Source organism: Lycium barbarum, chromosome 12 (genome assembly GCF_019175385.1).
Source record: "Lycium barbarum isolate Lr01 chromosome 12, ASM1917538v2, whole genome shotgun sequence".
Classification (NCBI taxonomy): domain Eukaryota; kingdom Viridiplantae; phylum Streptophyta; class Magnoliopsida; order Solanales; family Solanaceae; genus Lycium; species Lycium barbarum.
In genome coordinates, this window is record NC_083348.1 from 74625039 (window position 1) to 74736980 (window position 111942).

Consider the following 111942-nt stretch of genomic DNA (forward strand, 5'->3'; position numbering starts at 1 on the left):
TAGCTTTCAAATTAGAATCAACTGCAATCGATTATTGTTTTACTTAATGCATAAGGATTATATTAGTAGATATGGATTAAGCTCTTTACTAGGACTTGGTGCAATAATTCATTAATTATCATCTTACATAGAGATGAAACATGCTGAGCATGGTCTGAAACTCACAATTGCATATTATGCCATTCATCAGTGCACCGATTTTCTTTAAACGAAAATGACTTTGGACAATTTAAAACACCAGACTGCCTGAGAATATTCAGCAACAACTAACAATAGAATACATACTTATTTGTTTCAGAATCTAGTCTAGTTAATAATAAAAACTGCAGTGACAACATTTATAGCCAAGAAGAACCACACATAGCAAAAATCAAGCATGTGGCACCAGTAACTTTTTAGCCAAGATTCGTTTAATTCCAACTGCATTCAAACTGCACAATAATCCAACAACATTCAAACTACATAATAATTCCAACATCACTCCAACTACAAAATAATTTCAACAACACATTATGTCAAAAACTGTCAACATTAACTTAAAATAACTTAACATTAACTGTAATTTAGCCAACACTAATTGAACATAAAACTGCCAAAAACTGTCAAAGTGCAATTACATGACAAAGGGGATGTCACATTATAAGCCCAAAAACTGTCACCACCAAAGTGATAACATGACATCCACTTGCAAGTTACAACAGCCAAACAAACACCTAAATAGTTAAAGTACTGTCATATGCAGTAATTACATCATATTAAACCCAAAAAACTATCACAAGTTCACAAGTTTAAATCTGCTCCTTGCCATTCCCCTTCCTTGTCTTCAACTTGGCTATTTTCTGAAGCTTGTTTCCAGTTACAGCAGTGTTTCTTTGCCATGTAAGCCCCCTTGGTGAGAATGGAAGGTTTGTTGGCTTACTAACACCACTAGCATCACCAACAAAACCAATACACCTTGTTCCAGTTGCTTCTCCAACTTGCATCTGCCTTAGGAATCTAGTCTTGGCCTCTGAAATACTCGTTGGCATTAGAGGTGGATCTGTTTCATCATTTGATAGAAAATCGAAGTCTGGTTCAGCAGTAAAAGCATTGTTGATGGGCTGCTGCCTTGCCACTGATGGTGTTGGCATAAGTCTATATTCACTTGTACTACTGTTTGCCTGACTTGGAAGTGTTGTTGCACTACTGCTTTCTTGACTTGTTTGAGTAGGCTGGGGTGCTGTCAATTGAAGCTCTTCCTCAAGTGTGAGTCCTATAGCAGGTGGACTTCTGGCCAGACCTTCATCATCTTCATCAATCAAGGATCTGATCCTCTTCTTTGTCTTCCTTCCACCCTTTGATTGCTTTCCTTTAGCTACCTATCAAAACAGTGAAATTTCATATTAATAGTTAATAATTAATGAAGTGATGAATTAGCATAATAAAGTTAAGTATCTTACCTTTTGACATCCCCTTGCATTGTGTCCAGGCTCTCCACATGTAGAACAAGTCATCACCCTACCGTTTCTAGATTCAGACCACACTCTTTGTCTATTCACACACTCATTTTTTTCTCTAACTCTCTTAATTCTTGGCCTTCCAGCCAACTTAACTAACTTTGGAGGCTCCATCGCATGGGCTGGTTCTATCTTCCAAAAAATTTCTCCTCTTACTGGTTGTAACTTATGTGAATAAGTTAAGAGAGCAGCTTCTTTGGAGTACCACCAGTGAATCCGAGTAAAAGGGTTGATCTTCCTGTACAGTAGGGCCCTTATTGCATGAGGGCATGGGATCCCTGTGAGGTCCCATGTCCTGCAAGTGCATCTTTTGAGTTCTATGTTCACACTATGCCTATCCACACCATGAGCCACCTCATATCCATCATCCCCATTGAAGTAAACAGTACACTTTTGTGCAATCTTCAGAAATTGGTTATACAAGAGCATGGTTTGAGGACTGAATTCTCCTGTCCAGTTCATCACATCAGATTCATGTTCACCCAACATAGTCATCACCTTAACTCTTATGTCCTCCAACATCTTTATAATGGGCTTGAACCTAGCATCCAACACCCATTTATTGAATGACTCTACAAGATTGTTCTCCACTTGCCAATTCTTGCACATTGTGTCAAAGTATGCCCTGCACCATGACTCAGCTGAGTACCTATTCAACAACTTATGCTCTCATAAGCAGGGTTACACTTATGCTAACCCCATGACCATATTTAGTGTTTTGATGCTAACCCCATGACCATATTTATCCTTTGAAATTTGACAAACAAAAGGACATCCAAGTTCACAAACATATCTAAGCCTCTTAGTATCACTTTTTTTTTTGCCTTAAACCCCTACAGTTGGCTAAGGAATACAAGTTTATGACTTTTCTAGCTTCAGGAATATCTTTAAAAGTCATACCCTTATACAGTTCCTTATAATCATTCAAATTTTCAGAAATTTCCCTTTTTTTTTGTAAAAGAAGTGACTCTAACTCCTCAGAATCATAACCAGAATTATATCCATCACCATTTTCATCATTTTCATCTGAACTACAATCAGAAACAGCCTCAACAGTTTCAGCAGTGGTTGTGTTTGACTCTAGGTGGTCAAGAATATTAGGAACAATAAATCCTATTTCATTTTCATCCACAGCAAAGACATTAATCACATTAAACTTATCAGACACCAATGCCAACAAAGTTCTAATACCAACATCACCTTCTACTTCATAATATTTACCAGAAGGACCGCATACTACCGACTGTTGAACACCAACATATCCTAGCTTGGAGATAAATTCATCAACTATGTCTATGTAAGATAGAAGATCAGAATCATACCCTTTCCAGGTGTGCACCAGCTTTCTTGAGTACTTAATTTCTAGGTGAGTAATCCATTCACCTCTATGATGGAATAACAGGTCCACATTAACCATCCCTACAATATAAAACAACTAATATAGTATTAAGAAGTGAAAAATAATACAATGGCACTTCAACTGTGACGAGGAGCTATTTTCTGACATTTTTCAAGACAAAAACAGTGGAAGAGAGGAGAGAAGAATATAAGAGAGGAAAAAAACCCTAGCTTTTGATGGTGAAGAAGAAGAATATAAGAAGAAGCATCGTTTGAGTTTTTCAATTTTAGGACCCATTTAATTATATGGGTGACATGGCCTCTTATGTGGCATAGAATTTCCACCGTGGCATTTATTTAAAAAGCCAGTAGCCACGGTGGACAGAGGGTTAAAAATAGGGGTAAATGGTTCAACTATTGTAACGGTAGGGGTATAAATGGCCTGATAGTATAACGGGGGGTAAATATGAACCTTTTACCAAAGTAGAGGGGTAAATCAGGCCCTTTTCCCTTTATTTTTCCCCCTCAAGTATTCGGTATTCGAATTGAAGCACAATTAAATTTAGATTCGCGTAACATAAAGTTTATTTATGGGAAAAGCGCTTCCTATCAAAAAATTTTCACATCTAAAACTCAAATCCGAAATTTCTAATTAAGGAAGAAACAGTCTCATTCGCTGCACATATCTTTTAGTAGTTCCATGTTATTAGTTTGGAACGCTTTAAATCAAATATTAACTTTTGATAGTGAAATGAACAGTAGAAGAAATTTCAACATTGAAATGCAAAATGCATCCCATTACCTTTCCCTCGTCTATTTTAACTTGTCATGTATTGACTTAACACATTTTTTGAGGAATCATAAATAGAATGACAATTTTACTATATCACCCCTAATTATTACTAATTCATCTCATTGAAATAAATCAAATATATTTTAAAATTTGGGTAGCCACTAACAATTCCTTGAAGTTTCTAACCCAATAATTAATAATAAGGGTAAAATGGGTGTGTGGAGTTTTTTTTTTTTTTTTTTTTAACAACGCATCCCATGGCTTAGTTAGAACAAGTTAACTGATGAAATGCTAGTTTTATCAAATTTCTATGAAGGAATATATATGTAGAGAGAGATGATTCGGAATGAAATTATACGCGGTAAGGTGAGAGTAGCTTTCATGGCGGACAAGATGAGGGAAAATAAAGGATGAGATGGTTCGGACATATGAAGAGGGTGCATAGATGCACCAATAAGTAGGTGTGAAAGGTTGGTTGTAACTGAAGTTAGGAGAGGTAGAGATAGATCGAAGAAGAACAGGACACGACACAACGTCAACTTACTGAGGATATGATCCTAAGATATGAAAAGGTTGAGGATTGTGATAGAATGTTAGTATGTAGTTGAGTGTTGTCACACTTTTGGGAGAGGCAGGGGCAGCCTCCTCTCCTCTTCTCCTTATGAGTAGTATAGTATCATTTGGTAATCACAATAGTTTTTTTTTAATGTGTATTACTACGTGTTGTTCTATTTGCTTTATATCTTGCAATTTTGTTATCATATTTTCTTGCAATATCAATTCAAATTTTTTTCTTTTGAGTTTAGTGTCTATCGAAAACAATCTCTCTATCGATAAAGGGATAAGATTTACGTACATCCTACTCTCCATGTACACTTATTGAGTATGTTGTTATTTTTGTTGAATACATGCATGGATATGATTCCTCTTGGTTTTTGCCTTTTAGGGACGACCTAAATCATGTTATAGTCGATCACAGGCAAACTGATCTGATTATCAAAAAAGACTTTTTTTTTAGTGGCTGGGATGGAAGTTGAGAGCATGTGGTCCTAAGTTTTATTTTGTCTTTGTCTAACACTACAAAGACAAGTGTGAGATGGATAGAATTTTTAGTTTTAAATAGCTAGTATAGAGCCAAACGTGTATAAAAAATACTCATAGTGGACCTCAATTAATTTGGAATCAACCATAGTTAATTTGATTAAGAGAAATATTTGAAGTTCTAAATCTTGTAGTCGTGGTTGATATATGTTTGGTCTATATAAGCTATCCTAAGATAATAATCTATCAAAAATATATTCATTAATCTCAAAAATACTTGTGATGTTTTACTTTTTGAGAGTTAAAACTATATGAATTTTGACTAATATTTTAAGATATATTTTTTCACCATATTAATATGCAAAGGTTTGTAATTTATAATAGTATTTTTTGTTAAATTTTTGAATATTTAAATTTTTAATTTAATTAAACTTAAAAAATTAGTCAATGAAAGTAAAACAAGACAGTTAATATGGAACGGATAATAGAAGTACGTGTTTTCTATATTTCAAAGTATCTTTTTAAGCTAGTCCGACATGGATCGAAAAAGAGATATGAAGATGTATACTTGACAATAAAACTGCAAATAAGTACAGAATATAAGGACTAAACAGTCACTTAGCAAAGTAGTTGAGCTCAAATAGGAAGTTGAGTAATGCGTTAAACCACAATATCAGGTTTTCCTGGACTTGTTCACTGATTTTAGGTTTGTCACCTCCTGATTTCTTAATCGTTTTCTCTTATATTTCTTGTTTCTAATTCTGGGTTTCAATTGGATGATCTTATGTTTCTAATTTCCGCAACTGTTTATTTTGGGAATTCTATTTTGCATTCTAGATGTTCGATGAAATGCTTCAGTGAATTTCTGACTCTTGTTTTCCTCTTTGTTGTTGTTTTCAGGAGAAACGTAAAATCTTACTATTTCATAGTTTTTGCAATGGCGAATGTTTGTCCGATTCCAAGTGATTCATACAAGGTGGGGTTCATAGGAGCTGGAAAAATGGCTGAAAGCATAGCTAGAGGTGTTGTTAAATCTGGGATATTGCCTGCTAATCGTATTCGAACAGCTCATAGTGGATCGGCTCGTCGTACTGCTTTTGAGTCTATTGGGGTTACTGTATTTGAGAATAATAACCAGGTACCCTTATACATTGTCAATCTTGAATGCCTATCTGCTATTATTTAGTATAATAATTTTCACTTTTAATGTATACTCGTGTATTACTATCTGGTGCTGCATTTGTTTTGTATCTTGCTATTTTGCTGTCTTATTTTATTTTGAGTCGAGTGTCTATCGGAAACAGCCTCTCTACCTCACAAGGTAGGGGTAAGGTCTGCGTACATCTTACCCTCCCCAGACCCCACTCGTGGGATTACACTGGGTGTGTTGTTGTTGTGTGTGTGTGTCTATATATATCGTTCTAGTCTTTATGAAAGCTTCTTACTTAATTTTTAGTGTACCCATAAAACTTTTGGACAGAAGATTGGGTGACATTTGTAAAGAACCATATTATTGGCTGGGTGGTTCTCTACCTTTTGGTATACGGCTTGTATACGGAAGTTATAAGAAGAAAAAAGAAACTGTATAGTAGGCCTTAACTCATTTTATTTGGATATCGACTCCTCATTTCTTAATTGATAAAAAAGGATCTTAAAGAAACAGGACAATCTTGAATTGGTCATATGTGTTTTTCTTCCCAAATTGATTTGATCATATGTTCAGACTACAAGATTAGTCTAATTAATAAATGCTTCAAGTTATTGATGTTTTCAAGCTCTCCTTGTAGGCTATTAATAGGACAACCACAGTTATTAATTTTTGATAAGTTACATTATGGGAAAAGAAACATTTACTGCTAGGACTAACTGACTTATTACTTGGAGTGATGCAAGACAAGTGACCCTGAATACGTCAAAGGAGAAACCTTTTTCAGATAAAATAGTAACTATAATACAAAGCAAAGTTCTTGGATTAAGATTGACCTCAAAATTTTTGTTCAAGCAAGGAGACTCACCATTAAAAACCTGCCTTGACAAATACTTAGCAATTGTTATCTCAGCAGCACCTCACGCCTCTCGGTCATATCATCGTAGGAATAACAAAAAATTATACTCTCTTCTTTCTCTATTCTCATACATAATATTTTTTGTTTGTTTTTTCTGGAGATCTTTCTTACATTAAAAAACTAATAAATGGAGCCTGCATTCTAAAGTATATTTTCTTTATTCTTTTTGGTAAAATGAAAAATCTGAGATCTAGTTACTGAATCTAGTTTTCTCACTTTACCTCTCTTATAACTTTTTATTGGTTCCTTGAAGATTCTTATTTTACATGTTTCTGTTTTCTGTCAGAGCAGGTGGTTGAAGACAGTGATGTGATTATATTCTCTCTGAAGCCTCAAGTGGGTATGGTTCAACTCTTTTCCTTTCTCTCTCTTCTCATCTCCTTGTTAAAGAAAAAGAATCTTTCGTATGCTTTTCCTTTCAACACTTGCGGGAGAATTTGAAGTCTATTTTTCCGCAATAATTTTGTTTCTGTTTTGACGGTCGGAAAGTTTCAATTTTGTGAAAAAGTACAGCAAAATAAGTGAAAGAACCTTTTTTCAATTAGATGTTAGAACTAAGCAACCGTAAGATGAAACTGTGAACAACCTATTGTAAAAAGGGATCATTTGATTGACTGCATAAGAAAAATAATCTTTGCATGACATTCCACATAACTAATACAACTTTCTGCCGATACAACTCTGTGTTACTAATTTAATGTCTGGATAACTAATACAACGTTATGATTCACAGTATAAAACTATGCTTAAGTAATGCCAACATTTGATTCTCCATAATTGTAAAAATTGTTTGAGATGATTTGTCAATGTCTTACTTAAACTTCAAAATGCACCAGTCTTAGGTGCAGCTTTGTGGTGATTGAGATGCTACTAAGGGATAAGATTGACCTAATACTCACATGGAGGGAATTGTCTTAAAAGATACAATATCTCAGAGTCGATGTGGATTTAGCTGAAGCAATGGATTCATATAGGCAATACCATATAGTTGGGGTTAAAGTTTAGCAGTTGTTACAGTTACATTATGTCAAAATGCACCAGTCTTAGGTGCAGCTTTGTGGTGATTGAGATGCTACTAAGGGATAAGATTGACCTAAAACTCACATGGAGGGAATTGTCTTAAAAGATACAATATCTCAGAGTCGATGTGGATTTAGCTGAAGCAATGGATTCATATAGGCAATACCATATAGTTGGGGTTAAAGTTTAGCAGTTGTTACGGTTACATTATGTCAGCAGTAAGTGTGAGATTTGGAGAACCTCTAGTTTTAGAAAGTCCATGACTTTTTTCAGATAAGTCTGTTCTTTCTGTTTTGCACTTATAAAAATAAAGAATAGTACTTATGAAAAAAAGTGCTTGAATAAAAGTATATAGAGGATTTATATCACCAACCTTACTATTTTGATATTTAGGCACACTTAGTTGAGTGATTGACATATTTTTGTTTTGCTTCTCTTGTGGGAATTTTAGGCAAAGACGCTGCAGTTGCCAGATTTATTGCTTTTTCATATTATTGTATGTTTTGAAAATTGGTGGTGATTCTGCTGTTCTACTCACTTTTTGAATGCAGTTAAAAATGTGGTGTCACAGTTGAAGCCAATCCTCTCAGAGAAGAAGCTTCTGGTGTCGGTTGCTGCTGGTCTTAAGTTAAAGGATTTGCAGGTTTGTGTGCAAATGGTGTAAGAGCTTCTCATAATATTCCTCAACAAGTAGAAACACAGAAACAAGCTTTTCAATTTAGATGCAGTAGTTTCAGGAGCTGCCTTTGACTCATAAGGAAAACTTGTTGAGAATCACGCAAATCACCGTAAAGTAACAAATAGGAAAGCTTAAATCATGGCAAAACTCTAGACTAAACAAAATAGGACTGTTAATCCATCTCCATCAAGAAACTATTGAAAGGAAAGATATAATACTTCTTAATATACTGATGATAAATACTTAATATGCGTATGTGAAGAAAAATGACCCTTAGGTCTAAACCACAAAAGCTATCTTATTAGATTAGGATTATCCAAGACCATATGGGAGAACAAAAATCCACTTTCTCAACCAATGTGGGAAAATCTAATACCCCATGTATCCAAGACCCGTGGGTCTTTTGTTAGTGATGCAACATAGGACAAGTCACAATAATGTCATTTGGGTACCATGGTGTCTTTAAATCTTATGTGATTTGCAATATAGTTGATTAACAATCACCTAAAGTACATAGTTGAAAGATGGATAATTTCTCTCTTTTTTTATTTTATTATGATTTTCTTCTATTGAGCTCATTGCTGCCTTGCAACCTAACATCTCAGTTTTTTTCAAATCAATGACATATTCTTCTTGTAATTCCAAAAAAGTGCCTAGCTTCTTTGACATTGGGAACTTTAAAATTGGCTCAGTAAAGATCTTTTATTCCCTTAATCATATTTTCTAGAAACAAAGGTGAAATCAGCTATTCAACTTATTGACAATCAGCTCACATGCCTAAGCTTTTCATGCCTCTTAGTGTCTACTAAAGCTTACCTGTATATTTGCTCGAGTAAAGCGTAAGACAACAAGATGCCCACAAGCATGCATATCTTGTCATTCACGTTGTTGATTCAATTTGGTAGTTTGCTTAAACCCATTTTGCTGAAGCATATTCTATTTTTTTCCTCTTCTCAAGGAATGGGCAGGTCAAGGCCGATTTATTAGGGTGATGCCAAACACTCCCTCTGCTGTTGGTGAAGCCGCCACTGGTAAATGAGAAATAAATACTGATATTTGAGGCCTGTTACAGTTCTACTTGATTTGCTCCGTCAAATATAATATTCCTGAGTGAACTCCTCTCCCTGTACACAGGAGCTCTAATTTTGTCCAAGGATTAACTTCGGAAATAGATATACCAAATGCTTGTTGTTGATGTATTGAAGTGATTCTATCTTCTTTGAAGTGGTTAATAAAAGAGGCCTCCTACTGATTTTATGATCGTTAGATGTTTTTGAAGATGGAATTGACAAAATCTGGACGAATATACTGTCCATGAATTTTTACATGTATACTTCCAGATCCTACTTCAAAGTGCATCCAAATAAAATTTTGAGTTGTTAGAATCTATGTTGCTTGGACTCTTCACTTTTGGTGCCGCACCCGTGTCGACACGACACGGGTGTGGGATCCATACCCGATCTGGTCAACCAATTTTGGGTACTTTGACCAAAATCGAGGGAGAAATTCCAGACAGATTCAATGATTTATGTAATCAAAACAAAAGCTATGGTGAAATTGAAGAAAATGGAATAACTTGTATATAGAAATTTCTATGTCACTCCTTTTCCTTTTATCTCCTTCCGAGATTCTCCTCTTAATCAATATTTTCTCCTCAATTTTTCCACATAATATCTCATAATTTAGATTTTATAACTCTATTTTAGAATTTTGAATTATTTTTTGCCGAATCCCCGCATCCATATCCATACCTGGATCTGTAGCCACAAATCTTAAAATTTAGATCATGACGAATCCTACATCTAGATCCGTACTCGTATCCGATACCCGGGCCCGAGTCCGAGCAACATAGGTCAGTGTTGTCAAAGGCGCGCTTAAGGAGCGTTTAAGCCCTGAAACGAGGCTCAAAACATGTTGAGCGCTTCGCTTCGCTTTATGTGCGCTTCAGTGTTATCATCAAGACCCTAAGACATACTTTTCCTTCCCAGTGAGCCTCTCTTGAAGACATGACACTAGATAATTGATATTTCACTTTTGATTGTTTTTAATTGATATTTCACTTTATCGTAATATTTTTACAATTTCTTTGTCCATATATTTGTTATTCATGCTTATTATTATTAGTCTTGGACTAAACATATATATATTTGTATGTTTGCACCATCGCGCCTTTTTTCATTAAAGCCCACACTTTATTTGCGCTTTGCGCTTAAAGCCCCAGCTGAACTTAGAGCTTTTTTGCGCTTTTCGCTTTTGATAACACTAACATAGGTTAGAATAAGGTATTATGGTAGTTGACATGAACACCTCTACACTTTGAACGCACCATTTTACCTAATATGAATTATTACCTAGCTTAAGCTTATACATGAAGACAAAATGCTTTAGTGGATTATTATGCTTCAGCTGATTGGAATTGAGAAAAAGGATAGTTGGAGTGTGCTAATCAGGTCTTCTATGGAGGAGATATTACCTCAAAGTCACTTGGCTCTCTTTTATTCAAATATCTTGAAAAAATAAGGTTTAATTTATTCGTACTATGACTTTGAAATGAGATGTCTAAAAATTTTGTCTCTTTTTTTGGATGTATTCTCGTATTTTTATTATGTATTTAGACACAAAAATTTCCGTGGATAGCTGAGCGCAAGTGTGTATACATATGTTTCTATGTGGATGTGTGTGTATGCTTTTGTGTAAAAGTGTGTGCATGTAAAGGTATGCAGTATGCTAGTTTAAATTTGGTGATAGTTTTTCTGCTTATATATGCTAATTATACAATGTATTTATTGTAAACACAGAGTATCTCCACGTGCATATGTATGTCTGTGATTTGCATACTGTTTGTGCTTTCTGTAAATGGGAACCTATGTATATTCAAACAACTGCAGTACACAGGAACTTTACATGTTTGTGACATGAAAATCTTCTCGTGGTCAATCTTTTACCTTGAAATTTTTTCTCTAGTGTTGGTTACTGAGAGACTTTTGCAATTTCAATTTTCCGATTGATTCTAATATAACTATGTCTGAGTTGTTATCAGTTATTACTATTTAAGTATCCTTCTAATTAAGTGCCTTTATATAGTCTTTACTTTGGGGGAAAAGGCAACAACAGAAGATGGAGAATTAATTTCCCAGTTATTTGGAGCTATTGGTAAGGTGTGGAAAGCTGATGAGAAGCTGTTTGATGCAGTTACAGGCTTAAGGTATGTTCCTTCTTTAGTGTTTCTAAAACTAGACTTATTTTCACTTAAATTTGATGCCATTGTCTGCTCCTGTGACTAGCTGTTTGTTGAGTCCGCTTTGTGATCTTAGTTCTTCCGAACTGCTTTTGCATAGACAAGCTGAGTTCATACAAAGTTGGAATCCAGTACCATTGTTAACAGCGTCTATTCTTTCTCCTTGAAATGTCAGTGGTAGTGGACCAGCGTATGTTTTTCTAGCAATAGAGGCATTGGCTGATGGAGGAGTGGCAGCTGGTTTACCTAGGGAGCTTGCACTTGGACTAGCATCTCAAACCGTAAGTTAACAGTTACCCACCAATTTATTCATACACTGTCGTGCAATATGTTTGTATGGTTGTGTTCTTTGAAATAGTAAGAAGCAGGGAAATTTTTTCTTTTGCTCTCTCTGATTCAGCCTGAGATCCATTTATATGTCAAAGTTCGTTTGTTCTATAGAGGCGAGGTGGTTATTCACAAAGATGGTGGTTTACTTACCATCATCTACATTTTTTAGGCTATAGTATTATACTCCCTCTGTCCCAAAAAGATTGTCCTCTTTTCCTTTTTAGTCTGTCCCAAAAAGATTGTCCCCGTTCTATATTTAGAAACAATTTAACTTCATGAGATGATTTGCAGCCACACAAATATCTAAGGCTTGTTTTGCACCATACATTTCAAAAGTCTTCCTTTATTTCTTAAACTTTATGTTAAGTCAAAAGAGGACAATCTTTTTGGGACGGAGGGAGTATTATATTATTCGGAAACAGCCTCTCTACCCACAAAGGTAAGGGTAAGGTCTTGGTACATCCTTCCCTCCCTAGACGCCACTTATGGGATTACACTGGGTATGTTGTTGTTGTTGTAGTATTATATACTGTATTATTTAACTTACCCTGCACCTTTTTAGATATACAAGTACAATCCATTTTTAAGAAATGTACTAACTTGTATTCATCTTTCTACTGGCATCAATTAATGTTCTTTTCAATGCCTCAAAAAATTATATTGTGGCTTAATGTAGTTAGTAAAACTACAGTAAGCATTGTTCTAACCCTCAATAAGGATAATATAGTTGTGATCATCTTTTGAGTGCTTTCTCCTTTGTTATTGATAAGGGCAAGTCATCTTTTCAACTTTTCTACATTGAACTTTTCTTGTTTACTTGAACTAAAATTTACGTGACTTGCACGCTAGTGATGCCGTGTTCAGATACTTCCTCTTCTTCAAGAGAGGAACATACATGCCCTCGAACATACTGCTGGTCGGGTGACCCACTGATTCTGTGTTGCAGGTGCTTGGAGCAGCATCAATGGTCACCGGTATGGCCAAGCATCCTGGTCAACTTAAAGATGATGTTGCATCACCAGGGGGAACAACCATTGCTGGAATTCACGAGCTGGAGAAGTCTGGGTTTCGCGGTATCTTGATGAATGCAGTTGTTGGTGCAGCAAAACGCAGTCGAGAGCTTTCTCAGAATTAATGTAATTATCTCTTAGGGTCGCGGAGAACCAGCCGGAAGCTGCTATGCCTATCAGAGTTTTGAAGTGCTAAATTATAAAGTGAAAGCTGCAGATCTTGTTGATGCATGAAAGAAATGAGGCTGTGCAATTCATTTTTGACCAAAATAAAGCACTGTATCTTTTTAACTTTTGGACCAAAATGCCCATATTTAGTAAAGAGAACGCGGCACATTAATCACTATAAATAAAGATTATTTATAGTTATTGGCAGACTAAATATTGTGCGCATAATCATGGACAATACCGTGGCAAGAAGCTTGTTATATATGGACATCAATTATCAAAGAGTGCTTCCACTTTTAATATGCTTACGATATAAAGAATAGTCAATACATCATATAGCTGCAATATAAATTATTTTAGGTGTGTCTCAACTAATTAAAGGGTAAAGTTTAATTACACTAAACACCTCTAATATGATTCTGTTTTAGATACACCACATGTATTTCTAAATCGAACGCTTAATATCCCTATACAATGAAAATCCCACCCTTAAAATTTCTTTACTTCTTATAATAGATAATATATTGACAAAAATTGTCCTTAATTATCCTCATTCCGTTTTCTCCTGCTATACAGATATAAGAAGTCACATTTGTACTACAGTCTGGTAGACTCAAATATTAAGTCTTAATAGCAAATTCTGTTTGATATTTATTACTATATGGATCCGTAAAGAAGTTAAAAGATAAAGTCACGTTTTGCGCCATATGCATGCTCTCAGCATGCTTCACAAGATAGGCTTTAAGATCGATCGAATAAGAGAAAGAAATGATAAATGATACTGATGATAGCCTGATAGGATAAGATACCACCAAGGATGTGGTGCGATGGATGAGAACTCTCCAGTTTTAATTAAAAGTCTAGAGTTCAAGCTCTGAAAATGAAAAAGTTTTCGATAGGACCTTAAAGAGGCCTTACATGACGCAAATTCAAATAGTCGAACCAAGAGTTACCAGATACTAAATAGTTAAAAAAAGATACTAAATAGTTAAAAAAGATGATAACATCAAATCTTACCTTTTTTTCTCTCAGTAGCACCACACCATAATAATAACAACAAGAAGTAAAGAATAAAAACAAAACAAACACAAGAATGCATGCATAATATTGTCTCAAAATGGCACGGAAGAGGCCAGCTTTATTTTTAATATATTACATCAATATGTAGAGTAAACCACATACTTAAGCTTGTTCCCACGATAAAGGCTGTTTTATTTCAACACTACTCTATAACTAAACTCCACTAATGAAGACCCCTCATATTCAAAACATGATGAAAAGGAGTAGTGATTTTATGCTATAGGATCAATTGGGATCGAAGCAGGAGCTAATACTGTACTATAATCAGAAGAAAGTATAAGATTTTGAGTGATGGTTGGGGCAAGAGCCAAAGAATCTTCAAATATTGGAACAGTATTAGGAAATTCAGGGGATTGAGTTGGAGGAATATCTGTTGATAAAAGCAAGCGAGCTTCTGAAAAATTGACTGAATTTGATATAAACATGATCAGACTCAGCAGATATATGACTTTGAATATCATCCACTTGGTTGAAACTTGGGAAGACATATTTTTGTATACGTAATTAAAGACAAGTGCTTATGTTTATGTTAATTTTTTCTTCGTTGATAATCTGTTTATATAGGAAGCAATAATGGTAAATAGTTGCTACTTACGAAAGCTGCAATCTTCGAAAATTAAGTAGATGGCTAGGCCTGGGTACACATTCATTAATGCGCAACAAAGAAAAAGCATATGTCCATTTTAAATATTTTAGTTATAAAAAGTTGCAGTTTGTGGTAACTTTTTATTAATTAGTTTCTAAATATGTCCTAAATTTTAACTTAAACATGGGATGAAATCCTCCAAAAATTACAGGGTTTAACTATCGTACTTTGAGCCACTTTATTCTAATTTTGCAAAATTTATTAGTAATTATTGTTATATTACGGAGATTTCAGCTAATCATTTTCATTTGTAACAGATTAAGCTTATATTATAACTAGTGTACTTGCCCGCACTTCGTGCGGTAGTGAGAAAAGACTATGTGACTGGATATTAAAATCACACTTAATTTTTATAAAAGAAAATGAGTTTTACAAATCAAATAACTTTTCATGATTTTTTGGACATCCTATTTCTTTGATAGAAAACAGATGCTTAAAATATTGCATGTTAAAAAAACCGATCTATTTAAGTAAGTGTATAGAAATAATAGAAAAAAAAAGTAATAAAAAGAAAACAAATGGTAATGAAATCCAGGGATATTGTAAACCTAAGACGTAACCTACTTCTTTTTTCTTCTTCTTCCAAGGCATTTTTCTTAATATTTTATTTCATAGCATGAATTGTTGATACTTATGTTTTATTTTTTTCATTTCTTGTTAAATAAAAACTAAAAAGGAAAACAAAATAAAAGTGTGGTTGCAATTTCCTGATTTCTAATACTTCATTTTTCCTTTTCTTCATTTCTTTTGTAGATTTCCATGTACCTAGATTTAGGTGCATGTACTCCTTCTCTTGGACTATATTTCCTTGAAGAGGTGTTGTCTAGTTCTCTGAAAAAGGCTGTAACTGGTGATATAAAGAACCTCTATAGAAAAACTGCAACTTGTGTGATACGGAAGACGTTGAAATAACAATTGAAGACAATATAAAATTAAAAAATACCTTCTGGTTCCTTAACAAAATGATAAGCAAATATATACATGTATCAGCAGCCATTACCAATTATTCCTCTTAAATCACAACTCTATAATTCCTTTTAAAATTGAAGAATAATAAACATTCAGTCAAAAGATTTGTATTTGTGTATTAACAGAAAGAGAGAGAAAGATAATATGAAAGGTGAGACTCACTATCGATCTTAGCTTTGCTGTTAAAGATGAATTCTTTGTTTTGAAGTGGCAGGGATGTGTGTTTGGAATACTATTATATACTGTTTTTGTGGCTGTTAAGCTATTGAAATTTACTTACGTCACACTGATGAGATTCAATGAGAAAATAACGTGGGTATAGAAATTTAATGGGGAAGGAATATGGGCATATGAAAAGCAAGAAAAATCAGTGGAGTAAAAGCCAAGAGTCTGATAAAGATAAAACAAAACGTTACATTCATCTTTGGAGTAAAAACTTGAGCATATTTAACATAATAAAGAGAGAGTTTAATGAGTGAATTTAAGTCTTTTTACATAGCACATAAATCAGAAAAAAATAGGAAAAAGGCCAAAAAAAGGAGAAAAAAGATAAATAGGAATGATGGCCATAGAGAGGTGCCACATCACCTTGTCTATGCCTAGCTTTATATTATATATAGATATCTAGTACTAAACCTACGGTATATCACAGCTATATAGAGCTCCTTAATCTATTGGCTACATAGCCCAATTATTTGCTCTCAAGCCGTTTTTCTTTGAATTTTCTTGATCCTAATTAAGCTAGTTCACGGAAAACTTGCCTAACTGGTGAACTTGGACTTGTTTTCCTTTTCTTGTTACTTCTTCAGTTTCATTTTACGTGGCACTATCTAATTAAATAGGAGTATGAAGTTTATGAAAGGAAGACAAACTTTTAAAAGTGTTTAAAATGAGCATGTTTTAAAAAGTTTGGCCTTGTATTGTGTATGAACAGGGAAAAATAAGCAGAGTGTATACACTAACTAATCATCCAAATTAAGCATTAGAAAAAGTCGCAACACCAAATCAGTTAATCTCCATCACTTTCGTATTGTTGACATAGAGATTGCAGACCATTGCTAATCTTGTTTTTTTCTTCTATCTTCTTGCTGTTGGAGTCTGTGGGTGGCTTCTTCACTACGGATACTCTGACTGATGAGGACTTGAAAATGAATTTGGTATAATCATTATTGTTAAAGTTGTAATCAATAACCTTTCTCCTCTTGACATAGTAATTTTTTTCTGACTCTGAACTTTCAGAAGTAAAGAAATTGACTAAATCAGCATCTTCCTGCTCATCAATTTCAGATTCATCGTGGATTCTTTTGACAATCTCCCTTGAATTTGATCCCTGGAAAACTGATCTTATAAGAGCTTCATCTTCTGAACCTTTGCTTCATCTGACTGTTGCAAACCTTCGGGCATTGCATCTATGCTCACAGCTAATTGTCTCGATTTCATGGATTTCAATTCATCTAAAGCAGCAAGCATATCCATTTGTCTCTTAGAAATCAAGGTTTTATTTTCCAATGACTTTATCGGATCATCACATACTTCCAATTCAGCATCCTTTTTTTTGTTTCTTCTTCTCATCTGAAAGGCTTAATGTTCCCTGACTCAATAGTATAGTCAGAATTTTTTGGATCTGTCTTAAACGTAATCTCTGCACGGCAATTTGTGCACTTCATGTAGAATCTGGAGATATGGATTCCCAAATACGTCTCGCGAGAATTGAATTTTGTGCCCTTATAGATGTAATTACCGCAATTACCACAACGAATAGTCATAGGAAGCATCATGTGCCCATTCATCTGCTGATTTTTTGGCTGTTTTCACCTTGGAATCTTTGTTTGGTCGAAATTTGGTGGATAATACTTGTTCAAAACCTTCCTCTCTCCCATTGCTAATTCTTTCTGCCCAAAATATCAAATCGAAGAGAAGATTTGTGAGTAAACTACAACAACAACAACAACAACAACAACAACAACAACAACATACCCAGTGTAATCTCACATGTGGGGTCAGGAAAGGATAGAGTGTACGCTGACCTTAACCCAACCTTGACAGGCAGAGACGAGAACGATGGGTTTCTTTGGAAAACTTTGGCAGCCTTAAATATATATAAAGGAAAAGTTCCTTATTTGTAGGAATCGAATTGTTTTCAATTCCTAACATATAGTATATGGAAAGAAAGTTTCCTTATTAAAATAGGAATCATGTTTTAAATTCCTATGTTAATATTAAGGAATTTTACTTTTGTTCCTTGCTAGTTACAGAGGTGCTTTGTTATCAGATGTTCTATTCATTAGAAACAATGGATTGCTTCCAAGTTTTAACATTGACATAAAAAGGGTTCTTTAGTTTATTTAGACTTGAAATTGGCGTGCCAAGGAATTTTTTTTATTGGCTCGTTCCCATCTATTGAACTAACAGTAACAATATTGTGCTCACACTGCTGAGCATATCCATCAACAAAGAACCCATTGTAATCAATTCTATTAGAGCAGGCTTAGAAAAGTGGATGAACTGCCTTCACAAATGATGAGGTACTTAAATAAATCAAAACTAGCAAATTCCATTTGATGTTGGATCTTCTTAATTACTGGGTGATAAGAGTCCAAGCTATACTTTTATTAGTTGTTGCTCTGGGTCCTTAAAAGGTTAAGGTTAAAGTTCAAGTAATGTTATGTGTCATGCATGCTCTAACCATGCTTCACAATATAGGCTTTATGATCGAATTGACTATGAGAATGAAGTGATAGCATGATACGGTACATAGCACAAAGGGATGCGGTGGTATAGTTGTGAACCTCCCAATTTTAATCAGACGTCTTGAGTTCGAGCTTTGGGAATGAAAGTTCTCGGTAGGAAGTGTGTTTCTTTAAATGGGCCCTACATGACACAAATAGGAATAGTCGAGCCACTAAGTGTCAAATACTGAATGGTTAAAGAAAGAGGGTTGACATCATATCTTAACCTCTTTTCTTTCAGTAGCAGCACACCATAATAATAAGAAGTAATAGAATAAAGACAAAACAAACATAATTAAGCATGCATAATATTAAACTGTCTCAAAATGGCATCGAAGAGTCGAGAGAAAAAGGTGATTATTTTCGCTATACTAATATTTACATATATAGAAAACTCGATAATTTAGGCCATCGGAAACAGCTTCCCTACCTCCCAAGGTAGGTGCAAGGTCTGCATACACTCTACCCTCCCCAGACCCCACCTTTGAGATTTTACTGGATGTGTTGTTGTTGTTTTGTTGAGCCCGGCTGCATTATTTTACATAATACTCCATAAATAAACTTCATTAATATTCAAGACCCCCTTAATCAAAAAATGAACTAGGAGTAGTGATTTATGTCATCATCAGAGGACATGGTGCCGAAGCCATAGGAATTTGAGGGATGAGGGGGAAAGAGCCAAAGAATCTTCTAATATTGGGAATTCAGGGGCTTCAGTTGGAGGACTTTGATAACAGCAAACGAGCTTCTGAAAAATTGACCTAGTTTGATATAAAGAGCATCAAACTTATCTTGGGAAAGGTTCGGTGTATTTTGGTGGCACTACTCAGGATGTGCAAGATAGTATATTATCTCTTCTTGGTTACTCTTGTGGTGAACTACCATTCAAGTATTTAGGAGTGCCTCTTTCCACCAAGAAATTGACTATGGTCCAGTGGCTGCCTCTGATTGAGAAGATAACTGCAAAAATTTCTTCCTGACAGCAAAGAAACTATCATATGCTGGAAGACTACAATTGGTTCAGGCTATTATATTTGGTATTCGGGCATATTGGGCCCAAATGTTCATACCTAGCAAAGTTCTCAAAGCTATTGAGTCATACTGCAGGAGCTATGTTTGGTCTGGGACAAATGTAATCACTAAAAAAGCTCCTGTAGCTTGGGAAAGGGTGTGTACTCCACAATCAGTAGGTGGCTCAACTTGACAAATTTACAACTTTGGAACAAGGCTGCTATAGCCAAAACCTTTTGGGATTTGGAACATAAACAAGATAAACTTTGGATTAGGTGGATTCATGCCTTCTATATCAAGGATCAGCAGTTTCATGAAGCTCAACCACCTCAGCAAGCTCGCTGGATGGTGAGGAAAATTCTGGAAACTAGAGTATTAACTGAGCAAATTCAGCACAACCCCTCTATTGGAAAGTCTCTCATTAGAAGTATATATCTCCAGTTGCTTGGATCCCACCAAAGGCCTCCATGGAAGTGCTTGATATTCAGTAACACTGCCAAACCAAAAGCAATTTTTACTATTACAGATACAAGATAGATTACTAACTAAAGATAAACTACATAGCTGGGGGATGGATGTTTAGGTAGATTGTGCCTTGTGCCAAAGTCATCAGGAAACCAGAGATCACTTGTTTACTAGTTGTGATTTCACTGTAGCAATTTGGAAGAAACTCTTACTCTGGTCACAAAACCAGTTTGATGCTAGCAGCTGCTGGAATCAACACCCCGAGCAAATCATTCAGAAGGGGAAAAGGAAATCTCAAAGAGCTCAAATATTTAAAATGCTATATGCTGAGTTTATCTATGCTATTTGGATGGAGAGAAACCAGAGAATTTTTTACAAAAGAGTAGAGGATAAAGCCTAATTGCTAGAGAGGTGGCTTATGTGTGTGATGTTCGAGCTAGCAAAAGGGTTGCAGCTACTGTCCAGCAGTTTCTATTCTAAAAGTGTAATAGTTTACTCTTTTTTTTTTTCTGTGATGTAGTCCAGATAAGAAATAGCAAGTGAGTATAAACTTGCTATAGATTTGTGATTATTCACTGGTGATTGATACAAAATTCGCTTACCAAAAAAAAAAAAAGAGCATCAAACTTAGCAGATATTGGACTTTGAATACCATCAACTTGGTTGATACTTGGGATGACATATTTCTTCCCTATACTTATACAAATATACAAGTGCTTTTGTTTACTTATTTTTCTCCATCTATGATCTATTTATATAGGAAACGATAGCAATTGGGGATTTCCGGGAAAATAAATATCTTTTCGTTGGGTTTTTTTGGGAAAAAATCGTCGCATATTCTTCCAATTCCTTATAAAAGATATTCAGTCCGTTAGAATAGAAGTTAAAGAGGATATTTATGGTCGTCGTGTTCTTTATATGGAAATCCGAGGCCAGGGGTCCATTCCCTTGACCCGTACTGATGAGAATTTGGCGCCACGAGAAATTGATCAAAAGGCTGCTGAATTAGCCTATTTTTTGTGCGTACCAATTGAAGTATTTTGAGAGAACATTCATTCAATTAAAGAAAACGTATATGAAAGAACCATAAAACGAAACTCTTTTTATGGTCTTTATGCGTATGCAAACCCACGCAATTCAATTGTTACATCCCGTATTTTCGTACGTCGGAAAGCGTGCGAGTTAAATGATATTAGTAACGGACACGAGGTTATCGCCCAAGCTTATAGGTGGTTAAAGTGATGGTACACATGTACCGTAAGGATTTGAAGTTAAACAAATCTAAGAAAATAAGTTTTGTCGAGGATAGAAATTTATTTGATGAAATACGGTCCAAGCCATAATATGCCGTATTTTTGGACTAGGAAAAATTTAATCGTCCAATATGAGCAAAATTTACTCAAGCCCGGAGAATTCGATCACATTCAAGGATGAAAATCAAGAGCTCGGTGTATACAAGGAATGAAGTCCCAAAATGATTTAAGACGAAAAAGGGTGACGATGATGATTGAAAATAATATTTTATGTGTGGCAAATGAGGCTATGGACTATGTTATACTACATGATTATGATAATGAGCATATGAAGTATATCAAAAATGATTTATTTAAATAAATTGGGGTTAAAAATTAATTATGCATGTGATTGATTAAGAGGGGAATTATAGTGGAAGACAAGGAATTAATGGATATAATTTAAGTGGGCTGCAAGCACTACAAGTACACATGCACGTGGTGCCTTGAATTAGTGATGACTAATGAAAAAAAAAGGAAGCTTCATTTCTATCGAACAGCAACGTGGAACTTCATTGAGCAGCAACATTAGAATTATGGATATTCGTGAGAGACAATTCAATACATTAAAGGAATAGTGGATAAGTGATTGAAGTGGAGACCTTTACACGTGGTTGCATGGAGTAAAAATAAACTTGATGACTAGTACAACCTATTTGAATCTACAAGAATTATTATATCAAAGAAAAGGATTGTTGGGGGTGGACCCCACGGTCCACTAAATAGTCTACAACTACTATTTTACTTTGATGAATACACTTGCCTCTTGAGAACCTATACATACTACACCAGCAACGTTTTTTTTAGCTAGTATGGAAATAATATGCATTTTGCTACTTCTCAACTTAAGTTAGGGAAAACCCCACTATATACCCTCTCAAGGATTTCCCCACCAGTTAACGAGCTACTTGCTCACTAAAATCCCATTTTAGTAGCTTCTTGCTTGTCATCATCTTGGATAAGCTCGTATATGACTCACTTTAAGGGTCCTTTACAACTTGGTGTAGTTATTTTGGAGGATAGGGAGCTTGTTTCATCAATTTAACAACTTGGTCAAGTGAAGAAGATAAGAGAAAAATGTAAGAATTAATTCCTTTTTATGATGTTATGAAGGTTTGTTTGTGTTGTAGTATGTGTCGCACCCCATTTTAACCCGGGTTAAATTTAGGGATACGACGTATTGGTGATTCCTATTTATTTTGTTTTAAGGAGTCGCCACCTAATTAATTTAACGATGAATTAGGACATCTAAATGTTAACTAAGGTAAAGTTAAAACTAAACCTCAATTAATAGTCTGCTTAACCAGTGTGATTCTAGGTAAGGGCTCTATATTATCCTAAAGGGAAGGGGTTAGGCATCCTTTAGAATCCGTTAACTTACGGTTATCCGACCAAACTTAGGTTAATTAATTAATGCTAAATAAGACGTTAAACCTTAAGAAAAACAAAAAAAAGGTTAAGAAATGTTGCTAAGGTTTTTTAAGAAAAATATAAGAATGTTGTTGAAGATAAGATTTAAAGAAAATATAATAATTTGCATGAAAGAAGATTTTTCAAATGCCATTTCAAACAAAATTGATAGAAATTGATAAAAACTTTAAATAAAAAATGCTATTTAGAATGAGACCTGTAGAAAACGTGATGATTTGCATAAAAGGAAATTTCAAATGCCATTCAAAATAAACTTATAAAATGTTGCTAAGACCTTAAATAATAATGCTCTTTGAAATAAAATTTACATATAATATATACATAGAAAGAAGAAATGCGAATTTGTAACATACTTTTTGATAACTATGTGAAAACAATTTTAACGATTATGTATTAATTGGCTTTGCGCTTTAGAAATACACGAGATTATGCTTCGTTAACCACATTTGACTAAAGTATGTATAATTTGGATGAAACCTTAAGATGTCTACAAAATATTCTTTAGTCCCTATTTGCGTGTTAGTGACGTTTTGAAATTCCTAAGATAGTAAAACATGATTCTTTGACTCAAGAAAAATACGAATTTCATGCTATTGAAAATTAATTACCCTAAATATTTTAAATGCTTCAAATAAACTCAATATAACGGAAGAAAATGAAACTTACGGGACTAATTATTAATTTTCATCAGATTGACTACCCTTTAACTAAAACTAAATTTTATACTAACCCACTAAGGTTCAATTAGCTAGGGAAACAAACAGTAAAATGTTAGTTGCACAAATACAAATCAAATGCATAAAAAAAATGAAATAAGGGCGTTGGAGATATCAAAGTGGGCTCTGCCCACTTTCAGATTGCTGATTGGGCTGCGTTCAAAGGCTGCTGTTGGGCTTTGGCCCAATAACAATTTATATGCTGCTGCGGACTGTTGCTGCTTATTGGGCTCCGGCCCAGAAAATTTTATGTCTTTCTATTTTCTTTGCTGCGGACTGAGCTGATGCGAGGGAGGTTTCGTTGGGCCTTTAGCCCAACACCGAATGCAAAAAAAAGAGACAAGTCCCTCGGACTCGTATGCGATGGTCATGCATAAAAAATGAAAAAAAGAAAAGGATTAGCACATGATCGATGAATAAAATTAAACACGTAAAATATACACTCAAAACGGTTCAGCAGACTGTATATACTATGTATATTTTTGGTATATCTCAAATGTATACATTTATAAAGATGCATAGGCTAAAGTATACCAGTCATGTACACACATATACATAATCGACACGAGTATACTTAGCACATGAAGATGAATAGATGCAGATATATAACGTGCTCAACGAAACCAGATATAAGTGGCTTAAGGGTGTCGAATGTGACAATAATGAGAAAAAATAAAGTCCTGTTCAGGTTGATGAAAATTCAGGTTCCAGAAATGTCAATAAACATCACATTGTATACAGAAAGAGGAGATGTTAATGTGTTCAGATTATATAGGGGTAGCAAACATATACCAAACATAAAGGCCATTTTATTCATAAATAAAGCAGGCCTCTCAGATGTGATATCTATTCTTTATGGAACCAACCAGCAGGCAGCTAATTTCCCCTCGAAGCGTAGTGCTTGTCTTGTCAAAATAGTAACAGAATAAACAACAAACAGCCATAATACATAGTAAACTAGATGAACCTTTCAAGATTATAAATGATTATGCTGAGATAGTAATTAAAATGCGGACAGAATCTTCAGATTCAGCAACCACAACAGTAGCAGTGAGGCAAAACCATGCAAGCGATAATCTAATCTTAGCTGCATGTCAACAAATAGAGGGATTGGAGACTAGATGGGACTGATGTTTAAATAAAGAAATAGAAGAGAAGACAAACATACCAAAACAAATCAACATTATTATTATACTTAGGCCGACGAGCATATGAAAAGAATCTAAATCAGAAGAAAACAGTAGTACAGGGTAGCATGGATATGCAGCAGCCAAGAACAGAACCCTTTGAACTAGCAACTGATTTATAGCAGGAAACCAAGTTCTAAGCACAATACCAGGTGATACAACTTGATAACATTATACTTTTAAAGAGTGATAATATTTGACTTCAGAGTTAACCAAAACATTATTTTTTAAAGTGTCACAATCAATAAGCCAAGCAAAACAGCCAGGGTACATCAAAGCAGAAACAGATAAGGGTTGAGACATAGTTATCAAGAAGATTATTTTCAGGCACATAAGCAAGCATCACCCTTCCTAGGCAGTAATACAATCATTTAAGATTATCAGAGGTGATAATTTGAGGCTGAATTCGAGCCCCTCTAATATCTGATCACAATTTCAATTATCCCTATCTAACAGGTTTGATAAAGACATGTTTTCTTGTACACTAAGAGGATTTCCAAACACTTGAGCACATAATAACAACATGATCACACTTATTTCTGTGAAACTGTTTCCAGTCACCAAAGCTAAATACTACATATTGTTGATTAAAACAAAACCAGCTCAGGCATTTGTGTTAACATATGATTATCTTGCACAAATTATGGGTATCTTTCTATCATTTCCATTTCCAATAGCACTGTGTTATTAATCCCTAAGTTATAGGAATCAGATCTTGTTCATATGAGATTTGGAACACGCTCTCAAAAACCTCAAGGAAAGGAAAAGGAAGAAAGAGGACACCAACACCTATTCCCATCTTCGACATTTCAGAGAAAGAAACTAAATCGAAGGGGGGTTGAAAACTTCATTAAGGTTCAGCTTGGGACTCTCAGGGGTAAACACACCAATTGTACATGTGCCACACAGTCCACATCAAATATCCCTCATACAAATCCAACACTGTCTACACATGATTTTGACACTAAAACCAACAAATTTTCACATAGGAAAGGTCTGATTTATTAGCAAAGCAAAGGGAAAACACATCTACGCAATGATTTGACTAGCTCGCCTGTTAGAATGGGATCCACAATATACATACCATACATAAAATAGGACAAATGTCATACTGGATTAGGTTTAATTCCATTAAACAACCATAAACAACTGTGAGCAACAAGCGATTATACATGTTTAACTGATCATTAACCAAATTAACTGGGAACGAAACCCGAATAATTCCATACCATTTATTAGATCGGATTATCAGTATGAAAATAAACACTGCCCAAACTAAGCTGCACACGCTGAACTAGATAACAACAGCGACCTCTGACAATATCTAAAACTAAACTAAACGTGATAAGGATTTATCTAACTACAATAGCTAAGCTGAACATCGAACTAAACCATACAAACGCATGAACATACAAAATTAAGAGGGAAGGAATGGGATTTACCTTCTTCGGGTGCAGCGAAGTGAGGCGAAGGTTTCGATATCCACTCGAACACTTTGAAATTCGAACTTGCGTATGCTTGGATTAAAAGCGACCCAGAGGCAAGCAAAAAAAAATAGAAAATTGATTTAATGTTCTTGGTTCGACTTTTAGAATTTCTTAAGACTACTGAAAACTTGATATATATATCTATATTCGGAGAATTTTGGGGTTTTCAAGATCTTTAATTTCAGGGAATTTCGGCGGCTAAACGACTTTGATTCTTAGGCGGGGGGAGGTTCTTGAATCGAAAAAATCCCTAGGTTCTAGGGGAATTTCATGAATCGAAAAAAAACTCCCTTATTTTTTAGGGATTTCGGGTTCAAGATCTAGTCTTTTGCAAGGCAATTTTTTGGGGTTTTAAAACCTGTTTTCGTAAAGGGATTCTCGCCTTCCAAAATCTCCTCCTTTAACACGTTTCCACTCTCAACTATTTATAGGTTTTTTTTAGGTTTTGTGTAGAAGAAAGGGAGAGGGAGCGGGAAAAGGAGAGAGAGGAGCGGGGGGACAAGACGAAGGTGGGGAACAGAGGGAAGTGGGAGTGGGGTGTAGGCGGCGGTGGTGGTGGGGTTGGGAGATGATGAAGAGGAGCGGCGGCGTGGTGGGGATGAAGATGATGAAGGAGAAAGGGATCGGGGAGGGGGAAGCGGCGTGGATGAGAAAGAGATGAAACCCTTAGGGGTTTCATTTTAAGGGTTTCATTTTTGTTATAATGAGAATTGGGCCGGGTCGTGGGTTAATGGACTGGGTATTAAAATGTGGATTGGTCCGAAGTGTTGGTTAATTATTTGGGCTGGGGTGAATTAAGTTGGGCTGGTAAATTACAATGATACCAGGTAAATTAAAATGTGGACTGGTATTGTGAATTGATCCGAAAATAATATGAGTTGATTGGGCTACTACATTTAAATAAAATACCTATTTAAATAACTTGTGTTAAAATATTACTTAATATAAAATATGCAATTATTAGTGCTCAAATAAAAAATGGCGTTGTAATAGCCGTACAATAATATTTTGAAAATCCACAGTAAAATAAATACTATTATTTAATTATGCAAAGATAAATGCGATGTGTGTGCGTAAGCTGGTAAAATGTCGAAAAAAAAAAATTGTGAATTATAGTACTAATAATAATAATAATAATAATAATAATAATAATAATAATAATAATAATAATAATAATAATAATAATAGTAATAGTAATAATAATAAAAATGCGATGTGTGTGCGTAAGCTGGTAAAATGTCGAAATGATAAAAAAATTTGTGAATTATAGTACTAATAATAATAATAATAATAATAATAATAATAATAATAATAATAATAATAATAATAATAATAATAATAATAATAGTAGTAATAGTAATAATAATAATAATAATAATAACAATAATTAGTAACTGTAATAGAATAATAAAGTGCCAGTATTGATAAGAGGCTAATAATTTAGTAAAAAATAAATATATATATTTTTAATTTTCTAAAAATATTAGAAGCGTAAATAGGTATTTTGGAGGAGAGGCGGGACAAAATTGGGTGTCAACAGTATGTAGAGATGAGTAGAATTTATGGAAATATGGAAGTTTGCAAAGTGGGTGTGTATATGGGTGTTGGCCGTGTGGTGTGGGATGAAGGAATGGGAATAGATTTATTTGGTTTAGTATGTTAGTTGTGTTGTTGTGATCCTTATAATGTAAATGAAGGCTAAATGGTTTAATTTGGCATTGAAGTTGATTGTAGAAGATTATGTCATTTTAGTATGATCTTATGATATTATGGAAATGAAGTTGTTAAAATGTGGATCATTGTTGTTGGTTATGAATTTGTAAGTAGAAAATGTGTTGTGATGGTTTTGTTGCATATGTAGGAACTTTGGGTGGAATATGGAATTGATGGAATTGTTGAATATTGGATATATGGCTTGGAATATTCTTGGCTTATGTTTGAATGATCTTAAATTAGTGTATGAATGTGGAAATGTTGATATTGATTTGAAAGTGCAAAGTTGAATTGGAAGTTGTTGCACTATTTGGAAAAGAAGACAATTTATGATAGAATGCGTTTCTAATCGATTGTTGATGATTATTGGTATTGTTGTTGGTATGGTTGTTGATATTTGAGCCGAGTTAAATCTCGGGGATGTTGTATATATAGGGGAGATGCTGCCCAAATTTCTGTAGGCAAGAATTGGGTAAGATTGAATTCTTAAAGCCTTATGATTAATATTTGGTAAATATGACCAATTGTAGATTTTGGACGAAACGGAATTTGAATTTGGAGAAGCGTAAGGAGCGAATAAGGTATGTAAAGCTTTGCTTTTCATTCTCTTGGCATGTCCTAGGTATGGTAGGCTTGGATACGAGCCCTGAGGACGACTCTACTCTTAGAAATCCGCATCTAAATTTGCCCCTTTTTCATTCAGTATAATTGAATTGAAAATGTTATGAATAATTGGAAAAATTGCCTAAACCTCTAGAACTTGCACAAATAGGACCCGATTACTTTAAAACTCTCATAAGTGATGTTATGAAGTGTAACATACGTAAATTATGTACGCCACCTCATTTGACTCGAGGTGGGCCCACTATTTCCGGATTTTTCTGATTTGTTCCGTTTGACTTATTTTGAAGTAGAATTCAAAGGAAACTCTTGGCTACTCGTCTAACTACTATATGACATTTGTTTGAATTATTTTGATAAGTCCCATAATGTATTTTTAAACATGAAATTGATTTCAGAAAGCTTATTTTGACATATACTATTGTGATATCCGAAAGGCATACACTATGATTACTGCTCCGTTTCTGTTATATGGTTTGTCATCTAAGTTATGCTATTGAGTCTCCGTAAATGTGTTATATTTCATATTGCGTTAGTTTCTCACTACTCCATTCGTGGATGCCTCAATGCTTCCTTCACTGAGCCCGGGCCAGGATATGTTATCACGCGTATTCCACTGCATTGTTCGCCGCGCCTCGATGTGAGGGGGCAGGTATATATGTACATGGGTTGTGGAGTATGATGTGCCATGTACACACATTCTGATATATGATGATATGATATGATATGGCCATCTGATATGTTTGATATGTGCACATTCTGATATGATATGATATGTTACGGAGCTATTCCCTACTCTGGAGTATGCTGTGTTGTGGCGCCAGTGTCGGGGTGGCGACCACGTTCTGTTCACCGTGTCCCATAATGGGGCCGGATATGGCATATGTTCTGACATGCATTACCTATGTTTTATGAGTAAGCATTTTTGATACTCCGGTTACTATACTTATTTTCTGTATCCTCTGTTCAGATTATGATTCTGTTTATTGCGCCTTATGCTTTACATACTCAGTACATATTCCGTACTGACCCCCTTTCTTCGGGGGCTGCATTTTCATGCCGCGCAGGTACACCCAGATGATGCGAAGTTATTATAGAGGATGTTCCAGCAGAATTGGCAAGCTCCTTTTGCTCCTGGAGTGCTGCCGAGTCAGAGTGTGTATGCTATGTTTTCTGATTATTTGTTAGAGACTTTGCAGACAGAGTCATGGGTATAGTATGTCAGTTGTGTATGCGGCTTCATCAGCCGATATGTCATTCTGTATTATGTGTTAAATTCTGTACGACCATAGATTCTGTTTGGAAAGCATCGGACAAGCATATTTTGAGAGTTTATTATATATTTTATTTTTATTTGATTTAAAAAGTCTACCAAGATTATGTGTGTCCCAAAGGTATGTGGGTTCGCTCGGCTTCGGATGTGGGGTCGGGTGTCCATCACACCCTAGTGGAATTGGGGTGTGACATCAATAACAAATAAAAAATCGAAATAATAGATTCATCTCAGATGGCAAACCATTTCGAAATCAAGAATATTTTTTTTAGTTCAATATTTGTAGGAATTGACACTTTAGATCTAGATAGATCGTATTTTGTAAATTTTAAATTTTAAATTCTTCCTTTTGTATTCTTTAATGACCAACAATTGGATTTCTTAATTAAATATGTAAGACGCATATTTGGAAAATTAAGTAGAGGGCTTGGAACACATTCATGATTCATTAATGTGGAACGCCATACATACTATTTATTACTGTAATCGTTTTTATTTACAGAGGTTTCAGCTGATATGTTTTACTAACAAGTTAAGCTCATATCATATTTTTTGGTGCTAAACCTACGATGCATGAGGCAGATTTCGCTACCTAAGCAATTATTGCTGTCGAGCTGTTTTCTTTGAATTTTCTTGCTCCTAAGTCCTAAGCTAGTAATTCAAGTCGCCAAAAACCAGGGGCGGGCGGACCCATGTGTAAAGTTTGGGTGCTCCGGCACCCATTAAACTTAATCACGGAGTGTATAATTGTATAGAAAATATAAAGGAAACAGATATAAATAGTTAATACAGCACCCCCGAACTCAAAATTCCTGGGTCCAGCACCCCCGAACTCAAAATCCTGGATCCGCCTCTGCGCAAAAACTTGCCTAACTGGGTAGACTTGTACGGAATTAGTATGAAGGTCAAAAACACCCCTCTACTTTCGAAAAAAGGGCAAAAAATATTCTCCGTTACAAATTTGGGTAAAAAAATATCCTTGACGTCATTAAAGTTCTCAAACATACCCCTATCTTAACGGAAATCCCAAATGACCCAAAATAACACGATTTCATTTTTTAAGCCCGCTCCATTTAAATCCGACACAACTAAATAAAATCCATATGGATTATCCGCTCATGTTTCAGCAATCAATTTACGTGAATGACCTCATAAGAGCAATGCATTATTTTCCAAATTTTAATGGCTCCACTTTAGCTTCCAGCCAATCAAAGAATATGCAACCGACAAGTGAAAGGATGAAGTCAGAAGGAAGTTGTGATGTGTTAATGACAACAAGGCGCTCCTCATTGATGCTCTAAACGGCAAGCATTACAACTAACAACAATAATAATAATTTCACCAGTCAGGTCATTCACGTAAATTGTTGAAATAAGAGCGGGCAACCTAGTTTTTTATTTAGTTGGGTCAAGTTAAAATAGAGCGAGTTTAAAAAATGAGATCATGTTATTTTGGGGAATTTGGAAATTTCCATCAAAACATGGATATATTTGAAAACTTTAATGACGGGAGGGGTATTTTTGACTCAAACGTAATGGAGGATATTTTTAGCCCTTTTTCAAAAGTAGAGGGACATTTTTCACCCTTTACCCTTAAAAACAAGACTCTAACATCTCTTAAACATGTCATCATATTTTTAGTGGTTATAAAGACATGCTATTAAAAGATACAATTAAATTTTTAAGTTTAATTATTTTTAAATATAGAAATGTGACGTTTTATTTGGAACAAACGGAAAAAGAAAGAGTGCTACATTAAAAAATAAAAATTGAGAGATTATTAGTTAGGAGGGAAAACAGAGTAAAATTAGAAAAATAATTTACATTGGGATAAGCTCCAATATCTCTGACTTTGTCCATGAAAACCCGTTTGGAATGTTGTAAGCGTATTGAACCGCAAATTAAATTTTCACTTTCTACAGTAGTTCAATAGTGAAATTATAGAGCAACATGCAGATCAAAGATGATACACAAATGCCAATTAAAAAACTATAAAGAAAATATTTCAAATAAAAATGATATACTATATAGCATGTAGATTGGGAAAAGTTGATCATGTGTTGAACAAGTAGTAAGGCAATTTCAAATGAGAATGCAATTTGTCACTGTCCATTGGAAACACCATTCATGGTATATGGATTGAGAGGAACACACTATTTTTCAGCAGAAAAGTAGAGAATGGGGAAGTCTAGCCAGAGAAATCGCCACTATTTGCTGTTTCGGATCATCTCCTAAATTAGAAATGTAGTTCATCAACTTGAATTCTAGTTATTCTAGCTGTGTACTACATAATTTTGCTGAGTTTTCTTTGTTGCAATTTTGGATAGCAGAGTGAGTTACTTCTACTATGGTTCTGTAATTGTTTCACACTTGGTAATGAATATTACAAAAGTTCAGTTACCAAGTCTTTGAAGCTCAATATAAGTGCCTACTTGATCTACTACAGCTAATATTTTGTCAACAATACAACAGTCTGCTCATTCAAATTATCTCATTCTATCAAAATTCTTGATGACAATGCACAAACAGCAAACATTCTTGGGCAGTTGTGCAGCTATCAACTCAGCATACCCAGCAACAAGGAGTCCATTGTAAGAAACTAAAATAAACAAAAAACTAACTGCCTTCTCAGGAATGGAACAATCAAAATTAAGAAAAAATGGCAGAATGGTGATTAATCTTCATAATCTGTCACAAAGTACCTATAATTAGTTGCACAGACCGCACTTCTGTTGACTCAACAAAAGAAGACATAGGATATCATCTCTTACAATCAGACAGGTATGAAGACTCGAAGCGAAGAAAGTTACAAAAATCCCCTAGAATTTGACCATGATAACTCAGCAAGTTGCAATTCGTCTATAAACAGCTCGAAATGTTTGTCCATCATTGCGTGCTACCTTTTGTCCTTCTTCTGTTGCACTACTGAGGAGCTTTACAACCTGATCAGCTTCAAGCTCTTCATTTGTAAGTGGCTCAAACATCGGATGTTCTTCCAAACAGGATTTCATCCATTCACCAAGCTCCTCGACATCCGTTATTGTGTATATAATTCCACCAACAGCAAGCACATATGCATACTCGTCTAGCAAGAATGGACTAATAACTCGTCGACGATGATTCTTCTCTTTGAAATGGGGGTCCGGAAACAAGAAGAACATCTTTTGAAGCTGTCCTTTCCCAAAGTAATTCGGAATGTACTTCATTGAATTGGTCCGTACCACCGAAATATTCTGGTATTGACCAGGATTAGTCGTCCTCAACCCTAAAATTCGCTCCTTCACATACTCTGTCACCTTGTCTCGTAGCTCCATTCCGACCATTAGGGTATCAGGGAAAAGGGGTGCAAGGGAGATTAATAGGCCTCCAAATCCACAACCAACATCAGCAAACTGGATCTTTTTGGAAGGATCTACTTTAACCATTTCAGGGTAATGTAGGGAATAATCAACCTCAGCAGGGGAAATAGGAATTGGAAAATGCGAGTCACTTAATGGATTACTATGAGCACGTGCTCGATAAAATCGTTTTCTGGGCAGACCAGTTCTCTTGTTGTGTGTAGGATTTGCACCCTCATGCCCCCTTTCACCCATGCTCTCTTTCTTTATTTCTTTTAGTTTTTCCTTTTTCCCTTTTCCTTCCAACTGCACAACATAGCAATTGAAGGCAAAAAAAAAAAAAAAAAAAAAAAAAAAAAACATGAGCACTAAACTTCCAAGAATCTTAAAACATAACAATTCATTTTTGATACATCTGATGAGCAATCATATCCACAAGAGCACATAATAAAGCAATTTCAAGAATGATTTGCCTCTAATAATTCAAGCACTTACAGTAATAATCATTAACTTGCTGGGTTTGACCCTTTTTTTAAAAAAACTTTGCTGAACCTTTATAACGTATAAAACTGCATTAGCATATTCTATACACCAAACTATATGTCTACCTCTCTTTTTTAATAATATGGGGCTCACAATATGAACTAAAAAAATCAACTTTTTTAGGTTAGAAGTTCATATTGTTGAATGATTGCAAAATCCAACAAGTGTCAGAAACAAAAACACAAAATATAAATTTCAAAAGTTCATACCTGTTTCTGAAGTTTGATATTCAAGAACAAGAGTCTTGGAGTGATCAGAGGGATTAGGGGAGTAGTGTGCCCTAGTATGCTCCAATTGTTGGGCTTCACGTTTCCAACTTATTGTGGGCCTTGTCAACCATTTACACTTGAACATGATTGTCCCTCCAGATATGGGGTGGTCTTTAATTTTTGGCCCTCAAATAGTAGGTCTTTAATTTTTGGCCTTCGGTATTTTAAGTAATAAAAAAGTCACCGAAAATATCCCTGACATTGAAAAAACAGAAAATGAAATTCGGATCTATGACCTAATTTTGCAAAGCAAGATTTCATAGGAACTATGCCTAATCAGGTAAAGAGTTATGTCGGAGAAAGTATAGTTTCTATGTAACTTCGCCCGAATAAACATAGTTTTATAATTTTTACTCTGTTAGGGTTCGAACCCAGAATAGCTGATTTCGTAAACCAACGAATAAAAATATGGTGGCACACAAATTTTTATTAAACGAAAAGTAGGGGGAAAATTTAAAGACCAGCAATTTGGGGAAGACCAGTCCATATGAATGACATTCCGCGCAGAAAAAGGTTGGATCAGCCTAGTCCACCAGATTATTTCTTTTTGTTCTTTTTTCCTTTTAGTGGGAAAGAGGTAAAACGGCTAAATGAAAAATAAAATAGTATTTAAAAAAAAAATCATCCAATAAGATCTTTCAATATTCGGGACATTGTATTTTTATTCCATATGTTCTTCGATTCGGATAACCTTTTAGGATCCATCTAACAATTGGAGTTCAAATATCATTTGATAGAATAGTAAAAATAAAAACAAAACAATTACAGTTGTCCAAGCACGTATTTTACGCACAAAAAATCTATCTTATTCTTAAATTTGTTCAACCAAAATGAAGGAGAGTTCATTGAGTTCAAATAATTGTATTTTCAATAAATTCTGCTTACCTATTGTAATTAATAATGTCATAAAAACTATTTTTTGTATCATTAAATGTGAAGAAATATCATGATTTCAAAAGCAATTTCAATTTCCCTACGTAAACGAAATCTGATTACGTGAATTACTGGTAGTTAAAGCTTTGGATATAAAAATAACCAATACTGCATTGAAACATTATGTGATCGTTTAAAGAGTTATATATGATATCATAGTGTCTTGAGTTCGAGTCGGACGGTTGCCATCAGATGCGAATCTAGGATTTCATGAGGATGAGTTCACCATTGCTTTAAGATAAGATATAATTTTTTATGGGGACATCGACTTTCCGAGCAAAAGATAATTAATTACATTTTTTTAAGAAGTAAGTTGTTTTATAATTACAATGGCATCAAAGAGATGCATAGTTACAAAAGAAGAGGAAATATCAACTCATACAAAGATAACAAAAACCTATCATAAGTCTAAAGAGCTGACAAATCTAAGGGCCTATCATAAGACTAAATTGTCTCTCTTTGAATTTCCGGAGCTATATGCGAACTAACGGATGGATGGCTACTAGAACTTGGTTGTCCAATGTACAACTTAATCATGTATTTATCCATTTTGATTCCTACAAATTTAAATAACTATTCAACTTAGTCACAAATTTATCTCTTGCAAATTCATCACCCCTTTCACATTAAAATATAAAGGTATCGCACCCTTCCAAATTTGTAATAACACAGAGGAATCACACCCCTTTCGCATTCAAAAATAAGGGAATCACACCCTTCCAAATTTGTAATAAAATAGAGGAATCACACCCCTTTCGCATTCAAGAATAAGGGAATCACGCCCTTTCAAATTTATAATAAAATAGAGGAATCACACCCCTTTCGCATTCAAATATAAGGGAATCACACCCTTCCACATTTATAATAAAGTAGAAGAATCACACCTCTTTCGCATTCAAAATTATAGAGAAGTGTTCATTACCGTCTATCGAGCTAGAAATATTATAGAGAAGTGTTCATTACTGTCTATCGAGCTAGAAATTTAGTGCAAATACGATCCAAGAGGTCCAAAACTTTATGGGCACAGTGCAGACTGTACTTCTCCTTCAAAACAAAATGATGACTCCAACCTAAAAATAAAAATTTGTCAAATTCCTTAAAACCCATAAACCCCAAAATTCAAAAACTCAAAAAAACCAATAAAATTCATAAACCTAAATACATAAATCAATAAAAAGACCAAAAGGGTGTTCGAAATTTGAATTCAAGACTTATTGAACACCTTGTTGTTCTGAGATATTTTGTTTTGGGATTAGAGAATAATATTATAATAGAGAATAAATATAGGAATGGAGAATAGATTTTGCCTTTTGAAACTTGGGACTTTAATTTTACTTGATGGATTTTGGTGGTTTCCTGTAGCGTACACTAGGGTGATCAAGGACATGTATGAGGGAGCCAAGACCAGGGTAAGGATAGTGGGAGGAGATTCGGAGTACTTCCCAGTGGAGATGGGGTTGCACCAAGGATCAACTCTTAGCCCATTTTTATTTGCTCTAGTGATAGATTGTCTGACGCGGCGAATTCAAGGTGAGGTGCCATGGTGTATGTTATTTGCGGATGACATATGTTATATCCCGCATTTTGTACATTCGGATAATTCAAGATAATTGCGGGAAATTAAGAGAAAGACTACGTTCTTGATCTTGTTTAGCACACAAGTTGTCTGTGAAAATATTGATGCGGAAATATTGAGAAAGGCTAAGGGAAAATTTGGAAATTTGAAAAATAAGTTCGACGAAAATTTGAGAAAATGCTGGACAGATTTTTAGTCAACTTTGGAGGGGCATATCTCCTAGTATATGAGGATTTTTAAGGTGTTTGAAAAGCCTAAAATGAAGTTCGTCGAGTCTAGTTTGTAATGCAACAAACCGCTCGTCGATAGGGCGTCGGAGTAGAGAATTATAGACGCTACAAACTGAACTGTCGCGCAGAAACAGTACCGCTACAGCACTGCTACAGTACTGTAGCTACAGTGAAACCGACCCAAACTTATTATAAAAAGGGTCAAAACCCCCATTTTTCATCATAGAATGGTCCAAAATTTCCAGAAAATTCTGCACTCAAAAGGGAGCTTAAATCTCACATAAAAGTGAAGATCTTGAGCAAAATTTCAAGCTACGAAATATGGATCGAGGTCCGGGCAACGCGTAGTCACGGATATAATTTCGTTTGGTGTTGGAGTGGCTTGGGAACAAGAAAATGGGGAAGAGTTTGCTACCTTCATAAAAATAAGGTATAAATTATTGAATCTCTTTCTTTATCAAGTTTGGTTAAGGAATAATTGCAAGAATAGAGTTATAGTTTGTTGTGTTGATGTTGTTGAATTATGGAATGAGCCCGTGTAGTGTATTGTGTAGAAGTGATGAACTAATTTCACTTAGTATTTTAATTATTGTTATAGTAGATTCTATGATGTAAAATGAGGATTTAGTGGCCTGAAACGGAGTGAAAATCGTTTGTGGATTATTGAATAAGTTAATGGATATTAGTATGATTCCTTATAATTGTATGAGTGAATTTGTAATGTGTGGATTGTGGATATAACTCATGAATTTGGAAGCAAGAAATATGTTTGGAAGATTGTAAGTTGGGTTGTCGGGATTGAATTGAATATAAGAAAAATGTTGTTGGATTGTGTGACAAGAGTTGCTAAAGTTAGGATGTATTTCGAAATAATTGTGAAGTTGGAAGATATGATTGTTGGTATCGTTATTGATAATTTGGCCGAGTTACATTCTCGGATTTGTTGTGGTATTTTTGGCCGAGTTGAATTCTCGGGGATGCTATATGTATAGGGGAGATGTTGCCCAAATTTTTGTAGACAAGTATTGGTTAAGATTGAACTTTTAAACCTTATGATTTATATTTGGTAAATGTGACCAAATGTAGATTTTGGACGAAGAGGAACACAAGGAATTGGTCAAAGAAGGAGAGAAGTGGATGAAGGAAACTGCATCATCTTGCATGCTCGTCGCTGCACTAATCACAACAGTAATGTTTGCAGCAATCTTTACTGTGCCAGGAGGGAACAACAATGATACAGGCACCCCTATTTTTCTTAAAAAGAAAACATTCATTCTTTTCTCTATAACGGATGCACTGGCATTGTTTTCTTCAGTAATCTCTATATTGATGTTCTTGTCCATCCTCACTTCACGCTATGCCGAAGAAGACTTCCTGAGTACTTTACCAAAAAGGTTGATCATTGGATTCATCACTCTCTTTGTTGCTATAGCAGCAATGCTAGTAGCATTTAGTTCAAGTTTTTTCATCGTACTTTGGCATCAAATGGCCTGGATTGTCATCCCAGTGGCAGTACTTGCTAGTATTCCTATAACTTTATTTGCATTTTTGCAATTTCCTCTCTTGGCTGATATGATCAGATCTGCCTATGGTTCAGGAATATTCACTTTTACAAGTAAGGATAAGATTTATTGATTTTTTACAAGTCACGGTTGCAAAAGCTCCAAAACTATAGATTTTCATCTTCTTAATGCAAGCATCCTTGAAATTAGAAAGGTTCCAGGTACTTGCAACAAAAGCAGTTCTGTGTCATTCCAATTAAGATCATGAGGTTGGTCCTCTCTCAGACCAGTGGACACTCTTATCTATATGGTTCCACCCAAACAAAGATCTTCTTTGCCTCATAGGCTAATTCTCTTCAAAGAGGCAAATTCTCTTCTTTCTTAAAAAGAATGATAATAAAACTTAGACTGTGCTGGATATCTGCACATTGTGGCAAAAGTGAGAAAACAAAAATGCTATCTAAGACTAAAGGGATTCTAGGTAATAGATTCAGCTTCTTGAGCAAGATCCATTCTACACCAAAAGTAAACAAAAAGATATTGTTAGTTTAGGTCTATGTTGACCAGGTGTTCACCAACAACAACATTAGCCTTTCAAGTACTGGAATCATCAAAAGGTTGTGATTCCTACCACAACAAATGGGTAAAATCTAAGACGATCTTTTTTCTTTTTTGAACCAAGAAAATCTTTTGGCAAGCTAATAGCACCAAAACTTCATTGATCCACATTGGTGTAAACAGTCTCCTAAAACATATACAGAATTTGTCTATTTTAAGGGGCCTTGTTTATGATAAGGGAAAAGGTTAAAAAAACCCCCTCTATTTTGGGAAAAGGGCTAAAAATATCCTCTGTTACGAAGTTGAATCAAAAGCACTCCTGCCGCCATTAAAGTTTTCAAATATACCCTCTCTTAACGGAAATCCCCCAATCCCCAAAATAATTCGATTTCAGTTTTTAAATCCGTTGCATTATTTAACCCGACCCACCCAAATAATAACCCGATTTCATTTCTTCAAGGGGATATATAGTATGGGTTATTATTTAGTTGGGTCGAGTTAAATAATGGAGCAGGTTTAAAAATAAAATCGGGTTATTTTGGGGGATTTGAGAATTTTTGTTAAGAGAGGGATATATTTGAAAACTTTAATATTATGACGGGTATTTTTTACCCAAATTCGTAAAGGAGAATATTTTTAGCCCTTTTTCCAAAGTAGAGGGTTATTTTTTACCCTTTTTCCCTTATTATAAAGATATCTATCTATTGATATTACACCCAGTTGGTATGGTTTTTTACGTAAGTTATACAATACATATATGCCTTAAGCGTCCTAAAATCTAACCAATCGTATATACAAGTTAGTATTTCTTTTCTTTTTTCTTGTCCTTTTACCCCCCATTTTGGGGATCTATAGTGTTTTTCCACTTTCCCTCCAGCGTGACTCGCTGGACCTAACAGTTGTGGGTGGAGGTGCTTTAACAATTGAGCAATCCTCACTCGTCAGTTGGTAATTCCTATTTCATCAAAAGTGAAATGTATACAAGGAGGGATTAACGTTCGTTAATAAAGTCTCAACCCCTCTCCATATAAGCTACGATACACAAAAAGGTCAATAATCTTCCCCTGGTTCCTCTTATTTGGAAAATACAAAATAAGGACATTACCCCTTTTCAGCACTCTCCAGGTGCTGCTTTTGCCCTTGGACGGTGGGATTTGATACAAAAATAACCTCCGTTTACCTTTGCCCTTTAAAATGCCCCTGTCGTCAACCTATTGGGCTTAAATTGCCCTTATTTTTAACGGCATGGGCATTTTTGACCCAATAGATGGACGGAGGGCAATATTGTACCAAATCCCATAGTTCAGGGGCATTTTAGGCACTTTTCCGGAAAAAAAATGATTTTTTTATTTATTACGTGGCACATTTTAATTGGTTAGTTTTCAAATTAACCTAAACTAATTATATCCCAACACAAATTCCGGATCCACCTAATCTGCCGCAACTTAAAATGGTGATTGTAGCAACATTTTAGGTAGTTTTCGACGTTTCAGAATTCATTGAACAAGAAATTACAAAAAAATCTCATTTTATCTGGAAAAAAAAAATAAAAAAAATACCTCTAGCACTACCGACTAATAAAGGCATAAAAAATCAACTAATCAAAATCACTTGAAATTATTCTCGTGTTTGCTTCTAAATTGAACAAAGATAATTTTAGAGGTAACTTTATAACTTATTTAATAAACATAAACTTAACACAAAATCTGAATCCACCTAAACCACCGGCCAAGAATGAAAAATTGATACAGGATGAGCGGTGGTTTTGGGCATTCTTGATCTTGGTTGTGGTGGCTCGATGAGCCGTTTGGACGAGCGGTGTTACGGTGGTAGTTTTGGGCTGTTTCAATAGAGGAAAGGATGGTGGAGATTAATGGTGGCTCACCAGACGGATGTTGCTATAGTCACCATTTTAAGTCGAGGCAGGTTAGGTGGATCCGGAATTTGTGTTGGGATATAATTAGTTTAGGTTAATTTAAAACTAACCAATTAAAATGTGTCACGTAATAAATAAAAGATTTAATTTATTTTCGAAAAAGGGCCTAAAATATGGAATTTGGTACAATATTTCCCTCCGTCCATCTATTGGGCCAAAAACTTACATAAATAGCTACCTTTTAGTAGCTTGTAACAAGAAATAGCTATAAAATTGTTATTTACTAAGCGTAGCTGGTTTTTTAGTTGAAACACGTGTATTTCATTTTTTTGAAATATAGTGAAATACACGGAACGTCCGACACTGCTGAGTAAAATTAGGGCGTATTTATGGAAAAGATTTTTTTAAAAAAATTCAGGGATTCAGTTTAAATCTTCCCGTTAATCACGCGTAATGAATGTTCTTCCATAACAGATTACGTGTCTCTCTCCACTTTTATCACAATCAAAACTTTTTGAATTCAAAAAAATACTGAAGATCTAAAAAGATCCAACTACAGAAGAATCTCTTTGAGCTCTGTTTTCTACATTCGAATTCTTCAAAATCAAGTTGAAATACACTCAATAAGATACGAAAGAGTGTATATATTGAATTTTAGTGAAGATCAGATTTCTATTTCAGATTCTACAAAAGGTATGTTTCAAATTTTCAATGATTTGTGTGATTTTTTTTTATTCAATTTTCTGTGATTGGAACGATGAATTTTTTTTTCCAATGCAGTCACTGTTCTTCTAGTTTTGTTGAATTATCAAAGCGAAACATGTCAAGCATAACAACAGTGATCAGACACTCCGGTTTTTGGAATGAACAGAATTGCTTTGTTGATTACAAACTAGACGCAGTTGTCTTCAAAGATTATTGTTCATACGGTGATTTGGTTGAAACTATAGCAATTCAGTTAGGTGTTGATATTAGCAGGAAAACGATATCAATAAAATATGTTGTTGAAAGAGACAACATGCCAATGGAAATACGCAACAATATGGGAGTAAGGGTGTATGTTGAGCTTAAGAGAGAAAATAGGGGATTTGAAGCATATCCGTTGTGCGTTAGCATAACCGATAATGATCTTGAGAATTTTGTGTTCGGCGAATCTGCAGTTGGAGACGATATGTTTCAACTTGAATTTAATGATTATATGTATGCTATGGACGTAGTTGATTCAAATGATTTGGATGCGTCGGATTGTGCTAAGGTTGTTGTTTTATTTCAAAACAACGATGACTTGATAATTTCGAACAAGGAACATAAGGATGTTTTTGTTGATCAAATCTACAAAGATAAGGACACTCTGAAGAATGTTATGGCGAATTATGCAATTCGCAAAAGATTCAATTTCAGGACAGAGAGGTCGAATGCCGTAAGGTATGTTAGTCACCTAAAAATATGAAATACATTGAAATATACTATGAAATATATATGATATATATGGAAATATACTAAGAAATGCATTGAAATACAGTGACGTAAACTGTTGTATTGCCATTACATTTCAGTTGGATTTAATTAAATACAGTGAAATACAAACTGTTTGAATTATTTAATTCCATTATGTAACCATTTCAGTATATATAGACAATGTATTTAGGATGTTGTATGTGTTTGAAACTTCAATCTGACTGTTCTTTTCTTGTATTGGTTTATGTAGTTACACTCTGGTATGTTGTTCAATTGATTGTCGTTGGAAATTCAGAGCTTCAAGTATTGCGAACTCTAAAATGTTCAGAGTGAGATCTTTTCATGACGAAAATACGTGTCCATTGAAGGACAAAGTGTATTCCCAAAGGCAAGCAACAAGTTGGTTGATTGGTGCGTCAGTTGTTAAGCCAAAAATAGCAAATCACAAGAGGAAATATACACCTGGTGATATAGTAGACGACGTAAAAAATGAGTATGGCGTTGATGTTTCTTATATGACGGTCTGGAGGGCTAGAGAAAAGGCAATGAATGAATTAAGAGGGGAACCAACAGAATCATACAAGAAGTTACCGGGATATGTGTACATATTGGATAAAACATACCCTGGATCACATGTGAGAATGTACAAATCACAACAAAACGAGTTCTTGTATTTGTTTATAGCACTTAAAGCGTTCATAAAAGGCTTCGAGTGTTGTAGACCAATAGTTTTAGTAGATGGTTCCCACCTTAAAACTACATATAACGGTACTTTTGTATCAGCCAGCACGTTGGATGGTGCAGGTAGATGCCAAAATGTTTAAATACATTTTTTTTTTCTGTTTTTGGTATATTTCGTTGTATTTCATTATATTTCTAATGTATTTCCAATATGCTTTATGCTATATTTCACTGTAATAATACACAAAAATATGTATGTGCAGGTAATATTCTACCATTGGCATATGGTGTGATAGATTCAGAGAACGATAAGTCTTGGACCTGATTCTTTGAGCAGTTCAAACAAGCTTATGGGAATAGGGATAACATGTGTGTTGTATCAGACAGACATGAGAGCATCATTAAGGCGGTGAGTAGAGTGTATCCAACTGTGCCACATTTGGCGTACATATAGCATTTATGGAAAAATGTGACCACGAAATACAAGTCGAATGGTGAAGTATTGAGTCCTGTATTCTATGCACTTGCAAAAGCATACACACAGGCAGAGTTTGATAAGCTGATGGAGAAGATTGAGAAGGTTGATTTTCGAGTAAAAGAGTACTTGGAGGATGCTGGAAGGGAAAAGTGGGCTCGACTGTATTCACCCGTTAACAGAGGATGGACAATGACGTCAATTATAGCCGAATGTATTAATGGAAAATTGGTAGCAGCAAGAGAGTTGGTTGTTTTCGATTTTCTTGAAGAAGTGAGGAAGATGTTTGGGATATGGAATTGCACTAATAGGAGGAACGGTACATACACATTCACAACACTTAGGAAAGCATTCCAGCAATTATTATCAATAAACGAATGTAAATCTCTACGTATGACGGTATGTTACTGTTTATTTTGTGGAAGTCTGCCTACATATATTTCAATATATTTCAGCATATTTTAGAAGGTACTTAAGTAATTCTGTTTGGATTGTATATTTCCATGTATTTCATATTACGTAATTCTGTTTGGATTGTATATTTCCATGTATTTCATATTAGTTATCGTTGTTAATATTCAATGTATTCTGGTCTGACACATTTCGTCTTGATTAGGTTGAACCATCAACTGAATATGTGTATACCATAAATGATGAGACAAGGCGATTCATAATTGATCTTAAAAAGAAAACATGCAGTTGTCGGATGTTCCAAATGGACGAGATACCATGTCCACATGCATGGGCTGTATTGAAGAGTAAAAATCTTATGCCTGATGAATATTGTTCAGACCTATTCAAACCAAAGACAGTGATTAAGACGTATGATGTGCCTGTGCATCCTCTGCCTGACGAGAATGAGTGGAATATTCCCAAACATATAAGCGATGAAGTTGTTTTGCCACCAAGATACAAGAGACCCCCGGGAAGGCCAGAGAAAAAGCGAGATAAACCATTAATGGAGACGATGATTGGTAAACGTAGGAATGCTTGTAGTACTTGTGGACGTCTTGGTCACAATAAACGTTCTTGTTCCAATGAGCCACGTAAGAAGTAGATGTTTAGATTGTAATTGTTTTTTTTTTTTTTAAATACCTTATCCCAAAAAATATTAAATAAAGAAATTTTTGGTTCATCGTTGTATTCTGTAATTTTTGTCCTTCATTTTCATAATAATATTGAATACAATTCGGTGTTAACGGACATTAAAATGAAAAACAAGTGAAATCTTTAAGAAATATTAAGTTGCATTAGGACTGGAATAACCAGAAGCAGGTGCTGGAATACAACCCTGATTTTTTGTATTTCACTATATTTCGATGTATTTCCTTTTGCATTTTCACTATATTTTTTTTACATTTCACTATATTTCTGTGTATTTCTCTATATTTCAGTGTTCAAAATGTAAGAGTATTCCAGTTCACCTGGAATAATTTGTCGAATTGAAGAGTGGGTATATAACATTGGAATATATTGAAAATACACCAGAGGCTGTTTTCATTAAATGATAAATAAAAATATGGGAGACTTAAATCAGTCTTTTGCAGTTCATTGTCATTGAAGGCATTCAAATCAGCCTTTTGCCATACGTATTCCCATAGTAATGCCCCGTATCTATTATGTAGTGTTTCTGCATCAATTTCAGATGGAACGCCTCGTCCAGAACAAAAGTATTCAGCAAAATGCGGCAACATACACACCACAATCCCTGAAAAAATAAAAAATAAAAATGATTATTGGTTGAGAATAATGGAACTCTGATGTTGAAAGACATACATGCTACCAGAGGCTTGTTCATCGTTGTATTCTGTAATTTTTGTCCTTCATTTTCATAATAATATTGCATACAATTCGGTGTTAACGGACATTAAAATGAAAAATAAGTGAAATGTTTAAGAAATATTAAGCTGCATTAGGACTGGAATAACCAGAAGCTGGTGCTGGAATACAACCCCTGATTTTTTGTATTTCACTATATTTCAGTGTATTTCCTTTTGCATTTTCACTATATTTTTTTTTACATTTCTGTGTATTTCTCTGTATTTCAGTGTTCAAAATGTAAGAGTATTCCAGTTCACCTGGTATAATTTATCGAATTGAAGAGTGGGTATATAACATTGGAATATATTGAAAATACACCAGAGGCTGTTTTCATTAAACGATAAATAAAAATATGGGAGACTTAAACAAAAAATAGTCGTGAAAGAAATTATTTAAGTCATTGATGAAAAAACACTGCCATTTGTCAATTCTTTACAAAACAACACAACAAAATGTAGAAAAATGGTCAGCAAAACAGTACTGTGAAAAACGATTCAACATTAAAACCTAGTGGACTAATTAACAACTACTGTGTCGATCGCGTTGTAATCTATGGCAGGCCTAACTGGTCTTGGCGGCAGTTCATTGTCACTGAAGGCATTCAAAACAACCTTTTGCCATCCGTATTCCCATAGTAATGCCCCGTATCTATTACGTAGTGTTTCTGCATCAATTTCAGATGGAATGCCTCGTCCAGAACAAAAGTATTCAGCAAATGCGGCAACATACACACCACAATCCCTGAAAAAATAAAATATAAAAATGATTATTGGTTGAGAATTTTGAAAAAAAAAAAATGGAACTCTGATGTTGAAAGACATACATGCTGCCAGAGGCTTGTTGTGGCAAGTCACATACATGACATGAAAGTCATCAGTCTGTTGTTTGCCCTTGTATGATGGGTGGTTAATCCAATCGATGCCTTTTTTTCTCATAAAGTCCAGACAAATGTAGATGATGTGGCAATAGGGTAGCTAGCTTGTATTTCTCTTCTAACAACAGCATCATGACCAGCAGCTCGGTATGAGTTGTAGATATACAGACGCCTGCACGTAAAGGAATATTACATCAGCTCGGTTAACAGGTTGGTAAATTAAATTTCATACGGACCTTGTAGGATAGAAATACGAGGAACATACAGGGAGATATGCAGATTTAATGAATTTAAAAAAAAAAAAAATAGGAATACCTGTCAGTGAATGGCACTATAATCAAGATCCAGTGATTTTCCTCTTTGATGTTGATAGGGATGAGAACACAATCAACTGTATGCCATGTGACATTAGCCAGCATCCTATGCCCGTTAATGTACTCGCATATTTCGTTCTCCGAACTGGCAACACTACTGGTCCCCTCCGGATTAGCATATGCACGATGAATTTCATCAATTTTGGAGAAGAACATACAGTCAACTGTTGTGAATTTGAATCTGGTATCCTTGTTGTACTTGCCTTTCTTCCGCAAGTAGTAAAAAATGACATCAATATGCTGTCCAAAAAAAATGAAATTAGTGTAATGGATACTGGTAAAAAAAATGAAATAAGCTTCGCAGAAAAATATGCAGTCAAGATGCAGGAAATATAGAGAAATACACAGAAGGAATATGGAGAAATATGGGAAATATAGAGAAATATGGGAAAAGAGGAAATAGGAAATATAGCACCTCATCATTCCAAGACTGGTCATTCATCGATAAGAGATAGAACCAGTTTTTGTCATCAACATGTAACACACCAAAATTGAAGCCAAAATTGATGTCATCTGGATCCAAAGCTTGCTTATTCTTTTTGTAACGGCTTTCCTTACCCTTTCTAAATAACAACAATCAGTTATTTTCAATTTGAACAGTTTACTTGGCTGAAAGAATGAATATATAAATTAAAAAGGTAAATACGTTCAAACTTACTTTTTATCATACCTTAGAAGTAGATCCTGTTCAAGCCAATTCTGGTATTGTTGAATAAGCGAAATATTTCGCGGGCCATTAATTGGATCTTCAACAAATGGATGCTTCTTTTTAAATATGGAAGGTGTGGGGTCTTGAACAGAAGCTTCTGCAGAGCCGTAATTGGTCATGTAAGGTGAACTGAAGTATTTACTAGGTTTGACTATCCTAGTTGGAATAACATCTGGTTGAGCAATTACAACTTCCGCATTAATCACTGGCTGTTGTATTCCTTTATCAGCAGACATTACTGGCATAACAAATCTTTTGTGACCCGTTTGATGAAACACAGATAATCCTGACGAACCTATTTGGCTTGGTAACATTTCGTCAGGGATCAACCATTGTGACTTAGTAATGTTCTCATTGAATCTGTGTGGAGTCTCTAAAAATTGAATGATCAGTGATGTCCCCGGGTTGTATTCCCGCACCTGCTTCTGGTACACGAGTTTCTAGAGGCAACTCAATGAGCATCTCTGCGACCATTCCCTAAAAAAAAAAGATTTAATAAATGTTAAGTATAGCAGTATCTTGAAAAGATCTATAAGATTGAATGTAAAATTTACCTCTGTTGAGTTGAAAGATCCTTCGTCCGCTCGATTAATCTCTTCAGATGAAGCTTTACGTGTATCTGCTCTTAAATTTCCGGCGGTCACTACAATTTCCGGAACTTCCTCATGTAACTTTGGTCCAACACCCTTTTGAATAAGAAAAAATCAAAATTTAAAACAAAATCATAACATAAAAATATAAGGTTGGAGAATAACTAAATACACAAAAATAGGGCCAGGATTAGATTGATTCTGTGGGGGTGGAAATACATAGAAATACAAAAAATAAATTGTAAAATAGACAATTGTATCAGTGAAATACAAACGAAACGCCATAAAATACGAAAGTTTGTAAAATAGAAAATACCGATGAAAACATAACTTTAAAATTATAGACTGGAACATGGCAACCATATACTTTTTTGTGCATACAATGCACAACAACATAACTTTAAAAGATGGATTTTACGTCACAAACTCATTTTACCTTAATTGACTCATCATCATGTTTCGGAGGAGATGTTTGAATGGTAGAATCATGACGTAAGTTTTCTTCAGGCGTTAACTGTAGCCCAGCATCATCTTGATGCTCCGGCGCCTCACTATCAGCAGCCTTCACATAAAAAAAATGAATTAATATAAATTGTATTTCGCAATAAGAGTATAAAAATGTTAGTTCAATTGCTATTTCACACATTTACCTTGTCCGCAGAATTGTTCACCTTGATTGCTTCAAATAGCTTCTTGAAGCTGTCATCCATGAAAGTTCGAAGCTTGGACAACTCACTTGTGAACTCACCAACGACCTAATATTTAAACAAAAATAGTATTTCAATTTGTTTAGAAACAGTAAATTAAATACACCAAACTTTTTTTTTGTTTCGTAACTAAAATCACTTACTGATTCCTTGAAAACTTGAAAATCTTTCCTTAGCAATTGCATTTCCTCTTTCATGGATATAGTAGGGACATCACGTAGGACTGTGGTATTTTGGGGTCTATTCATTTGTTCATTCAACTTTGGTGAAGCAGACTTCTGTAAAATAGGCTTTTGAGCAACCTTTTGATCCTTGTGACTCTTCTTCACAGTTGTCTGTGGTTTGGTGTGGATTTGTTGTTTCTTAGATGTGGAAGCTATTGTAGGAAGTTGTCTGCGTCTCTTTGAAGGTGGAGAATCTGTCTGATTCGTCCGTTGTTGCTGTTTGCCCTTAGAAAGGGGGGGGGGGGGGGGGGGGGGGGGAGTAGTACTGAAATCATCAAAGTCATCCACTGGCATATCTGTGACTTGGGTACCTTCATTGGCATCAACTAAGACATTTTTGTCTACTATATCTCGACAGACAACAACATCGGGCAATTGGAGGCTCTCCAACTCACTGCTAGTGGAGATTGTATTTGCAAATGTACATCTCTGAAGAAGAAATAAATAAATATTTAATTAGTGTGTTATAAAACTATTTAAACTTACATTTTGAACACTGAAATACATAGAAATACACAGAAATATAATGAAATCTAAAAAGTATGGTGAAACTGCAAAAGGAAATACACCGAAATATAGTGAAATACAAAAAATCAGGAAAAAACCAGCAGAAAAGCAATAATACGACAGTAGAACAGTGGAGTACAAACTAAAATCAGTAAGGCATAATTGCAAAACAAAATGCTATGAAAAAACATAAAAATAAGTTAGAGTGTTCGAATATTACCGACTGTTTGCCGTCTCTAAAAATGTCTTCCATCAAAATATTATATTTTGGCTGACTGTCGATGGACCTCCAATTCAACATTCTTGGAATGGAATTTACGGATTTAATAGAGAGATACGATGGAACTCTTGAACAACACTCATAAAGCCAAACTTGCATAGCCAGTGGCATCCCATGGATCCTATAATACTGTGTTGTGGCAGAATACTTCTTGTTGATGCTTCTAATCAACTCATTAAAAGCTTCTTTGCCCCATGTATAATCTACATACCTTCCATCCTCAACCACTTCAAAATGAACCCTTGGTATATTCGTTTTCCTAGGCTCACCACAAAAGATGTATGTATTTATAAAAAACAAAATTGCAAACTTAACAGCGTCCTCATCATTATCTCCCCAACACTTATTCTTAAAGCAATCAATGAACTCCAATCTTTTTACTTTACTCCTAGTTCCACCAAAATATACATCCATAATCCTATTCGATTTTTCCTCATCGTATGTAAATTCACCTTCATCGGCTACACAATTTATCCCGCTCATAAGGGCAAGTTCTCTCATGGTAAATCTCAATACGGTACCATTTATATCAATTGTAAAGCAATCATAAGTGCTCTCCTTGAGCTCTCTTACCATGAAGCACCTAAAAATCTGTGCTTGAACCTCCAGGTGCTGCATTCCGAGGAATTTCCTAAATATTGTCTTGGAAAAGATCTCTAACTGTGGAACAGTTAGCTTACTCTCGATATTAGTGTACCGTTGCATCGATGGAGCCTCTTCAGGATGACTCCTAACATAGAATTTAGTTTCCTAAAATAAAAATGCAACACTAAGTTAAGGCTGAAACAACTGTATAAAACATAGACACGCACAAGAAATATACTGAATTGCATATCCAAGAAAAATATATACACAAAAAAAAATTGCATAACACAGCTTATAAAATCAATAAGTACAGAATAGTAAACATATGTACTTGTGAAAATACATAGAAATATAATGAAATACAGTTAACCACGAAAACAACTTCCACAGTTATGTTGTATATGATATAAACTACAGTTGATGCACATATAGATTTTATTAAATACACAGAAATATACTGAATTGCATATCCAATTATGTCGAAATATACATAAATATAGTGAAATACAAAACAACAAAATCGAAAAATTTCATCAATACCTGTTCATCCTCTTCCAGATCTACATCTTTAACAACATTTTTACCCTTAACGTCAGAAGAAGGCTTGGTTACTTTTCTCTTATTTTGTTGAGCAACTTTAGAACCTTTTTTTACTGGTACATCATCTTTTGGCTTGCTCCGTTTTGGAACTTCAGTTGGAGGAAGTTGACGCATCCTTGATGGGTCATGAATCTTCTTGCTTCTTCTCTCAGCAGCAATTTTAGCAGATTCTCCTGCAATTGGAAGTTGTTGTTGTGAAAATCCCAAAGAGAAACTAGGACCATCATAAGCATGAGGACTACCTCGAGTATTCCTACTTGAAGTATCTCTTTCCGCCATTAAAATGGAGAATTAGATCTTGTTTTAAACACTCTAACAATGGCTGAAAACAGAAAAAAAAGGAATGAAAAAGAAACAAAGAAAACGATGAAATATAAGAATAAATATAGAGAAATACAACAAAGAAATTAAAAAAATTCTAATAAATTATCAAAATTTGTTACCTACACTGTGTGGGTAACGATTAAGGAAGATGGAATCGTGATAATAATGATGATAGATAATGGGCATATAATACGGTTGAAGATATTGAAGATGGGAGAGAAATTAATTTGAAAAGAGAAGAGATTGGGAGTTATTGGGGAACATGGGCCGTAAGTTTAGGGAAATACAGAGACGCTTGTAGATCAGTTACAATCGGTAATTTTGAAATTAATTTAAGCTATTAAAAATAAATAAAATAAAAGGTAACTATTATTAATAAATAAGTCTTATAGGTAGTTATGTCCAGTAAATTTTTCTTAAAATAATGGCAATTTAGGCCTAATAGATTGACGGCAGGGGCATTTTAAAGCCCAAAGGTAAACGGAAGGCATTTTTGTACCAAATTCCATAGTTCCAAGGGCATTTTAGGCCTTTTTTCGGAAGAAAAAAAAAAGGAGACCGGGGGGGGGGGGGGGGGGGGACAAACCTTGACTAGATAGTGGATCAGGTTATCTGACGTCAAAATCAGGCGAAAGAAGTTATATACTATAAGTAAAATTGGATCATAAATAATGATGATCCGATTCTTTAGCTTCATGAAGCATGAGAAAACATGTAAAATGCAACTGCAAGAATAGTTTGAACCAACAACTACGTACTACTACTATGCCGCAGTCTCAAACAAGTTGTGGTCTGCGATCAGCTATATAAATTCTCACTGTCTCCTTTTAAACTTATCTCATGACATAACCATACCAAATAAAAGTAAAGCAAATGTAAAAATATACTTGTCTTAGCTTGACAGGACACAAAGTTTAAGGAATAAAGGACTCTTTTGAATCTTGTGGTCCTAAATTAAAGATGTGTGTAAATTTATGGTTTTAAACTTGCCACACATGATGTTTGAATTGTAAACGTACTAAATATAAAAAAAGAAACTCTTTTTGGGACAAATTAAAAAGGAAAGTAATACACTTAAACTAGGACGGAGGATAATATATTAGTGAAAAGTAATATTGTCATAAATTTGAACCAGATTACCAAAATATAAATTAGTAGAAAATGAACGACAAGCATAAAAAAAATAAAAACAAAAAGATATCATCCAATAGTAATAATAAAGCTGAAGTGCCTCATTTCTAACTCTTAAAAAATGGACAGTGTAGCTGAGAATTTTCCACAAAGCTCCAGAAATATGTCTTTGCACAAATTGTTATATTCAAAACTTACCAGCCGTAAATTCAAATGGGTACAATGTAAAATTTTCAAAATTTCAATAATTGAAACTCCAAGCCCGCAAAATACCAATAAAATGCAGACCAGAATCGCCCAGTGCCGTTTCATTGACGATAGAAATCCAAAAGGATTACGCGGAAACATGCAATAGTCTTCCTTCGGTTCTTGTAACCGACTCCTACACTATATATACTAGTCCCTCCGTCTCAATTTATTTCACACTATTTTTTCGGTGAGTATAAAAAAAAAGAAACATATTTTTATATTTAGTAGTAACAATTTAACTTTAAGTTTTTTATTTTAACTTTAATAAAATGATTTCTAGCCATATAAATATCAATAATTTATTTTGGACAAAAGTTACAAAAAGCATAGGAGTACTTTTATTCTTAAACCTCGTGCCGACTATTAAGTCAAACACCCTCACATAAATTGAGATAGAGGGAGTACTTTTATTCCTAAACTTCGTGCCAACTGTCAAGTCAAACACTCTTACATAAATTGGGACGAAAGGGTAGAATTTTTCTTTTATGAAAAAAGAGTATATGGAGGCTATCCCAAGATACGATTTTATTTATGGAAAATGATAAAAAGTGCTCCTGAATTATTGAAAGCGCAATAAAATATCCTTTTATTTTGTTATTGGTTTAAAAATAACTCTAAACTATATGGAATAATACAAAAATGCCTTTGTTATTAGTAAACTGGCCATATTTAATCCCTATCTCGTTAATTGGGCTCATGTATCTCCTTTTAAAACTTTCTTTGCTGAGACGGACTGTACCTTGTGAAGAAAGATTATCCTACTTATTTTACTACTTAATATAAGTGAGGATGTGAGGGTTATGTCGTCCTCACATCCTCACATCAATCATATAGAATTCTTACAAGTGGCTGTTTTGATTAGTCCTTGCTGAATTTCATTTGCTTATTTCGCTCTCATTATCAATGAAGACCACTTTCACATGGGCTTTTATAATTAGTGTGTTGTTTGATGTTTTTTCAAAAATCTCTTCTTGTTGCTTATTAGTTTATCCCTTTGATTTGTATTATATTTTGCTTTAATTTTTATGTTTAGTTTAAAATAATTAATTATTTATATAATCAAGCATGTATTATTATTTTTTCAAATTTACTTTTATTTCGATAAGTGAATAATTTCAAAAGCAAGATATAGTATTAAATTGAAAGTATTTAATTAAGGATTAATTTAGTCAAAAGATTTCTTATGGGTGCCAAGCTAAAAACACCATATAATATGAATCGGGTGAAGTACCTTTTAAATTATTTGTCATTAGACCAGTAAAATTTAGGTAACTTTAGAGCCAAATTTTCTTTTTTTTCAACTGAAGCATTTATGAGGTCTTCCTTTACATTTAAGTATTTCTCACGTCATATGTTCCTCTATTAGTTTAAACCTCCAACATGTTGCTTCTTTAGTGATATTGTATGTACTTACAAATACAAAAACTAAAAATTATTGGATGGTATTGTATAGTGTTAAAGATGAAGGTAGCATTACCAGTCAAATTCAAAATCAAATTATATTCATAATCCCTTGTTTGATTAACTAAAAACTAATTATATGAAGAATTAAATTGATTCTTGAGGCTCATTTTAATGAATTTAGGTTGTTTCTTGAATTTCATTTAAAAGTAAGGTTAAAACCCACATTTAACTAGAATAAAGCCTCGAAACATAAAATAAATTAGTGAAAATTTAATAAATATTTAAAGATATCTATTTCTATCTATAAATAAAAATCGCATTCTCACAAAATCATAAAAATACTAAATGATCTTCGTCCAGTTGTATTTATCATGCTCTATCATGTTTATAGAATATTGAATCACTTGCGTCCCTCTGATATTAGCTAAGTTTTCTACCAAATTTGCTTCCTCATAAATAATTTTGTCTTTAAAAATTATCCAATTATTATGAAAACTTATCAATAAAATATATTTAACCTACAATTACATTAAATTAATTATGTAGCAGACAAATGTAACATAAATTATACTTATTTGATAAAATTAACGTATTATTTTTATATCTTGAAGTTGGGGCCGGGCTTAGCACGGGCCTCCCGCAACTAGTCTTGTATATAAGTATGTTTTTCCTTCATTGGAAAAATGTACCATTTTAAATCTTGAACTTTCTTCTTCATAGAAGGTCAACGTATATACGTGTAACCTAATTGATACTTTTAAGAAAGTGGGATAAAAATTAGAAAACTCGTATTCAAATCTCAATAGAGAAAAAAGTGACTTTTCGAAGGACAGATTTCTTCAATATATGTACCGATAGAAGGTAATAAATATTCATAAAATAGTTAATTGCGCGCAACTTGATATTTTTGACTAGCGCGGATGAAAATCGCAGAAGTGGCGGACACATTAATTCACATGTCTAGCAGAGCGTTGAGCAACAGGGAAAATAGATGGACATAGAAGCAAATTAGTAGTAAGATTTAGCGGGAAAAAAAAATCAAGACGCTACAGTTTCGGTGAGCGATTGATATTTTCATTGTTGACAATAAAAGTAAAACTTGTAAACTACATGAGAATACTATACTACATTTGGCCACCACTTTTAAAATTGATATTTAATACTTAATAGATTAGGTTAAAAAAAAGTAGTAATTGTTTATTTCTCTAAAATAACCATTATGTCAAATTACAGTACTAACACATATCACGATCGAATTTAATGTTCACATGCCACAACTTGTTGGTTCAATGACTCGACATAGGAGACCCTTTGCTTGAACGGCTATTTTCATACCATGAGCCCGCTTGGATTGACTTATAAATTGGTCAAACCAGCTTATAAGTTATTTTTAACTTATTTGGGTGTTTGGTAAAAATAGAAAATGGCTTAAATTAAGTTAAAAAGTGCATAAAATAAGTCAAAACCAAAAAGTTGCTCAACCTCAACTTTTTTTTTTTTTGTTGCTTAAAAGTCATTTTGGTTTGACCAACTTTACCCTTTTATCCATTATATTTTATGCTAATTTCAATACTAACCTTACTTCTAAAAACCCTTTAAGCACTCTTATCCAAACACGTACTCCCTCCGTTCACTTTTACTTGTCACGTTTTGACTTTTCACGCTGTTTAAAAAACAATGGTTAAGAGAGATATTTTACCACAATACCCCTATTAAATGGTGTATAATTGTATTGTAGTTAGAAAATGATTTGAAATGAGTAATAAATGCTAAGGGTAAAACAGGATTATTATTTTTTTGTCTTACCTTGATATGTGAAAATTGACAAGTAAAAATGAAAATCTATAAAGGGAATAGTGGACAAGTAAAAGTGAACGGAGGGAGTAACTGCTTATTTATAAAATAATTTTCTAGCATTAAAAAGTATTTTTAGCACTTATGCTTAAATGCCACTTTTTTTTTTCAGCTAATCCAAACGGGCTCTATACTTTGTTTTCATCATTTAATGCCCTTTCTTTCTTTTTCTCTTTTAAATTTATATATTTATACTCGGCAAGACACTTTGCTTAATTGAATGGCTAAGTTCGTATTCTTTGACTACTATAGATGAAATCCTTGAAATAGTATATGGTATTTTTGCCTTATTCCCGATATTGTTAGGTAAGCCTCTGAATTAGGAGGAGATCCACTTGCTGTTCTATAATATTTTACAACTAACTCATTTAATTTTTTTCTTCCTTTGCCGTTTTCAATATTTTGAACATATGATCAACTTACGCCCTCATCTAACAATTAGACTGTACATATATCTAGATTCAATTTTGAACATATGATCAACTTACGCCCTCATCTAACAATTAGACTTCCTTTGCCGTTTTCAATTTGTTTTTTTTTTTCTTGGTGAACTGTTCTTTCTTCCCTCTCCTCAACTGGATTAAAAGCGACTTGTCCTTCACAAGAAAAGAAAAAGAAGGTTTCGCTGAAACTCAAGTCCTACAAAAGCTATAAATACTCATGAAGTGGAAATCGATGGGCTGCATAGTGAGAAAAAGTGTCAAATGATTTGGATAGTTATTGCGCTATGGAGCAGGAAACTTTCGGGAAAGGCTAGACAATGAGAAGCTAGACGAGTATGCAGAATTTCTACCCCATTGATAATTGACGGTAGTAATAATAAAATAATAAAAAAATCTTACATTCACAAGAATAGTTAAGCAAACATCTTAATGATTTTATAAAGATTATTTACAAGATCTAAATGATTCAAACCTATTAGAAACTAAGCGGTTGGAGAAGAAAATAAGTGACAATTATACTTAATATGATGAAATTTGAATGGTTCAGATGTAAACCCGCATTGAAGTGTCACCACTTCCACTAATATCTCCGTTTAAGAAACATGAAAAAATATGGTAATATGCTCCTTAAATTTGTGACGAAGTTCTGCCACTGTACGATTTTCAGGAAAATTTGACTACGTCAAAATTTGACATGTACGCTATTAGTTGAAAGTGACACATTCTGAAATTAAGCTGAAATACTAGAAGGATTTTTTTCTCAAAAATAAAAAAGAAATGGTTTTTATAGTTCTGATGATAAAAAATAGAACATCGATGATAAAAATTAATATGCCTAGAATAAAATTTAGAAGACATGAAGGACAAATTATATCAAATAACATAGACAAAAAACCGTATTAAGAATCATAACTTAAACCTTTGTATAATTAACAATTGCCTAGATTGCTTAGTTAGCTAACGATTCTCTTTTTGCAAGTATGGATTATTCTTCTAGACACAAGAATAGGCAAAAATTCAAAAAAGCCTAGTCAAGTATAACGCGTAAACGAGACATTTAATGTGAACACTTTGTTTAATCAGTTCTCATCAGTCATCATCTTGAAGAGAGTAGCCGCTGTTGAAATTCAACGTATTAAGACTTTCCCTTTATATTAGTCTTAGTAATAATGGATCTTGGCCAGAACCATTATCTCCAAAAATACAAATAAGTCTCACTTTTCCAAGCTGCCTTATCTCTCAACAAAAATGGACTCCCATCTAAAAAATTCTTTAGAAGAAAACGAATTTGTTTCTCTCAGAGATCATCCATTCCCTTGTCGATTTCGTTACATATTAGAAGAAAACACTCAACAATCATCAATTATTGCTACCAAAAATCATCAATCGAACCATAGTACTATTGAAGAGATACAACGAGTTGGAATCCATGAACGAAAACATTTCAGTCATCGACACGACTTGTTGACGTACTCGTTACGTGCATCAGATTGCGTGCACTGTTATTTTTGCGAGACAACTATTTCAGGCATGGCATACGGGTGCAAACGTTGCAGGTACTTTCTTCATGAGTCATGTTTTGAGTTCCCACAAGTCATTGAACATTTAGCTCACCCTGGACATGAACTAAATCTCAAGTATACTCCCTCAGTTGGTACTGAATTTAATTGCAAGGCATGTCACGTTGGTGACAATCCTGCTTTGTTATTCAACTTTCACTATTCTTGTGATCATTGTGATTTTGCACTTCACATGGGGTGCGCGTCTGTGCCTTGTAAAGTTCTTCACAAGGATTTGGCTTTGTCTGTTTTCTACGCGAACCCTTTGAGGAATGAAGCCGGACCACTCCTTTGTGACATTTGCAACCACTCGATTGATAAATCGAATTCTTGGATGTTTTATGACCACGGTCATAATTTAATAACTCATTTTGGGTGTGTTGCTGATTCTGTATATGGAAAAGGGAAAAGTGATAAGGATTATATTATTGGTGTGAAAAGTAAATTGACAAATCTTGATGGGGATGATACTTCTATAGTTGACTACCAAAAGAATGATCATGAAGGAACAAAACATAAGCGATTCTTTCATAGACATGTTTTGCAACAATTGGATCGGTCGATGGACAGTAGTGTCAAGAATAAAAAATGTGGAATTTGTGGAACAGATCTTAGTACAGACAAGAAAAAAGGGTGTTTGACTTGTGATTTTATAATTCACGAGAGGTGTTCTTGTTTGCCTGAGAAAATTCAACACCCGTTTCATCCACATCCACTCACACTCGTTCCAAAAAAAGATGGAGTTGAAATTCAATGCGTTGGATGTCGTCAATCTAGTGGTGTTCATACGAATTACACTGTTCTTTATCAATGCAAGATTTGTGAATTTCAACTTCATCCATCATGTGCTGCTTGTCCAAGGAGACTAAAAAAGCTTGATTTAACTTTGTGTTACTCATTTCCTTATAAGAATGAGGTCTCAAAGCTCATTTGCAACTATTGTTCGAAAGTTATCAACAAGGACCAGTGGCTGTACTATGGAAGAAATAATGACGAGAAGAGGCACATTACTTGTCAATTGGCTGTCGGTGTTTCGAATTGTTATGTCACTTTACGTGACTTAGAGGTAGAATAATTAATATACTAGGGCCATCTCTTTGCATAAACCCATAAACCGAGTGATTAGTAAGTCAGTCATAATTTATATTCCATTATTGGATAGGTATTATCAACCCAACCTTAAGATCAGGTCCTTTCTTTGGTTTCATTACTGTAAAGAATGCTTCATTTGTTTTATTTTTGTTTACGAATAAATTAGGATGAGTAGAAATGTTCTTCTGGAAAATTATTTTTGTACTACTCAAAATCTAAGATGACTATTAATGGGTTTTTTGCCTACCGTTATTTATGTAAGATTGTAGCTTTCTTTTCCAAGTATACGGTCCTCTTAATTTCCTTCTAATATCCAAAGTAGGAGTTTCTTACAGTGGAATATGTTGGTATCTGCATTCAAAACAGTAAATAGAATATACAAAATAATTTGAAAGTTGAGAATAATTGTCCGAGCTCACAAAATTCACTGTGTCCTTAAGGAACTTATAAATCCCCTCAAGTATGCGAGGTGTAGGATTATTTCCTCCTAGGATAAGACGGATATACTTGTTATTGGAGTAGCGGTACCTCAAACGCTTATAACTTCGTCGAACTTGAAGACGGTGACAAATCACACAAAATCTCTATTTTGTTTGTAAGAAAATATGTAAAAGAAGTGCAGAATTTAGATTCAGAAAACTGAAGCTAGTCCTCTGAATTTATAGCCAACAAAGGGTGTGAACAAGTGCTATTGTGCGTTATCAGAAAAATTACAACCTATTCAACGTGAAAAGGTGCTGTGCAATTGCATCCTTTCTCCTGATGTTTTTTCGAGAAAATATCTCTTCATTTCTCACCCACGCCACATAATACCCAACGGAATAATTAAGATGTACTCAAATTGTCCGATTACCTTCGTCATAAAAGAAACTAGAAGCTTTCATTGTGATGTAACTTCGTTTGTCATCTTATCTTCTTTAGCATCTCTGATATATAATCATATTGGTTTGTTTGCTTTGACTTTTTTATGTTTAATTTAATTCGTTTGCTAACACGGAATACGCTTTCTTCGTATTCCTTTGTTTTCAAACTTTCTTTTAAGTTAGACTTCTGAAAAACAAACCAGTTGAACGTTGAATTTAATTATTATATTTTGAAAACACGAAATCGTATAATAATGTTTCTATTACATATTCTGTCGTTGACGTTTCTATCCATTCATTGAGAGGGAAATTGAAAATTACTACAATCTGATTTATTTTTTTGGTCTGACTACAATTTGATATAATAATGTTTCTATTACATATCCTGTCGTTGACGTTTCTATCAATTCATTGAGAGGGAAATTGAAAATTACTACAATATGATTTATTTTTTTGGTCTGACTACAATTTGATTGGTTCTTTGCAACTTAAAATGTAGGCAAAAATTATGAAATGGAGGAAAGTACCTTTTACTGATACGACATCAAATTACTGGAGAAGATAATTAAAAAATTAAACTTTACCTTTAAACCAACGAATAAAAATTTACAATAGCAAATCATAAATGGTAAAAAAAACACCAATAAATAATAAGTAATATCATAAATAATATTAAGATAGAATTTTAATGATATGATAATTCTTTACGTGTCTATAATAAATTTTTAAGAAAAAAATATAATTTAAAACAAATTTAATAATATTTTCACATAAAAGAAATATTAGTGTGCTTTGCGGGGCCATTATGCATGGTATCATCATTTTTAATAGCATGCAAAAACTTGTTAAAATTTATCAAAATGTGTGAGAAGTTACAAAATCTTAAAAACTTTAATTAGGAATAAAAAAAGAGAGAAAATAGTCAAATGATACTCGAATTAATTATGACGCACTCAATCTTTGCGGACGACTTATTACCTCCTAACCTTATTTTTTCTGTTAACATGGAGTAAAAACAAATAGGTGACCAGTTACACAAGGGAAAGTGTTGCACACTCTCTGCCACATCGGTGCCACGTTAGAACTTTCTAAATTTTAATTTTTTATTCTTTTCCTTTTTGTTTCATTTGATTTTTCTTTTATTAATTATATTTACACTAATTAAAATCTAATTAACCATTAAACCCTCCATTAATTTTATTTTCTTCATCACTAAACTCTCCTTCTTCTTCTTCATTTCAAGAAATCAATCAACTCATTTTCTTCCTCCATTAACACACACATTCAATTTTATCATCAATCATAAATATCAACCAACCCATATTCTTCCTCTAGTAATGCAAACACATTCAATTCATTTTTTTCCTCCATTAACACACGCATTCAATTTCATCATCAATCATATATATCTTTTCAAAAAATCAACCAACTCATCTTCTTCCTTCGTTAACACACACACACACTCAAACCATTTTTTTCCTCCATTAACACACATATTCAATTTCATCATCAATCATACATATCTTTTTAAAAAATCAACCAACCCATTTTCTTCCTCCATTAAAACACACACATTCTAACGCATTTTCTTCGACGAGACCCGAACCGAAGCTTTGACCGGAACCTCAAATCGAAACCCAAACAGATCTGAAACAACTGGACCTCGACTCAAACTAGGACACAGATAAAACCCCTCGTTTTTAATCCGAGAACATTAAAGCCCCTTTGTTTAGATATTTTTGCTGGGTGTTTTCACGGTGATTTTCAGTGGTGGTTTAGGGTAGTGAAATGGGTGTTGCGTGCTGGTTTTCTTTTTACTGGGTGGGGGGGTTTCGGTGATTTAAAGATCGGGAAATGGTAGTTTGGTCGTTGGTTTCGCTGCTGTTGTGACGTGAAGAAAAAGAAGATGGGAAAGTGAGTTATGATGGTGAAGGATTTTTCCGGCAGGAGGTGCAATCGGAGAAAATGGGAGAAGATGATGCTTTTTTTTTTTTTGTCTGTATTTCTCTATCTCTGTTTGTCTTTGTTTTTGTGTCACTGTTTGTGGAAAAAATTTCAACGTGAAACTGACGTAGCGCTGATGCACACTCTCTCTTGAGTAACTGGTCATTTAAAAAAAATTTATGCCACGAAAAAAGATATAAAAATATAAAAAATAATAAGGTCAAAGTAATAGATTGTCCGTAAAGATTGAATGCGTCATAATTAATTCGAATATGTGAGGGAGCATTTGACTATTTTTTCTCAAAAAAAAAAAGACAAAAGAATTCATGTGAATAGAACATTCGTCCCTTATATAATATAGTAAAATTAAGATTCGAACCTGCCGTCATTTTTCTTTTAAAAAGAAAAAAGATTCTTGTCCTTATCCACGAGCTCAATAAAAAAAAAAATAGATCAAATTAGGTGGAAAGTAGTACTTAAATTTTATTTTAGTCTATACGACCCATTAACAAATCGGCGAGAATGTTTTTGGTTTATATAGTGAGAAAAGAGTTTGAGCCGAAATGCTGACTGATCTTAATAAGAAGAATGATAATGATAAAAAGTTTACAAACAGTCCATTTATTAGCTAAATTACCTTTGAAAAAAAAAAGCAGTGCTAGCTTCTTCCTTCCTTCCTTCCTTCTTTTATTTTAAATGTGGGGAACTCATGTTGGAAGAAAATTCAGAAGTGCAGAAGAAAGCAATAGTTTGAAAAACGAAGCAGCTGAACAGGGAAGAGGTGATAAAAAACGGAATGCACATGTTCAAATTTCCAATGTTCAATTACTTTAAGATTACTCTAAACTTCCCAAGATCCAGCTAATTTGGCTGCACTTCAAGGAGAAACATAGCAGATAAATGTTTAATGAACCAGAAAAACTTCTTAGGAATTAGCTTTCAAGTCCTCACTAGTTAACCTTCTTCCCCTTCATGGAAATGTGCACATTCCACAACCTGAATTTGTATGCTTAATGACAGTGTTTTTTTTTTTTTTTGGGGGGGGGGGGGGGGGGGGGGGGGGGGTTAAATGACAGTTATTATCCAAGCACTTCCAGAATATGACATGAAAAATCAGACATTTTGAAGCAAAAACCTACATATAGCTGTGATTTTATATATCATGATGTACAACATTGTAAATACATACAGAATTGCTTCTAGCCACTGCAATTCCCAAATTAAATGCATCCAGGAAGGGTGAAATGAATAAGTAAAACTATGTAAATATCAAAATGTACTAGACCCATCCTTATTTTAATCGTAAACTGGATTCTCTACCCTAGCAGGGGTATTAACTAATCAATGAATGCAGATAGCAACCATATTCCCATCCCAGATACTACAAGTTACAACAGCACAGGCCTCTTGATCTACCCATCTTCTTCCCCAAGAATCAAGGACTTTAAGGGCATGAGCAGACATTCTCAGATGATCCACAAATGCTCCGAGTGGATGGTGATAAAGAAAATGTCATTAGTCTGGATCATAATGTCGTCAAGATCCCAGTCTGGTTCGAACAGAGACAAGAGCAATCTGGTTCAGTGAGCTCCCTTTTCACCAGACGTTTATCACGATTGATCATTAACTTAACAAGCGGTAACTTCAAAGAGACCTGTCGCCAGATTTCTTTAACTGTACCATTTGGGTCCTCATATTCAAAGTAATGCTTCACCTGATGCCACAAATTTCAAGAGTACATATGTAAAACACTTCGTTCTAGAAAACAAAAAGGTCCAAACATGCAAAATCAAAGGGTTTCTTTATGTTTGATTAGATATTAAAGAGTCCACATTAAGTAAAGCATGAAACACTTGAAGTAAATTCAGGAAAGATAACATGGAGGAACAAGCAACACAGCAACCTATCCCAAACAGACCATAATATGGTTTACATGCAAGGAACTGTTTCCGGAATCACCTAGCTGTTCTAGCCACCAATATTTTCTCCACTTCATGACTAAATCGCTGACCTAAAGCATTAGAACTAGCTGGATAAGAGATCATCTTCCTTTGCTAGCAATTAGATGAGTCAAGTACCTACGGAGCTCATCTATGTTTCCAAATAAACAATATTCTTTTTGAGAATGATTCAGCTGATCTGAGATAACTGAACTTCTTCTGGAGAAAAGAGAAGAGGATGCAGCTGGAAAAAGAATTTCTTGTAATGTAATTTGAGGATAAGATATTCTTTCTCCTTGGTTGTGTGTGTGTGTGTTGGTGGGTGGGTTGGGATACGTTCAAACAGCTTCAGCTTAACTAAGGAAGTTTCCATATATTGGCACCATTTTTTACAGTGTTCAGAGGAAAGATCTAGTAACACTTAATGAAGAACTAGTAAAAGAAAATGATAAATTCAAACTAAAAAATTATCAAACCTCTTGAAGCTACATTTGGCTCACACAAATTATATTTTATAGTATCTATTGCTTATGATTTCCTAGCATTTGACCCAGATCTGAACCTGAACAACATGATCTTTGTCTGTTTGTCTCTTGAAGCAATGCCCAAAACAAACTAATTTTATAACTTGAGAACAAAAACTGCATCCATTTTGCAGATTTGAGCAATAGAGGAGACCAACTTGAGATGCAGAAATCACAATATCAAAGATTTCAGTGATCCAACGGGTAAAGAATATCCATATAGACGGTGGAAAGTAAGAAACATTCATCGATCCTTGCTCATTTGCTGCTTTGCTGTCCCTGTCAAAACTCTTGCAGATCCTGCTTAAACCTTGAAGCATTTGTCAAGGCTCCTATTAGACATCTTTGAACAAGATAGTAACCTTTCGAGAAATGCAAAAGGGAAAACACACACACACACCCCTTTTTTTTAAACCTCTTCGAGTGAATCAGTAGACAGTATATCTATTGGTTTTACCATTCCTCAATAATAGCAATAACGAGGGGAAAAAAACAGAAAAAAAAAAAAAAAAAAAAAAAAAAACCTCCACATACTTGCTTATGTACAAAGTATGCAATGATATATGACTCCAATTTGCAAATTTATTTTCTGGCTATAACAGGATGCAGGAACCAGAATTATGTACTAGTAAATACCTTTTTCAGCTCCCGTTGGAATTCCAAAATCCTCTTCATGCTTACTTTCCTGAGCTTTTTAACCAAGAACCCCGGCTTCACAGCTGTGTTAGTGTCTACAAAAACTGCAATTTTCCTGTAGTCTATAACATCCTCAAAAGGCAATTCAATGTAATCACTGATGATTACAGGGACACACAAGCTCACAATAGCATCAAAAAGGCGGCAAGCTGATGGAGTATCACCAGCTGGATGCAGACAAAATTTTGAAGTGTGCATCCCTTTTCTTGCCTCACGACGGCTCTCCCTAGATTGTGCACCATGTTTTATAATGACATCATCTTCTTTCTCAAGTAATTGAAAAAGCAAATCACGAATCTTCCCCCCCTGAAACATTAGCAAACAAGTTTTATGTAAATAACTATGAAACTGTGATGTGCGTTGGGTGCAGGCAGCAGGGAAACACGCATAACATGTAGTGACGCCATATGTCTTTTCTATTTTTGCTGATAGTATAGTGACACCAATTTCGTTAAAAAAAAAAAAAACAAATGCATCCTAACAGAAAAATTAAGTGGTACCATTCTGCAAATGAGGTATCTTAAGGGAAAAAGTTAATCTTGTAAAGAAAATGGACCTTGGGTCTAACTCAACCCAAAAAGATAGCTAATGAGATGAGGGTTGTTGGCATACTTCACCTGGTTAGTACCTATAAGTCTTGCTTAACGATGAACAATTTGTATGTACAAAGTCACTCTACTAGTAGCAGATGCTTTATGTGGAAAGAGAGCAATGATGACAGTCATCTATTCTCATAATCTATGTCGTATGTTGCCATGCAACTTTGGAACTTGAACAATAACTTAGGAGTCTGATAGACACTACCAAAGACTACAAGGGATTTTCCCAGGAACTCGACAAGGAAGGGCATAAACAGAACAGTGAAGAGAAAATGGAAGATCATCCCAACTTGTACTTGGTTAGATTTTACTGAGAGAAAGAAACCACAGATATTTTCTTTTTGTTTTTTTAATGACGGTGGTGCCCGACCAGCGTGCCTGCATCACGAATAATTCCACCGGGTACTTGCTACCACCCACCATCACAAGTACTGGGTGATTCTGCCCACCAAAGCTTGACAGATGGGAAGAAATCACGGATTTGAACCTGATGGGTCTCCACCCACTTCATGATTACTAAGAAACACCTTGGATGGGAAATCAAAGATGTTTCAAGGGCAGGATAGAATCCATCCTTAATGTTAAGTACAATTGCATACTTCTACTAGCTCTTTTGTGTAGATAGGCATATGTAAATGATGTAGTCATGTAGATAGACTCCTAGATTTTGTCAATTCTTACAAGCTTAAAGAAGGAAAAGTTCATCAAAAGTATATCTATCAACACCACCTTGCTACAAAGTTCTTTCTTATTCAAAGAAAGAATGAAATTTTGAATCTGTTCCTAAGTTTCGTAATTCCGGAGATGGAAATGAAGTATGTCTTACTTATAAAAAAATGCAGAATATCTTAGTTCCTTCAAGTATTCTTGCTTTCTAGACTTTACACTGGATAGATAACAGAGCTATACTTGTATCTATTAAAATGCATCTTCTCTTGCAGTCAGCACATCATAAGACAGAACCAGGGCTAATGAATATTATATCAGAAACAAGATGATGTAATACCAAATTATGAAACTTTTCCTATCACTTACCTCCTTTCTGTATCGATTGCCCATGAAGAAGAGCAAGGAATTCCGATTTTCAACGCCAATATCCCCAGTGTATGTATTAATCCGATGTGAGTAGGGCAAGATGATATCCTTAACGAGAGATGCCTGATTACGACTCAGCCTTCCAAAATCAGAAACTAACAGCACCCCGTTCTTCACCCTATCCACAACCTTGTATAAAGCATTAGGATCCTGGCATATAAACACGTGATCCCAGCCATTGTTCCTTTTCCAATACTGCTGCTGCTCCAACCATTCAATTAAAGACTCCTGCAACATGCATTATGCAATCATATGCCATTTTTACGGAATTTAAATCTGACCCACAAATGTATACACAGAATGACACAAACAAATGCATATCTGGATTTAACAAGCATGAGTAGACCATCATCCTCTTTTTTCTTTTTCTTTTTTTGATTACAAAGTTGTCCAACCTAACTTGTGTGCACATCAACTAACTCATCAAGTACTGGCCAGTACAGGTACCACATAATTCTACCAGCCAACACAGGTATCAAATAATTCTAATCTCTAATGTTTATCTAGATGGAAATAAAAAGCCACCAAGTGTTGCCTCGGCTGGCATCCAGTTATCGGTTCAGAAGGTTGTCACACCGAGCTCTTTGACAATGACAGCTAAGCCACCCCCTTGGGGGCTGGGGCTGGGGCTGAGAACCATAATTCTCAATAAGAATTTGCAGCAAACAAATCAAAGGTGTATTAACCAATGTTTTCCAATGTGGACATGTTTAGAAGCTCAACCACAAAATCTTTTTTTTTTTTTTGAAACTAAAATACTTTGCATACCTAAAGCTCAACCAGAAAATCTTAGCAACACGTTGTTCAGCTAATAAAGGGAATCCTCTAGAATAACAAGTGATAGATTATTTAAAACACAATTTACCGATTATAACCGATGTAACTAAATAAACAAGTATGGACTAACAAAAACACAACCTAGACAAAAAAATATCAAAACTTTAACTGGAAATGCAACACAATGCAATACCAGAAACATGAAGAAAATCCAACAAATAAACATAAAAGGGAACAAGTAAGCTGCATTAAACTCAAAAGTACTGCTAGCATGTCAATCCTAGTTACTATAACAGACAATTTTCACAGCCGAAAAAATAAGACTAAAAGAGTTACAAGTCCAAATTTGTAACTTGATCACGCCACATTGCAAAAAACGCACGAAAAGCCATCGTTCTATCCCGGATCGCTTAAAAAACGTAACTTCCACATCAAATATCACTAATTTCCTACCTGCATTTCCTCATCACTATACACAGGCCTATCCCCATTTGCAACAACACTATTCGATCTAATTGGATTCGCCACAAGACTCAACGACGAAAAAAAAGGAACATAGAACAGATCAGCTTCCTCCGGGTCCATAACCCGTATCACAGCCGACCCGACCCGATCACGACCCGACCCGGTCAGGTCAGAAAACAAATACCACTCAGCAGAATGCTGATTTCCAGGATACTTAAGCAAAGAATCATCACTTTGTTTTACCCCACCCCTTGCTAATGCATAGCTCTCAATAACCCCATAAGTAAACTTTCTTGGCAAACCATACATGTAGATTTTCACGGATTTTGCACCAGGGGTATTTTGGGTGTTTGAGGTTCTGGTGCTTAAGCTGATGGTGGTTACATTGTTTGGTGGTGGGTTTGTTGAGAAGATGAAGGTGTTGAAGAAAGCGTATAAAGCTAAGATGGTGAATAGAGTAGTGGCAAGTGTGAGAGTTGGTTTGAGAGTTAGTTTTCGGGGCATTTTGTTGTTTGGGGTTAAGGATTTGGTGATGGAAGGAGGTGGAGGTGGAGGTGATCTGAGTTTGGGTCTTGGATTCATTGATTGTTCACCATGGGGAATGTGTAATTTTGTTTCAAGAATGACAAATATCATTAATTAATAGGGTTTTGGGCATAACTTCAATTGTATTTTGTTAATTAATAATTCAATATTATCTTGAAACGGAAGTTTTAAAGTTGGAAGAATAAACTTACGGCGACAAAAAAAGTCTCCTAATTAGAAATGGTAACAAGGTCAAACTTATCTTAAAAATACGATTAACTTAAATTGGGATTAAATTATAATTTTTAAAACTTATACTCTTTTACAAAATATAAAAAGGCTCCAACTTAATCCCAAAAAATTCACTAGCCCCCCCCCCCCCTCCTCGGCCCCAACACCAATTTTAAAAAAAAAAAAAAAAAATTATTTGCTTTTTCACCAGCCCCTGCTTCCACCCCTCCTCCGCCCTCCTCCCTCCCCCATACTAATTTTTTTTAAAAAAAAAAAGTTTTAAATTTTTTTATTTGCTTTTTCACCCGCCCCTCCCCCCACCCCAACCCCAATTTTTTAAAAAAAAAAAAGTTTAAATTTTTTTTATTTACTTTTTCACCAGCCCTCCTGCTCACATCCCTCCTCCGCCCCCCTCCCTTGCCCCTCCCCCCACCAATTTTTTAAAAAAAAAAAATTATTTTTTTTATTTGCTTTTTCACCAGCCCCCTGCTCCCCCTTCCTCCGCCCCCCCCCCCCCCCCTAACACCAATTTTTTTTAAAAAAAAAGTTTTAAATTTTTTATTTGCTTTTTCACCAGCCCCCTGCTTCAACCCCTCCTCCCTCCCCCCCCCCCCCCCCCACATACTAATTTTTTTAAAAAAAAAAAGTTTTAAATTTTTTTATTTGCTTTTTCACCAGTCCCCCTACCCCCACCCCAACCCTATTTTTTTAAAAAAAAAAGTTTTAAATTTTTTATTTACTTTTTCACCAGCCCTCCTGCTCCCACCCCTCCTCCGCCCCCTCTCCCTCGCCCCCCCCCCCCCCCCCCTTAACACCAATTTTTTTTAAAAAAAAAATAAATTTTTTATTTGCTTTTTCACTAGCCCCCTGCTCCCACGCCTCCTCCGCCCCTCCCCCGCCCAACCCCAAATTTTTTAAAAAAAAAGTTTTGAATTTTTTTATTTGCTTTTTCACCAGCCCCCCCCCCCCCTCTCGACCTCCTCCCACCCCCACCCCCCAAAATGATTTTTTTTTTAAGTTTTGATTTTTTTTTTTTTTTCTTACTTCCCCCATCCACCCAAAAAAAAATTGTTTTTTAAAAAAAAAGTTTTGAAAAGTTTTTATTTTTTTGCACACCCCACCCACTCCAAAACAAACAAAAAAAATCTTGAAAGGAAGTTTTGAATTTTTTTATTTTTTTTTGGGTTCAGGAAAAGTTTGGATAAAATCCAGGTTATTGTTGTGTGTTTGTAGTGAAATAGATAGTTTTTCTGTTGTTGTCCTGGTATGGTTCAGGGTTTAGGAAAATATATCCAACATATAGTTTTTTGTTCTTGTCCTGGTATTTATATGGTTCTGTTTATAGAAGATAACCAACAGATTTGTAGTTGTTGCAACAAGTTCTACACTTTTTGCAACAAGTAGACAATCTGTTGCAACGACTCACTAATCTGTTGGACATAACTTCAATTATTTGCCTCTGTTTGTAGAAGATATCCAACAAATTTGTAGTTGTTGCAACAAGCTCTACACTTGTTGTAACAAATAGACAATCTGTTGCAACAACTACAAATCTGTTGGACATAACTTCAGTTATTTGGTTCTATTTGTAGAAGATATCCTATAGATTTGTAGTTGTTGCAACAAGTTCTACACTTGTTGCAACAATTAGACAATTTGTTGTAACAACTACAAATCTATTGGACATAGCTTCGGTTATTTGGTTCTATTTGTAGAAGATATCCAACAGATTTGTAGTTGTTGCAACAAGTGTAGTGCAACAAGTTCTACACTTGTTGCAACAAGTAGACAACCTATTTATGAATCAGCAAATGTTGAGGAAAGATATAGTCAAATTGACAACCAAATTAACAATCAATCCTTAGAAAGAGATGAAGAATAGAGCCAAGAAGCAGTAGATACAAATGAAGAAAGTGAAGAAGAACTAGAAGATGAAGAAACTAATGATGGAAACGAAGGAGATGAGTAGATCAAGGAAATCTGCTACACCCCAAAAGGCAGTTGCTGAACAAATTATTACTTAAGTTGTGGTATTTGGAGCCAAGGTGTCTATTGAATAATTTCTGTTTATGAACTTATTTATTTTGCTTACTAATTGTTGCAATAGATGCATACAGTTGTTGAAGAAGTTGCAACAAGTTACTAATTTATTTCAACAAGTTACTAAGCTGTTTCAACAAGTTACTAATATTTTTAAACAAATTGCTTAGTTGTTGTAACAAATTATTCACCTTGTTGGAAAAATTAAAAAATTGCTTAAATTATTGCAAAAACTAAAAAATATGTCGCAACAGATGAGTTAATTGTTGCAACAGATCTTACATTTGTTGAAGAAGTTGCAACAAGTTACTAATCTGTTTCAACAAATGGATCAGATGTTTAAGCAAGTTGCGTAGTTGTTCCAACAACTTACTCACATGTTGCCGCAGGTATCTCATATGTTGCAACAACTTACTCATATGTTGCCGCAAGTATCTCATATGTTGCAACAACTCCTCCATTGTTGCAATATATTCACAATATTGATCACATTGAACTCCTTTGTTTATACTGAATAACATTGAATTCATTTTTTTTATCACTAAATATGGTCGAATTAAGTACTTCACATCAAATCAATCTAATGATCACTCGATTTAAGAAGAATACACTTTGAATTGCCCATCTAATCCATGAAATTACTATATAATCTATTAAGGATGTTAGTAGACATATATATTCATCGCTAAATACCATTTATTTTCTTTGTTTAACACTAAAGGTGAACCAAGTAGTTCGCATCAAATCACTCTAATGATCACTCGATTTAGTGCATACTGACTTAGTAGATCATCTCTCTTGACTCAAAATACATCAAAGTGGTTAAGTATTGTACATTGATCACTAAATATCATTGATTTCTTTTGTTTATCACTAAATACGGGTGAATCAAGTGGTTCACATCAATTCACTCTAACGATCACTCGATTTAGTGCATACTGACTTAGTAGATCATCTTTCCTGACTCAAAATACATCAAATTGATTAAGTATTATACATCGATCATTAAATATCGTTGATTTCCTTTGTTTATCACTAAATATGGGTGAATCAAGTAGTTCACATCAATTCACTCTAATGACCACTCGATTTAGTGCATACTAACTCAGTAAATCATCTTTCCTGACTCAAAATACATCAAATTGATTAAGTATTATACATTGATCACCATATATCGTTGATTTCCTTTGTTTATCACTAAATATCATTGATTCCCTTTGTTGATCACTAAATATGGGTGAATCAAGTAGTATCTGTTGCAACAACTGTAATATATGTTGCAGCAAGTGTAGTATTTGTTGCAACAACTGTAGTATCTGTTGCAGCAAGTGAGATACCTGTTCCAACAAGATACTAGTTGTTGCAACAAGTATTGTCACTTGTTGGATAAAACCCAACAAGTTACAGAGCTGTTGCAACAGATTCATTACTTGTTGGAAACTGTTCAGTAATTTATTAACAAGAATACGCACATTTGTGATTTGAACACGATCAACATATCATATAAATCAAGTTCACAAACACCAAGAACATAAATTATCATTCTAAAAAAGAACAATATTAAAATGTCATAACGTTCCAAAAAATAACTATTTTTGTGCCAGCTGTTTTACACAAGGAGCATTTATTTTTCCTCGCTCGCAATGACTCCCCGATTCCACGCCTCCTCTTTGTCCGTCTTCTTCCGGATTTGCTAGGATCAACATATGGAGGAGGTATCTCTCTCTCTAATTCAAAACTTCTTTTCAAGATTTTTTTTTTTTTTTTGTGGGTGGTGATGCAAAAAACAAAAACTAAAAACTTTTCATAAATTTTTGTTAAAACAATTTTTTTTGGGTGGGTGGGTGGAGTAAGAAAGCAAAGAAAGTATTTACTTTTCAAGATTTTTTTTTTGCGGGGAGGGGGGGGGGGGGGGTTTGGTGGATGGGGTGGGGGTGGTGCAAAAAATCAAAAACAAAAACTTTTCAAAACTTTTTTTTAAAATAAAATTATTTTTTTTTGTGATGGTAGGGGGTGGTGAAAAAAAAATTCAAAATCTTTTAAAAAAAAAAAAAAAATTGTAGGGTTTGGGGGTGGGGGAAAGGGCGGGGAGAGGGTGGATGGGGTGCGGGTGGTGCAAAAAACCAAAACCAAAAACTTTTCAAAACTTTTTTTTAAAATAAAATTATTTTTTTTGGTAGGGTGGGGGGTGGTAGGGCGGGGGGTGGGTGGTACAAAAAAAACTTTTCAAACTCTTTTTAAAAAAAAAACATTTTTTTGTGGGGTTTGGGGGTGGGGGTGGGGGAGGGTGGATGGGGTGGGGGTGGTGCAAAAAACCAAAAATAAAAACTTTTCAAAACTTTTTTTAAAATAAAATTAATTTTTTTGAGAGGGTGGGGGGTGGTGGGTACAAAAAACAAACAAAAAAAAACTTTTCAAACTCTTTTTTAAAAAATATTTTTTCGTGGGGGTGGTGGGGGAAAGGTCAAGGGGAGGGGTGGATGGGGAGAGGGTGGTGCAAAAAATCATAAACAAAAACCTTTCAAAACTTTTTAAAAAAAATAAAATTAATTGTTTTTTGGAGGGTGGGTGGTGGTGGGACGGGGAGGGGGTGGGTGGTACAAAAAACAAACAAAAAAAACTTTTCAAAATATTTTTTTTCGTGGGGGGTGGGGTGGGGGCAAGGGCGGGGGGAGGGGTGGATGGGTTGGGATGGTGCAAAAAACCAAAAACAAATTTTTTTCAAAACTTTTTTTTAAAATAAAATTAATTTTTTTTGGGAGGGTGGGGGTAGTAGGGCGGGGGGGGGGGGGGGGGCGGTGGTACAAAAAAACAAAAAACAAAAAACAAAAAACAAAATTCAAAATATTTTTTTTAAAATTTTTTTTTTTTTTGTGGGGGGTGGGGGTGGGGGCATGGGGGGCAGGGGTATTTTATGATTTATATGAGTTGGGCAAAGTGTTAAAAACAAAACTTGAAGGCAAAGTGTAAAACAAAGCTTGGGGTCAAAGTGTTAAAAATATAACTTTGGGGAAAGTCAAAACTCCCTAATCACTAATCCAAAGTTTATCACACCTACTCAATTAAAAAAACTAGAGTTACACCAACTCAATTTTTAAACCTTTTTGTCACCTTTAATTAAAAGCCCCTTTAAAGTCGGAACTTGTTTGAAAAGTATTTAATTTAACGTAAAATAATGATCCTAACGCACAAAATTTTTTAATTATTTTTTTCTACTTCAAATTAATTATTCTTTTTTTATTTTATTTCAAAAACAAATATTATTCAAATGATCTTCCAAATTTACATTAGGTTTATGTTGTTTTGGGGTTTTGATCTCTTTCGAAAAACATAGTATTGATCGACGAAATGCGTGGAGTTTAATGATAGGCTGAAAATTTAGAGACAAACCTTAGAATTGAAAGGTTTCAGATTAAGCAGGACTACAACAGAGTATTTGGAGTGGAAGTTTAGTGACGTAATGCATGAGGAGGAGGTGGAAGTGAAGATCGATATACAAGTCATATCCAAGAGAGGAAGTTTCAAATATATTGGGTATATAAGTCAAGGAAACGGAGAGATTAATGATGATGTTGCTCGTTCGTATTGGATCGGGGTGGGTGAAATGGCGGCTTACATCCGAGCTACTGTGTGATAAGAATGTGTCACTGATGCTAAAAATAAGTTTTACATAGTGATGGTTAGACCTACATTGTTGTATTGTATGAGACAGAGTGCTGACCAGTCAAGAACACACACGTTCAGAAGATGAAGGTAGCAAAGATGAGGATGCTTAGATGGATATGCGGGCATACTAGAAAAGACAGAACTAAGAACAACGTTATATAGAATAAGGTGGGAGTGACCTCCATGGCATACAAGATGAAGGAAGTAAGGTTAAGATGGTTCGGGCATGTGAAGAGGTGTAAAGAGGTGTGAGAGGTTGGCTATAGCAGACTTTATGAGAGGTAGAGGTAGGCTAAAGAAGAACTGGGGGAAGGTGATTAGACAGGAGATGACACATCTTCAACTTACTGAGGACATGACCCTAGATAGGAAGATACAGATGTCCAGGATTAGAGTAGTAGATAGCCGAGTGTTGTAGTACTTTTACTGGGAGAGGCAGGGGCTCCCCATTTCATATTCTCCTTATTTAGGAGTAGTATTATCTAGTATTTGCATAATATCTTATTCTTTAATTTTTACTACTACTTGTTAATCCATTTGCTTTGTTTATCTTGCTATTTTGCTTTGTTGCACTTCTTTTGAGCCGAGGGTCTAGCGGGAACAACCTCTTAACCCCACAAAGGTAGGGGTAAGGTATGCGTTCATTCTATCCCTCCCAGACTCTACTTGTAAAATTACACTGAATATATTTTTGTGGTTGTTGGATCTCCTTCGATTAAAAACTTTCCGGTAAATGTCAATGCACTTCAAACAAATTAGAAAACTTAATCATATTGGCCTCTCGACCACTTAAACTAAAAATAGAAGATGGATGCAATATTTATGATATAATGTGTGTGTAATTGTATATAGAGCCTGTTTGGATGGGCTTAAAAAAAGCAGCTTATAAGTTGTTTTCAGCTTATAAGCTGCTTTAGATAAGCTAAGCCAAACCGGCCAAATTATTTTTTTGGGCTTATTTTAAGCACAAAATGGTTTTATAAGCTGGTCAGCCAAACACTCAGAAAAACTAAAAACAGCTTATAAGCTGTTTTCAGCAACTTATAAGCCAATCCAAACGGGCTCATAATTAATCAATGTATAACTTATGTATACTGGCTAGGAAAAGTAGACTTAAAATATACAGACACAATTTTGATTACTGAGAGAAGGGTCTGCGAATGGTAGAAAGGTAAAAGAAAGGTGATGGAAGGGATCAAAAGGGAGGGAGTTAATTTTTCTTGAATTTCTTTTACTCCTCTTTGATTGGGTCGCGTGTTTTTCGTTTTCTCTGCGGCTAATGGTAGCATTTTCCATATCAACAATCTTGAAGCGTTGAAGGAAAGGACGATGATTCTATAAGCTAAATATGGTAATATGGCTGGCGTATATAATTCAAGAAATTGGCATTAAAAAAAACTTTTAAACAACTACAGAAAGTAGGCCCTATAAGTATACAATTACCAGCCAACCGAAATGGTTGGCAAACAACTACTAGAACTTGGATAAACATTAGCATTATAAATTTCGATCCAGTTCGAAGCCCACTTGCTGATATGATCCTTAACAATGCTTGCCGCAAATTGGCTAAATCTGACTTGAATCGCACAATTGTATTCAGTTTTGGGAATTCAGTGTTTAATGCATCAATCTTTATGGTTGTAGTAAACTGGGAGAACCAAATGTAGCTACTCCAAGAAAGAGTTTTAGAAACTAATAAATCATGCAGAACAGGTATTCAGCATAGCACCTATCCAACAGAAGCAATTAAGGGCATTCTGGAGAAGGAAAACAATCTGGAATACTTCACAGCAATCATGCAATGAAGAAAAATATATCGAGCCATTCATCAAATATACTTGAATCATATCTAACATTAATAGTGCTTTAATAACGGCACGCCGCAGAAGTTGAACATCAGTTTACATGCCATGTTACATCAACAAAAAGAAATGGAAAACTGGCAACGCAACCAAGCTTGATTCTAACCCGGAGGCCATTTCAGCTGTCTCCCGCCAAGTACGTGCAAGTGAAGATGGTATACAGATTGACCTATGCAAGAGAAAGACAAACAATTAGTAATTACTTCAGTAAGTACTATCAAACTCTTTTCAACTCCAAAAAGATGCAGAAAGAAAACTTTAGATGCATATGAGAAATAGCATTGTATTCATTGTTGATACAAAATTCCCATTTTAGCAGTTATTTGGAGGAGAGGGGGAGTATTTGAAGGAAGATAGACTTACATGCAGAGGGACCACTATTAATGACAACTCGAAAACCATCTACAATGCCTTCTTTCTCTGCTACTATCTTGGCAGCATAAAGGAGGTGACCCAATATATCTTCATGTCTTTGTTCAGCCTTCAAAGATTGGAGCAGAGCCAGTTGCAAGGCATCAATTACCAGAGGAATTGGCATGGAGATGAACATAAAAATAAGAAAACGGGAAGGCACAACAGCAAATTGACTTTTTCGAGGGACAACTGCCAAATTGCTAACGTATAAAGTTTTTCATGGCCCCTAGATTCCACTCTTTCCCTAAATACTCCTATTCTTTATCCGTAATCATCATTGTCAACCAACGAGCACTTTTCATATAAAAGTGCTATAACTTCGTAATATCATGCAAAATACAATGCAAGATGACCACCTTTTACATCCAAATGTGTGCTTGCCTGAACCAACAGGACTCTGCAGATTCAATTATAGGGGCAAGAACCAGTATGAAAAGGGATACCAAGTTGTGGAGATATTGTGGTCATCTATTTCCACTGCAGGATAAACAATTTAGGTAAGACTATCACACCCCCAAATTTTAGTGGATATAACTTGTGATTTGTGCTCTACCAAAAGTCAAGATACACGTTCCTTGAAACTAGGCATGAAAATCTAGATTACATACCAAGCGATAATAATATCAGAAAAATAGATAGAGGGAAGGAAGAAAAAACACCTTTCCAAGCTCTGTTAGTCCATCTCTTGACTTTGGGATAACTAGCACATGAACAGGAGCTTGGGGATTGATATCACGAAAAGCAAGAACCTTTTGATCCTCATATACCACAGAGGCAGGTATCTCCTTTGCAATGATTTTATCATATCTGAATGAACCGAAAAAATTGATCAGAATGCAGTGAGCCTAATTGATCATTCAGTCACCATATCTGACAGAAAGTATGCAAGCAAAACTGTGGATGTTCACGTCAAATTTAGTACTACGAAACAATAGCTTAAGCAGCTTGTCTAATTAACCATGATCAGTTTAATCGTTCTTTCTCAGGGAAGGCAATCAAGGAACATATAAACAAACGCTTGTTGCCTTGTAAAAATTCAAATGTCCAATTAACTTCAAATCTTCCCTTTGTCTCTGTAAGATCAAAGTGAAAGCTACATAAATTAGGTGATCTACAGTACAATACGTATTGGATGGAACAGTTAGAGACAAATATGAGGTAACATCTTGACCGAAACTGCACGATGATATTCAATGAGAATTGGAGTAATCATTTCAAAAGTCAGGACATCATATTCCTATGTAGGTCATATCTTTCTCAAAAGTAGACATATCTATTCTTATTAGAGATGCATTTTTAGTTATCATCTACCATTAAGTAAGCAGGAAATTTCATGGGAAACAAATAGTACGTGTTTTAGCAAGCCTTTTCATTTTCGCTGACTGCTAAGTGCCATACAAACCCTATATACCAATGCATCTGATTCCAAAATCTGAACTCCAATTCTTGAGGAGATATACACTGGGAAGGTTTGTGAAATGAGAAATGCAAGTAAAAAGGATGTGTCCAAAAGAAAAACACAATGTACACAAAAAGATGCAGTGTTCAAAATAGTGGTAATGTGACGAACAATTTTTTTGTGCCAACGACTTTGATGTTTTAGTTAAAAGATAACCTTACAGTGTGATTCTTCTTCAATAATTACCCTGGCAATAATAATTTAAAGTTCTATTTCCCATAAGTAACACTTAAATTCTATAATCAATCAGAAAAAGAAGATATAACCGATATAAACACTGTTATTTTATTTCAAGCTTTGACAATCTAAACTCAATCAAGTAATAGAACTGCAAAACATTCAATCAACAGGAAAATAGTACATGGTTGGAGCTCCAGTATCAGCATTTACAGCAGCACCCCTGGCAGCTGCTTCCTCATCATGTGCAGCAGCTACATAAGACCTGTCTTTACAAAAAGAAAACAAATCACAATAAGAAATTTGAAGAGGAACTCTGAGCAGAAAAAGAGGATCCTAAGTTACAAATATTTCTATAAGTAAGCTCCTGATTCACATTTGTTTTGATCAAAAGTAGAAAACGCTTATCATAACCGACACATTGAAGTCTGGCTTGTAGCCTCAGTTACAGCTTCAAAATAAGAGACAAAGCCAACTATGACGGGAATGTGTATTCAGATACAACTGACACAACTACAGTCACTTATTACGCCTGTAATGTAGAAAACGGGAAGCAAAACAGAAAAAGCATTCCAATTTGAACTGAAAACAACAAAGACTTAGACTACCAGGAACAGTAATCATCCCTCAACGAAGATGACATATTCAATGGTTTCATTAGCTCCACCACAGTGTACAATCTCAGACAATCATCACAAGAAATTGCATTCAGATGACAAAAGAATTGTACGAATCACTTGCTAGGATTAAAGCATCACTGGTGCTCCATCCCAATTTTATGACCCTTTTCATTTTAGAACCCGTAATGATTCGAAACGGTGACACCATTACATTTCTATAGAACCTTTACAACTGTCAGGTTTTTTCTTTCGACCATATTTCGATTGTTAATACGATATATAAGGACCGCTACTACAAAGAGTATTACACCCTTGATCGTGAAATATCGATTGCTTGTTGAACCCTGTGAATTGCGTGAAAGTAGGATACTCCAAATTCGGGGGTCAAAGAGCTTTAGAAAACGTTCTTGGTGGAAAAAAATGTGAATGAAGGATCCCACTGAATTGAATTGGGTCCATGAATCTAAGAAATGGTGAGAATTCTTGATCTCTCCCAATTCGAAAATCCAGGATTTGAATTGATGTCCTCTCATTGATTCCTCCTAAATTGCATTGATTTCATCTAAAGATTTCATTTCAATTGGAATTTGGTTATTCAAATTTTCCAAAATATTAACTTGAGTAGTTGTTTTGTATATCAATTCAGCTTTCAACTATCACTAGTTATAATTTACAAGTCAAATTAAATAAATTAACACTTTAAGCTCCATATCCAGTCAATCATCATCATATAAGGGAGTAATAACAAAATCAATGAGAAGGATTAATCAGACTGCAAGAAACCCATTTATCACAATCAAGTAAAAAATGATAGATTCATCAACAAACAAAGCAAAGTTAATTCATGCTCACCCACCAAGAACAACATATTAGCAATATCTGTTTAATCAAATATGGATATTGGAACAGCTAAATTCATGCTTTTCTTGAGGAATTTACAAACCTGTGAGAATGAAGGGGATGATAACGCCAAGTGGGCACAATTCTTGGTATGGAATTTGATGCCTTTATGAAACCCAAAGCTTTCACTATAGAAGGACCTCTGCAAATATGGAAAGTTCACATTTTTCAATAAGTAGAGAGGCAAAAAGGATGAAGTAGGGGAGTTACTGTACCGTAAAAGTGAGAGAGAGCTCATAGCAGCCATGGGAGTGACCAAAAATGAAAATGCTGTAATTTGTTGGTCTAATGGAGGAAAACAAAGAAATGCTGTCGTTTGGTATAAATTTATCCTTTTTTTACCAAAAAAAAGTATAAAATGAACCCCATTAATTATATTCCACTCAATCTCATTAACCTTGATATTATTTTATATCACCTTTTATATGGAATAAATTTATTCCATCCTGAAATTATAATACCGTGATAATTCTGTCCGCATAGGTCTCTAAGCAATTTGCATAAAATAATATATAGATTTCTTCATAAGTTACAAATGTGTTAGCTATGCTGGTTTTTAAATTACAAAACAAATCGAAGTATTAATTTTATTATACGAATAACTTACCTTCTAATCAAGTACCAAATGTGATAGCACTATTATGCTAATATATGAATAATTTTTCTCCTAACTAGCTACCAAACGACCCCTAATTGTTTATAAATAATTTAACTAATGATATTAATGTCTAACTCAAAATTTGCAGAGGGTGAATGTCCAATGTCAATTTATGGCATATTAGGATCAAGGATATTATATACTCTCTCCGTCTCATAATAAATGTCACCTTATCAAAAAAAAAAAAAAAGGGTGAAAATCATTTACACCCCCAACTTTGCTTTAAAAATCAAACTCCCCCCTCAATTTTGAACAATAGACATTTTCCCCCCTTTATCCTAATTGACTTTTTAAAATGCTTACTTTATTCTTACATTATTAACTTTTCTTTTCCTTTTTTGCTTCTTTAAAATCATGTTATTTTTCATTTTTTTTAATTTATGTAACAGATTTTTTATAAAAATAATAATATTATCTTCTAGGCAAAGTAAAAAGTGAGAGATACTAATTGAGTATGTAAGTTAATGATGTTCTATAATAGAATAAATTAGCAGAATAAACAAAAAATTAATTAAAAAATAATTAAAAATTTAATATTTATTTATACAAGTGAAAAATAACTAGTCATAATAACTTTATAAATATATTTCTATGTAGGTAATGCAAAAATAACTAAAAAAAATAGAGGCAAATTTTAAAAATTTATTTATTTAGACTGTAAATGAATTTTATTATAATTTAAGAAATATTCCATTAGAGATAACCAAAACTTGTTTATTTATATAAACAACAGAGAATAAGAGAGAAGTGAAACTTAAATATGCACACATGCATATGCATACATATATACATACTTACTGCATATAATATTGAAATAACAATCAAAAAAAGTAGCATTATATTTTTGTTATAAATTCATAAAAGTATTATTCTACTTATAATGTTAATAAACTAAAAATAAGAATCTATAAATACGTAGATTAAATAAATAAATATTATATTATATAAAATAAGAAAATGTATTACATGAATGGAGGATTGAAAAAAAGAAGAGTGAAATAGTCATTGCATAGGATAAAGGGGGGAGAATGTCTATTGTTTAAAGTTGGGGAGGGGGGTTTTGATTTTCAAAGCAAAGTTGGGGGGTGTAAATGATTTTCACCTAAAAAATATTTATCCCATGATAAGTGTCACCTTATGAAACCAAGATATAATTGGCTAGCTTTTTCCAATTCTACCCTTAGACAAAAACTTACAAGTTTAAGTAACATCTAAATAATGATTGGAAAAGTCACATGAATAACTTGGTATTGTTGAATTCTCAATGTCAAGAGGTTACTACTTGTGCATGCTCTAATCAAGAGGAAAAAATAATTTATTTTATTATATAGGGGTAATTTGGTAAACTTCACATTGCATTATTGGTTTCTTAATATTCGTATTTTTTGCTAAAGTGACACTTGTTATGAGACAGATGGAGTATAACACAATTTGCTAATAGCATGAGTACGAATATCACGTACTAGTAAAATAGCCCGCGCTTTGCGCGGTCATAAGAAAAAATATACAATTGCTTTTAAGAAAAAAAAATTACTGAATTTGCTTGCGCGAAATGAAATGCATTAGCAAATTCAATTTTTTTTTTTTTTATAGATTCCATCAAAATAGAAAAAAAAATAGATTCCATCAAAATAGAAAAAAAAAATCTCAAGTATATCCATACAAATTTTTGCAACCTGATGTGTTTTACTTTGTTTTTTGTTTTTTGTTTGGTTTTTTTTTTTTTTTTTACCTCTTTTCTACCGTTCTTTTTATTACCTTTTTTTCCTAAAGATAAAAGAAAGGGTATAAACTGACTTTGTCTTGTAAGTCTGGGAAACTATATCAACAATCTTTCATCACAACTATTGTAAGCATAAGTTGCAAAAATATAGAACACAAAAAGAACAACTTTTGAAACGCCAAACAATTATTTGGTGCTCTTGACCGTAAAATCTGTAATCCGTCTATAACTTATATCCATGAACCAAGTAATCACCATTTGTTCAGAGGTAAAAGCCTTTTAGCACACTGTATATATACCAACTCAATAGATGCATAACGTATTTGCATATAAATGTTTAACATGCATTCTCACCTCATTAAATCACTTAATTATGTAAGTTATGTGATTTGGTGTAAACACCGGATGAATATATAAGTACTTAGAGAGTGCAAATATGTATTTTCGAATACCACAATGATTGCTTATTCAATACATTTGAAATCAGCTATAGAAACATAATTGGAGCACATGAGTTTGTGATCTGCTAAATTAAAAAGATGCCTGTGCAATATACTCATACCTAGCACCTATAGGAAAGCATAAGACTATCATTAATTCAAATGAAACAAACTAAAAGGATTTATACTTTATAAGTATTTAGCTGAAAACAAAAAAGAGATGAAATCCACTTACTCGTATGAAAGCAAAGCCAAAAGATAAGTTTTTATATATAGTTGAGTTCAACATTTGATGGTAAAAAATCCTTTGGAATTCCACAATTAAGGATGGAGTCTTTCCATTTTCCAGACTAATTGAAGGAAAGAATGTGTTAGTGCTAAAATTTCTGCATGGGCTTTAACGGTTATCTGGGTTTTAGTAGGCAAAGCTAAGGTAAGCCTTTATGCGCATGCAAGTAAATACTTCGTTCATGCGCCAATCAATTGACAGTGAAGCAAAGAAGGAAGAGTTTTGATCACCGTGTGGGTAGTCTCTATTAGGGTTTCCGTTTCAAAAATTAATGAGCAAGTAACTGCAAAACGTAAATAAGAAATGACAACGTAAATTCTTTTCATATGGCCTGCTTGGAAGGAAAAAAGGATATAATAGAAAAATTAGTTTGCTGCCTTGAGTGATATGCCATTTATTTGTCACTAGTGTATATGTCCGCGCTTCGCGCGGTTATTATATTATAATATGAATAATTATTGTTATTTTTTTTGTAATAAAAATATCCATTTTTACTTTTGATCAATTTAATCTCATTACATTCCCCAATCGTAATACTCTCAGTTGTTGCTCGATATAATTGTATTGTCAATAATGTTTGCTCTTTTTCAATATCCTCCGGTCTCGCTTAATTATTGTTGCCGATACCATGTTGTGCCATTTTGCCAAATCTGAATAAAATCTTATATCTTACCGAGAAAATGATATTACTATAATTAAACATTCAATTTTAATAATAGTGAACTATAAAATAAATATTATATTTAATATAAGAACTGAATTAGAATCCAAAACAACACATAATTTTGTATGTATTATTGTAATAATTTTGTAATCTTATGATATAATATTAGTTTCATGAATAACAGTGTAAAAAATGTTCAGCACATGGTTTAGTTTATATCTTCTAAAATCTTTGTATCATCCTTTTGTTCTTCTTCTTTTGTATTCATAGAATTAGATTTGCAAAATAAGGTAAGATGAAAATGAGAGAATTATAATTTTTAAAAAACTAAATAAAAATTGAGAAAATCACTTTTAAATATTTTATAAATAAACGGTCAACACATAATTTAATTTTCTATGTATTTAAATAATATTTTTGTGCTTATACTGTAATCTTAATTTCAAGAATTCAAAATATAACCAATAACAAATAGTTACGGGAAAAAATATAAAAAATTAGGTTATCGTTCAGAAGACTTGCACTATTTCATAGCAAACCACATAATCCATCATCCCTAAAAAAAAAAAAAAAAAAAAAAAAAAAAAGTGATAGTCTTAATCTGTAGTTCGCTCTATTTAGACATTTAAAAAAAAAAAAAATCGAGCCTATTTTCTTATATATATTCCTCCAAAAAATTCTACAAGTCCAAATAATAGTCTTTTATTTTATAATATATATTTTTTTTTTGATAAATCTATGAAGATAACAAAAATATTCCTCCAAAAGAATGATATCATCAAGAGGAACCCAATCACATATACCTCTCCACTTGAATTGTAATGAAAATATTCAACTACATGTGCATCTTGAAGATACATGCATATAACTTTTCTGTTAAAATGTACTGAAAGTCTCACAAACTTAACACAATCATACATATTCAAGAATACAAATACACATAATTTTATGAGAATAAATTAATATAATATATGTAATAGATATATACCAATGCTTTTGATCTTTGTGGGTATTACACTCTCTGAAATAGTCCCTGCAATAACATTCTCAAATCAGACAATTCTATGTCCAAGTATTACTCCCAAAAGAAATACTGCATTCAACATTAGGCCAAAATATCCCTACTTTAAGCTTTCAAGAAAATCAAACACCTGATCTAAATTAGCGCACTCTCATAAAAGAAAAATAGAAAACACACACACATTTATATGACAGACAAAGTATGCATCACATATTACAAATAAAAATAAAAATGAAAGAGAAATTCGTAGCAGTAAGAACATAGAAAATATAAACCTCGGTGGACTTGAATTGAACTTTGAGATCGTATATCCCTTTAAGTGCCAAGAAGATACATATGCTCTAGAATTCACAATGCACAGTTGAAGCAATACCGTTTGGATTATATAAGGCTTAGGTTATTGTCTTTTTAGTTCCAGCCATTACTACCTGATTAATACTACACATTCAATAAAATTAATTTAAGGGAGAGGAGAAGAACGATAACATCTAGAGAATTTAGTAGACTTTAAGGCTTTATATTTATTTTTAATATAAGACAAAGTAATAGGATGAGTTTAAGGAAAAAAAAACTGACAAAATGTTATAAATAATACAATGTGCAAGGTGTAACATTTGTCATAATTAAGAAATTATAAAGAGAGTTAAAAGAGTGACTTTTGGATTTTTTTAACATAGCATGTAAATAGAAAAAATGAGAGAAAAATCCAAAAAAAGGAGAAAACAGATAAATAGGAACGGTGGTCATAGAGATGTGCCACATCACCTTGTCTATGCCTAGCTTTATATTATATATAGATTTTTTTGCACGGATTGCCCTTATTTTGGGGTGGTCTTTAAATTTTGCCCCTCATATTTGTGGTCTTTAAATTTTGCCCTTCGCTTGGATACCTGAGGTTCTGGGTTCGAACCCCCGCTCAGGCATAAAATAAAAAAATAATTTCGCAAGGCATGGCTGGGGGAGTGTATGCCAGATCCGGCATAAAGTCCTTAAGGAAAAACTAAAGTTATGCCGGAGGGGGCATAACTTTTCCTCAAGGCATAGTTTAGTTATCCCTTATGGGGCAAAACTTTTCCTTAAGGAACTATGTCTTATGGGACAGATTTTTAATTAAGGCATAACCAAAAGTATGTCTCATAAGGCAGAACTTTTCTTAAGGTATAGACTTTGCCTTATAAGGCAAACTTTTAGTTATGCCTTAAGGAAAAATTCCGTCTTATGTGGCATACTATAAAAGTTTGCCCATTAAAAGTATGTCCCCACCGGCATAAACTTGTGAAGGAATTACCAAAGTTATGCCGGACCCGGCATACTTATGCCAAGTCTGCCCATAAGGCATAAGTATGCCGGGTCCGGCATAAGTTTGGTAATTCCTTAACAAGTTTATGCCGGTGGGGGCATACTTTTAATAGGCAAACTTTTATGCCGGACCCGGCATAAACTTGTGAAGGAATTACCAAAGTTATGCCGGACCCGGCATACTTATGCCAAGTCTGCCCATAAGGCATAAGTATGCCGGGTCCGGCATAACTTTAGTAATTCCTTCACAAGTGTATGCCGATGGGGGCATAGCGAAATTTAAACTCTGCCTTGCGATTTTTTTTTAAAATTTTGATTGTGTGGGGGTTCGAACCTGAAACCCATGGGGTTTAGCCGAAGGACAAAATTTAAAGATTTCAAATATGAGGGGCAAAATTTAAAGATTTTAAATATGAGGGGCAAAATTTAAAGACCACCCCAAAAGAAGGGCAATTCTGCGAATTGCCCTTTATTTGTTGCCAAACGTTTCAACTTAAGCACATTTGACATACTAAAGAAAGTTTAATGAGTGAATAGTAAGCTTTTTTTACATAGCATATAAATGTGAAAAAATAGGAAAAAGGTCAAAAAAAAAATGAGAAAAAAGATAAATAGGAATGATGACTATAGAGAGGTGCCACATCACCTTATCTATGTCAAGCTTTATATTGTATATAGATTATAACAGATGATTTTCCCTCAAATTGAACAGATAAGTAGTTTCTCAACTTTGGGGAAAAATAAATCTAAGATGATGACCAAAAAAATTACCATTTACTTCTTACTTACCTCATTATATTTGGTTTTGTTTAATTAAGTAGTATTATTTACTCTACTAATTCTTTTAAGAATAGTAATTTCCCAAAAAAAAAAAAAAAAGATAAAATTATTCAATGAAGCTTGAGAATGTTCCTTTTTTTTTAAAAAAAAAAATCTTCTCTCTTTCCAAGAAAATGCTAATTCTAATATCTCCTCCACAAAAAACACGTTTTTGTGTAAAAAAAGTATGTAATCAGTATTTATTTTTCTTTTCTCAAGTATTTATTTTTCTTTTCTCAAGTGTATAACAATCACTCATGTCACCTTGTCCCTTTAATATTTTCATATAATATCATCAGATTCTGTAAGATTCAAGAAGTTAAATTAAAGAGAGAGAAAATGGCAAATTTTGTACTGCAACTTCCAAATAACTTGCGTTTGCGAAGCTTCACTGTCTCATCCTCATCTAACGGTATCCACGTGCTTTCCCTTTTTGCATCTTTCTGTCTAAAATATTACTCTACTTAGTATTGGTTGTTGACAGTTTCTGCTAAAAATCCGTACTTTAAGAAAGAAAAAAAAAATTATCTGTTCTTTCAGTAAAGTTCAGCAAATAAAAAGAAATTATGGGTTTCTTATCAAATCAAGTAATTTTAGCATACATAACTAACTTTTCTGTGAGCATAATCTAGATAAATACCAATTTGGGCTAAAGGTGTGTGCTTTTGTTTGTTCGTATTTAATGAATTGCCTCCTAATTGAGTTTCTTTTTTTTTTTTTTTTCGAAATCATTACATTTCTTATCTTGATAAATATATGTTTTTGTTTGAATTATTTGATGGTGTTAGAAAGATTTCTGCTGGCATATTATCTTTGTATAGATCTTTTTATATCAGCGATTATAGCACAATCAGTAATGGGCTAGTGTATCCATAACTATCAAATGGTAAATGGTTGTAGTCCTTGAGTTGAACTTAGCTTAGCAAGAAGTATTTCTGGGTTCTGCTCATAATTGGTTATTGTTGCAAGAGTAAACAAAAGATGAGAAAATAATGGAATAGAATTTTGATCTCTATACATTGTACAACAACTTCGGAAACAGCCGTCCTACCTCGGTAGGAGTCAGGTTTGCGTACACTCTACCCTCCCCAGACCCCACGATGTGGGATTTCACTGGGTTGTTGTTGTTGATACATTGTACAACAACATACACCTATAAATCAACATTAACAACATACCCAATATAATCTCACAAAATGGGGTCTGGGGAGGGTAGAGTGTACGCAGACTTTACCCCTACCTTGGGAGCTAGAAAGGTTGTCTCCGGTAGACCCTTGGCTCAAGAAAAGCAATTCAAAGCAGTCCAGAAAAAAAAAAAAAAATGAACATACAGCTATAAATCAGGAAACAAAAACTAAAAGCATAATTACAGGAATAAGTAGTTGATGAATCCTTATTCCTCTCCTTTTCATACTAAATTTTCATTGCGCCTAATTAGATATACCAAGTCGGATGTTTCATGGTTTTCTATCCAGTGCAAGTGTTTACTCCTAAACCTACCAGCTCTCGTGTTTGTATAGGTCATGTAAACTTGTTCTGAGTTAAAGACAGTTTCACGTACTTAATACTTTTTAACTTTTTCTGTTAAAGTTTAATGCTTCAAAATTATTCATAATATGGTTTCAGGGTCTACTCCTGGTGTGCCTCAATCTGTGGGGCCAGTCATTCTTGAACTTCCCCTTGACAAAATCCGAAGGCCACTCATGCGTACCAGATCTAATGACCAGCAAAAAGTGAAGGAACTGATGGATAGTATCAAGGAAATCGGGCTTCAAGTACCTGTAATTATAAAATCATTCTGTCATTTACTTTTCACATGATTTGATGTTATTTTGCCTTCATATAAGTTGCAGATTAATATTCTTCTTACATGTTTATTGTACTATTCCGTACATCCCATTTTATGTGGCTTAGTTTTACTAGGCACAGAGTTTAAGAATACATCTTCTTATCAGTTGCTAATTCTCTCTTCCTCTTAGACGGAGTTATACAAGCTAAGTACACAATTGAACACTACCTTACCTATTACCTGGATTAGATTTGCTGGCCTGATAATGCTGTTCGACTGTAAAAGTTTACAAACTCAACTATTGCATTCTTGTTTGTGAACTACTTCACAAAATGACAACCAGATAACCTATTAAATGCGAGTGCATTCTCATATCCGTTGTGGTGAATGAATCTGATTGTCTTTGATTCATGAATTTTTAGCTTCCACTTCATATCTGGTAACCTGTAACCTCAATAAAATAGTCAAGTCCTAAAATTTCTTGTAGAGCGTAAGCCCTATTCTTGTGCCCCAGCTTGAACTAAGTTTCAGCACTCCTTTGCTAACAAAGAGAGATGACATCCTTGACATCTCAAATTCTTGTCCTTTATTTAGTTAACAATGGGGAAAGTTTCTTTTGACGCCTTTTATCCATTCTTTTATATGCATGATTAAAGAATTTATCAATAGAAGTTTTGCCTTAGTTCACGTCGACCTGTCTGCGGGTGAATATTAGACTCAGAGTCAGTTCTATATTTCTTGCAGATTGATGTGCTTGAGGTGGATGGGGTTTACTACGGTATGTCTTCCTTCCGATTTCTTGCCTAAGCTAATAGCTATTCATTGTGATCGAACCATAATTGGTTTTTAAAGTAACTAAAGAGAATTTAAATACCGTGTCTTGTATTTTCCAGGGTTTTCTGGTTGTCATCGCTACGAAGCTCATCAGCAACTTGGCCTTCCAACTATTCGTTGCAAAGTTCGTCGAGGAACAAAAGAAACTTTGAGGTTCCTCCCCGTTTTCCATTCTTGCAGCCTTTTTCTTTATCTGCTTTATTATTTTAATATATCTAATAGGAGTATCATTCTATTGATGTTGCCTTTTTCATTGCTTTTACTTCTCTCCACTTACATTGCAACATATTTGATATCATCTTTGCAGGCACCATCTTCGATAAGATCCTGCTAAATCACTCTAAACAGTAGATGCATGATAATGGATCGTCCTCCAATATTGATGATGTGTGTTTAATGTAGAATTGTAGATGTATACAAGATTTGCCAATGTTTGAGGTGTTCAGTACGTAAAAACTTTGGACTTTGTACATTAACTTGGTTAATGCAAAAGAAGATAGTAATAATTAATGGCTTTAAAAATTGCTATACTATATCCCAGTAGCCCACAGCAATATTGCATAATTGTTGGCTGACTTTCTCTGAGGTTATTCTTCCCTTCTTTTTTCGGTTTCTCATTCTTCCCCTCTGTTCTGGGCTACTATTTGGTAAAAATGGCTTGTGTTTCTTTCAAGGTATGCAAAACTTCAAAGTACAACCAACATATTGCACTTCTTCAAGAGGATTAGGAACCACCACACCATGTTTGTTTGGTTGGGGTTGAGCGTATCGATCAATTTAGAGGCAGAGGCTGGATATGAACTTTTTATTCTTGTTCTCTTCTTTTCTTTTTTTCATTTCCATTTATAGCATAATAGTTGAGAAAGATTACTGTCCCAAGGCAAGACTAGTGCAATGGATGAAACATAGAACTCGAGGATGCAGTGATGTCTATCCAAGTTCAGTACACAACGAATGCCAATTGAGATATTTCAGAATTAGCTTCTCACAGCCTGATGATTTGTTTCATGTACGGCTAATCGTCGAGGAATAAATAGAGGATTTATGTATAAATACACCAAAATTTGTATGAACATCGTAGACAGTCCACTACTGACTAATAATAGACAGGAAGAAGGAAATTTACATATTCAAAAGTTCTGTATTGTGTCACTTGTAAGATATAGGACCAGACCTAGACACTGCAAACCTTGGCAATGGACTGGGACCTGTGCTTGCTGATGTTGAGCTGTCCACATGTCTTAATTTGCGAGTTCCACTATATTCCAATGGTCCAGAACCCCTGATATTCCGAGGCTTATTTTCAAAGCTTCCACTTTCTGTATCATATAGTTGGTCCTGTGCATGGCTCGAGGATGGCTTGAAATAACCCGAATCATTGGAATTTGACTGAGGAATGGAATCACCACGAGGCTGCCTCATTGCAGGGGATGAATGTGCCAGAGATACAGCCGGAGAATGGCGTGGTGAACCACTAAGTAATGCCAGTGGCGCGGGAGATGAACTTCCATAGTATTGGCTGTATATTGAGCGGATAATGGAGTAAGGAACATATGCATCCAGCGTGCTTCTTGGTAGGTAAGGGGAGATCTCACAAAACTGGTCCAGGAAAATGAGCTTGGACACGAGATGAGATCTGTATAGAAGAGGTATACACACTTCTCAGATTCTTGAATATTATAAAATCGATTAAAATCTAGCCATGTAATGTATGAGGTTACATGAAAGAAACAATTGGCAGTTAATATCAGGTTGTCTTTTAGTGCTCGTCAAATTTAGGCAAAACAAAAAAATCTAGTTTTAACCAAGGTTTTAAGCTCAAAACTACACCAGTCAATGGTCAATAAATTACCAATGGAGGTGTGGGACGACAAAATTGTCCATTGAGTTATTTTTCAATTTTTAACACAGGCTACCGATATGATTCAGCAGTGCTTCTAATACTGGAGTGAACAAAAAAGATTTATTGGAAGGAGTGTCGTTATAGTTGGTAGGAATAGCAGGAAAATTACGAGGCAAGTAAACTTCTTGTCTCCGCCACATGAAACATAATTCACTCCCTATGTTTCAATTTAAATGACACTTCACATTTTGGGACGTTCCAACTGTTACCGTTCCATTTTCATCCAACTTCACATTTATTAAAATTTTAAATGTGATGTATTCTCTATCAAACTAACTTTTCAACCATTATTTACTGTTTTGCTCCACTTGTCACCAATATAATAAGCTAGTCAAAATGAAAATCTTAAACCTGTGCCCAATCCAGCATAATCATATAAACTGAAACAGAGGAAGCAGTCTGATTTTCAGAATTTTACGAGCAACTTTATGTAGATACTTTAAGAACGCGAATATACCTGGTATTCTCACTCCAAGAGTCTAGTATAATTCCAGATGAGAACTTCACGAAGAGCTGCATTGTGGATTTTATGTTTGTCTCAACTGTTATTCGGTTGTGTGTTTCAGGATCCAACGACTCACCGACATGGCCATTTGAAAAGGATTGTTTCATGTGATACTCCCTTTCAAGTCTAACAAATTCACTTCCTGCAATTACCGAAGAAATGCACCTGCCAGGAGAAAACCAACCAAGTCACACAACAACAATAATGGCTCAATCAGAAAGACAAGCACTTGTGACATATTTTTAAGCATACTTCATCAGAAAAAGAAAAAAAAGGTTTTTAAGCATGCGCTTGCATTTCCCAGTACTTGTCACGTGATGATCTACCTTGCCATCCATGAACAGATTTTCAAGAAACAACTGTTTGTTAACTTTGGCATAGAACTAGAGTTTACCTAATAGGTCAGACTTGAGACGGTTAAATTTCTTTTTTCTTCTTTGACTCAAAAAGAACCCAGATCAAATTACTTTTTGAAACAGAAAAAAGTTTAGTTCCATAAAAATCCAGCACATATAAATACTCTCCACCTGCTTATCCACTTGGCACTAGAAATCATCTAAACCCAAGCAATAAAAATGTCAAAGGACATTACAAACTGTGCAACATACGATCATAAGACCGAAATCCAGGGGTTAGAGATGCACAGCAAAAAGAGAGAAGAAATAAACCAGCATCACTACAGAAAATCTGTGAAAGATAGAGGAGCAAAAACCTCCTTATAACTTAATAAACACGAGCTTTTAAGCAAGAAATGAACCTTGCCAAGCAATAGATGTTGTTGCTGAAGCCCCCAGTGTCAACATTGAAGCCGCTACTATTCCATATATTTGATGTCATTAGAGTGGCAAACAAATAAGGCAACAAGCTCCAGGAAGCATCAATTGCACCTCCAACCTCTTCTAGTATGGATCTGACCCACTCAGCATCATGGTCACCAGCTATATTAAAATTGTTTGCTACTCTTTTCAACCTTCTAATCTCCTTTTTCTCAGGTACTTCATCAGGTAAATGCTTAGCAGCTGCTGTCAGTAATGAATGTATCAAAGGAGCACCTTCTTCAAGCACAGCGGTACCAGCTTCAGCAAGAAGGCGGTCAAAAGCAACGGCCTGCCCAGCCTGAATACAGAACCCAACCATAGTGTCCAAGTCAACAATTTGCTTGATATTTGTGTCTCTATCTATCCGGTCACCACAATGCATGCTTCCAGCAATAGCCTCCAGATTCTCTCGGTTTGCCCGTAATGATGTATCAATACAGTTCAAGAGTGCAGCTGTGTGCTCTTTCATCATTCTGTCTAACCTGTCAACTCCATAACCACCAAAAACACGGACAAACGCTTTCAGTTCCCTGAGATCTGTCACTGACTCAGCAAAATATCCACCAACTGGCCTCGTGCTCTTGAAGCATCTGTGTCGGGGCGCAAAGAGGATACCTGCGCCTGAGACATCCTTGACCACGTTTTCAATGTACCAGTTACATACCGTTTCAGTGGCTGATCCTGTATGCTGCTCTGCAGCTTTCTCAAACAAGTGTAAAGATGACACTGGACCACAGAAGGTCTCTGTAAGTAATATCTCTCGGATACCTTGCGTCAGGTCCATGCTAATGTGTTGTTCCGCTAGATGGACAATAGCTGTATGTCTGCGTATCAGTGATTCCAAGACAGTAGGACGCTGAAGATCATTATCGGTTTTCAGAACAGCAAGCAGTCTCCTTCTGAAGTTCCCAAGGATACATTCTCTCATGTACTGCATTGTTCATGTTTTAGAGAGGGTTAACTTATAGTTCGTCACCTCGGACTAAAGATAAACCCAAATCAAGTACGTTTAATCTCAGTTTATTAATCACGATGATTCCTCATGGATACATTTGAAAATAATTTTATTCTAAACTTCTCATTTCACCATTGATGACATGTTTTTATAACCACCAGAAAATGTCGTGGCATGTTTAAAATCAGAAGTTCCAAAAGTCTTCCTTTTTTTCTTAGACGTTTTGACCCATGAGACGGAGGGAGTATGAGATAACAATAATCCAGATCAAGACATCTCTCTGACACAATCATTTCAAGGGCGGAAAGATGAGAGGTTTCTTACCTCCCTCAGAACAAAAACGTGGTTTAGAACACATATAGGCTCCATGTCATTTAAAACTGAGCAAAGGTTGGTCAACCTCTGCATTGCTGCTTCTAACCTATCATTTTTTTTGTACAAGAAAGTCAAATGAGCAGAATTGTAAGATAGATAGTTGGGTAATATAATGTAAGATTAATATGGCTTACATTTTTATAGAATTGTCATTTTCAGGGTAGCTCTCATAGCCTGGTAAATGATAGCCCGACATGGCTCTTGGGGACTTCCCAGAAGGAGCAGAAATTCTGGAAGTCAAATTCATGAGATGGGCTGCTTGCTCGGGACAAAGCTGATATTCCACTTGAATTAGTCTAGAAAAGATAAAATCTGTGTCCGTGTGTTGAGAACATGATAAAGGATAACTAACCTGCAACTCCAAAGAGCCAAATCCCCCTTCCGAGTCAAGAATATTTATCAACCCTTCCAAACCTCCCATGATAGATTCAATGAGGGATTCAACATAAAGAACTGCATCACGACCAATTTTAGTTACCTGCAATAAACAAAGTAGCTATCATTTCAGTGTCTCTTCAACTCAAAACATTCCAGATAAATGTTTAATAAGTAAAGAATTGTGATCAGTGAATAACTCAGACAGGCTTAAGCATTACGCGGATCGACAGTTAACTCTAAATACTTAATTGAACTTCTCCTAGCTTTTTCTCTACTCCTCTCCTAATCTTTGTCTAATTGACTTCTTAAACACCATGCTAAGAGCGCCCATCCACCGTCAACTGTCAATGGCAGGTTTGAGAATATTAAGGCTATTGGGTTGAAGATGGAGTGAGGTGTAGTTGTTGTTGTTGTATTAGGTTGAAGAGGTTGAGCAGAGCGTTCCATTACAAAAGGTTAGCCTGAATCTAAATCCCTCAACTCACCACCTCCAACAGTTTGATATTGGAGCAATCATGTACTAAGAAGGTGAACATAATCTAAAACGGTGAAAACAGGAAGTGAAAGATAATCATAATGAATTAGGTCATGGTTAAACCACAAAAAGATTAGAAGGATCAAAATACATGTGAATGTATTTCTTCTGATGAAATCTATCATGCCCCGGTGAGTTGAGTAAAAATACAAGCACCTTAAAGATTCAAATTATCATAATACCTCCTCGGGGACTATTGAAGAAGCGCACTCGGGAAAACTACTGGCGACACCAAGCCATGCACAGCAATGTTGTGGACGGCCTTCTGGACCAAACATGGTATTACGGAAAACCTGTAATACAGTTGAAAAGCAAAATAAACACAAATTTGAATGGTAAGAACTTACACAGGAAGTAACTCTTTTTTGATCGATATTCTCAGAATAATTACAGGTTTAAAAAAAGACTCATAAGCGTTTGAACAAAAGAGGGAGAAGGAGCAAAGTCAAAGTGTGCAGAAGGATGAACTAGAGATAATAACAAAGACTTCAAAAATTATGGAACAAAGGAGTAAGTGAACGGCATAAGCTCTTCAATCTCTTCCACAGAACTTACTGTTGTTAGGTGTTGGTGATAGAAGTAAAGCTTCTTTAGACTCCCATGTTTAGATAACAGGTATTCAAGCTCATCCACACACCTGCCCTGACACAGACAAAAGTCATTTCACACATGTATTGCGCAATAATGCACATACGTCATCTTAAAAAGTGTGGTGTCTATATCCAGATTCCAGACAATTTTACAAGGAAAAAGAACCTTTTTTTCAAGTTCTGGTAACAAGTGACAATGAAAATACAGGAAAAAATTCATCAATTCTGAAAGTAAAAGAAAATGAGTTCCTTATTGCCGAGTACTTTTGGTTTTTGATGTCATAAACTACACGGTATCCAGAATTCACCCTCAAACTAAAAGGACAAGATGTCAAATGAAATTAGCTTTCCAACAAGCCAAGTAACTTAAGAAATGAGAAACCTAATAATATGCAGTGTTATCAAAAGTGAAAAGCGCAAAAAAGGCTCTAAGGTCAGCTGGGGCTTTAAGCGCAAAGCGCAAATAAAGCATGGGCTTTAATGAAAAAAGGCGCAATGGTGCAAAGTACAAATATATATATATATGTTTAGTCCAAGACTTATAATAATAAGCATGAATAACAATTATATGGACAAAGAAATTGTAAAAGCTTTACGATAAAGTGAAATATCAATTATCTAGTGTCACCTCTTCAAGAGAGGCTCATTGGCAAGGAAAATTATGTCTTAGAGCATTGATGATGACACTGAAGCGCACATAAAGCAAGGCGAAGCGCTCAACATGTTTTGAGACTCGCTTCAGGGCTTAAGTGCGCTTTTTTTTTTTTTGATAAGGTAATAATTTTATTAACAGCTGGGGCAAAAGACACCGTATACAAGCCGTTTACCTAAAAGAGAGAACCTACATCAAAACATGATTCTCAAAAAAGGAGACCCAATTTTCTATACAAACAGGGATCTCATGGGAACACCAAAAGCAAACCAGAAACAAGAGACTATTTTGCAACTTTACAATATCTAGTTCCACCCCTTCGAATGCTATCCTATTTCGCTCTTTCCAAATAACCCACATCAGTGCTAGCGGGGCAACCTTCCAAGCCCTAGGACTCCTCTTCCACTTTCTGTAACCCCAACTATACAAAGCCTCCTCCACCGTTCTCGGCATCACCCATCGCATCCCAAACCAATCAAGAACCACCCTCCACAGTCGGTTAGCCACCTGACAATGCAACAAGAGATGATCCACATCTTCACCCGTACTCTTACACATGAAACACCAACTTACATGGTTGATCTTCTTCTTTCTCAGGTTTTCTGAAGCGCGCTTTAAGCACGCCTTTGACGACACTGATAATATGTATGTTATATCAAGAAGGATTGTCCTCTCCTAGACACTAGTAATCAAGATCGAGGGCAAAATTCCTATCCACAACACATGTACATTCAGAAGAGATAACTTTAAGGTCATGGGATAAGCAAAAATGACTTTATAGTTGAGAAATATCATGCAGTTAACTTAATTTTTAGTCATAAATCCCAAGGTAAGAGCAAGAACCTGGACCAGTTGTATGCAGAATTTCCTTCTGATAATAGTCCTTCCTTTCCAGTAGACACTGTAGCCTTTTCCAAATGTCGGATGTTTATAGATGAACGAGCAGAAGTAACAACCATCAAAATAGATAACCAATCTTTGCGCAACTCCTGATAGACAAAAACATGCTTTGCTGTCAGAAGAATGAAAGAAACAAAGATGTATTGATGCATTAGCTCATACATGCTTTATTCAGGAATGTCCACAGTGTATACATTCATTAAGATATGAGTAATAAAAAAGGTAATTCCTTTTTCTAACAAAGGAATAATGCAGAATATGTTCCATCTGAAATCAAAATTGTTGAAGCTGTGATCCATAGTTCTTCAAAACTGAAGTATTGAACTAAAAACTACCTGTCGTTGAACAATCAAACGGAAGATGGTGGGAAAAAAAAAAACTGATGAGCTGCTTACCGATAAATCACATGTGATGGCAGAAATATTTTCACCCTGTGGCTTGGGTATATGCTCAAGATGTTGAACTATCTTCTGGAAAAGACTTTTCAGAGTTGCATCCAGGTCAAGAGCCACCATGCCAGGGGTACCCAACAAAAATCGGATTCTACCAGCACAGGATGATAGATATGATAAGGCATATCCTCTAATAGCTGAAGAAAAAATAAGAAATTTTGCAGTTTAGCTACCAAAAAAGAGATTCATAAGACAGTTATAGAAAAATCAACGAATAAAAGATAAGAGAAAGCACTTGTCAGACTCTTTAATGCAGAAAGTACTACTGAAAACACTATCAGTCCCTTCGTTTCAATTTGTTTGTCTGGTTTTGACTTGGCACGGAGTAAAGAAGACTTTTGAATCTTGTGGTCTTAAATTAAAGATATGTGGAATGTACCAAAATGTTATTTATCTGTGGTAGGCTGGTAGCTACTGCCCTTTTTTTCAGAGTGCTTTATCATGGCTTTTTAACTCTCATGTTATTTTCATTTTCATACTACTTTGATTTGCTTGTCCTTATCTAACCTTTTTTGTCAAGCTTTCTCTTGAGCCAAGGGTCTTTCGGAAACAGCCTCTCTACCTTCCAAGGTAGAGGTAAGGTCTGCGTACACTTTACCCACCCCAGACCCCACATTGTGGGATTTCACTGGGTATGTTGCTGTTGTTGTTGTAGAATGTACCAAAATGCCCTTTAATTGTATGATCTCAACATGTCATGTGGAAAGTTGAAATTAAAGAGTTGCCAGAAAAGTAAAGAGGCATTCTTTTTGAAACGGACTAAAAAGAGAAGTAAGGCAAACAAATTGAAACAGAGGGAGTACTAGAAAAGACAACAAACATTAATAAACTATAAAGGATATTTAATTTTGAAATGTTAATATTACAGAAAGAAAGGATAGCTTAATGCAGCAGCAATGATTAAACCATGTTTTAGCAATAAAATATGTCACTTGCCTATATACACTACCTAGATAGGTAAGTCTGACATGCACGTATTAGCATGAGCTCACGTTCAGACTGCCTTAACTATACAATCTAACTCCATTGGTGGATTCTGACCTAGATAACAATGAGGGAATATCTCTGATGCACATCTTTCATTCAGTTCCATTGTCCACAGTTCTATAGAAAACCTTCACGATTTAGTCAACTTCCAAACCACTGCTGTACATCTTTAAGGAGCAGATAAGCTACATGAAGTTCATTGTCTCATTTCTCACTTTTTTAAAAACTATAGCAGGGAGTATTCCGCTGCATTATTTTCATTGAAGTGAATCCAAACAATATCACTTATCGATGATTATAAAATTTAAAAAGTATATAAGCCTAACCTGCAATATACTTGCGAACTAGGCAACAAAGGCGATCCATTCCATCCAACAAGAAGCCAATGGTTGGATCACTTGGATCCTGCATCGCATAAAAGAAGGCTAATCAAACACCCAACAAGAGCCAACAGTTAAATAAGACACAGCATAATAGCATCATATCAGTTTTATGCACAAAAAGCCGACATGATGAAGATCTCTTACTATTTCTACTGGAACCGTTCTAGCAGCTCTTGACTTCGATGAAGCTATTCCTAAATGTTGGAAATACCAAAGCACCTCACTTTGAGCGAAGGCCAAGGCCGAAAATACCATCTGCAGAAGCATTCAGAAATGATTGTAGAGAGGAACATATTTGGCGACATAAGCACATTATAAATGTGCAACTCATGCAATTGTCATTCAAGCACAGCATCAAAGGATAAAGAGGCAGTGATTTAGTCAAAAACACAATTCTCAGTTACAAGACATGCATACGGTATAAGCACAAACATATGGCTGACTATCTGCATGACCTAAGCAATTACTGAACCAATAAGATGATCCAGGTTCTATAAGGTTCCGTGTTAGTAAACTGTGTAGAAGATGGAGCATGGTTGGTGGCAGGTGATCTCGAATTTGGCCTTGAATAAAGAAAAGTAAGACTGATAAAGAGCGGGTTGGGGTGGTGGTGGGTGGACAGGCAAAGGGAACGCCCATTCCAGCAAACTGAATTTGTAACACGAAGAAAAGTGTGATTCATGGCACAACATACCTGAATATTAGGTGCCAACAAGCTGGGCTGGTCGGAGAAAAAAAGTGCCATTCTTCCAATCTCTTGTTTTAAGAATATCCTTCTTTCACGGTGTATGGCATCACAGGAAAATAATGCTTGGTCATGCACTTCACTGCAATCAATTAAAGAAGTTACGGAGTAAATACAATGGCTCTGCCTCGAAAAACATGAAGGAAACAATGTAACAATCTGTTAATCTTTTTAAGGCAGTAACTGAGGTACGCTTTAGGTTAATCCACAAAATAAGAAGGGAAGTAAAGGGAAAAGTTATCAATGAAACCAAGGTACACTGATCTTAGATAAGCATAAAGAAAAGTAAAAGAGCACATCAAACAAGCAAAGATAAAAAGTCATCCATGAAACCAAGTTAAATGAAAAAGATGACGGTGATTGTCAATTGATGTATTCACTATACATGTGGATTCTAACCTTATTTCTTGGTGTGATTTTAGGCCCCAACGCCTACAATTACCTAAATAATATTTTACCAGAGGACTGGAAAAAGTCGATTGCTTTATGTACGATTTATATATCAGAGTGGTTCCTGCAAAAAGAAAAACTAAAAGGTCTTGCCAGAAAGTCTGAACTTTGATTGCCTTCTGTAAGTGTATAACTGATCTTAATTTCCATTTCAAAGTTCCCTTGAACTTAATTTTAGAATAATTGCAGACTCGGAGATGCAGTAACGTCTACTTTCTAATCTGCATAGTCATGCAAGTAGAATGCTTCAATAGATTGGAGCTCCGACAGTAAAAGTACATGTTGAAAGTACCATAGCACCTCACTTAAAATTGTCCCTTCCTTTAGGGATTTTTTTATAGGTATATCACAATTGACAAGTCAAATAAAAGATTGACTACCTGAGAATTTTTCAAACTCCAAATCCATATACAGATTTCAATGCCATGGGGAGATTTACATCACTGCTGATATACAGAAGCCGCATTAATTACTAACTTCTTTTTTTTCTATTTTGACTAGCCTTTCTTCAATATCAGTGTCATGAAGCCCTCTCAATCACGACTCTTTTTACAGTTATAGGAAGTTAAAGCCTTTATTTTCCTATAAGATCACTTAAACCAAAAACCCCAACAATGGAATTTTCCAATTTGCTCCCTTGGTAACTCGAACCAGCAACCTCATGGTCAGAGGTAGAGGACTTTCCCACTAGCCTATCCCTACCTCATCTTTCCTATAACATCACTTATCCTTGCTTTTTCACATACCTATTCCACTGTTTTGCTTAATCCAGATAATCAAAGTTATATCGCTTGCTTACAAAGTTCAGGCATATTCACTACTAAAGCAATATTATACAATTTACTTAAACAATAAAAAAAGCATAGATAAATCTATTGTTTTTACTGTCCAATCTCAAGTCAGTACCTTATCATTTTCTCAACCTGTTTGGCTACACTATACTCTAGATCCGCTTCTTTTTGTTTCGTCCTTCCAGATTTTGCCATCTTTTTCGACTCCAATATCCGTGGTAAGACGTATAACTGATAATCCTCATGCAGCAATATATACTGTGCAAAAAATACAATTATGTTAACCAGCCCAGGTGAACGCATGTTTACACTACTGACATAGATAACCAGCAACTATGCAAATAACCCACCTCATCCCTGAACAGAGGAAGGACTAGATTTTCCTTGAGTACAATCTGCAAGGAATTAAACAAAATAAAGGTCAAGATATTTACGATCTGGGTTTAATTATGGGTAACATGCAACCGACTTCAACATGTTAAAAATAGACCACACTGGCCAGAAGCAGAAAGCTAGTTGCTCATATGCATAACTAAGGTAAGGACTAAGGAGATAAGACCTAATACTGCAAAAATATATCTACCAGCTCGTAACATTGGCCAGTACATATGGGACAGCATTTGTCCAAAAGCCAAAGTCATTTTGCAACTGTGCAGTATATTAATGCACCATTCAAGTTCTTCATTCTTTATTTAAAATACATTACCAGTTCTAACTATATGGTTATATTCTTCAAGAGATGCAACATGTCCGCTGTATCTTAGCTAGAAAAATGACTCTTTCTTTATCATGTTCTTTGATATTACCAGCAGTCTGAGCTTCAACAGGTACATAATTATTAAAACAATTGTCTGTGGAAGGTACCGAAGCAATATCGATGCTAGTGACCCTTAGAAGCTCATCAGGGCAGATAAGATAACCAAATAACACCCATTCCCGATAAGATGTAACGTTTGCTAGGTCTTGGGCTCTCTGCAAATAAAAGAAGGATCATAAACTGTGAGCTAAACTGTGAAATCTGTATATCATTTCTAACAAAGGTATTTGTTTGGAGAGTAACTCTTGCTCTGTTTGTCATATTTTTTTTTTTTTTGGGAAAGAACTCACTCTGATTGACATATGTCCATGAGAGATGAGAGGACAAGTTGCAGTGTCTGAATATAAAGCAATAGAAGACACCTACCATTGGATGAGCTGAATTTGTAAGTATATCCGGGTATCGAGGATGGAAAGGACTTAAAAACCCTTCATTTCTCAGCTTCCTTGTATCAGTTGATAAGAATATAATAGGACCTACAGCCTCTAGAACCTGAAATGAACAAAAGGACCTTTAGAGCAAGATCTCACATAAAGTAGTACTACTATTCATGCTTTAGGCAAATGAAGTTCAATGTGGAGACTTCAATCTACTCGTAAATTGAAACCACAATTTAATTCAGTAGTCACGGCAAGTTAGACAAAAGAACTTCTTTCGACATTGTAAATGAACAATTTAACTAATCTACAAGATTGCGGTTTTCAGGAGAAAATACCTCTCCAATACGAGGGCTGACAAAATTCAGGTCTTCATGCAGACCCTTCAAGGGTGGATCGTAGGAATCGACAAACTGGATTAACCTGGAACAGAGAAACAAGAAAGAAATTCAGGGGAACTTCTTGTACTTACTTTTTTATATATAATCACTTTCATTCAGAGTCCAGTAGTCAGCATACAAAAGAGAATACAGAACGTCTTATCATAATTGACTGTAGGGAACTGACACAATTTATCGGGTTTTCTATGTCATTTACAACATTAAGTTACAACCATAAATACAATGTGACAAGTATAAGTCATTTTCTTCACATGCTTGATGCCCTAACCTAAAAGAACCCCATAGATGATATTGATGAGTAAGCAAAGACCCAACGTTTTGTCACGGAAGACTTTAGCGTAACTTGATCACACGGTTCCTTCAATTTCTAGTTACCATGACAACTTGTCCAACCAACGACATGTTGTTCATTATGTGGTAAACAGGGTGACTTTAAAACGAACAAGTAGTATATCGAAATGCAAACCATATATTAGATTCATGTAACACAAATTACTTTTAGGGGTCAAAGAAACAGAAACTTTAATGTTTCCCCCAAAAGAAAATCTAAGAGAAATGAGAATGAGTCTAGATCCATAAGAAGTCTCGCCTGTGATAAAAATCGCAGTCCCTATCATTTCTTGCCATGGCATGAAGCAAATTGTATGTTTGCAACATCATTTTCCTTGGTATCTGTGGTGGAAGATAAAGAGAAGAACAGTTTACGAAGGCATTAATACACTATATATAATGCGGCATAAAAATTTCAACTCAACAACATACAGAGCAGAAAATAACAGAGACAGAATTGTTTGTGTACTTGCCTTTTCTGAAAATATATTTACACGAACAAAAGCACAAAAAAGGTCCATAAATGCATGCAATATGAGAGAGTTCTGGTGAGGCTGCAGCAAAAGAAACATGTAAACTATATCACATACAATATCATTATAACAAGATTCAGCATTACCTATCAGTCAAGACGGAAACCATTTAGACTATAACAGTCCTTTTATATTTAAAAGGAGTAAGTTAATCTATAAGGTTCCTCTCTTGTGCTGAATCAAAGACCAGTGTATTTGTGTTAACAAAAACTTTAGTTGAAGATAAAAAGTTGATATCATCACTCACCAACAAGGTAATCACTGTACTGCTTAGATCCAATATAAGACGCAAGGCATGTTCGCGAAATGCCATCAGATCAAGAAGCAGCTGATCAAGACAACAAAGTTTGATAAGTGCATATACTATTTATAGCAACTTTTGATAACTAAATAATCCTTTTTTCAATAAGCAAGTATCAAAACTATGATAGAAGAAAACACCCAACAGGTGATATGCTGGAAAATTTGTGCACAACAACAACATACCAAGTGTAATCCTAGAAGTGGGGTCTGGAGAGGGTAGGATGTATGCAGACCTTACCTCTACCTTTGCAGGGTAGAGAGGCTGTTTCCAATAGCTAATTTGACCGTTAACACTATCTTTTCCTGCATTTGATTTCTACTCTCTTTTGGCTTCATAGTCATGATGCATCCCAGCCTTTCATCATTTAACCAATTTTAGAAGTAGAAGAGCAAGATATCTTACTACTGATAAATTGATACACCAATATACCTCTCCCACTCCCTATTTACCCTATTATATTTCGTGCAAGAATCAATTATAAGCTTACAAGAATCAATTATAAGCTTATAATGAACTATGCAAGATGAACAGGGGCTTTAAGTCTGTCATCCACTTGATAAGTAATCCTGTTGAAACCAACTCTTTTCACCTAAGAAATGCTGGTCACTAAGCGTTCCTTTCAATGTCTAATCAATACTTATTAAAAAACAAATAGGACCTCTAATGCTGCTCAAAAACTATTTGGTAGAAAGGGCCTAACATTTACTGTCATTTTATTACTTGGCCTTCAGGAAGAAAATACATGGACTAAATATACAAACATTATATATATATATATATATATAAAACTGTCCTTGTTATATAGCCAAAGTTGAATGTCGTTCTTAACTTCTATCAGATAATAACATACTCCATAAGTGAAACCCAATTTCCAAAATACATACAGCCTGCACCCGCAAGGGTGGCTCGGTTGTTTGAGCATGGGGCTTTCATAATGGAGGTTTCAGGTTCGAAACCCCCTACCTACGACAGCAGGGGATTTGCCTTCTGGGTCGAGCTCGTCGCACAAGGCTTGCCTAGTGCGGGTTACCTCTTCTGTGTGGTTTGCAAGCTATTGCACAGGAGCTGGGTTTACCCTGTGCGCACCCGAAGGGTAGCGGCTGCGGGTTCCCATGTCATCAAAAAAAAAAAAAAAAAAAAAGAATACATACAGCCTGAACATTCTCTTGCTTTAGAATTTAGTTTGTCATGCTTGCATTACTTCTCATTTGCCCTATGATACCATATCGCTGGTGGTGAATCTAATCAATTTCTGGACAAGTTATGGGCCTTTAACTCAAAATATACCTTACAATTCAGTCCCAGCCAAGTAAATTTGATGCTTCAGAAATACGTTAATACTTTTGAAGTTTTAGAATCATAAAAAAAAAAATGAAGTTATACTGCATCTAAAAGTATCATGTGAAGTACTCGAATATGGAAGGGAAAGAAAGAAGACGAAAACAGAGCAGAGCCAACTTACTTGAATCCATGGTTCCAAGCTTTGCAAATGGACTTCAGCACCGTCATTCATCGCATCCAAAGCAAATTTGTCAATCTACAGCAATATTCGCAGTATATATCACACAAACAAAAGAATATACTTTCCATCAGGGAAAACAAAACCACAATCTATAAAAAAAAAAGGGGGGGGGGGGGGGGGGGGGGGGCCATATTTTCTTACCCTTTCTAGCTGTAACTTGCTGTGGTGCTCCGGAAACTTCTTTGATAGTAAAATACAGATTTTTGGATGATTTGGAAACACACCAGACTTCCAAAATGCTTCAGAGAATGCATGCCCAATGACATCAGGGTAATCTAATATCTGATTAAATCTATACATTTTTGCCATCAGCCCTTCAGCTACTTGAGTGAGTTGGTTTACCCATTGCATGTTCAAGACTTTATTAGTTGACCCGCTAGAGCTATGCGCACTACCATCAGAGCTACCATTTCTAGAAGCCTTAGAACCTATTGTTGGAGATATATCAAGACCTAAGTACTCAGTCCACCTAGCTGGTCCTTCCCATTCCCTTGACCGCACTCCAGTTGGCGATGTCGACAATACATCTTCTGCTTGATACTGGTGCCTCGATTTAGCCATTGTGAGCACCTAAAAGAAACCCTCAACCTAAATATAGCTCCTTTTACTGCATACAAGACAGAAGTTTTCAAAGCCACAGTACATTTCATAAAGTCTCACCTGAAACTCCAAATTCTAACTTAAACCACTACCAATTAGTTCAAGAATCCCTCATGATAACCACTTGAATCAGCAAGGGAAAAAAAACAAATTCTTCCCAACATCAACATTTCTCCTCCAATGCAACATATACAGCTAAATGTCTATAATGATCAACTTACTTCAAGAAAATACATCAACTTAAGTACAAAACCAAACCTAGAACTTCAAAAAACTGAAATGTTCCAACAAGAAATCAAGGACATTAAGCATCAAAGTAAGAATAATGGCAGCAAAGCAGTTCTACATAAATGCACCAAGTAAAGCTAAATGTCTGTAATTGTCAACTTAATTCTGATCATAAACATGAATCACCATAACAATTTTTTTCCCACAAAAGAAAAAAGAAAAAAAAAACACCAACTTAAGTACTACAAAAACTGAAAGGGTCAACAAAAAGACAAGAAAGGATTACAAATAGTACCAGAATCAAGGGGGATTTGAGTTAGCAAGAAACCATAGAGTAGCTGAAAATGGTGCACAAGATTCAAGAACTCACAAATTCAGATCTAAAAACAACATAAACAAAAAGGGGTTACTAGACTAGTAATGTGTGAGGTAGTTATTCAACAAAAAACAAAAAGAAAGAAGAATTTTTAAGTCTTGAAAAAAGTTGAAAATGGGGTTTAAGAGAAACAGCAATTAATTATAGTAATGGAGACTAGAATAGAGTTAGCTGAATTTGGTGGTTATATTAAGACAAACAAAGAAAGAAAAAAAAAAGGGGGGCCTCTTCTTGTTTGGCCTTTTTAAGTCAATTTTCTTGCTGTTTTTACGTTTGCAAGACGTTCAAAAAAGGAGAGGAATACAAGTAGGGAAAAAAAAAAAAAAAATAGACCAGCTTCGCACGATCTTTATTTTGTTGTCTTTTTTTTTTTTTTTTTTTTTTTTTTAGGGTTTGTTTTCGGATAGAAATACAGTCAAATCTCTCTATAACAGCATCGTTGAGTTCGAAATTTTTTAACTGTTACAGAAAATGGCTATTTATATACCTATAACGATATTGACATTTAAATAATATTTCGCTGTTATAGGCAAAAAGAATGTATAAAATCTAATTTTTATTTTTAATTGTCAAATTCTAAGCTGAATCACATTTTGTATAACAAAGGAAAATCATTTAATGATGAAAATATATATATTCATATAATATTTTTTTGTTGTAATAGTGTATTAAATGATCAAATATTTTATCAAAATCTCTACACTTATTATTAATAATTATAGATATTCTATTTTTTTAAAGATAGTTAATTATTATATTACCAAAAAAAAGATAGCTATTATATGAGGGGTAATTTTACAAAGAGCGTACTGCGATAAAGTTGGTTGTTGCTGTTATAGGTGAAATGTTATTATAAAGAAGTAAAATATAGCATAAAAATCGGTTTTGAAAATAGTTAGTTGTTATAGAGAGTTGTTATTATATGCGAAGCCGTTATAGAGAGGTCTGGCTGTACTTAGAGCTATCAAAACGGGCCAGCACAACCCAGCCCAAGCCTCGCGAGCCAAGGAATTTGATGGGCTGGGGCGGGCTGGCCCTTCACTTGTAAGGGCCTTAAAATGGACAACCCAACCCAGCCCTACAAGGGCCGTGGGCTGGGGCGGGCCAGCCCTTCATTTTTTTTTCCATTTTTTTTATAAGAAATTTTGTTTTCAATCTAAATTCGAACCTCTAAGTATACCAATTTGTTTAACATACAATTATATGGAAGTACATAATTTTACGACAACTTATTATATAAAATAAACACATATACATCGTTAAGCACACTTGAATCCGTTTGTGATAAATGTGCCTTCATTAGCATCTCCATCTTCGTCTACATTCATATGCAAATTTAATTAGTTAAGCATTATCAAATAACTAGATTTTAGAAACTAATACTTAATATTTAAATTCGCTTAAATTATTACCATTTTGAATTTATTAAAGCTCTGCAACTAATTTCGAGTAACAACAAGTTTTTGACAATTTCATGATGGAACTTTTATGCTTGGTGATTAGAAATTTTAGTAGGCGTACTTGGCGATTAGGAATTTAGTATTAGGGATTTAACGCTAAATGAGAAAAATATGTAAGATACTAAGACTAATTCGATAATAACTATTCCAATTTTTTTACTTCTTTTTTCACAATTTTCTTTTAAATTTCAATCATGAATACAACTTATATACTTGGTAATTAGGATTTAACGCTAAATGAGTAAAATATTGTGTAAGATACTAAGACTTATTTGGTAATCACTATTTCTAGTTTTTACTTATTTTTTCACAATCTTCTTTTAATTTTTTAATTAATGTAAATAGCCTTTTAGCCCACGGGCCGGCCTCGGCCCAGCCTCGGTCAGGCCTCAAGGGCTAGCGAGCTGACTTGGGCTGGGCTTATAAGCCTCAATTTAAATGGGCTTAAAAAATCCTAACCTAACCCTACCCCAGTAGCGGGTTGGGTTGGGCTGGCCTCAACGGCCAAGCCCATTTTGACGGCTCTAGTCGTACTTATATCTCTAGATAATAAATATATGTTATTTAAGTACTAATTGTATAGAAAGGATAATTATAATTATCAAACATTTTGCTTTTCAGTGTAAGGTTTTATTATTTTCTTAAATAATTTGGATGTATATTAATTTTATTTTACAAGCTAAAATTTAGAGAATTTCGAAAATAGTAAGATAATGCTTCTTTCTATATTTTAAATATTTCTCTTAATACGTTCCCACTTGTTTATTTTTTCTTTTTTTTGAGATAATACATTCCACTTTTTGGAAGGAGCAACCCGTTGTAGTTTGATTATGTTCTATGGAGATGGCACAAATATAATGTCATGAGAGAGTTAACTAAGTATATTTAAAAAAAAAAAAAAAATGTGGAGCGGTGTATGCTCCAAATATGTTACCGTTATTATCATGTTTGAATAATAAACTAATATAAGAATGTATATTAATTAATTATAGATAAGTGATAAATCTGCAAAAAGACACATGCGAAATAAAGATGTAATGTGAGGAAATAGGAATGGAGGGAAAGGATGGATCCACCATATGCACCAAGTATGTTGATTAATTCACTTGGTTAAGTGATAAATTGTGGTAGGAATTTATATTAACTCACCACGGTAAACCTTATGTAAAAATACTATTGTCAGTCACACATTATATTTTGGTACATGCATGCACTAAGTATTAGTAAGTATCCTTCGAAATGAAAAATGCTAATTTTATGGAAACATAAATTCTTTTTTAGTAGAATACTTTATTTTATTCTGGTATTGAAAAAAAAAAAGTGACCAAATATGGTAGTTGTTCTTGTAAATTAAGTCTTTTGCGCTATCATATGTATTACTATAATATTTTCGCGTTCTAAATATCGTTATAAAATGTAGTAATATGTATTTAAAAACAACGCTTTGTTTTTTCCACCCCCTGTGTATTTTCAACTCTTTCAATATTATATTTAGGATAAAGCATAGATGTGGAAACAAATGAGGTTATACTCATATCTTGGCGGCATTGAATTGTGCAACTGTCAAGAACATCTTATTTTTATTTCATTTTTTTATGAAAACTTTTAATCCTAATGAGAAGAATCGAAGATTTTGTTTGCTCAATATATATTGAATTGTGTGACTAGCTCATATAAGAACTTAGTTTGTTAACAAACAAATACAATTATCTTCTTTTTCTTTCACCTGACGTTAGATATCCATTTTTGAGATTCTGTCTTATTTGAATTCAAGTCACCTACGAATTAAGACCTATTAAAAAAGTGCACTCCTAACCAGATTTTTTTTATTTACGGAACAACAACCTAGCTAAGAATATAATTTTGGTGAAGGCCAGAAGGATCGTAATTCGTATCCAATCCTCGCATCATAATCTTTTGTAGTCATTTATTTGTGTTGATTTAGGCTTGTACGTAACATCTACAACTTCACACATATAGCAGTTTTTTTTGTTTTTTTTTTTTGTTGGGGGGGGGGGGGGATGGAGGGGGATGTGATATTTAAGAGTTACATAACTAACCAAATATTATATTTTATGAGCAAGCAGTTATAACTATTAAAGGTGGTTCTCATTATGTTCCCTACATAATTATCTAATCAATCTAACAACATAATGGTAGTTATAATTTCATAATCCAGAGCACTATGATTAATGGCTATTGTATTTCTTACACATTTCGTAGAAAGTTTTGATAAAACCATGTGCTAAAAGCAACAAATGCTCTCTTCTTCACCTAGAATTGTTTGATCAAGCAAATTCTACTTTAAGATGTAATACAATATAAATACTTATTAATTATCACCATGTATTTCTTCTTAATATAAAGTATTTATAGGTCAAGGGAAAAATCACATTTATTAATTATCACCATGTATTTCTTGTTAATATACAATATTTATACGTCAAGGGAAAAATCACAACTTTCACAATTCTATCTTTTTTTCTTATTTCAAAAAATATATAGTATTAGAATATTAAAAACCAGATAAAACGATGTAAGAGTACCAATTATTACTGAGAAATATCTAATGAAATTATATTTTTACCATAGAATATTGGGGTTGTACCAAGTCTGACTTGTTTGTATGCAATTTAGCTCAAAGAAAACTCTAATGACATTATTATGTTTTGACAAGATGAAAAGTGAAGGCATGCTGTGATAAGTAAATAAAGTCATTACATTAAAATCTACGAAATTGGATACTTTATTCTATTTTTTATCTAATAAATTAAGAGCAAAAGTGATTATCATCCTTCACTTTTGATAATTAAAAAAGAGAACGGAAACGAAAAAAGGAACATAAAGCAAATTATTACATTAATAAACAAAGGAAATATATTGGAAAATGGATAGAAAAGTGGGGTGCAGCATATCTCTGCGTATTTTAGAAGATTAGTTTTCATAAATCTATTGTGGAAGACATACTTACCTTTGACATTAAGCTTGCATCATTACCATTTTCTTTCCTTTTTCCTTCTTTTTTTCCCTTTTACTGTGGTTCCCACTATAGCCATATGGTTATAACTGGATTTTCTATTGTATATTTTCAAACATTAACAATAAAAACATGAACGAACAATATTTTCTCTATTCTTTCGCCTGTCTATATATTTTACACAGTGTGAAAAATACAATTTGAAGTGTGATGTAAATCGTACGTAATAATAGTGCCATATGATGTCAAAGAACAATGATACTACCTAAGAGAGGTCATAGAGTTAATAAATATGTCATAATGTAATAGGTATAATAATGGTCATAGACTCCTTAGTTGGCTGATAGCTAATTATAGACAAATCCTTACTTGAGAAGTTGTCAAATAAGTAATCCATGTCATGCAGGAGCAGATGTAGTTACTGACGGAGCCAGATCATTTTTGCCCTATGATATAGTATAATTTTCGATGAAGATGTTTCAATTGAACCCTTGCACCATTCCGCCTTCCAAAGATTTGTCTCATATGTAAAGTTGGGTTAGGTTCAATTTTGACTTTACAACATTTAAAATCTCATAGGATAATGATTTTAGTTTCTAAAAATTTAGGGGTTAAAATGCTTACCTGCCGTTCTAAATTTTAGTACTGTCAACACAACAGTGCTAATTTTGTGCACAAAATCAAAATTAATTTTCTTCCTAAGCTAGTATCAAAGAGATAAGTAAAAGATGAAATATAGTTCGAAAAATCAAAGTACATTTCTTTCAACTTGTTAGTAAATTTTAGGATATCGTAGTAATTGTTTATCAAACCTTCATCAAATAAAAAATTTACCTCTGAGGAGGATATGTGCATTCGAATTTTTGTTTATCTGATTTAATCTCAACTATTTTGGAATCTTTTTCCCACAGCGTTCCAGACAAATGCAAAATTTATTATCAATCGACAGCAAAACAAAACAAAAATGTGTGAATTTCAAATTTCTATATTAAAGATGTTTATCATTTACTTTCCTTGCTTGGTTGGTTGAGTTACAATAGACTCCAACTTTTTTATCATTCTTGATGGCCAACAAAATTAATAATTAACAAGGTTAATTATTAAATTGACAGAATTACCAAATGTATGAAACTTTTTAAACAATTAACTATACTTCTACTTATTTTCCATCACACACTAGCGAATAAGAAGTTAGTTCTACCATCAAATGATGTGGTGCAGTGGATCTGCTCCTCTCTTAATCAAAGGTCTCGGATTTGAGTCTGGGTATGGAAAAATCCTTGGTAAGGAGTGTTTTCCCGAATGGGGCTTACGCGGCGCGAATCCGAATATAATCGGGCTCCAATGCAGATATCGGACATCGGTGAGAAACCAAAAAAAAATTAGTTCTTGGGGAGAAAATATACATATTGTAATGATCCTATAGTAGATGAGATTATGAGAACATTATTTTATGGTTAAACATACTTAAATCACCCAAAATATTTCCTCCATATACTAGATATGATGTTGAATATATATAAAGTTATTATCCAATGCTAATATTTCAAAGGAATTTGTACTATGAAATATCAAATAATTATACTACTTAGAAAGGATTGAAATTTTATAATTACGGAAGGTTGACTTAAACTTTTTTAGCTATTACAGAATCCACATTAAATTATTTGCTCATTTTATGCAAGTATTTGAGCCCAGAGC

General features: G+C 34.5%; 8 protein-coding genes and 1 pseudogene across 9 annotated transcripts; 3 read left to right on the top strand and 6 right to left on the bottom strand.

Moving 5' to 3' along the window:
* The first annotated feature begins 5184 nt into the window (after positions 1 to 5184).
* On the top strand, positions 5185 to 13393 carry LOC132625169 (pyrroline-5-carboxylate reductase). The gene is made up of 8 exons (XM_060339987.1): positions 5185 to 5374; positions 5569 to 5806; positions 7026 to 7074; positions 8306 to 8397; positions 9392 to 9464; positions 11518 to 11638; positions 11847 to 11952; positions 12948 to 13393. Exons 2-8 carry the CDS (start codon positions 5606 to 5608, stop codon positions 13134 to 13136), a joined length of 831 nt encoding a protein of 276 aa, XP_060195970.1. The 5' UTR covers positions 5185 to 5374; positions 5569 to 5605; the 3' UTR covers positions 13137 to 13393.
* Positions 13394 to 16787: 3394 nt separating this feature from the next.
* On the bottom strand, positions 16788 to 20958 carry LOC132625168 (uncharacterized; annotated as a pseudogene).
* An 11489-nt stretch (positions 20959 to 32447) lies between these two features.
* On the bottom strand, positions 32448 to 34009 carry LOC132625170 (tRNA (guanine-N(7)-)-methyltransferase). The gene is made up of 2 exons (XM_060339988.1): positions 33889 to 34009; positions 32448 to 33442 (listed from the first exon to the last, which is right to left on the bottom strand). The coding sequence occupies exon 2, from the start codon at positions 33389 to 33391 to the stop codon at positions 32639 to 32641; it is 753 nt and encodes a 250-aa protein (XP_060195971.1). The 5' UTR covers positions 33392 to 33442; positions 33889 to 34009; the 3' UTR covers positions 32448 to 32638.
* A 13357-nt stretch (positions 34010 to 47366) lies between these two features.
* On the bottom strand, positions 47367 to 50787 carry LOC132624435 (uncharacterized). Its single transcript, XM_060339218.1, has 8 exons — positions 50449 to 50787; positions 49264 to 50073; positions 48848 to 48965; positions 48456 to 48730; positions 48256 to 48360; positions 48042 to 48167; positions 47570 to 47701; positions 47367 to 47492 (listed from the first exon to the last, which is right to left on the bottom strand). The coding sequence occupies exons 1-8, from the start codon at positions 50785 to 50787 to the stop codon at positions 47367 to 47369; spliced, it is 2031 nt and encodes a 676-aa protein (XP_060195201.1).
* Positions 50788 to 57068: 6281 nt separating this feature from the next.
* LOC132623120 (uncharacterized) lies at positions 57069 to 58846 on the top strand. Its single transcript, XM_060337827.1, has one exon. The coding sequence runs from the start codon at positions 57162 to 57164 to the stop codon at positions 58545 to 58547; it is 1386 nt and encodes a 461-aa protein (XP_060193810.1). The 5' UTR covers positions 57069 to 57161; the 3' UTR covers positions 58548 to 58846.
* Positions 58847 to 62491: 3645 nt separating this feature from the next.
* LOC132621815 (probable arabinosyltransferase ARAD1) lies at positions 62492 to 68142 on the bottom strand. 2 transcript variants are annotated; one of them, XM_060336258.1, is made up of 4 exons: positions 67456 to 68138; positions 66166 to 66453; positions 64472 to 64837; positions 62492 to 63085 (listed from the first exon to the last, which is right to left on the bottom strand). In XM_060336258.1, the coding sequence occupies exons 1-4, from the start codon at positions 68101 to 68103 to the stop codon at positions 62897 to 62899; spliced, it is 1491 nt and encodes a 496-aa protein (XP_060192241.1). In that variant the 5' UTR covers positions 68104 to 68138; the 3' UTR covers positions 62492 to 62896. The 2 variants fall into 2 exon arrangements, with proteins under 2 accessions (XP_060192241.1, XP_060192242.1); XM_060336259.1 differs by lacking the exon at positions 62492 to 63085 and adding an exon at positions 63098 to 64145 and having other exon boundaries at positions 67456 to 68142.
* A 7584-nt stretch (positions 68143 to 75726) lies between these two features.
* On the bottom strand, positions 75727 to 79726 carry LOC132623815 (14 kDa zinc-binding protein-like). The gene is made up of 6 exons (XM_060338629.1): positions 79577 to 79726; positions 79405 to 79503; positions 78026 to 78106; positions 76865 to 77012; positions 76155 to 76272; positions 75727 to 75960 (listed from the first exon to the last, which is right to left on the bottom strand). Exons 1-6 carry the CDS (start codon positions 79606 to 79608, stop codon positions 75893 to 75895), a joined length of 546 nt encoding a protein of 181 aa, XP_060194612.1. The 5' UTR covers positions 79609 to 79726; the 3' UTR covers positions 75727 to 75892.
* A 6779-nt stretch (positions 79727 to 86505) lies between these two features.
* Positions 86506 to 89430, top strand: LOC132624047 (sulfiredoxin, chloroplastic/mitochondrial). The gene is made up of 5 exons (XM_060338868.1): positions 86506 to 86686; positions 87901 to 88055; positions 88808 to 88841; positions 88957 to 89050; positions 89205 to 89430. The coding sequence occupies exons 1-5, from the start codon at positions 86614 to 86616 to the stop codon at positions 89218 to 89220; spliced, it is 372 nt and encodes a 123-aa protein (XP_060194851.1). The 5' UTR covers positions 86506 to 86613; the 3' UTR covers positions 89221 to 89430.
* Positions 89431 to 89826: 396 nt separating this feature from the next.
* Positions 89827 to 106070, bottom strand: LOC132624046 (protein NAP1). Its single transcript, XM_060338867.1, has 24 exons — positions 105724 to 106070; positions 104742 to 105207; positions 104541 to 104615; positions 103022 to 103102; positions 102715 to 102795; positions 102501 to 102583; positions 101849 to 101933; positions 101500 to 101625; positions 101181 to 101288; positions 100667 to 100711; positions 100432 to 100574; positions 99025 to 99157; positions 98475 to 98585; positions 98274 to 98352; positions 96904 to 97097; positions 96452 to 96597; positions 94922 to 95003; positions 94549 to 94659; positions 93806 to 93931; positions 93588 to 93727; positions 93403 to 93499; positions 92063 to 93054; positions 91258 to 91470; positions 89827 to 90533 (listed from the first exon to the last, which is right to left on the bottom strand). The coding sequence occupies exons 2-24, from the start codon at positions 105159 to 105161 to the stop codon at positions 90047 to 90049; spliced, it is 4158 nt and encodes a 1385-aa protein (XP_060194850.1). The 5' UTR covers positions 105162 to 105207; positions 105724 to 106070; the 3' UTR covers positions 89827 to 90046.
* Between the last annotated feature and the right edge of the window lie 5872 nt (positions 106071 to 111942).

What these genes read in the sequence shown, in the direction of transcription:
- LOC132625169 (XM_060339987.1), top strand. Translation starts at nt 5,606, where the DNA reads ATGGCGAATGTTTGTCCGATTCCAAGTGATTCATACAAGGTGGGGTTC. An exon ending in CTCTCTGAAGCCTCAAGTGG is followed by an intron (nt 7,075 to 8,305) that starts GTATGGTTCAAC and finishes TTTTGAATGCAG; the next exon opens with TTAAAAATGTGGTGTCACAG. An exon ending in TGTTGGTGAAGCCGCCACTG is followed by an intron (nt 9,465 to 11,517) that starts GTAAATGAGAAA and finishes GCCTTTATATAG; the next exon opens with TCTTTACTTTGGGGGAAAAG.
- LOC132624047 (XM_060338868.1), top strand. Translation starts at nt 86,614, where the DNA reads ATGGCAAATTTTGTACTGCAACTTCCAAATAACTTGCGTTTGCGAAGC. An exon ending in TGTCTCATCCTCATCTAACG is followed by an intron (nt 86,687 to 87,900) that starts GTATCCACGTGC and finishes ATATGGTTTCAG; the next exon opens with GGTCTACTCCTGGTGTGCCT. An exon ending in GGTGGATGGGGTTTACTACG is followed by an intron (nt 88,842 to 88,956) that starts GTATGTCTTCCT and finishes TGTATTTTCCAG; the next exon opens with GGTTTTCTGGTTGTCATCGC.
- LOC132625170 (XM_060339988.1), bottom strand. Translation starts at nt 33,391, where the DNA reads ATGGGTGAAAGGGGGCATGAGGGTGCAAATCCTACACACAACAAGAGA.
- LOC132623815 (XM_060338629.1), bottom strand. Translation starts at nt 79,608, where the DNA reads ATGGCTGCTATGAGCTCTCTCTCACTTTTACG. An exon ending in GATACTGGAGCTCCAACCAT is followed by an intron (nt 77,013 to 78,025) that starts GTACTATTTTCC and finishes CGGTTCATTCAG; the next exon opens with ATATGATAAAATCATTGCAA. An exon ending in GACTAACAGAGCTTGGAAAG is followed by an intron (nt 76,273 to 76,864) that starts GTGTTTTTTCTT and finishes CAATCTTTGAAG; the next exon opens with GCTGAACAAAGACATGAAGA.
- LOC132623120 (XM_060337827.1), top strand. Translation starts at nt 57,162, where the DNA reads ATGGACTCCCATCTAAAAAATTCTTTAGAAGAAAACGAATTTGTTTCT.
- LOC132624435 (XM_060339218.1), bottom strand. Translation starts at nt 50,787, where the DNA reads ATGGCGGAAAGAGATACTTCAAGTAGGAATACTCGAGGTAGTCCTCAT. An exon ending in CTTAGTTGATGCCAATGAAG is followed by an intron (nt 48,731 to 48,847) that starts GTACCCAAGTCA and finishes CGAATCAGACAG; the next exon opens with ATTCTCCACCTTCAAAGAGA. An exon ending in ATGATGATGAGTCAATTAAG is followed by an intron (nt 47,702 to 48,041) that starts GTAAAATGAGTT and finishes CTTATTCAAAAG; the next exon opens with GGTGTTGGACCAAAGTTACA.
- LOC132621815 (XM_060336258.1), bottom strand. Translation starts at nt 68,103, where the DNA reads ATGATATTTGTCATTCTTGAAACAAAATTACACATTCCCCATGGTGAA. An exon ending in GCAATCGATACAGAAAGGAG is followed by an intron (nt 64,838 to 66,165) that starts GTAAGTGATAGG and finishes CTAATGTTTCAG; the next exon opens with GGGGGGAAGATTCGTGATTT. An exon ending in TCCAACGGGAGCTGAAAAAG is followed by an intron (nt 63,086 to 64,471) that starts GTATTTACTAGT and finishes TTGTGGCATCAG; the next exon opens with GTGAAGCATTACTTTGAATA.
- LOC132624046 (XM_060338867.1), bottom strand. Translation starts at nt 105,161, where the DNA reads ATGGCTAAATCGAGGCACCAGTATCAAGCAGAAGATGTATTGTCGACA. An exon ending in TTCCTCTGTTCAGGGATGAG is followed by an intron (nt 100,575 to 100,666) that starts GTGGGTTATTTG and finishes TTTTTTGCACAG; the next exon opens with TATATATTGCTGCATGAGGA. An exon ending in TGTTGGCACCTAATATTCAG is followed by an intron (nt 98,586 to 99,024) that starts GTATGTTGTGCC and finishes ATGCTTCTGCAG; the next exon opens with ATGGTATTTTCGGCCTTGGC.